Source organism: Atractosteus spatula, chromosome 5, assembly GCF_055471065.1.
Source record: "Atractosteus spatula isolate fAtrSpa1 chromosome 5, fAtrSpa1.hap1, whole genome shotgun sequence".
In the NCBI taxonomy this organism is placed as follows: domain Eukaryota; kingdom Metazoa; phylum Chordata; class Actinopteri; order Semionotiformes; family Lepisosteidae; genus Atractosteus; species Atractosteus spatula.
In genome coordinates, this window is record NC_142710.1 from 49,204,329 (window position 1) to 49,310,975 (window position 106,647).

The window sequence follows — 106,647 nt, forward strand, 5'->3', positions numbered from 1 at the left end:
AGGTGAGATCAGCTTTTCAATGGTTAAATTCCTATGCTAATCTGTGCAACATTATCCAAAAGTTTACAGGAAAAAATGTTAAAGGTATTTTGAGGATGAACCTACATCTGAAATTTTCAGTAACAATACCAGATACTCTGCATTTGCATTTCATCCACAATGTAGTTACTGTATTAAAGTTATCATCTTTAAGGGTACAGTGGTATATAGTATATTCAAGTTAGAGCCTTTTATTGTTTTGGGCCCACTTTGTTGCGTTTTACACACCGTTTCTTTCCACCTTTAGCACTGTTCATTCATCTTGGCCTTTCTTCATATGATAGTTTCTTCTGCAGGCCCAAATTAAATAACGTCCTGTGTAGTTTAGTTGGCTGTTCTCTCCCGGACATGCCGACTGCCTTCGTTGTACTCAGAGAATTTTAGGTAGCAAGTCTTAGGTTTCTTAGCTGGTTAGCAATTTGTGTTGCTACCGTGTCACCTAAAAAAAGAAAGTGAATAAAGACCAAAATTAAAATTAAGAGACTGTCATGTTACAGTCTACAACAGAAGTGGACACAGGGCGAATCTGCTTCAAAATTAACTCCTTTGTGTTATTTTTTTTATATTAGTGTGCAGTTTTCTGTAAATATAAATAAAATCTAAGTAACTAAATAAATTCAGCCCTTACCTTGGGTCTACAGCAAGTAATCGTTAATAGTGATTAATAAATCTGATGGGTTGTGTGGCCATTGAGAGGCATCACTGAGGAACACTTATCTATCTTATCTGTTTTCATTCCAATTGAGCTTTTGATCACTGATGCCTTTAATTGCTCTACCAATTATTTGGCTGTTTGTACACTCTGTCCTTGATTTTGGAAATATCCAACTTCAAGCAGCTTGTTTCAACAGTGTCAGGACATAGAATGTTATGATGAGCAGACAGGTTGTCACGACCACCAGCCAGTGGAGATCATCTTGCAAAAGAACTAACCAGTACCAGCAGCGGGTTAATAATAATAACGAGCGCATAACAACATCAATATCTCCTCATATGATACTCCTCCTCCTCAAGGATACACTAATGAGGAGATACGGATCCTGTGTAGCAGCAGGACTAGCCGGTAGACACGGCAACAAACAATCCGAATCGAGAGGCGAGATCACGGTCAATGAGAGTAAGGTAGGTAGAAATCCAGGACATAAGCAGGTGGCAAACAATCCGAATCAAGAGGCGAGGTACGAAGTCAAAAGGCAAAAGGGGTAGTCCAAAATCCAGAGTGACACAAGGTTTAGGAATCGCCAGGTAGAGCTCTCAGGGAGTTAACTCAAAATCGAGCAGCAGGAAGCGGGTCAGGATGGTTTAAATAGTGCTGCTCGCCACACGGTGGAGTGTGTGCTGATGGACTAACACGTAGGGCAGCGCTTGTTATTATTATTAACCCGCTGCTGGTACTGGTTAGTTCTTTTGCAAGACGATCTCCGCTGGCTGGTGTACGTGACACAGGTGGAGCCAGCATGCATATACCGCTCCCACAATGAGCTCTTTCTTCCTTCTGCCAAGGTTATATTTCACAGAAATCACTGAAACGAGTGAAGGTCTGATACTCAGACATCAGTACAGGGGTTGAGACCAAATACATTTTCCATTCAGAGCTGAACACAGAATTAAAAATGTTTTAAACAGCAAAAAGAAATCGGTTAGCTACTGATTAAGAACGTAGCTGGAAAAAAAAACAAAAGAAAAAGGGGACACCCCTGAATCAGAGTTGGGAATTTTAGGTTATTTCAATTGAAAAAATACCACTAAGCATAAATGGTAGCCCTTTGTCACCTGGATTGAGAACAATAATATTATTGAATGATGTGTCTTGCATATCCAGATAAAAAGTAGAAATAAAACACTTAACAGGTGGGGGGTCATTAACCTTTTGTACCTAATGCATTACGACAGGGATACATGGCTAGATGCTTTAAATGCTGCTCAACTCTTTTAACACTCAAAGCCATGTAAGTGAACAGCATTTGCTCATTCTGGTATTGCAAAGAAAAGAGTTTGATACCCTGACTCTTACACACAATTAATAATTGACATTTCATACACATTTAACATTGTAAAAAGACTGCATAAAAATGTTGACCCACCAACAAATTACTAATTTACAAATTCCACAGAGACTGTCTGTTCCTTCTAGCAAACAAAGTACTGGGTCTGGAGTTTGTGGTTTAATTTAATCTACTTGGCTTGGTGCAATTAAATAATGAACATGGAATGGAACAGAGTGCAGTTGAATGGTTGTCTTTGCTTTTTGAACATGATAGTGCAACCCCCTTCCCTGACTATCAAATTTACCTTTTTGAAACCATAATACATCATCATAAATGAATGCATCTACAGAGCTAAGGTTTTCTAAAAACTATGTTGAGCACACACTGCAGGTTCTCTTAAATAAACCCAACCATGATGATGGTTGATGAATTTTACATTAGCGTCTAACCTTGGGGTAAGCCACTGTCACCACAAGAGATGTACCAGGAGGAATGTTACAGTGCACTAAGCCTTATCTTGAGAATCTCCTGTGACATCTGCCAAGCACAGCTAAATATAATACTGTTCTTCTTTCACACTTAGAAAACAAAATTAATGCGCATTGATCCAGTGAAACATCTTTTACTTTCAGTATTCAGAAACCCGGCTGCTGTTGATGGGTTCAGCAGCAAAGCATGTATTACAAAATAGGATTATCAAGATAACTTTACCCGTTGAAGACTTGGCTGCATCATTAAATCAGATAGAATCTTTTATTTATTCTTAATTTTTGTCTACACTGTTACCAATTTAATTAGAAACCTTAATTTTAAACTCTCCGTGGGCCTGGCAGCCTCAATGCATTTTAATTAATGCAACAGATGTTCAGCTGTTAGACTATTCTCCATTTAATTACTCTTATAGTGTTTTGTACTCTTCACAACTGTTTTTAATATTTCACCTGCGATTAAACTACACCTGCTCAATTTAACAATTCGCTAACGGCCTGTATATTAACTTTCATAGTTCAACAGCTAACAAAGGGGCATGAAGTGGCTTCATTTAGATCAATTTGCCTCCAATGTCTGCCTTGTTCACACTTAAAAAGTCAAATTAACATAACAATTGTTAGGGTTCAACACAATTCTGGTTTACATGTGAGCAAAATGTCTTTTCACATCTAATTTTGCCTGCTTCATCTTTTGACAAGATTAACAAATTAAGCTTACTGTACTGTTTAAGCTTGCGCGCCTGATTAGTTTTTTCTCAATGCTTTGAGAGCAGGTCTCAGTGAGGCTGCAAACATGAGATGAAATTCTGTTCAATTATATTGCCCATTATCATCAAAGATTTCTGTATATAAAGGCATTAATTTGTAACTTACATACTCTTTCCAAAAGCTCACAACTAAATGTGTTTGCAAGGATGAACTTAAAATTAATTAAGGTGTGCGTACTTTGTTAACATCAGGTTTAAGACACTGCATTTTGTAAAACAAATCTGTAGCACAACTAAAATCTGAACATAAATTACTGTATTATGATTAATTATTGTATTATCGTTTTGATTACTGTATATTCCTGTGATTTTGCATGTTTTGCATGTTTTTGTGGTTTATTTATAATTCTCGGTATAAGCCATGTAGGAAAAAGGCATTAGCTTAACAAATCAATACAATTAATGATAACAATATTGCCAATAACAATGGTAATAAATTGAAACTGTTTGTGAGAAATCCAATCTGTAAGAATAAAACAAATGAGGGATTCGTTCAGACGTTTGCTATAGCATAATGCTGATAATAGACACAGAAATGCTAAAATGATTTAAAATATCTCCTGTAACCTTGTGGAAATGAACAGTTAAATTAAGTCCAGGTCAAGTATTAATGTGTCATTTTAATTTCAAAATATGGTAACTGAACACAGAATGATATATGATGTTTTTAAAATAAAAGTCAATACATCTTGAACATGACAAGAAAAGCAAGCAAACACTATAGCACTATTCTCCGTCACCTAGCTCTTACCTTCGTTGTCTTGACCTTGTTCCCAGTGCTACAGGACCACCCAGTGAGATCTGGAAGCACTTTACACTCCTCTCCATCCAGACAGGGGTGCATCTGACACCACCACTTCTGCAGCACTATGGAAGCTAACACATGGAGAACACTAATCAGACGGATTCTCCACACCACACAAACAAGTCATCGCACTCAAAGATTTACTGTGGCAATGGCACGAGAGTGTTCGTGAAACACAAACCGGAGGCCAAGTGGTACTTACGTGGAAGAGATTTCAAAACTGAAAACAGGAGGCACTTCTTTACAGAAAGGGTTGTGGGAGTATGGAACAAGCTGTCTACCCATGTAAGTGAAGTTGATACCCTGGCTTCTCTCAGGAAACAGCTGAATGAGACCCTTTGATGAACAAATAACTACCAAAGGGACTAGCTGGGCTGAGTGGCTTCCTGTCATTCATAACCTCTCTTGCATTCATTTGTAATTCATTTTTATTTTTGTAATTGACATTTTTATATTATGTTTGTTTTTTTTGCAAAAGAATTGTATTTTGTCTCATTCTGGAAATGCCCACAAAAATAAGCTGAACTTCACTTTCCAGATTTTTCTTAAGGTCAGTGAGAAAGAAATGAAAAGTAATGTGTCAGCCTGAAAATGTTACTACAGTATTGGCATTTCAGTTATTTTGAGGCACAAATAAGATGTCAAAGTTTCTGCTGTCAGGAAACTTAAAGATCATAAATGCATTTCTTGACAGAAACAGTAATGGAAGGAATCCATTTAAAAAACATCAGCTTTCCTTTTTTCTCTTTTAAAGGATATTTTAATAAAATAATATTTGGAAGCTAATTCTTCACAGCTCTTGGGTCATTGATTCCATACTGGGCTTCTCTTTATATGGATTTTAAACCTTTTCCTCATATTCATGAGGATTTTCAGACAGGCACGGTAGTTTCCTGCTATTCTCAAAGACATGCATGCTAGTTTACTGGGCGTTTCATAAAAGCAAAAAAAATAGATGAAATGGAAAAATCCAAAACCAAATTATGAACAATTATATAAAAAACACATTTTCTTAAAAGCTTCAGCATGACACAAAAATAAAAAGTCACTGAAATGCAAAACTCCATTTTTATATTTATTGTTCTTCAATCCAATGTTATTTTTCATTCATGTAGCTGATGTTTTTATCCAGAGTGACATAAAACTATGTCTACTCATACAACAGGACATTTTACCAGAGCAACACCAGCAGTGCTCCATCTGGGATATGAACCTATAACCTTTCAGCCAGGCTGTTTGTGGATTTATTCACTCTTCCATTATCAGAAACCTCTCCTTGAAGCACACAGAGTGAAATCAGGACAGAGAACACATGACTTCTCTCCCCCAGCTCAGGACACCAGTCATCCCAAGGCTAAGGACCAAGAGACCATTTAGAACAGACTTGCTGGAATGTGTTTTGGATGTGGCAGGGAACCAAAGCACCCGAAAAGAAATCTACACATACATTAAGCACGGGAAGGACATGAAACTCAACAGAGATCCCCCCCCAAGACTGTAATTCATTTCAAGATTCTGAAACTGAGTGGAAATAACAACGGTAATCACGAGGCTACCCCTCTTTCAGATTTAGATTGATGACATTTGAAGATACAACTGATCCTGTAATCTCTAACCTTATATTTTTCTTCCAAGAATCTGTCCATTATACTTATCCACAGCTTCTTTCACAACACATTACTGAAAGTGCACATGCAAAATCTTGCTTGAGCATCTGTGAATACAGTATGACATGGAAATGTATTTAACGAAAAAGTGGTGTTCCATTAAAACAGATAGGAGTGTACTTTATCAAAAAAGAAAATATTTTGAAGGGAAGCAAGACTGAACATCACGTGCTTGGATATTACCGCCATTTAAATAATTATACTGAACTCTAGGTGAATACAGTAACAGAACCAAACTGGATCACATAGCAGAACTTAGCAACAAGACAGGAATTTGCCACTACTTGTTTGCATCATATGTTTATACTGAAGCCCAATGAGACTTCAGCTAACATGACTTTGAACTGAAGAATGCAAAGCAGAATTCTGAGCTGTATAGCCCCTGGTTTGCTCAAACAGAAGAGAATGGAGTCTCATTCATCATCGACAAGATCAAAGTTAAGATCTTCCTCCCATGAGGGTTTCAGTCTAGACAGTGAAGGGCAACGGAAAGACAAAATGTAGTTAATTTATATGGCATTACAGATGGAATTAAATCTTTGAAGACATCAGTTTAATATTTAACATAAAAATAATATAATATAAAACATAAAAAAAATCATTTTGCATTCTGTGGATCATAAGCTAAAAAAAACCTAAAGATTTAAACAAACCATGCAAACAAAACATGAAATAAATTGCATAAAAATTGATTTTAGAATGCATTTATAAAACTGTGGAAATAAATACAAGGGGAAACTAAAATTAACAGGCCAGAGATTGGAGCTCTGAATAATCTCCATGTGAACAAGTGAGTGGACAGTCAGGAAATGATCTCTGTTCACTTAAAAGATTGTATAGTACTGTATTTTTAAAATCCTACATTTTACCAGCTAGGTCGCCTGAGAATAAATTTTCATTTGCAATGATGGCTTGGTGAGTACCCATTTATCCAGCTGCAATTTGTGTGAAATGCCATGCTCAAAGGTGCAACAGCAATGCCCCGCCTGGGATGTAACCCACTGAACCTCTGGTCCTGAGAACAGAGCCTCTCACCATGACTCCGCACTGCTGCCCCTGCTGCCCTACACCTATTAGGCTAGTTTCTAATAGGAGCAGTACCTAGACAAATCAAAGCCTTCAACCTTTTAAAAACATAGATTGATTTAAAAGGTTTCCTGCAAAAAAAATAAGGCACTGCTTAAGAATGAAGCCTTTAATTCACCAAGAGAAGAACTGGCTCAAGAGACTATTCATCTGAGCAAAAAAGCTATCTTGTAAGCACTACAGGAACATCTTCCGAATGAGCCAAGCTTTGGAATTACAATCCCAAGGAATAAGCAGCTTGAATTCCCAGAGCCGTGAATTTGCAGACAAAAATCACGGTTAGTTAAAGCAAACTACAGAGAATTTTTATGACACTTTATCGAATCCTTCCTGGACAAAGATGTGCCTTACAGCAGACAGCTTGTAGAAAAAAAAAACTGCTCTACTTCAAGAAATACCTTATCAGCTCTTCTTCCCCTAACTGCCATCAGCAAATCCAGCCATCCACCAGCAAACTGTCATTCAGTAACACAGTTCAATTGCAAATGCAAGGGGGCAGGGAGTCAATTCCCTCTCAGGAATGAAAAATGTATATTTGGTGTATAGGCAAGAAGCCAGTGGTGACAGAATGGGAGTAACAACTACCAGAACAACTGTACAGAGATAGCAACTCATATTTAAGTTTCATCGGTAACTGGCTTGGAGCTGAATTTCAGCTTGAGCAAGTAGAATGAGTCACACAGGGCATTTTTACTGGATCTACACCCTACTATTTAACCAAGCTCAGGAGCTGTTCCCCAGCTTACACTGTACAGCTCCTTTTCTCTGCTGTATCTGCATTAGACTTTATCATTAGACCAGAAAGCCAAATATAATCTTTACTGGGAAATCTTTTCCACCTCCCTGCCTTGGATTGTGTTTTTTTTCACACGAGCCAAACAGTGATCTCCACTGGCACAAACTGGGCAACCTGTGAAGAGTAAATGATGGCCAGAATGTTCTTGCTTTACCAGTATGTATTAGTGCACCCCTCTTGCACACCCATGCGGCAATTTCAATGTTATATTTGCCAGTTAAAGGAAAATAAAATGACGCTCTGGACATCTGGTGTGATGCTTCAGAGGTCTGTCACAGATGGCCCCTTAACTAAGCATTGTACTGTACAGTATGAGTCAGAGCCATTAGTGAAGCTGGTATTGGTGATTTTCTACTTTTGTTGCTATTACACTCTCTTACCAGAAGAGGCCAGTTTGGTCATCCTCACAACATTTACAGTTCACACACAAGTAGTACGACACATTGCAATGGTGTTTAAAAAATGTTTCATTCTCCTCTTATCTCTCAGTTTTTATATGTGGACCCTGATTCAGGTACAATACCTCCATGAATCCATGAAGTCTATTTTCTTTGTACAGAAATAATGACTCTTTAAAATTACAAAAAGAAAATAGTGTTTTCTAAAGCCATACATAACTGAGAAATGCAATTTTGACTCTAAAAGATCCTCAAAGCTAAGAGGACAATTGCAGGATGCTCCAATAACACAGCAGTTCTTTTGCGTTTTCATTTTTGTCCATCAGCCACCAGATTCCATTCTGTTCAGGAGACAAAGGCGTGCCTGACAGAAACGTGAAGGGATTATAGTCAGATATGTCAAGCCTTGCAAATTAAGCATGAGACACACACTCTGGTGTAGACTCGCACACTTCACTCCCTACTGTAAATCACATGTACTTGGATAATATGGACATCTCTACCTCCCTGAAAGCAAAATATTTCTAAGAGGAATTGGGAAAGAAAAAAAGACTGGATAGACCCCCTCCATCCCCCTCAAAATCAAACGAGTGGTAAAAGATGCAATAACCTGCAACAGTGTTTTTTCCTTAAAACAGGCAAGGGAATTTCTTCCTTTAAATGTGTTTTAATCTGTAAATGATCAATTAGAATTACCTAACATTTAGTCATCACAGGATGAAGGTGCCTTCCTTAACATTCATCTGTAATCTAGATGTTGATTTCAGTAGCAGTCACTGGTGGGAGAGAAAAGTGTGCTGAAAGTCAGAAACTCATCTCTTCACAAGGAAGGCTGTCATTCTTTCCACTCCTCTGAGCTACGGCTTTAGGCATCCTAGACTGTATCTGATACAGAGGAAAATAATGGTACATTCCACAATAGAGTATGTAACACCACATGTAAACAAGAAATGAACTTGTAAAAATGTAAGTAGTCCCCTTCAGAGTTAACGTACTGTAAATCTCTCTCGTAAGGACAACAAAGGCTTGATATCTGTAATTCCACATTGGATGGATAAATGAAGTGAGCCAGTACTAACACTGAGCATGCAAGCACGCATTGTTTCAAAGTTAACCTCATAAAAGAGAATAAAAAATTAGCTCATACAGTAATCAAACGGTCTTTCTTCTTGAGCAGCTAGAGTGGAGATCTGTGTTACTGTGTGAGCTGCAAAGAAATGTGAGAGTTTAATTCCACAAAATGCTTCAGGTGTGGGACTTTATTTAGGTTCTTCACACACTTAAAGAAGGCTCCACAGCTAAAACATCCTTTTCGTTTTTACCTTCCAGTGTGGTATTAGCCTCTGTGTTCCCACTATCACTCTTGGTTTATATTGTGGAACTTGGCCTCCTACTGGGATTTTAAAAAATGCTTCCTCTAACCATAGTGCTGTAATTAATTTATCTATTTTTACCGTTTTCAACATAATGAAATTTATATTGGGAGGCACTGTGGATCAGTGGCCAGCACTGCTGCCTCACTGTGCTGAAGCCCTGATTTCAATTCCTAGGGTGCTATCTGTGGTGCTATTTGCATGCTCTCCCCATGTTCTCAGGTTTCCTCTGGGCACCTTTTGTTCCTCCCAGAATACAAACACATACTGGTAAGTTAACTGGCTTATGGGAAACCTGGTCCTGGTGTGAGTGTGTGCCTGTCTGTGTCTGTGTATGCCCTACGATGGACTGGCATCTACAGTATATCCTGCCTTGAGCCTATTGCTTGTTCTGTCTCCCCCATGACCCTTAATTGCATAAAGAAGTTAGGGAAGTTAGGAAAGGGAAGGATGGATGGATATTTATATATTATTATGTAATTTCTAACATTATCTTTCAATCATTCAACCTCATGTCACATACAGTATGTATGTAATTTCAGGAATTTTAAGAACTCTTGGGAAATTAACTTATATAAGGTTCAGATAGTGCTTTAAGCATAGATTATATTAACTCAGAACAAATAGTAATAGCAAATATTAACTCTATTTGCTCTGAGTTAATAAATATTAATATTAACAGCCAAATCATTTTAGTTCATATACAGAAAAAAACTACAATTACTTCATAATGACCTGTACTTGAATAGACAGCAAATTGTTACCACAGGAATGGGTAAAAGTTAATTACATGTTAAAAAATACAACTTAAAAAACACCTGGCTGTTAAGCATTCTTCAGGTCTGACCATTTTTAGTATGGAATTAACCTTTACTTGTTTCTCTGTAACCAGTGCACCCAAAGCAGTTCTATGCTCAAACCAATTTGCCAGCTTTTTTTTGTAATACATCTCCCCATTAAATGTGTAAGTGACTAATTACATATAAATGAATAATTAACACAAAGTTTAAGTACACCACTTAAATAAAACTACAATAACACAAAGTATAGTTCCACATATTGCTCAATGAATAGCTGTTTATCATGAATATGAAAATATGCTAATTATTTTCAAACTTGTATGATGCTGATTAGCAAAAAAGAAAAGGTAAATGTTAATGTATAGAACAGTGTTTTAAACGTACATAAACACCCTGCTGGTTGCCTAGCTCTGATGGCCTGTGCAGACATGCTGTGAGGACATATTTTGAAGCTCCGCACCACTGAACTTATCATTACACCATTTTAAAAAACGCAGCCACATATGTGGCTTCTAAAAGGGAAAATCTTTAAGGAAATTTAATGGGCAAGGACTTCCCCAGTGGAGTTGAGTGCACTTAATGATGTACTAGACAGCTCTTTTTAAAGAGAATGGATTTTTGTGTCTATTTAAACAACAGCATCAGAAAGAGAAAACAACAGAAAAACACGACTAAAGTGTTGTAATTCTGGAACGCCTGTGAGTGAAATGCTTGTGTAGCCCTTCACCGGGCCCTCATAGGAAATGGCCATCTTCGCTGTGATCAGTTACTAGCAATGTTCCTGCAGATCTGCTGTCGCTGCTGCTATGAGGGACCACAGCCTAACCATGCCTTCCAATCTCAGCCACCCCTGCTCTCAGTATATAGTTTTACATACTGTTGTGGCTGCCATCTGTGAGTTTTCTGAACGCATTTTGGAGAAAATGAAAGTGCACATCCAACTACTTCTGCCAAAAACCATAGAATGAAACAGCTGCCATCCACAGGCCCAAAAGGAAATGACCATCATCCTGAACATATGAGACACAAGAAGATCTTTATTTTTCTATCACATAACTTATGGGTGTGCCTCTTGCCTTGGTAAACACTATTCAAAAGAAAACTTGGATGCGTTAAATAATTGAAAAAAAAAACATCCACATGCAATGAAAGAGACATCTTCTCCAGCTGTCTCCACAACAGCTACTCCAATGCAATTTGTCCTCTTACTGTTTTAAGAAACATGAGTTTAACAAAAATGTCATTTGGGACACAAAACACTCTTTACTAAATCCATTTTGCAACAAAAGTAAACTCTTAAGATCCAATTATAGCCAACAGAAAAATAAGTTATGCATAGTTACAAGCAATGCAATGGGTGTGATCTAATCTTGGGGAAGCTGAATCACTTTGCTAATGAGCATCTTGAGGTAACATGAGCAAAATGTCAGATATAGGGTTTCAAATTTAGTCTAGGGGAATTTATGGGTCTGCTGGAACACTGACAAATGTCACTGATTGTGTCAGAACAAAGGTTGCGTCCAAGACTGACACATTATGTAATATCTGAACTTTCTGACTAACATGTTTATTTTCACACATCCAATCCAGAAAATCACATTTTGGAAAATATTTTGATGTTAAAAAGTAATAAAAAGACACAGCAGAGCCTGGTACAGAAGACTATTTAGGAACATCATACAGGGCATTATGTATGCTTCTGTGGGTGTTTAACATGATGCAGTTTAATTCTATGCAGCATTTACATTCATTTGATATTTTATGCACTTAAGAAAATGGCACACAGGATTGTAGGGAGACTGACCATGGATAATCACTACAGCTAAGCTCTTCTCTGTTTTTTTTTTAATATAGCAGAGCATTCTATACCCAGAAACCTCTAAGGTGTTTGTTTGTTTTGTTGAAATGTTTCTGACATCATGTGGACAACCTTATTATTGCAACTCTTGCAGTCTCTTGGCCTAGAAGCACTTCAGACAGTCTGGACAGAGGACATACTAGCTCTGACTTTTTTAGAGGTTCTGCCCAAGACATACAGTATATTTTTTTAAGGATGTAATGCAGTAAAACGTATATCTCCGTTCAGTAATAAAAGAAACAAGAACTAAACAATTGTTCAAGTGTTTCAACAGACACTCACCAATATTAAAATGAGCATTTCACACACCCCAGACCTGTTAACGTTTCAGATTGTCCACAATTGTAGTATAAACAGCCTAATGAATGACCTTCTGTGTCAGGCCCTGCACAGGACTAGATAATACCAGGCCATGACTGTGTTCCTTCTGTTTCACACCTGATGATGTATCATTATGTAATCTACAGGTCACTTTTAGTGTATTTGAGACTGAAAGGGCTCTGTATACTGTATGTATACCCATGCATATTTATATGTGTATGCTTTCCATCAATGATCAGCACAGGATCATATTGGAATATGCATTTACACAATATCCATACATACTAAGCATGCTTAGTAGTGCAAGACTTGCATACACTATTATGGAATTATGGAATTTTTGTACTCTAGGTGATGAATCTCTGAGCAGCAGCCCCAAGGTTATTAACATTTAAAGAGATTGTAGTGATGCGCAGTGCTACATATCATGAATTGATTTGATTAGTTCAACTGTAGGAGCAAGGGTGAAGAAGCCCGCTGACTTCCAAAACAGGATTCACCATCTGAAGCCCCACTAACATTGAACAGTCCTATTCACTAGACCTCACTGTAAAACTACTAACATCCATCTCTTTCAAGAATGATTTAGTAACATCCAATCCCTAAACACACCAGTAGGTTTAATTGGTCTACAAAAATAATTGTAATTGTAGTCATCACTGGGGTTGTGCCAAGTAGCATGAAGTAAAATGAAAGGTGATTTACAATGTACTGCATCAGCTGAATCAGCCAATTCTGAATACAGAAAACTCATACTGTAGATACCAATTTAAATCTATTTATGGTTTTAAATTGGATTAAGCTAGAAAACTCAACCCTGTGCCATAAAGCTTGAAATGACCTCATTTAGACAGGTATTGACTGTATAATGCATATCAGGTTAAATCGGTTTTAGCCCTAGTGAAGAATGCAAAGAATAAACAAAATAAAAATGGATAGCATGCTTCTGACCCTGATTAGTTGTGCTTAAGCATTCTACTTAACATACCGAATATAACCCTATGCTTTTAAAACAAGGTCACTGTACAAATCTTCTCATTCTTCAAATGGATACGTACTGTACCTCTTGCTACTAAATTCTTCTTCTAAACTCCACTTGTAAAAGTATGAAGAAATGTTATTTACAATTTACCTTGAATCACCAGACTCATACTGAAACAAGCTATTTCCTGTTTGAAGTATTGAATATTTTCTCCCAATTATCTGGAAACCACACATTGCTAACAAGGCTAGTGTAAACTGAATTTTTGCAATGGGTTCTGGGAGTAGGGAACAAGATACCCAGCCATGTTATTGAAGCTGGAACCCTGGTTTTGTTGAAGAAACAAATGGGGTAGATTGGCTGAATGGCCTCCTCTATTTCTAACTTTTACGTTCTTGTGTAATAACTTAGAAAATAATGTTTTGAAATAGTATCTATGAGTTATGTGAAATACTATATATCGAAGTAATTAGAAGTAAAGATTACCAAAATAAACTCACTTATGTGGAGGTTTTGGAGGAGACCTCAGATTAGGTCTTGATCGACTTAAACTTGCTATTTATATAAAATTCCTAATAAAATCCTGAGTCCTAGCAGGCCACATGCCGATGGAATCAAGCCTTAGTTTATTTCCCATATTATTGTACTGCAAATGCCCTTATAGCCTTCTAGCAGTCACACAAAGCAAAAGACAGGGTGTTTTGGTGTCACTTAACATTTGACAAATTACATCTTGAAATTAGCTACTGAAATGTGTTACCACCACTTTCCAATTTACACCATCAATCATGAAACCAAAAAAAAAACATTTGCAGAAGTTACAAAGCAGAATCAAGGTAAATAGTTTGAGAGATCTGTATAAAAGTACTTTCTCAAAAAAATTAGATGTCCGCTTCTATTTCTTGATAGAGAATAAAAATGCTGTTAATGCTGAATTGGATGGAAATGTTCAATGAATAAAGTCTGCAGTCTTCAAATGTTTTCTCCGGTTTCTAACCAAAATTGCTATTTGAGTATTGCCATCTCGAGAGAACAGAATGATAACTGTGCCGATTTGCGTGCAATTTAAGATCATGAACTGCAGACCAGAGGGAACTGAAGAAGGAGCTGAACCAGACTCACTTTAATTGTGACTCATACAAGGATCCACAGCAACAATGTAAGCAGTCACTCCATTAACCCAGCGTAACGCCAGGATGATAGCCTATGGTGCAGTACTAGTTCGTGCATTCCAGTTTCATTGTTTTCTGTGAGAGCTAGAAGAAATAACTGCAACGATTACTGGAACATTAATTCATGGAAGTTGTATGAATTTAACCACCCCCTTCCATCAAACAAAGTCAGGAACTCAATAAAGAAACTACTGCATAAGCACAATATTTAATGTTTTAATTGTGTCAGTAGTATAAACTGCATAAATATCCTGCCTATCTTCTCCACATGAATGACTTGTTCTTATACAATAAGAAATTTACACTCTTTATGCATAGATTTGTGCAACGACAAACCATAAAATCAGGCAATAACACATTTAGAAATTGTTAGTACTCCCAACACCATTATAAAAGATAAATGTAACAAACAGGCTTAAAGTTGCTTCTCCTAATCTTCTCCAAGAATCTATGGGTGGTACAGTGTGTTTTATTCAATCACTGAAGCAGGGTGAATGAGAAACAGGAACGAAAAGATGAAAAAGAGCCATCATTTATCAAAAGGCAAGGTTTTGCTTAAACACTGCAATCCATGATCTTTCACATGATTGCCCATTTGAGCATGATTTTGAAATGAAAAAGTAGTCACACTTTCATGTAATTTGAATGTAAAAAGCTTGACGTTTACTTTTTTGGTATAAAACCACTTTCAAATTGTTTTGACTATAGTAAGATTTGTTTGGTTGCATCCGCAAGATACATTGGAGATTTGAAAGTACCAGGCTCAAATCTCCATAGGCAAACATAAGCAGATCTTTACTTAGGTAATTTAGAAAGAAGGCCAACCAAAATGAACTGAAATGCAATGATTACTATTCTGTCATTCATTTTTTGTTTTAAAAAAAAGAGGCACAAATTTAAAGTTTTATTTTGAACTAACTACTCCAAAAAGGAGGGGGAGTGACTCTCACAACAAACCCATGCTTGAAATCCATGCTGCTATGAGGAAAACACAATTCCAGTTCTTAAGAAAGATTATGGATTTCATTTTATGCTTCCAAGTGAAGATCCACCCAGCAGACTCAAGTGTTGCATATCTTTTGCCCTTCCCATTAAGGCAATGAACTGAGAAGAGAACAATAAAAACAACAGCAATAAGATCTCTTCAATACAGTGTTACTGTACATGCATTAGTATGGAATTCTCTCAGTCTTGTTAGGTTAGTCATGTACAAGTGTTAGGCGACTCAAGGCAATATTACATCTCCATGGCAAAAGTTACTTAAAATGAGAACAATTTACAGAAGAGCACTACAGGGGGTTGGAAACTGCATTTAAGTGTATTCATTTAAAGATGTAAAAAAAGAGGATATTTCACAAGGAACTTTGGAGAGTCATATTGTGTAGTGGTATGTAGTGCATTAAGTCCTTTTGATTTGGTTTCTAAATGTGTGCAATAAAGCTTTTTTTCTTTCGAAATTGCATTTTTTTTATACCCCTCCTCTCTCCACAGGGTATTAATGATCTTTAAGCAACTCAGTGTACCACAGCAACCATCATTCCAGTACAGGAAGGATAAGGACTGCTTTCATGTCAGAGACACCTGCTATTTTTCGTACAGGGAGCTCCAGAGATCCCACAGCAGAGTTAGTGCTGAGAGGAGAGGGTGAATCCATTCACGACAAGCACTGCAAACACACAGGTGCCTCCTTATGATACCCTGGCAGTGCATAGACAGTTAGCAGCAACATATCATCTCTACTTGGAGGAATCCCAGACACAATCAGCTTCTGATATTCCCAGGCCCAAAACAATGATGTCTGAACCACATAGATCAACTTGTGCTCCCAACTGCCTTCACTGATTGAGCCACCTGGAAGGGCAGATGTGACAATGTGTTAAAGAACAAGAAAAAACAGTTACCTTCTACACATGAAGGCTGTGCTCTTGTTGTTCCTGCCACTTGTCCTGGAAAACAGGAACATTTGACTGTCTGAGAACGCTCCTCTATCTTGTTTTTGTTGCAGCACCGGTGTATTGCAACAACTTCACATGTCCCCTGCTTCACTTGGTGATGAACTGCAACAGAAAAAAAAAATCCTATCAGTCTCATTTCTCTGTTTCTAAAGCTCCTGCTTTTCCAGCTATAAGCTAGCCAGTGCTAATACCTCGCTCTCCCTCTCAAGCTGAGGAAAAAGAATTATCCTAAGGAGAAATTCTTCAGTGGGGTTTGAATATATAACTTATATTTGCAGAGCCAAAAAGCCTTTTGGTTTTGAAGGCAGTTCTAAACCAATAAAAATTGGACTGAAATGCAGGCCTCAAATGGACAAAAAAATCATTAGTGGAAAAGGCCCGTGATTTCAAGGAGGTTTTGCAGCTACAAAAGAGCTGGAGAATGGGTATAAATTCCTGATTTGAAATTATGCATTAGCATAAAATGAATTGATCATATTGAATAAAAAATCACACCTGAAGAAGGCTCCACGGCCGAAACGTTGTGTTTTCTTTCTTCTCTTTTCAGCATGGAATAAACCTATTACTTGTTCATATTGAATGAAATGCTACTGCATAATATGGCAGTCTGCAGGGCTATAGTGATTTCATACTAGTATTTACAGTATCTATTTGGCTGTCACATCAGCATGAGGTGAACTACAGTTTATAAGGAAATCTGAGAAGGAAAAAGAAAAGTTAGCACACCATTATCTACCAAAAGCAGCAAAGCTAAAAAGTTCAATGTGTCAGTGCACTAACTGCAGGACACTCCATAATCATAAGTTACACAGTGAAGCAGAAATACAGTGCAAAACAGAAATACAGTGGGGGGGGTTCTCTAAGATGTATGTTATTTAACTTGTTGTTGTTGCTGCTGTTTTTTTTGGGGGGCGTTTCCTTGATGTCTTTGGATAGGAGCATAAATGCAAATGACAAAATTGTGCCTATGACAATAAACTCTACTCTAAACCAGCAGCAACAGCAAATAAGCAGCAAGGCCTGAAAAGGGAGCTCACAGCACAACAGTAAATGCAACAAGTTCTCATGCAGTGAACTGCGGCAATGGGAAGCCGTGCTGGTGGTATCACTTTATATATTATCCAGGCCGAGAGACAGATTGAACGAACTAGAGATGCAGTCGCACCAGGGGAGTTTTACAAGATGCTGGAAGTTGGCCAGCGAATGATGAATTCCTGATCCCTGCAGAAAGGTGGTTCTCCCCCAGGGGGAGCCACAGAAGAGGGGAGAGGGAGACAGCAACCAGCAGCATGGGCAAAGATGAACACAAAGCATTTGTGGAGTTACAGAGTGGCAAGAGAATGAAGGCAGGAGGGCTGAAAAATTGAATGTTCCAATTATAGAGTACATTGCACCTGTACCTCACATATTTGAAAGGGAAGTCATACTGACAACAAGGTGCAATTTGTACGTCACATTTTGAGCCTTTAGAACTGCTCAAAATGCTCTTGCAGAAATGAAATGGGAAAAATTAGGTGTTAGGAACACCAGTCAGCTTTGATGCCTCATTTGTATCTCTTAAATGATCCACAAAAATCTGGAACTTGAATGCATCTAGAACCCACTGCGAATGGTACGTTTGAATGCTTTCACACAGGATTGTCTCTTAACAAGTACTCAGACCTCTTGGGTTCCCTCTCATAAAAACAAATTTTTGCTTTAAACCTTTGCTGCACTTTTCATAAATAATGTTTAACATATTAAATGCACCTTTCTTCCTGTTTAGACTTTTGTACAAATTAGTTCTACAGATTTTGCAGAAATTCTTTTTTTAAAATCCAGTTTCCTCCCCAAATTCTCTAAGACATAATAAACCTCTTGATAACACAGAAGAAACAATACATATTTTATGAGCATGGCAACATTTAACAAGCAGCTGGAGAAATGCCAGCCATAGCAATTCAATTTGTATTCTACTCACACTCCCCGGGCAGAAAAGCTATGTATATATAATGGGAAATAGGTCTTTCATATTTCCGTTTGTGCACTTTAAATAAGACTATTTGAGCAATAGGATTTTCAGGGGACTAAATGCCATGAAACAAATTGTGGTACAGAGGCAGAACATTATGTATTTTCAAAAATGAAGATGAGTTCGATATTTCCAAGCCCAGAAAGTCATAAAGACCGAACAGCTGCCATTTTCTGGGGTTGATTTACAAATTGTGAAAGCACCTGCATAATACAGGACTTTAAAGTTCCTGTAAAGAGCCTAATAAAATCCACATGCTTGGCCAACAATTATTCATACCTTTTCCCAGTAGAATTCGGATGGACTACATGTTTACACTGGGGTAAGTCTTGGAATATTACACAGACTTTCTACTCAAAATCTTTGCTGAAATAGTTTCAATTAATTATTCTGAAGAAAAGAAAATGAATGGAATTCTTCTTGTGATTACTAAACAGATGAGGAATAGAAATGTAGTGAACCTTTTAAGCAATGAGGCTAAATAAAGTAGGTAGCAGTACAGAAGACCACTTCCAAGTTTGGATGGTTATTCTGGAAGCTTTAAGAAAGCATGTACTGTAACAATGTCTAAACATAGTAAAAGGAGACAAAAACACAACAGAACTTTGAGTCAAGGACTTAGTATTGATACAATCTCTGATCAATACTTCTCAGTGCATATGAAGATTAAAAGTGAGAGATGGGACTGTTAAGATAGAGGATGATTTGTGATAGCATTTATAGAATACAATCATCAGAGCGATAATATCTTAGAAAAAGAAATGCTATTCTGTTTAATGAAGTTTAGAAACTTCAATGAGCTATCCAAGATATCTTCATTAGAACTGTCAAGTTAATGCTTTCAGAAAATGGAACACACAAGCATTGTCATTCGTTACCAAAAGGGAGTTACAACCTTACATAAGATGCAATGTCTTGTAAGACTGCTGCTGTTTGTCTTGTAAGAATTAATCAGTACGAACATATTCACAATATTAGAATTTGGAGGTACAGCTATTTTTCTTCAGACTACGTTTGTGAACCAGGAATGCAATAACCTTTCTAAAAGTGATTTAAGCACATACAATATTCAGTAAGATGTTATCCCCATTTAATTTATGTTTTCCATTTGTTTTACAAGTTAAGTAATTTGTCCTAGGAAAATCAGAAATACTTAAATTAATAAATTCAGCATTACTTTACACAGTAATAATAAGATTCAATATTCTATTAAATTAACTTCCTTCTAGATGGTGTTAATTTTAAAACGTAATTCCTTACACAATTAACTTTTTCAATGTAATACATTATATCAATGCATCCTGCTACTGTGCTTCTTGAAACAGTCAAGGACTCACACTGTGTACATGAAATTAAAGAAAAGTAAAATCGGACAGATCTATTTTTCAGTTCTTTCTCCTTAAATTTTTGTATCATCATCCAGATTTCAAATGAGTTTTTTTTTACATTTTTGTCATGTTAAAGATTCATTTTATTTTACCTTCAACAAATACCTTCATGGCTTAACTACACTTACAAGCAATTCCTTTCAGGTAGGACACATATCAGGTAAAAAATTAATCAACACATAGGCTGGAGAGTAGTTCATGAATCTCACCATGATAAACTTTGAATAATGAAGTGTTTAACAGCATAGCCATGACCATTAAAGAATCACTTTCACTAAGAAAACACAAGACATTTCAGAAATTCAAAATTTGACTGATATTTTTTGTTTACTTTAAATTACATTGCATCTTTGTTCAATGTTACATTGTAACTATGAAAACTGTTCTTTTGTGTGTTGATGATTATTAAGTTATTAAAAAGAATGTACAAATCCCTGTGAATACAATCTGTTGTATCTCTAAAGGATCCTATGAGCTTGTGGATGTTTGTTTGATAGCAGTTAATTCAAATGTAGAGAAGGATGGATTAATTTCATATTTCCTCTCCCACCTGGAAGATCAACATTATCGGTGATGATATTCATGACTTCTGAAGTTTAATTGTTTAGGTATTCAACAAAACCAGGGAAATAACCCTCTGGAATGACTAACATCTGACTGACAACTGACCTATAACTTAGAGAAACACTCAATTTATCTTTCTATTACTCTGACTTGTATTATCAATGTATGCCTCTAAGCATCAACAGTAAAAATATAAAACAAGAAAAAGTGCCACTTCAACTTTGTTTTATTAAAAAGATTATGATTATTATGAAACAAACTTTGTCATGTCATTCGCCAATCCGCTTTATACCATATGGTGTCGCGGGAAGCCGGAGCCTACCTGGCAAGCAATGAGCACAAGGCACGGTACACCCTGAACGGAGTGCTAGTCCATCGTAGGGACAATTTGGAGGACACGGTAAAGGCCGAGGGGGGAAATTTGGTCCGGACACCAGGATAACTCTCTACTCTTATCAAGAAATGCCCAGGGATCTTTAATGACCGCTGAGAGTCAGGACCTAGGTTTGACGTTTCATCCGAAAGACAGCATCCACTACAGTATAGTGTCCCCACCACTATACCAGAGCACCTCACAACTGGCAACCCACTAAAGCTAAGCAGGTGTGAGCCTGGTCAGTATCTGAATATGAGACCTCCTGGAAAAAACTAAGGTTGCTGCTGGAAGAGGTGTTAGTAGGGCCAGCAGGGGGGGCTCACCCTGTGGTCTATGTGGGCCCTAATGCCCCAGTATAGTGACGGGGACAACAATAGGCCCTTACCAATCATGGCCTCTTAATAATCCCCATCTATGAATTGGCTTCATTATTCTGTTCTCCTCCCCAGTGATAGGTGATGTGTGGTGAGTGTTCTGGCGCACTATGGCTGCCGTCATATCATCCAGGTGGATGCTGCACATTGGTGGTGGTGGCGGGGAGTCCCCACTACCTGTAAAGCGCTTTGAGTGGAGTTTCCAGGAAAGCGCTATATAAGTGTAAGCAATTATTTTTTATTATTATTATCACTTGTTCCTTAGCAGCCTATGCATGCTGACACAGCTACCCACCTGAACTAATGAGCAATATATGTACAATTCTTACCTGATAAATGATTGGTTTACTCCCCAAACATTTACAAAAATTACTCAACATATTTCATCTTTTCATGTCTATTTTATGAACAAAGTCAGTGAATTATTCCTGGATAGTTCATTAGAATTTGTACTTTTTCTCAGGGTTGTACTCATGCATTTTTATTCATTTTTTAAACAAAACTACAAGACACAACAAACACATACAGTACAAGAATTCTGCTGTAATGACATCTAATCTAGCTGTCCTTAAGAAGAGCAATATTGATAAAGTGAATTCAACACTTTCTAGAGCAGCCCATAAATAACTACTTTGGGTGTGTCAATGCATTGTCTGTAAAGACTTTTACATCTGCATTTAATAGTGATAACAGTCAACATCTAGAGTACCGTAACACATTTATATTTAAGAAAAAGCAAAGTTAGAGATAATCTTTGATACCTATGAAAGTCAAACTATGTAAACATTTAACATTAAGAGGGACAAGGTTTTACTACCAACTCCAGGGGTGGAAGCCATCAAAACCAGATCTACACTTCTACATATGGTGAGCAGCTGCCTTTAACTCCTGCAAAGTTTACAGGAGCATCAAACAATTAGTCTGTTCAGTTGATAACTGAAGCAGTTCCAATGGGTTTAAGGATTCCTTTGATCGTCCATGCCACTTTCAGCAATGTAATGATGTGAATGAATGTCTTGGATAACTTTATTAACCTTTTGAAGTTTAGAGTGCAAAATTCTTGTCTCAGCAGAAGTTAGACACTTGTTTTAGGGTTTTTAGTGTACAGTAAGTAACGTACAAAGCCAAAATGTTCAGCATGCTCATTGTTGAACATAGTTGTTTTGTGTCATTAGGAATTCTTTTCTAGCACTGCATTGTGGTTTTAAAGCATGACTATTGTACCCTTGAGTGGGGTACTTCACTCCAATTGCTCCAGTAAAATTCCCTGCTGTATAAATCGGCACAAATGTGAGTCACTTTGGACCAGGACTAATGTTAATTTGTAAGACCTTCAAAAAGATCCTTTACGAAGGCCTCAGTTTGAAGCACAAAGGGGTTAAAACACCAGTACTAAGCACCAAATTAAAAAGTACAGAACCAGAGCAGGACTGAAAACATACAGTATCTTTGGAAGCAAGGTACTCCAGCACGGAAGGAAACCATGTGTTATGTTCAGGTAGAAGGAAATGCAGTTTTCCACCATTATTTACGATAACCAAATATTGCAAACATTTAAATGTACCTAGATAGATTTTCTAAATATTGTAGTTTTAACCAACCACACTAAATACAAGTTTGTTTTTTTTAAGTTTGGGAAATACTACAATCACCCTGAGCAGCTGTTGGTCAATGTTGCTGATGAGAATGTAATTGAGCAAGACGATGCTCACTGCTTCCCACTGGAATTAGAAGAAAAGTTTTTCACTTAGCAACTTTTTAAATTGATAACTCCTGAGAACAAAATCGAAACCCTTCAAAATCCCCTTGAGGTGTCTGTCTAAGGACATTGAGATGGGGACTTCATATTTTTTCTTGCCAAGCCACATGAAAGGGGATGCACGTTCCCATGCGGTGAGGCCATTTTCTCATTGCACAGAAAAGCAATTTTCTTGTTCTTTTTCTTCAGAACTGGAACAGAGAACATAGCTGTTTATAGAAACCCAGGGAATATTTGAGATCTTTCAGTTGCAATACTAAGCCCCCCAAGGTGAGAATTTACAGGTGTGCTTAATTAATGGTTGCTTTTGGGTTGTCCACAAATCCCTGAGTCCGCTTTATTGAAGTAGCCCATTTTATTTAAGCAGCCTATTTTATAGGCCACTTTATTTTTTATTTGGCCCCTATTATCCTCAAAGAGGACTTAAACACAGTGACCCTTTTAAAGTGTACTATATCACTACTACTCTTCCTCTGTGTCAGTTGTAACTTGGTATTTTTATTTTCTATAATTTCTTTATTATTACATTTTTTTATTATGGTCACTATTAATTAATTAATTAATTAATTGATCTCCTCAAATATGAAACAGAAAATAACCTTTACACTGGCCAAAAGTCGTCATTCTTTCCAGTTTTTTGCAAATACGCTTTTCAGGTTTGCTACAATGTTCCAAGTGCTGGTAGCTGGTAGAACAAACACCAGAAAATTCAGATATTACGACATGAACACATGCAGCAAGTGAATTTCACATGTACACTTACCTTAATGTGTGTTTACCTTAGGAGCTAACACACTGCAATATTTTTTATACTTAAGAGTGTGCAGTAAGCAGCTCAATTACCAACTAATCTTTGCAGCTATTCAAACCACTTTACTGTTTGTTAAGGTACAGTAGTTAATTTACTGATGGTTTCAGACTGTTGATCACTTCTTCTCCTTCTGGAATTAAGTGCAACTTTTGATATGGTCAATGAAAGCATCCTCGTGCACTGCATAGACGATCACCGGAGGTTTATCACTGCTAACAGTTCCTATTTCGCTACCAGGAACCACACAAATCTCGAAAATCTTTGAATTTGACTTTGTTTTACTTGCTCAGGGTGTTCCACAGAGTTCTGTCTCTGTTCTCTCTTTACTAGTTAGTTAGTGTTTATACTGTATGTTGCCATTTGCCATCATTGATTTGCTATGGTTTTCACTGCTATGGTTAGATTTACCTTACCACATCAATACTACTGAAGCTATACTTTAAAGGTTTCTGTCCAATATTAAGATATGCTCACAATAGGTCTTTTATTACTGTGGCAAGATCCACTATGTTGGTGACTTCAGTGATGGTTATGGTGCTGAGATTAAACCCTTGACAGAAGGTAGCAACCTTGGTGTCACTTTTGATCCTATGCCACCATTTGAAGCTCATGTTGGGATCATCTGCGTAACACTACACAGTTGAAACCCTTGCTCTTGCAGTATGATGATGAAATAATGATCAAAGTATCACAATTAGACTACTTAATGCCTTACTCAGTGGGATATTTCCTAAGGTACTGAAGAGACTTCAGTACAGTATGTCCACAGTTCTGTAACTATATATACCCTCTATTAACCCCCTACCTCTTTATTGCACTAGCTGTCTGTGAAATTTAGAACGGGTTTTTCCTGCTCAAGTACAATGCGAGACTCTGAATACTCCAACTTTTCTTAAGGACTTATTAAATGTATAGGCCAACTCTTAATCTGGATTTGCAGATTCAGTCCTCTGTAGGCTTCCTAAAGCTTTTAAAGTGTAATTTAGCTTGAATATTGGTTTAGAGGGTCAATTTGTTATGGCTGTCTTTTATGGTTTCCTTTTTCTTCTGCTATGCACATTACATGTGCGGTTTTACTTTGAAGTTTCTTGAAAAACACTTATAAGTAAAACAGTATGATGATCATCATGATGTGTCCTCATTTGGGTCTTAAACCAAATGGTAGAGACCAGCTCATGGCTATCCCATAATTTCAGCACACAAGTTTATAATTCCTGGGCAGACATTCTGTCAGCTGAAGATTTGTAACTGTGTTTTAAAATTAGCTGGAGAAAACATTCTTTTTTATATATAATTCTGCCTGTCTAATGCAACACCACTACTCCAGTCGTCTGCAAACAGGCCTAATCCATCATCTTCCCTTCTGAAAGGTTTTGTTTTGGTGAAGGTATGATCTTTTTCTTACACTGTGATTTAAAGTTTGTTTGCCATTTCTCTCAGTAAAGCCATTTTGCTGATCCCACGGACTAAAAGCAGCATTTCTTTCTGATCCCTCTGTCTTCTCATCCCAGCAGTTTACAGTCTTATCTACTCTGCTATACATAGCGGTCATGGATTACCCTTTAACCTAGCTGTCTCCAGTGTGGTTAAGCATTCTGTTGTGTGTGTAAACCTACCATAAAATGAAAAACAGCACGGTTCAGCAGAAATACATTACATAAAGCTGGATGGTATGTGCTGCACTGCAGAGATATTGGCCTATCTTTATCAGTTTAAGCACAAAGGATAAATAAAAAGACCTTAGAAATGCTAAACCTGCTACTTCCTCCTTATAAAGGTCATTATCACAGTGTCAACTAATAACTTTTTCACAGAAGCATTACGTTTTACCATCTTTTTAAACAATACTGTACTGTATAAGAACCATGTTTATACAAACAGAACAAAGGCTGTAATTAATTGACCTGTTTAGTGGCAATTTTAGCGTCTAGAGTTTTGTTTAAATAAAAAAATGTGTTTTTATGAAAGTAACTGCTGTGCAATCTGTGAATTTGGATGTGAAAATGGGTTCTACTTCAAAAACATTGAGCAGGTCCACCTACAGCTTGAAAACTGTAAAGCCGGTTAAAAATTCAGGTTTCAGTGTTGAGCCTTTGAGTATTTCAGATTCAGTAAGTACAGCTAGGACCAAATTATTTCAAAATCTAATTTACATGACTTTCTAATTCCATACTTTTTCTTCATTTTATTTCTTTTTCTGATTTAGTTATTCTTTTATGCAGTAACTAACACAGGATTACAAGAAGTGTCCTGTAGCTAAATAAGAGTTATTTTAAACTAAAGGAACTGAACATCTCTTACAAGAGTTTCTCATTTTGAAATGGACATTCCTGGCATTTTGTTTAAAAAATGAAAAACTCAGAGAGAAGATCCTTCTAGTCCAGTTAGATAGGGTAAAAAGCCCATTATTTCTTGACTATAACTTAACAATTTAAAAAACAAACTATGCTATGTGGAGAATTTACTATGTTTTCCTTCTTTTGGCTGACGAAATATGACATTATCGTCTGGGGCTAACAATCGTAATCTCTTTTTCTCCCGGGCATCAAGGCAGCAGTTTCTACCACAAAGAATATTTCTGATTCCATTAAAGGTGGCAGTGGTAGTGGGGGAGGTTCAAAAAATTTGCATTTAAATGCAGTTTTAGAAAATAAAGCAGGATGCAAGCCAGGGGAAAGGACCCTAGAACTGTGGAAACAACTAAGGACAAAGTGCCAGTGAATACAAATATTGTTGCGAGTGCTTTGTGGTGATAAGAAAAAGGCTGTTTGAAATATATTTTCTCCTTTTCTTTGGAGATATGTATTAGATCGGGAGAGGGTCTAAGGTTATCGTGCGCAAATGAGCAAGGAACATAGATTTAGGCTAGGGATGCACCAAAGAAGGGATGCTTCCTATCACAAACACAAACTGCATCTTATGAGCAGCAGAGTGAAAGTCTTTCACATTTCCGTTTTCTTTTTTAGCTTTCAAATGTTTTCACACTGGCCACGGCCCACTCTCTTTACCAGCAGCGGCTATCTTCATCTGGGCCGTTCACACTGAAGCGGAGTGGGATTAGGAAGGCTAAAGTGAAACTTCATCAGCATGCACAGAATCATATTCATCAACACCCGTCCAACAAAGGACAATTTGCAACATATTTTGTGAAGAGCAAATGAAATCCCCAACTGGAGAGAGCTTGTAATCGCCATTGCACTGCAGTAACAGATCGACTTATGGCTCATTTCTAATGTGATCGGACCTCACTCTCTTTCTACCCACCAGTACTAACAAATGACATTTCCATGTTTAAAACATTAGAAACATACCTAAACCAGACTGCAATACGTCACGCTAAATCTGGCATTCTATTAAAAAAACAAAAATGGTCTGAAAATGGTCTGAAAGATCAATGATTAGTACTGCTTGAGTAACTCAACACTAAGCTAAACAGTAGGGACAGTAAATCCTTAGTGGTAAGAAAATAATATATGTCCACAGAGACCAGTGTAGCTCCTCTGATTCATAGCTCTTCTAAAAAGGGTGCCATCAGCAGCAGCATGCACCTGGTGAATCTCTGAAATACAATATTGCTGGAACCCATCTAGCATCCCTGAGACACAAACATGCTGAAACAATTAAGGAATAATCAATGTTTTTTTTTCCCTCCCCAGGAATGTCATACATGACAGATTCATACATAAACACCTAAAACTGGAACAGGTTATGACAGTCAGTAAAGTTTGAGACACATTTGTTCTTTGGGAAACACAGCTGAATGAGCTGCAGTAACTGGCCATGAACATCAAAATACACCAGTAAGGTATGACGTAAACTCAGAGGTAGCAATCCCTATAAGAGAAGATGCCGTTCTTCCCAACCAAAAGCAAGCCATTCATCCCAGCTAGCTTGATTCATTGCCGGTACAACCTCCCCTGGCCATCACCTGCCAATGAATGAATGCCAACAATGTAGTTCCAGATTGTTCCAGATTCCAGCAGTACGTTGTGTAAAGAAACACCTCCTTTTCTCTGACTTAAATACGCGTCTTCACAGCCTGTATTTCCATCACATTTCAACAAAGTACTTCACATTTCCTGCATAGAAATATCTTCTTGGCTTGAAAATTCAACTACCAACACACTCTTTACCATGGATAGGTTATCTGGAGTCGGGTTTTTGTGGGCCACAGTCCTGTAGGTTGTCCAGGTCTCTTTAAATCATTAACTACTGAAGAGTGTTAAACTGGCTGAGTTGACCAAATACAGTAATTGAATTCAGAAAGGTCATTAAAAGTCCAGGAGCAAGAACCTATATTGATTATTCAGGTTCAGGTTAACCTGTGATTCGAAAACAGGACTGCAGTAGATTTTCTTTTTCTTTTGTTGCTGAAAATTCAAAGCCATTCATCTTTTCATGAGTACAGCTAATCTTTTTATGACAAATAGATCACCATTCCATTCTCTGTTTAATAAGGATGCATGAAAGTTTATTGAAGTCAAAAACTGGAGTTATAGATCAGGCCTCCAGTGAAAATACAAGCATTTAAGTCATTATAGCAGTGGCAAAATGAGCTGTCATAGCTAAAAAGACTAAAAGACCTTTCTTTTAGACAAAGGTTGCAAAAGTTTCAAGTGTCAATATTGATTGATACCAGTTCAAAAATCAGCTGTAGGACATTGTAGTTTTAAGAAGATGAGCTTTCTGGAGTCTAGCCTTTATACAGAAAATGAACTGTCAAGAGCTCTCAGTATTAAATCCCAAATTTTATTTTTAAAGATCACCATGATAGCTGCTGTAAAATATAAATTACATAAAGACGTTTCATGGTTTAATTTGGTTTCAGAAATTCAGAAGTGTTTTAGTATTTATATCATAAGAATATTTGTATCTCTTAGTAACCTTCATGTTCCCTTGCCAAAATACTCTCTTAGTGTCTCCTTTAAAATTTAATTTTCCACGAGTGTGAAGAATTTTTTTTCCAATGTAGACACTTGAAAGAGCCCTATCCCAATATCCATATGACATGCACAGGAGACCAGTATCCAAGCGGAATATTGTAAAGGCCTCTTAATAATTGATCAAAGAGACAAATGTAAATGTTCTTGTAATGCACACACTGAATGGTTTTACTGAAACAGAATACTTAAACAACAATCTAAGATTGTAATTAAGTTACTATACACCAAAATGTGGAAGATAACATTGTTCAGATTTTACCATTGAAAATAGTTCTAATAGTTATTTTAATATTCAGTTAAATTAATAATGAAAACTGCTTTTATATCAGCTTTACTTACACTATATAAGGATCTGAATCATTGAGGGATAACACTGTTTTTTTTTCCATGTATAAAACTCTATTCATGAACTAATATTATAGCACTCACAAGGGCTTCCAATTAGAACTTCTACCAGTGTTAAAATCTGCTGGATTCATATAAAAAACTGATGTCATATTCTTTAAAAAAAAGGCCTTTGCATGTTAGATTCCAGTATTTCTCATAGCAATGCTACCAGAGTACAGAGTTGAGCTACTTTCCAGTGACATAATTAGGTCACTAGGGGCACAAGCCTTTTGAACTGTTAGTGATAAGAAAGGAACAGTCACACACTCACTGACAGTGCATGATACCAATTTACAATAGATCACATTTAATAACCCATATGCTGACACCTCAAAATCAGTTCAGTTTCATACATTCTCCAATTCACTAGGACAGCTATAAACTGCAGGCAATCCAGAATATTTACAATCAACAGCACAAAACAACTGCTTAAGCTGCGGAATGAAACTAATGAAAATCAAAATTGAATTAAATTGAGTGCTAACAAGACTAGGAGGGGAAAGTTCTGCAGTTGTGCAGCACCAGCAGCAATTTATCTGCAATGAAAAAATAAAGTGTCAAACCACTAGTGCAAAGGGAACCAGAAAGGAAAGAGACATTTTACAGAAAATAGTCTACAAATACCCCTTATCTAATACATACTGTAGATAAGTTCCATAGGTCTTTCACCTGTATAGCATGGAAACTGACACTGAAATGAAGTGCATTGGCAGCACACTGGCTCAGTGGTTAGCAATACGGCCTTTGAGCGCTGGGGATCTGGGGTGCAATGCGCCCAATGCTAGCCGGGATAGCTCCAGCTCCACCATGATCCTGAATTGGAAGAAGACTTTAGAAAATGTACAGATGGATGATAAAATGCATTGCCCATCTAAGATATTAGAGGATGTTATATTTTATAGAAGTGATCTCTCATGTCAAAAGTAAGGGAAGTTGTCCCAGCACATCATAAGCCCTGAAGACTGTAAAGTAGCAGCAGACCAGGCCTTTTCTTAATGTGCTGTGCTTTAGGGAAGAAAGATCATGTAAATGAGCTCACCAACGGCATACTATAACTGTTGGTGCACATGGCTCCGGTGCATAAATTCAGACAGCCTCGAAGGTTTATAGGCAGGTAGATGGAAAAAAACAAATGTATGCCATGATGTGCTTCAGACAGAAATAAATTAAAGACATAAATGCCGCTGAGATTTACTGACACACCAGGGTATTCTCTAATAATTTGGTAGGGCAGTATGTAAGGGAAAACAACCAGAGTATGCAGATGTACAGTATTCCCGATTAGAAATAAAACAAATTTATAACCCTTGATAAAACAGTGTATGTTCTATTCTCAATTACCTGCGGCTACATTTCTGAGACTAATTCCTGGAATATGTTTACCCTTTATTGTCTTCCAGTCTAACTGGGATCCTTAATTACTGTGCTTCATTCTCAGTCACAAAGAGCTAACTAACAGTACACCATTCAGCTCAAAATTGTACTCCTGTCATTTTGTACCATCTGACTCCTGTAAAGTTCAAGAGAGCAGTATTACGCCTTATATCCTGATCTTGGAAGCTAAGCAAAGATTGCAATTGTCAGTGGGATTTACTGTAGGATGGAACCAATCTTAAAGAAACCTAGCCATTGCTATGTAGAATTGCTAGACCAGTAGGTGGTGCTCTTTGGTGTCTTGGGACCAGATATTCAAAACTAATGCCCCTGTATGAGCAGTGACACTGTGCCATAGCAAGAGCCATGCTTCATATGAGAAGTTAGGGCGGAGTTATGGCCTCTTCCAGCAGAGGAATCCTACTCTGTTGGGCCCCTGAGCAAGGCCCTTAACCCCAGCTGCTTCAGGGGTGCCGTATAAATGGCTGACCCTGCGCTCTGATCCCAAGCTTCTCTCTCCATTGTCTGTGTGCCTGTGTGTCTCATGGAGAGCAAGCTGGGGTATGCAAAAAATTCCTAATGCATGAAATTGTATATGGCTAATAAAGTGATCTTATCTTATCTTATCTTATCTTAAACTAAGGCCCTGACTATATATCCATTCATTAAAGATTCCACAGCCCTGTAAGTGCAGAAGCATTAACTTTAGTGTCCTGGCTAAACTCCACTTGGGGTACCTAGCAAACTTTAATTTTCTGCTGACTTCTAATAGAAAATTAAAGCGTGAAATAAATGAATATTACTAATTGACAATCAAAATAACCAGAGGCAAAAACTCAACCATCCACTAGGGCAAATTATCTCTATCATTAGGAGCCAGCCGTTACAAAATCATTCACTGCCTTGACATTAATATGGATAAATCATCACAACAAGTAGGCATTAAATCTCACTGGGATGTTAATTATTGCTTAAGGTGTGCTTAAGATAATGTAATATCTCAAGCAGCTATTGCTAATATAGAAATTTAAGTACATCATCACTCATACCATTTCTTTTTTTAATTCCAAATAACTACATTTATTCTCTGTTCATTGAGGGACAGTCACAACATCACACAAATCTATGTGCTGTCAGCCCAGTCATTTCTTTTCACTCCCAGTAGGCCTGAAGAAACAGAACCTGCTGAGGTTCCCTTTTAACAAGAACGTCTCTGTTCTCACTCAGCCCAGTACTGGCTTCACTCTGGTCACCGGAGATTGTAGAGCTTAACTGGCAAAAGCCACATTTTGGGATCGAGCAACTTGTACACAGCTGAAATACCAAATACAAGAATCGGAATTACCAATATCTCACAACACCACATCTCATCAGGAAATCCAGAGATTAACATTCTGAATCTAGGCTCCGCTTCATTCAGCAGAGATGGAAGTAATAGTTTGTTACTGGAGATGGGAGGAATAGTATAATATTGTGTCTCTGTTGTGTTTGTGAATACGTTTTGCTCATCAGTAATCAGGCTTTCTTTTAAAGTCCTTATGAAAAACAGTCTCTGTAACACTCATTCCCAAAATTAAAGTGACTTTTGAATACCTTTTCAACTTCCTGTACAACAGTTATGTGCCCTTATAACTCGTAAAATACAGGTGTGATGAAATGAAATTTCAAGCTTGGCTTAAATGCTTTGATTCATGTATCAAATGTCAGCTTTTTTTATGACCGCTTACTTTGAGCTCATGAAGCATTGCTGCAGTTTATGTAGTCAGACAGATGCTGGGGGGGTGAAACATTGTATAATTAATCATCAAAAGCCATATCTTCTTCTTGTCGATAAGTGACTTGCCTGCTTTGCAAGCCAGACATTCTACATTTGTCAGTCTGAGAACATTGTCAACTCTAGTGACGTATTGAGATACAAGCAGGCTGGTGACTAAATAAAAATGCAGGTAGAAAAATTGCTAAGCCATTGCATTCGGAAGTTACATTTTTCTTGTAACATTTATTTTTAAAAAAACTAAAATAAGTCGCCACGTGTTGCAGAGTAACCCAACTGCTGAGTGCAACTCTGCAGTTCTGAGACTAGATAAAGATTTATTGGGGGATGAGCTTGCAAACGGCAAAGCATTTATTTATTTCTTCCATGGGAGTGCAATATTTAATAAGCAACTCACATTTAAGAAGGGATGTAATCACTAGAGCGAGCCTATTTATTTCATCCTTTTTCATCTCCCAGTAATTTAGATCAGATTTCTGTTCCTCTGTCTTCTTATCAAGCACTAAACAACATCATGAGATGCTGTCTCCTCCGCAAATTATTTTGCTCGCTTTTTTCCTCGCGAACTGTCATGTCCCCTGCGCCTCATCAATCAGCCTGACATTATCTCAATTTAACACCCTGAATCGCCCAAATCATCAGATTTATGCAAATCTAACAGGTTGTTCTCACGGCTGAATAGCTCTAAACCGTAGCCTCATTTACACGCAAATCTCTTCCTCATAAAATCCACCCTCTGTGACTTCTCAGGCATGTTTGTTAGGGATAAGGAAGCCTGATATTTGCAGTTTAGTACTTAATACTTGTCGATTCTGTTTTGACATACGGTCAAGCATAATAGTATAAGTAGATTTTTAAAAGTACTTTGCTGGTTCTGTTCTAAATGAGGATTAGTGATGCAGGAATTGCCATCCTTTGTTTCAAGCAATGTAAATGCAAGCTGTGATACAGGCGTCATTAAAAAAAATGCATGATCCAAATGCAGCTATCAGGTGTTCAGATAGAACATAAATTCAGAAAGTCGAATAACAGTTTACGGAGGTAGCGGCAATCTATTCTGCTCTTACAAAAGGATGTTTCATCCAATTTGTTTTTCTGTATCACAATATTTCCCTCTTGGCAGTTTGGGAAAAGGTCACCTTGCCGACATAGAAATGTGCAGATTTCAGCCATGCGCCATTGAGATTGATATTGGGGAGCCTGAACATTTGTAAGTAGAAATGAGACTCCAAGCCATTCAGCAGAAACGTTCTCATTTATAAAGAACAATAATCCAAGTGATCATCATAAAAGCATGATATATGATACTTTCCGATGGATCACTGTCTCTACTCGGCACTTTGTGTGGGACTCTAAAAATGGGATTTATTGAATTTACACCAGCAACATCCTTTTTGCATGTCTGCTTATTTTCTTAGAGCAAGACTCATTACCAAACTTGTACCAGAGCTGATTAAAAGAGAAGCTAGAGAGGATGATAACAGCAGAGATGTTCCGGTGCTTTGACATTCAACTCCTGACACCCAGAGACAAAATCAATCGATAATCAAAGATTATTCTGCCACAGGCACTCTGTGACAGCAATTGCAGTTCGCAAATTGGCATTTTTCCATCACCTATGCCCCAAGACCTTCAAACTGGTTTTATTTTATAAGAGTTGTGACAAATTTAGAGGACCTAAACAGGCAGATAATGACCTGTGGAGGCGTCTGTGAGCCCACAGCATTCACGCTTTGTTTACAGTGGCTGAGATGGAATAGCAGATAGAAGCTGTTGTGTCCTGGTTGTACGGGGTAGTGTTCATCATTCCAAAAGCCTTTTATCAGCAGTTTATCCCACAGTAAGAACAAAAGAGAAATACAAATCCCTTTTACACACAATCCAGATTTTGTTGGTACTCTTTTTTTCCCTATGCAAATGAATCAGTAAAAAAGTTGTCAACTATTTTAACAAATCCTCTTTTCCTGAGCATAGTACTAGCATGTAAATTCTAGGGCCAAACAGGAGAAAAAATAGAGGATTATTTATTTAAAATAAAGAAGAGCTGTGTCTCATTTTAAGGAAGTGAGCCTTATTAGAAGATGATAATTATTCCCAATATTTTTCATCTTTATTCCCACTGAAGATCAATTCTCTCTTAGTTTTTTGTGTTCATTTTAAGAAATCAAGGGGATTTGGTTTATCAATTATCAATTGATAAATAGAAGCAGTGAATAAAATAGGGAAATGCACAGAACATTAAAAGACATTGCAATTAACAATTGCCGTTTACTGTAAAATGAAAGATAGTATGTGCTTTGGAGCCACCTAGTGGAATTATGTATTAAGACATGCAAGTAAAAAGGTAAATTTTACTGACAAAATGATTTTTTACCTTGACAATATAGGTTTAGAATAATAGACAAGTTTCTTAAGGAAATAAAAGTTTTGTGTAATTAGTAAAAACTTTAATTTGTGTGTGTATATACAGGATTTCTTTGTAGTGACTGTTAAATCTTTTTTTTTGCAAAATCAGTTTCAATTCAACACTAAATTATGACCTTCGAAGTAAATTCAGACGACGAAAGAGAAATTGGTAGTTTTGTATCATTTGCAAAATTCTTTTCTCTAGAAAAATCACCTCTTCAAAGAAAAGTCACAGCAGTAGTCACATAAACTAAAATGCTGCAGGCATTTAAGCACTGGTGAAGGTCACCTTGTTAGACAAAAGGAAAAAAATAAATATTAATATATTGATATTAAGAAGTACTTAAAGTATATAAAGGATGTAATTAATGATGCAGGGAAAATTTCTAATGCTTGGCCTTCTAATATTTTAAATATTTTACAGTGTATTGGTCATCTCATGCCCACCAGAGAAACACACACGATGAATTATGCAAATCAGAATTAGTTAGCTTGTGGGTACCAATTAGACCCAAGCAGTGAGCTTCATTTCAGCTGTGATGCTGCTTTTTTCTGGGGGGGGTCTGTTACAGTTCTGTTACTTAAAATCATACATATTTATGCCCTTATTATTCCAGTAGTTTTCAGAGATTTTTAAAGTGGTGCTTATAACACTTTTTAACTTTTATTTTTATTTTTTAATTTTCATCAGAAAGCGACCAATGAAGTCTGGGAAATCACACTGGGAAATCTGACCACAGCCGCCGTAAACATGCCACACAAACACCCTCATCTGTAACAGCTGTTGTTACTACTTAGTTTCCAGCTGCTAGCTGCTTCCTTCTCCCTCTTGTCCATATGATCTCCCCTCCTCCGATTGCTCAAATTACAGCAATTCTGCTTTACATAATGTCTGAACTTACTGGCACACAAAACGATTTGTATAAAGTCACAGATACAGAGCCAATTTCTTTCCAGAGAAAACCCAAGATGGTCTTTTATTTCTCATCAATAATTCCACTTTGTTCATTAATGGAATATGCTGTAAACGTACACTGAAAGAGAACTATACACCTTGGTAAATTAGCGCAGCAGAAAACAGGCTCGGAGATATTAATTGGCCCCTGAAGTATCTGCCCAGTGGGAAGAGACTTACCTGTCTGCCCTCTGGGATGGTGGTTTGTGGCGGACATCAGCGTGCAGCACAGCATTATCATATAGACCAGGAGGAGCCCTTGAATTGGCAGGAGTGACCTGCTGCACAATTTCATCCTGAAGAGCAAACACTGGCAGGAATAAGAAAACACAAAGTTAGAGGAAAGCCAAGAAAGGAAATGTGTACACATGTTGGGGAAAAAAAACAGCTGACTACAAAGATGTTTTTAAAGCACTAGCAGATGGCCAACAGCTCAGAATATAAAAGAAACTGAAAAATGGCAATTAATGAATTTATCCTTGGATGGAATGCAGTTGAATGTTTTTCTTTTTTTAATTTTGCCTAGTCTGCTTTCCAAAAAATGTCTTTAACACAAGCATGATGTCGTTCTATCAAACTTTAGCAAAGGCTAAATGTTCTTTAGGAACAATAACCCCAGAGATCATGACAAAATATTGGAAGAAGATGATTTCTGCATTTGAGTTCATCTTGTTTTTGAAGATTACCTGAATGATCACACCAGAAATCTCAATAAACCCCAGATGAAAGGAACACGCGCTGAGAAAAGAAACGGACTTCCAAAGGCTGTGTACCTTCAGAGGAGAAAAATAACTAATGACCTACTGACACCCCTGAGACTTTTTTTTCTCCAGATACCTTGTGACAAGAATACCAGCATCATTTAATTTCCATCAGAACATTAGAAAAATAGTAATCTGCAATGAGTCGTGAAACATCACTGAAACGCAATCAAAAGACACAAGTAGAAACTAAGACAAAGTGCATTTAAAATCAAGAACAAGAGGTATTTCTTTACACAAAACGTTGTGGAAGTATGTCACAAGCTTCAAAGCCATGTCACTAAAACTAATACCCTGGCTTCTATCAAGAAACAACCAGATGAGATCCTTGGATTAATTAGTTACTGAAAAACAGAAGGGAAGGGTCAAACAGACCACTTCAATTTGTAAATTTATCAACTGTAAGTTCTTAGGATTTGCACTTCACAGTTGCTGCAGGTGGAATGCCATTCATGCTATTGAGTTTTCACAGCTGGAAATCAACACAGGCCTTAGCAAACAAAAAGCGATTTTACATGTTCGTTTAGGCAGAGAATTAAACCTTCTATTAGTGAAAAGGTTCAGTCTCTACACTGAAAATAACCGACTTGTCATATTAAACCAGACAAAGTGTTTCACTTTGGTTCATCTTCATGGGCTGACACAATGCTATAACAATTAATAATAACAACTTGCACTGTCTTTATCCTAAATCACTTCACATTCAGGAAGAGACCCACTTAATCTATCTGAAGATCCACACCCTGTTGGTGATGCATGATGCTATTTTGCACCTGCCTCTACACCACACAGTACAACTGGTGGAAAAGCAAGAAAACACTCCACCATCTGAATTAAGGGAGACATTTTTGAGAGGCCAGACTGTTCAAGATTAAAGTGGAATTTAGGCAGCAGCACACAGGGATTAATACCCTTACTCTTACAATCATTGCCATGGTATCTTTCATAAATGTGCACATAATCAGGACCTTAGTTTAATGGCTCATACGAAAGAATGGCACATTTTACAGCAGTGTCCCTGGTCAACATATAGTATAAAGTAATTGATTCAGAAATGCAGGTTCAGAGGAAAGATCACCACCTACTGGTTAACCAACACCATTTACAGCAGCAACCTGTTTTTTTGGAAGTCTCCCGTCCCAGTAATGACCAGGCCCAGCCTTTACTTAGCTTCTTAAGTCTGATTTGATCTGACTTCAACGTGGAAACACTGCTGTGGGTGTTTAATTCCACTCTTATTTCTGAAGCAGAGAGACACAGTGTACAGCTTTGCTGAGCAGACCAGAGGGGTGAATGAAAATGTGTGCCTGAAGTGCATATAATCTAAAAAACATCCAATGTCTTATGCTAGAGACAATACATATTTCAAAACCTTGGTTTTCAGACAATGGCACTGGGTGAAATGTCCTGCTGTAGTCTGTTCTCTATAGTTCTGACAATCAAATTAGAATTTTACTATCAGGTCTCAAGCGTTGTATATACATAAACATGACAAAACACGATTCTGTCTAAACAGTAGTACAGGTAGTTTGTAAGGGTCAGAAGGAAGAAATGATACGCAAAATAAAAACTGACATAGAAGAGAGATCCACAGAAAACACCAGAACTCTCTGTGGTCGTAAGCAAGCAAACAGGGCTCACTTGGAGCTAAGATGGCAAAGTTCACTACAGAGAAAAAGTTGCCGAAGAATCATATTTTTTTGTCAGAAATGCCAGTAGAAGAAATAATTAATTTCCCCCCTGCTCTCAGTAACACTTGCGTGATATCTGGTTTGTAAAGTGAAGACCACTAGAAGAAACACAGCAGTGCTCTCAGATAAGGAATCAATGTTACCTCATAAGAAGACATGATAATAACAGAGCCGGGTCTTCTACAGCTCTGCGGCCCTGCATGCTGGGCATGCAGGGCCGTGTAAAGCTTTTGCCCTCAGAGTGAATTAATGGCCTTGACTCCTTTGGCAAGCTTCGGACAGGGAAGCAGTTTAACACATCACTAGATCGCTTGCCATGCTATTCGGCTCTGGCAAGCTCCAGAGTTAGAGCTAGATGACAAGATGAGTTTACATCCTTTTCCCACTGGTGTGGAACCACCAGATAGCAAAAAAACAGTGAAAGGACCCAGAGGAGAATTCCCGTTTATTTTGTTAACTGTGAAATACTTTGTAGCGTCCCTCGCACAGCTCTGGTAGACACGATCAAAGTCAACGTGAGCCTGTGTAGCAGGTTGAATTCAAAGCCAGAAACTAAGCCTACTGCACATCAGTTCATTAAACATTTTGAATAGAGACATACAAATATTGTACTCTTAAAAACATCTACTTTATTGTATTCTCATGTGAAGAGATGCAAAATAAAAGGTGAAGAGTCAGCGCCATCCTTTCCTCTTCCCCAGCTTGCTTTTACAAATGTAGCATTCCAATGGTTTTATTTTTCTCTTCTTCCATTGCTTTGGCGCTTTGGTGACCTCATACCCCAGAAATGGAAGATACTAAAAGAATTCATTAAATATTAAGAGAGGCATCAGGAAACAAAACAGACAAAGAAACAGGGCTGTAAAGGTACAGTAGAAAGGGAAAACTAAAGAATGTTGGAGACTGAAGCTATGGATTTTTACATTTCAAGGTATATACATTTTGTAATAAGTGTGAAGAAGAGGTTAGGTATCACAGGCGATATGCTCTTACCCTTCTATCCCTACCCTTTATTTCTGTTTATTCTTCACTTCTAGGCTGGCATCCTGATTGCTAAACGAAATGAGCATTTTGTGTGCTACCTCACACTAAAGAGCGATGTAAAAGGATTTTAAAATACATTTTTTTTAAATACCTCCTAGACCTATCTGTGGTTTACGTCACTCAAAGCTCAAGCTGCACAGGACACAATTAAACATTTCCTTTTTTACACATTACAGCTTTATATTCTGTCCTTCTGTTTCGAGCACAATGCATTGGCATACACAAATGGCATTTCATTGAAGGAGGTGCTAAAGAAATCCCTGGAAAATGCTCATGTAAAAAAAAAAAATAAAGTTATGAATTGAGGTTATTGATTCAGAGTGTCACAGAACTGTTAGATTTATTGTTTACTCTGCTTTCACCTACCCTCAGGCACAACTTGATCCCTTTCCAACATCAAACCCTACAAAGAATAAAAGAACACCAACTGATAGGTCTAGAACAGTCACACACAGTGGAAGGTTCCATGGGGTCTCATTTAGAATAATTGTCTAAGGAAGCTATTTCCCTGTGGCCAAAGCGCTGGGCTAACTGCCGAAAAACAACAACTGTTTTTTTTTTTCCACCAGATACTGCTGACCCAGACTTTGGTAGCATGCTGCAAACTATAATATGAAGACCAAGAATCCAAAACACAACCAACAATGAACTAGGGCTCAAAGACAGGTGTTAACCATAGTAATTATCTGCCATAGACATTTTAAATGTTGCCTTTTAATGCACAGAAGTACGTTCTAGGCAAGTTAAAAATGAACTTAATTTCTCGGACTTAAAAAGCGCTTTCAGTATTTTTCAAATCTTCTGAAACAAATCAAATCAATTAAAACAGACATTGAAAACAAGTTATGTTTTCTTCTGTCTTTTTATAGTGCCTGCTCACTTCCACATTCAAAATTGGTCTGATACATTTCTGTGTAAAAGAAAACGAAAATACAAGTAAAACTGTCATCACCATTCAAACTACAGATGTAAATGCAACTGTTAGGAGAGGAAGACAATAATATTATTCCACCTTATAAGATAACCACTTTGGTTACCATTTACAAACAGGAATGGCTATTTGCTATAGTGCAAAATGTAGCAGACAACTGATGTGGTGGATTTTATAGTGAAGAAATCAGTGACAAGACACTCAAAGATTAAAAAATAACTGTATCTCTATCAAGTTATCAAAACTACTTTGGAATTATTTGAACACTTTTATAATGCAAATGTTACATTAATATTTTAACCAATAAACATGTCCTGAAAATACATAAAATTACACTGTTCTTTGGATGCTTTTTTAAAAATTGTCTCTCAATTTTCCTCCCAATTCCTGACACATGGAAAAATCTTATTCTCCTGGATACAGTATATAAACACAGCAGATTCTATTCTTTATAAACCCAAAGATAATTTTAGTCAATAACAGGCCACAAACTCAACATCTACTCTATAGATTTTGTTTTACTAATTACTGTTGAGGATCTAATAAATTTAATTACTCGGGTTGCTAAAAGCTCCTATTCACCTACATGCTGAGAGTTGACAAGGTGAAGAAATAAAAAATCCATTAAGGAGTTTGGAGGTTAGAGGAATAAATCACTAAGCAATTAACACATGTTTAATAAGTAAACGTCAACATTTGTATCTAACTCGTACTGCTAAAGCTCATCTAACTATAGTAATTTTTACTAAAACTTCATTAAACATATTTGCATCATTTCTTTGCACAGGTATCCTATGAAAGAAAAACATGAATTAATAAGGAAAGTCCAATCCTTTATGCTTTACAGGAATGGAATATATTCATGCAAGATAATGAAGTTGACGTGTTACACCAAAAATAGCATTTAAACATCTAAAACAAATTATTCAAAAAGAACATAATACTAATGCCATATCTTTATTAAAGCCTTATGTACTTAATTGTCACTTCTCAAAATTAAACATTTATAAAACTCAAAAGACATATCCTTTAATGTTGTACAGAATAAATGCAGAGCTAAAATATTTAAAATATCTATTTTACATGCTTAATGGAATTCTCAATTTAAATCTATATTCTGTAGAAAAACTGCAAAGTACATTTTGTGAACAGTATATTTCATTATATGTAATCTCACTGCCCTCTGGTGGTACATTTTTCAAATGCTTTGGAGAGAAATGTTCAGTAAACCAGTTCTGTTCACTGGAGCTTCTTTTCCACAACCTTCATTATTATTGGGATTGGAATCAGCTGTTGCACAGAAATTAAGTCAATTGTACATGAATGCATTGTGATTGGGTGCAACTGAGATTTTGGAAAATACTATATTTTATTTGTACATAAACCATATACAGTATATGATTAAAATAGATGGACCAATTACCATATAATTTGTCCAAATGCTTAAAGGTAAAACTGAATATTTAGCTCAGACAATTGGAGTCATAAAACAACTGTACATTTTTAAAAATGTTAAAGCACAAATAAATAGGATGTTAAAGCCAGAGTCAACCTAAGATATTTTTAGGAACAAGTAATAGGTTTATTCCATGCTGAAAACAGAAGAAAGAAAACAGCTTATGCATGCTGACACAGCTACCCACCTGAACTAAGATATTTTTATGCTTTTTAATAAGCTTTTTTCATGGTTTTTGTTTTTTATATAGTTTTGTTCATTCAAAGATTTATCGTAATACACAATTTGGACAACAGCCTAATCTGCGTACACCATAATGAAACCAATGCTTCCCTTATATTCAGGGAATAATACAATTAATAATTGTTATTCCAATTTGACTTTAAAATTTCTCATTTAATTCAAAGGAGTCAAGTCAAGGAGTTGAGTTTTATATTGGTCTGGGTTCATGAAAACACTTGCTATTGCCTGAGGTGAAGATCCTTTTCTGGAAAACATATAAGGACTGAATTCTTTGGAATTAACTTTTGGAATGTCACCTGTATTTTCCATATCCATGCTGCTATAGAGATTGTTTTGACATACCAAGACAGAAACACAGCCTCAAATATTTGGAGGTGAAATACAAGAACCTCAATAAGGTTTAAAATAGATTAATGGCCGGAGAGAGCAAAGCTCGGTAAAAGTTCAAGAAGAACTACCTGACTGAAATTCCCAGTGTTTGCCTGATGCCATTCCTAAATTACTCATCAAGGAGACTCCAGATATCTTGAGCTTGGAGCTGGAAATAAATCCTGCTAAATCTACACCTCACTTGACCACAATGAAAAGCTTGCCACTACAAAATTTGAACCAGGCCAAACCCACTATCAGGAGCCCCAGGAAAAGAGACTTCAACACCGTATGCTTAAGATTCAAACTTCACAGGTTAAATCCTGTACCATTCAAATATTTCTTAGCCACCAATGAGAAAGAGGATAGCTCATTTTCCAGAGCCATGGAAGCTTTCTGACCTACAGTATCTCAAAATGCCTCTTCTGGTGCCAGCCATACAGATTGTAATGATGGTGTCCAGGTGTTTTAAAATTCAGTATTCTGCAGTGTCCACCAGGGAGTATATGATTATTATTAATAATAATAAGCTTCTGGCTGAAGCTTTTCTCCAAGGGTTATGTATTACGTTATGCATTTTTGTACATAAATGGTATAAAGTGGTGTATAGTGGGTAACTTTACTTGAGCAGTCTAAGTGAAGTATCAAGGCTGCAATAGCACTAACCCATCAGGAATTTGCACCTCTAGCTTTCTAGGCATGGCCTCAGAGCCCTGACAACTACGCATCACTGCTGCCTCAGCAGGACTGTTGCCTTTAGCAGTATAATAAAAAATGGTACATACAGTATCATGTAATTGTCAAATGAATATGAACACAAATTTGTTAATTTGATCCTCCAGGAGTCAAAGTCTTGATCGAGACAGACATTGAACCCATTGCTCACAACATCAATCATAGTAAATGATGACCTACAGCTCAGCTAGAGGTCATATAGTTCAGAAATTAGGAATCCTCGAACGGGAATTGGCATAGATTCCACAAGGTTTTGCAATACTTGGAGACCAGTCCCATCACAATCATTTGGTAGGATCATCTCCATTTAACGTTCTAATGAGGATAATGGTATGTGCGGCTACAATACTGGTTTTACTAGTTTTCAATAAGACTGAAATCAAGGGATTGTCCTAGCCATGGAAGGGAATGTCTAATGCTCTTCAAACCAACCACATATTCCCATTTACTGAGAGATTCTATTTATTTGAATGAGAGTTCCTAATATTCTGGCCACTGAGTGTGTATATACTGTATGTTCCAATTTTTTCCACTTTTTATCCAACAAATTTGGATAGAAAAAAAATGTTAGCTCTAAAAAGAGAAAAATCTGTAAACTTTGCAATTACTCAAATACTTCATGTTTTAAATGAGGCTGAAAAATAATATTCAAAGTCTATGATATAAATTTAATGCAAAGGCACAGCTTCATCCACGTTTGTCTAGCTTTTCAATGAAGCCATTACAGCATGCTGTTTTCATACATCTCTACAGCACGCAGTAGGCCGCTGGTGCAATTCTGGAGTCTGGTAATTTATGTATGACTCAAGCCCGGTACTGTACATATTTATATTTGCAGATGAATATTTTAAAGTCCTATCCTGCAGCTATGGTTAGTTCAAACTGCTTTCCTTTTGGAAAACCAGAGATAATAAGAGTGCCAACATGAGCTAAGACAATCTCACATCGACAGTAGATTTTGCTTCTGGTATTATGACTCAAAATTAAAAGTAATATTTACAGTTGGTAAGAGAGCAAATTTTTAATTTGGCTGACTCTTCTATCTACTGCAACTTAGATTTGCACCGACTTATACAGCTGTTGTTTTACACGAACAATTCAGGTGACGTATTTTTTTTTAAAAGGTACAACAGCAGCATCTCAGCCGGGATGTGAACCCCCAACTTTCCAGGTACAAACCTAGAACTTTAACTGCTGCCCCACACTGCATCTATGCTTTTACAAATGTTTTAAAGGGGCTTACGCTGAGAGGTTTGGGCCCAAGTTTTTGATTCTACAGGACATGAGATGTACTACAGTAATGCAAATCGTGATTGTTATTTTTAAAGCTATAAAATCGATAAAGGAAAATACAAAATTAATGTGCCCCCATTCCAAACCACAACTACCTATAGCAACAAAAAGCCACTCTTCAGCTCACTGTGTTTATGTGGTTGTTAGTAGGCTTAATAGTCATAGCACATTACCAATTGATAAAACCTTTTTTTCCACTTGGCAAAGGTCTCCATTTTTAGAGTCAATGCCAATATCATGGAGAAAGACCAATATCCACAGTTGCTTTAAGTACTCTTCAAATAGCTCTAAAGGGTCAAGAAAATTCAGGAAAAAAATTAGAACTAACAGGAAATCATATACATGCACACCATTTTTAGATCCTAGATCTGATACAAATATTATCAGGTTTGAAACTTTAAGACTTACTTTGTAATCTAACAAATACATGATGAAAATATCCAGGATTTCACAATGACCTCCGCAATAGATTTTCATCAGCAGAGATCAAAGTCAGGAAGTCAGTTTAATGGTCAAGACCATTCTTGAATGCTGCACAACTATCCTATAAGTTATTTTAGTTTAACTGTTGTAGACAGTGGTCCCTGGTGGCACAACATAACAACTGCATTTGTTACATATTGCAATGAGGATAAGCATTAAAAAAAAATCTATGCATCTCATGAGGTCTTGTTAATTACTAAAGCATGTCCTCTCCATATACAACACTGATCAGCCCTCTAATTGGATCTGAGGTTTCCTTACTACAAAACTAATTAATACAGCTCTGGACACAAGTGGACAAAGTGCTTTAAATCTACTGTATGCCCATATTACCATCTATATACCATCTATAGAATGTGCATAAGTACCCATTACACAAGGTCTTCAGTTCCAAACAGAATTATTATGTATAGCATTTTAATTTGGAATGTAAAACATCTGAAAGTAAAATCATAAGTCTGAAGGCTTGTCCTAAGCTTACATCACCTGCTTAATTCTAGATCTCACAACTGCAAAGCTAAAAAAATAAAAAAGCTGATGACTTTCCACATTTTTTCTTCATAACTTAAAATGATACAAAATAATTCTGTTTAGTTCAAATCCATACATGCTATGAAGGACTTAATGAGTTTTTATTTTAATAATAACATCTCCAAGGCATTTTGAATCTGAAAACATCCCATTTTAACTGAAGACATAACATAACTTTTTCTGTTGTTTTGGTTAGAACTGGTCTATATCCAGTTTGACAACAAAATATATTTGTGGGATTTAAGGAAAGAACATCACTAAACAGGTCTCACATTGTGAAGAGAGGAACAAAGCACTGTGCTGATAAATTATGACATAATCTGAATTTGTTACTACTATAAAGTTACTACTGTTACTTTACATGTTGTATAAATCTCTCCAGGAACATAAGTTGTAGTACTGATTTATTTTAACCCAAGGTATATATCATAAGGGGAAAAATGTTTATGATTTATACATTTAAACTTTGACAGTTACAAGAGTGAACACAAATCAAATGCCACCCAATAACTTATGTACGTGTTATTCTGTATATTTCCTGCTTTTCAAAAAACGTATCCCAAGTAAGATGCATTCAAGTCTCCTCCCGGGACTATACAGAAGACCTATGAAAGGCAGATAATTTGTACAAACCAAACCCCAACAACAATTTGAAAGACTTCTTTTGTTTCCAGAAACTTCACTGTCTCTTCAGAAGAGATCAATCTGGGCACAATAAATCATGGAGCTGATTAAAATAATTAGTATAAAGCAGAGTGTAATTGGGGTCAAAGAATGGAACACGCTGAACTTTTTTACACTGCTTTTCAAAGTCCTCCTTGAGCCTGACCATGAAATGGATTCAGGCAAAAACCTGCTGCTAAGCAGACCCTTCTTATTTCCATTGTGTGCCATGCTATTAATAATGCTGAAAACAGATACGGTAGCTTTCTCATAACAGTCCAGCTGCGCTTTCCGTTTAATGGAGAACTGCTGTGCATCAGAAAAGACTCATCATAATAGTATTGCCTTCAGCTTGGTATCATATCATGAAAAAAATCAAAATCACTGTTTCACTGAGGGTGGTTTGGTGTAATTACGTTTATTTTGAATTTAGGGAACATTCTGTGTGTGTGTGCATTGAAAGGGAGATTAGTTCACCGGATGCTATATACAGTACAAGAACACCTTTCAAACCAAGAGTCTAATCCATGTTGGAATAACCCAGTATCAGAACCCAAAATGGTTATTAGTCATCATTCATCTAAATGCCTGCCAATTTTTATTTAATTTCTTCATCCTATCTGAAAAAAAAAATGGATGAGGAACCAAACGCAAATGGAGAGAAAAACACAAACCCTTGTAATGATAAATTTGCATCATTAATTGCAAAGTGGAGATTAACTGTGAGTAAACAAGCATTATCTTATATTCTGTTGGTTTTCATTGATACTTTAATAAATGTCTCTTTCAGTGGTGGGTTTCAGAAGAAGCCTGGTTAATCCCCAAATCTTTTCTGCTGACAAATACAGTGGGATTATCAGATCACCCATCCATAACCTTGTTAAATCGTGTTTATTTATGGATTGTGACAATCAATATGAATCATGGTAAAAGTGGACTGAATTTTCCCCCAGACCCATCATAACACCCACACAAGGAATGAATTAACATCTTGATTATCTTAGGCCTCTTGCTGCTAATGATCATCTTCGAAGCCTTCTACCCTGTAATTATATTAATGACAGAACGTGTGGCGCATGCAAAAGAGTAGTGCCCAAAAAGACTGATCAATTGTTAATTTTATAAAGTCACTGAGACGTGTCAGAGCTGTCAATACGTGAATTAATTTTTATCTGCGTCTCTTGAACATCTTTACCCACAGTTGCAACCCATCAGCCAACAACTAACAGTTCTTTAACCCTCTCATTGATGTTAATGACCAAGTGCTTTCTGAATGTTCAAGATCTGAATTCACTTTTCTTACTGTTGAGAAACGGCTACAACTTTCAGACAAATGGGTTACGATGCATTTCAATGTCAAAGGGAAGTTCTGTTCGGTTTTAGATTGTTTTTATATTAGTTTGCCATTTTTGCACGAAGACCGATTATAGTGACATTTCCAGAAATACAGAAAAGGTCAGCCTTTTTATGCAGTCCATACTTATGGGTTACATATGATCGAGCATTTGAGTCTTCTTTTGACGTGAAAATATCACCCTGGAATCTGAATTATATTCTTTCTGGAGTGCTAGAGCAGCCCTTTACTAATTCTTCCAAAAAAATCACTCAAAAAAACAAATTTAGAGGAGAAGCACAACTTCCATTTCGATCATATTAGGTGTGGCCTCAAAAAGGATTAGCTTTGCTCTTTGCTCAAAAACAAAAACTAAGTACACACTAATGTTGTACAATAAACTCATCAAAGTGTGCAAAGCCATAAAAAATAAAATGAGATAAACAAGTCTGTTTTGAAAACCCACAGTCTGTCCAATATGACCAGCTGGCAAAGCTAATAATAAAAATTTGATTTTATTCAGGATACAGTGTGGGGAAAAAACACTGCTGCAAAATCCAATCTTTTTTTCCAAATTTCATGAGTGAAATGCTTGTCAAGAGAATCAAGTGAGGCAAACATTTCTTCGACACCATCTGGTCTCCATCAAGGTCTATAAGTAAATGTACCAAGAAAATTCACCAAAGTGAGAAGCTGTCACAGGCATGCATAATGTTGTACAAACTACTAATAGAATCTGTTGTGAAAATTAGTTTTATAATACTGAGCATTGCACATATGGGTTAATTCATGCAGTCGATTTGGGGTCTAAGGCATTCTTGCTTATTTTACAAATGCGGGTTTTGTTGGGAAGGCCATCAGAGTCCTTGAAATGTACAAACTTCATTTTCCCCACACACGATAAACATATTTCTTGCTCATTCTATCTTACTGAGGAAAGTTACAGCCTGTGAAAAAATAAAATACAGAATGAGCTCTGGAACACCACATAATCACAATAATATACTGAGCCAACAACTCTGTGAAAAAGGCAATCCAAGACTGCAATATCTAGAGGAAGGACATTAAAAGGCTTTTTAAAATAAGTGAATTCAGTGAAGTATGTGCTCTGGGTGTTTAATAGTTTAATCTTAATGTCTAATAGCTCCTTTAGTTGCTTTGAAATGGAGAAGGCGGAAATATTTGTCCTCGCTGTACCTGACAGGGCACACTATCTCTGATATGAAAAGCAGACTACTCAGAGATTACACACAGTGTCACAGCTGCATTATTCCAAATAACAATTTGTGTATTAATAAAATGACTGTCAGGAGCTCCAGGAATATGGCTTTAAATTTTCATTACAGATACATGACTCTAGTGCTTCAATTCAGTAAGGTTCTGCCTTGTAACCTTGACATATTAATCACAGAAGCCCAGCATAAAGCTACTAATACCAATGAAAAAACATGACCCATTCTTAGACCTGTTAGCTCTGGAGCCTTCTTTAAATTGTGCATAATGAAAGGCAGATTTAATCTGAATTATCAGAATTGTCAGAAATATACATTGGTCTTCATGATAATTCGTTTAAAATATTTCATCAACCGGGGGAGGGGGAACGGTGTACCATGAAATAAGTATGACTAATGTAGCAAAAAAAGAATTTCCTCTCACAGCTACTAATTTCCTAGCTCTTTGAAAATATGCGCTGGCACGCACTATCTAGTCTCAGTTAATATCAGCGTTAAATCTCAGTCTGACCGAAACAAGGGCAGTGAAATTTGTTAAAAGACCAGCGGCAGCTGTTTCAAGTATTTGGGGAAGTCTTTTTTTTTATTCAAAGCAAACCTCAAAGGGAAATTGCAGCCGTCAGGCACCCTGTTAAAGGGTAGAGGTCCTGCTGGAGTATTTGAAAGTGGTAAAGTCATCTCTGCAGGATTAACAGTTCTGTTACACTGAAATTGTGCCCGTCAATGAGAATTAAGTCAGCAAAATCCTTCCACACAGAAGATACCCCTTTCTTCTTTTTAAACCATTATATCGTAGCGTGAAATAAGTTCATGGTCAGGAATGCTTGCGTTTTATGTGCTGTGTGCTTTGGTTTTATTTTGTTTTTGAGTGAGAAAGACAATAAGACAATATTTCAAACTTTTCGAACAGCGGATATTTAGTAAGAACTAGACCCAGCATGGTGGATATAGAAAATCGTGTTAAAATACACCTGATCGCTTTATCAATAATTAGTTAAACTGGCAGAAATGATTTACTAAAAATAACGTTGGCGATATTGTGTAGCTGAGAAGAAAAAGTAACGTACAGTATAGTGTGCTGTTATCAACTCATCCATTATGTTTCTCCCAGGGCAATGGCTATCTCAATACCTATTGTGCTCGAAACCTTTGTGTTACCTCTAAGGCATTTTATTCGTTGGATCTCCTGCTCAATGACAATCCATACAACGTGATTAAAACCAAGTAAAGAACAGCTTCATCAGCGGATCAAGGCTGTAGACCACTCAATAGAAGTTCAGGCGTACCGAAACCCGAACGATTGTCTGTTTAACCCTGCAACAATCAATGTCCCAGTGTCTCGCCGAGGCACTCCTCTTACTTTCTTCTGTACATATCCTACAGTAACAGTGCGTCTGGCTCTCGGCAGCTGGAGAACTTAAACCCGCTTTACTTCATTCCTTTTACAAATACAATCCCGCAAGTTGGAAGGAATTTTAAGCAGTTAGTGCACTGAAAAAAGACAGTCCTCCCTTCGATGTTTTTGGAAAACCAGAGACAGCTCTTAGAATTTTAAGTCACTGTTTGTGAATTATCTGCGATTTTAGCAGGGGGTTGTAGGTACGATTTAATCTTGTATGAAGCCCAATTCAGTGAAATTAGTCTGCCGTTCTTGTAGTACAAGAATGGAACATTAAACCTCATTCAGCGTGGTTCTTTAAGTTTTCTAAAATCATGTTAATTCAAAAGCGGTATTGCACATTCGGTAGCCTGAAGGTGCTGTTTCAGACACTGCAAATCCTTTCAGCCAAACAAGCATAATCGCCAATCAATGTTGCTTACACGCTAGAACCTCCAAGCCAGAAGCGCACCTCTGAAAAATAAAAAAGCAGGCATTCAGCAATAGATTAACCAATAATTAAATAAGTATGCTATACATCACCTTACCTGGGTTAATCAAATTGAAGTCATTCTCATTTGCACTAAGACAACTTTAGCATCCAGAAGTGTCACGGTAGTAAGTCACTTTTTATTCAGGCCATTAATTTCAATTTAGGTCTTCGGGGTAACGCCATACCCTGCCAGTCCATCGCGGATAAGGGCCAAGAACCGCAGGCGTCCCGATTACCGCCTCTGTAAGCGGCAGCAAAGCTAGAACTGCAGGAGCTTTAATGTCCGAAATCGGCGCTTTCTTTATTTCATAAAAGTAGGTAGCGCACACCTTCTGGTCATTATAGCGCGGCCTCCACGAAACAAACTAAATCCACAAAAAAGGGGAGAAAGTCGCAAAGTGAATACATCCAAGCAACGACAAAATTAGAGCCTATAATGGAGATAAGAAATGCTTTGACTGATGTCCCGGGGTCGTGTAGACCGTTACTGTCAGGTGTCTTTTCCTCCAACTCTAATTCTGAGATCCGCTCTATCTTAGGGGAAGCTGAGTAATGGTCATGTTTGAAACCGTAGTAGCACACCCCGCACTCCTCGCCATCTGCGAGCGGTTTGACAGGGGGAAAGTGAACCTGCCCTCCCTATTCAGAACACGTGCAGAGCTCCCGCCCCGTTGCCATATTTCAAACCTGTTCAGTGATGTCATCGCTCATTAGTATCTGGCTGATATACTTCATCTTCTTTCATGACATCGCAGTTTACTTTATTTTAATACCGTCTTTAAGAAAATATGCGAAAAGGGTGCGAGTATTTTCGCATTACAGTGCATATGTACAGTACGCGTGGCAAGGAAACAAAGTAACTTCCCAAAAGCAAAACATCTACAGTATACAAATAATCCATGGATTAAGAAGGAAGATGTACAATACATCGAGTAGAGATTAAAACAGAAAGGAACTGCAATGTTATAAAGAGATTAAACCTCACGTATGTTTTTTTTCCCCAAAGATGGTATCGTACTAGATTTGCTTTGTATAATGAAAATAAGACTGGTCAAAAGCAAAATTTATAAACTATACCTAGTAAGACACATAAAGAGTAATAAGATCCTCATTGCTTCGCTGTTAAAATGATGTTTTAAAACCAGACCGTTTAGATATTATAATAGCAAATTTGTTGCAGATCAAATAGACTGTATTTAGCTCTCGCTTGTTCTGTGAATGATGATTCCGTTTACTTAAACATGATTCAAACTAACAACAAAAAAAACCTCTTCTGTAATTGTTTGACGACCACATTCCAAAAATGTTTCATGAAATGCGTTCTATTCCATCCGCCTCGCAATACTGCGAGTATCCAGTTTCTGGTGTCACCGAACGGTCAGCACACTGATTTTACAGATACTTCTGTGAACAGCACACCTGACAGAGCCTACAACGATGTATTAGGAACAAGGAGCTCTGTAAACCAGTGTTCAGCGCACGGTCTCCGCTTGGGAATCAACTGGGAATCTTTTTCCGGACATTAAAAAAACTTCGTCAAAAACCATCTGTTCCTTCTTTAACCAGGATTTCATTCATTACTACAGTAAAGCAAATTACAGATGTTTACCCCATGTTTGTAAACTACGAGGTTTTGCTCTCATTGGCGTTTTACTCACATTGTCATAATTAGTTAGTAACATGTTTGTTGGTTTCTATTTAGGTACCCTGACAGTGTGTGTGTGTGTTTAATGTTTCTAAACTCGTCAGTCTTCCATTTTATATATTGTCTGGAGATAGTGATATTTACCATCTGACCTACACTTCTACAAATTTTCTTTCTTCAGGTATATCAGTCTTTAAATCAATAAAATGAATAATTTGTTGCATATGAAGTTGCCTTGTAAGAGATATCACCAGATACAGACCTTCATTAAAATACTTGAGTAATTGTCTTGTTTTGGTCTAGGAATTAAGAAAGAATGATATATTTACAAATTCAATACCTTGTAATATGTTAAGCAAATCTCTTTAGATAAAAAATAATTTGGACAGAGTCACATCAAGGTTTCCCTTAATTTCCAAATATGTATTTTTTACTGGCTTTATTTTGATAGTGTATGAAATACAATCATTAGCAATGTCAGTGCTGTTATATACTTTATACTATCTTAACTGGCCTAATTGAATTAAAATCAATTAAAGTGTTAAAAAAGCAATCTCACACGAATAGAAAAGAAAACGGTAAAAATGCACATTCTTTCATTGTTTCACAAGATTGTGAAAAGCGTGTCGTGTAACTAAATACAAAAACATCACCCAGCACCTAATCCAGTAACTAGATTCTGAAAGACATGGGGTGAATATAAATGGGACACTAGATCATTGCTTTTCTGAGTGCTGTCTGCTTCATCTGGCTGTGAGGAAGGTGCATTTTGTTCACAAGCACAAGTAGTATAGCCCTGTAAATAGGAACTATAATACAAAAGAGTACTGATACAGTATGTTACATCAACTGAACAAAGCCATCAGTACAGTGGTTGAACTCAATGTTTCACTTTTTATCATTTATTTACACAAGTCTTTATCCAAAACAGCTGTGTAAACTATTTTATCTAGCTCAAACTCCCAGAAGGTATTACAACATTTTTTTAAGATAAACAGTTTAGCAAATGGACCCCAGAAGCATTGCAAATGACAGACACAGCACAGGAGTTTCTAAGAGAAAGGTCTCAAACCACTTTTATCTTGTCGGTAGGTTTGGAGAATAATTTAGTAATATTTCTGCTCAGATAGATACATAATGGAAAGGTTCTTCCTATATACTTATTTTCCACTGAAGTTTAGCTTTTGTATTAAACAGATAAAGCAGTACTGCTAATAAAATATAACAAGACAAGGATCTTACAATTGTGAAAACTAACATATTATTTTTCTAATAGGATTCAAAGTGTTATCTTGGTAAAAATAATTTATGTGAAGCACAATAAAGTTCCAGTTCAAATAATGTATTGATACGTATGTACTGTATACATTAAAGATTTTCATAGATCCCCCATAAGCAATGTTCATGTTTTTCATTTACTGTATGTGTAAAAACACATGTGAAGAAAATTAGTTGTCTGTATGAGGTTTAAAACATGAACATCAATGGCCACTCAGAACAACATTGTAATACTAATCTGCTCATTAAAAGAAAGGAATAGCTCTCCAAAACAGTTAAGTTCTCCATGACTGTACATTAAATCCCACATTGAGATTTATTTCCAACATTAAACCCCCCTTTCTGTCCAGATCTTTACCTAATAAAATATTTATCACAAACAACCTTGTGAAGACCAATGCTGGACTTTTTATAACTAGTTTTAAGGGCACTATTAGCTAGAATAGCATTTAGATGTACATTTGGTCTGAAAACAGTCTTCAAGAGAAATCCACTCCATTTCTCAGTCTCAAAAGAATAAACAGGCAATGCATTAACTGAAAGCATGAAGTGGAAATACATTTTGCAAGTGCCTTTTGTGGTGAGCTACTTGAATAAGGCAAGTGCATTCATGGGAAAAATATTGCAATGAACCAGGTTAGAGCTCTCTTCACTTCATTTAATGTTCCGTATATACTACGAAATACTTGAAACTCATAAGCTCACAAGTTAAAGACTATGTCTTTATTTTCCCTGTGGGCAAACTGCTTTCTTCATAGTTAATTAATTAGATCAGTGATATGCCCACAGTTTACCAGCAGGGAAATTCTGGCCTAAACTGTAAAAGTGGATTGCTCATCTTCTCTCTTTCTTCTGTCTGTAGCACTTGTCAGTCCTGATTGTGAATTGCTTCACAAACAGCCAATCACTGTTAATTTCAAAACCGTTCTGTCATTCAGCATCAGCAGACAAAAATATGTCCTTAAGGAAACATATAAAATAAATGAGGAACCTTGCAACTTTTGGGATATGAAAAGTTGTAATAAAATAGTCTATTATGAACAAATGATGGTAATAAGACTTTGCCAATAAAAAACAATGATTACAGTTTCGAGCATTTTCCTTCTCTTAATATATTCAGCCTAAGGCTTTTGCTTTGAATAGATAAGATGAACATACTGTATGTAGCTTATCCAGGCCAGTATAAGCAATGTGTATTTAAATATCTTTTTTTGTCCCAAAGTAAAGTCAGGATTGCTTTTCCCAGGTCAAACTCCAAGTCATATTTATGAAGCGGGTGTTTTCTGTCCTCATGTTTACGTAGGTGGGCTGAGCAGTTGAGACATCATTGTTAAGTTTCAGTCTCAGTGCTTACAATGAGTCAGATGGAGCCAGTCATGAATACAGAAATGGAGATAAGACAAGTGGCCTTACAGTGCAAATCCTTTGAAGATTTTATAGCTGCATTTCTCATAAGTGGCTTGCAAGCCACCAGCAGTTAGATTTAAATAATGTGTGGGTTCAGCACCTTGGACAGTGCAAAACAGGGAAAATAGAATGGAATCTTTTTTTTCCATTTGCCCATTTTACTGTGATCAAAACCTCATGAACAAAAAGTATTTTTTTTGCACATAGAATAATCAGGATATATGTGTCAAGAAGAGCTGAACTTAAAAAAAAAGTTCAAAAAAAGGCCACACGTTCAACTACTTATGGTGGACTTCATGAAAAGTCACTGAAGGACTAATCCTAATTTGCTGCCCATTCTGCTTACATCACATTGAACTTAACCAGTAGCTGTTACTGCATCTCTCCTCTCCTTGCCATGGGTTTTGTGTCCACAGACAATAGCAACAAAAATATCCTTTCATCTCACTTTGCAGACAGGCGTGAAAAGGGTCTAGAATGAGATTCATTGCACTTTCTTTGGCAAAGTGTGAGTCACGACTTTATTTTTGCAGTATGTGTAAAGCATCCTAGTTTTAGATCTGTTTTTTAATTGAAAAATATCTGAATTATCCCACTTAATCATTTTCATGACCAAAAGAAATATACATATAGAGAACCATAACAGTGACAAATGTTTATTTTCATTGCCCAGGCATCAATGCACTTTCCAAAGCCTTGTATAATTTTACCCACAAGAAAATCCAATGCAATGTCTTTCACATATCCAGTGTATTGCTGAATAAGGAAAATCTGAGTACAGGAAAGGAATGTTCATGGGTGTTTTCTCCTAGAAAGATTGAGCTACAAAAATCCTGCTGGGACTATTTCACTCTATAATTGTTCCCACAGTGAAAATATTATGGTGATATCTGGTCATAATGTGGAAAATATTATTTTTTATTTGATCGATATTTCCATATTTACCCTCAAAGCATATTCACAGAGCTATATTAAAGGCCTCTTGTACTGGAAGATCTGTTTTCAAAGTGTAAGGCAAGATGAGTATATCATAATTGATTTATTTTGTTGAGTGGTGAGAAATCCTTCCTTTGGAAGTTAAATTAGGTTAGGGCCATCTGAGGAAAGAGAAAAAAAAAGAGAAGCAGGTGGACAAAATCTTCAACTGGACTCTGCAAACAAGAGATGCATACAATAAATAAAAAAGTGTCTGATATGCTGCATTTGCACAGTGAGACATCTTACAGTTAAAAGGGCAAGCAATTACTCAAAGCTAAGGACACAAATACCAAAAGAAATGCAGCTTGGCTTCACCTACATTGACTCTTCTGAAGCAGGTTTTAATGAGGAAAAATACTTATAAATAATGTTCACTGCACCCTTCAGAGCAACTCTTTAGCTGGAGAGGAAACTGATAGTAATTTTTTTTTTAAATATTGATTAATCTAATATATATGAATCAAAATGCCTTACTGAGATGTACTTTATACATCCTTACAAAGAATTCTACTTCTCTTGTTACAAAGGTACTGGAAGAATTTAATGGCACAATGTGATTATTTTGCATGTGATTGTTGAATTTGAATGATACTGTACACTGTATGTAACTTTCTTGAAATAAACTTGGCAGAGCATAACCCTTAAAGATGATAATGCTGTATACTAATCATGTTACCCAAACAGCACATGCACAATAATAAATGTGACTGATTAACGACTTTGCATAAAAGCATAATGAAAATTACATTGAATTGAATACAAGATTATTCACTCATGAAGAAAGCTGTTTAAAAAAAAAACTTCAATCTTAGCAAAAAAAGAAAGCTACTTAAATTCACATGCTACACACACTTCACTTTTCACTGTAATAAAAGGAAAAGCTAGTGCAGTGCTTCCAGACCACTATTCAATTATCTGAGTCTGTGCATTGCAATGGATTTCTGTAGTCATATCCCCTTCAAAATGGCTCAGAGCAGTATCTTGCAAACACAGAAAATTTGAAGACTTAATGAACAACCAGCCCATCTGGATATATCACTGCACACCTCAGGCTGCATAGCAAAGTTGCTTAATGCACAATAAACTATCAATAGAGTCTCTACAGGTGTCGTGGTGGCACAGTAGTTAGCATTGCTGTCTCTCAATGCTGAGGCTGTGGGTTCAATTCTGTGTGAAGTTTGTATGTTCTCCCATGTTAATGTGTGTTGTCCCAAAGTTCAAAGAAATACTGGTAAGTTAACTGGCTTCTGGGAAAATTGGCCCTGGTGTAACTGTGTGCATGTCTGTATCCAATAGCCTGTTGCTTGCTGAGACAGATTCCAGCACCCCTGTGTCCCTGTATTTGATAAATCAGTTAGAAAATAGATGGATGGTTTATGTATTTTCAGCATATAGCATAAGGGACTCCACACACAGTACATGTAAACTACAACAGCTGACATGAATACAGTGTAAAATAGTGGGATCTATGATAACAGGGTAGATTTCACTTTTCAATAAACCTTAATGCAGAAACCAGCTCTAACTTTGTGTCGGTGGCATTGTATTCCTTCACTAGACATAAGGTTGATTGATTTCACAGTCTCAAGACGTTCATTTTTTAACTTTTAATTGTTTCCTTTGCATTTAAGGAGACGACAGGACGCAGTTAAGGCAAACAAAGTCCATCTCAAACCCATTCACGACCTCAAATCCTGTTCACAGTTGAGGCCAGTTTATCAGATACAAATGCCTCCCTGGTCTGTCACCACACATGCACAGGGCAGTTTTATGGGAAAAAAGGGGAAATGTAGACAGTTGGTCTGCTTCATGTTTGAAGTACACCTTCCTGTTAGCAAACAGTAGGTTAGAAAACACAGTTAAGCAAATTACATGAAAAAGACCTTAAATTCTCATTTCATAACCCCGATTTTTATGTTGCATCTATATATAAGATATTATATAATTTTGGATTTTGTTTTATCTTACACAAAGAAAATTCTACAGCCTGATACATTGAAGCACTTAAGAGTGGTTCACTTTCATGGGATATCGACCCAGGTGATTTCTAAATATATATTTGATGAGTCTAAAGCAGTATATACAGTAATATTGAATCTTAAATTCTAAGGACTACTAAGGGGTGACAAAGGTTATAAAAAAAATCTCAAAAAGTGTGCTGAATTTCATTTCATGAATATATACAGTACATCTATAACTTTAGATTACACCCTATGAGAATCCATTTTGGGAAACTAAAACTGATTTTTTTTTGGTTCACCACTATGTTATTTCAGATATTGTGACAGTAATTAGCTCTGGATTACGTACTGGACAGCAAATGTGCTATGGAAATATTCAGTACTCACTGTATCACAAGCAGCTGTATTCCAAGGATGTCTTGTTTCCACCACATCGGCTCTGAGCCATGGGGTCACGGAGGTACTGAGCACAGGTCATCATGAGACAGCTTGCTTGATAAAGTGGTGCCTTGGTGCTAGTTAGACATACTTTCAAATACTAACACATAGAGAACTGACACTAACTATATGAAGTATAATTAAATCCTAAATGATAACATGTTCTGATAATACATATACACAAATAAGTCAGATACGCTTACTCTAAAAAAGGGTTTTCCATTAAAACATTGTGTTGTCTGCAGCACTGAGGCAAATGTCTGGTGGACTCTGTGTCACTTGGTAAATGAAGTATCTCTGTATCTATATCCATTTTTCTGACAAAACTTTAACAATATATAGGCCTTTACTGACATCTAGTGGAGAGATATTAGTAGTAGAATGTGCACAGAAGTCTCCCAGAGTCTTGCACTAAATGAGGTCACCGAGATTTATAGCGCTGGTAATAAAAGACTTGATCCTATGCCCTTTTGTTTTAAGCAATATGCTATTTTTCCAGCAATGTGAAACATTAGGCAAACTGCTGTTGTCAGAAATTGGCAGTAACTCAGAACCTTACTGTCACCATCTAAAAGGGGAGGTGTAATGTCTACAAGGCGAGAATAAATGGTACTACAAACTCCATTCCCTCTAATAATGTAGATGTTTTTAAAAATATTAAAGAAATAAAAATGATGTATCATCTACTATTGTGTTAGAATTAGAAGAAGTAAGATGGAACACAAGAATGGCATGGGGGGATAGTGGTGAGCATGGCTGTCTTGCAGCACTGGGGTGTCGAGTTAAATTCCAGATTCAATTTCAATTCCAGGGTACTATCTGTGTGGAGTTTGTATGTTCTGTTTGTGTGGGTTTCCTTTTACAGTCCAAAGACATACTAGTACATTAGTTGTTTTCAAGGAAAACTGGCCCTGGTATGAGTGTGTGATCTACTGTACAATGGACTGGTGTCCCTTGTGTATCCTGCCTTGCACTTGTTTGTAGGGTTAGGCTCCGCCCCCCCTGTGACCCTGAATTGGATGGATTGAAGACAAAGCACTATAGCTTTTGAGTGGAGATTATTTACATTCAGAAGATACAGACAAGAACCAATAATGTGGGTGCAATAAAGAAAGACCATTTGTGGATACGCTTGATCATTTGGATTGAGGGATGACGTCTATATAGAACATCTACGTCTACACAGATGAGGAACTCGGAAACACTATTTTAAACTGAAGAGTTGCTAGGGATGGTGGAGAGGTCTCAGAGTGACAAGCACTGGGAGCTAATGAAACAAAGGCCCAGAGCACTCATGATTTGCATGAATTGTTGTGGTTCTTCTCCTGAGGTTTTGTGATGACCTTCAGTTTAATCACCAATGTATTTTGTCAAACAATTGAATTTCAAACTTTTTATTGTGATCTTGCCAACATTTATTTTTCAAAAGCATTGTGTTTACAAAAGAGTTCTTTACAAACGTTCTCCTTAAAAGTTGAAATATGATGGAGTGGCTCTCATAATGTTGCGAGTCCAAATACTCCTCTGAACATACATGAAAATGAAGAGAACAATTTTTATAATGGACTTATAAAGTAAATTCACACCGTTTTAGAAATAATCACACAGGCTAAACATAACTCCACATAAAATGTCAGAAATTATATATTTCAAGTATCACAAAAGGAGATGCCCCCCTTTTTTTGAAGTAGCGAATCACTTTTTAACGCTGACTGAAATAACAAGGACCTCCACTTGAAACATACAGGAAAAGCAATGTTTCGGTGGATTAAAAAACAGCACAGCCTTTAAGAAGGAATATACAGTATGCTCAGACATTACACTTTTGCATGAACCAAAAAATTGGCACAATGCATTAAAATTACTTTTCATAGCTTTAAAAATATAAACGAATACAAATTATACAGCTGATAAAAAGAAACATTATGTTTTGAAAGAATCCGCGCATGTATGTAAATGACTGTATAAACTAAAGAAATCAAAATGAAGATGTAAAAATAAAGGTTTCAGTAATAGCTACTGTATGCTCTTTAACATTTCAGGGCTTGTCTAACTGAATTAGCCTAAGCCCAATAACAGAAGCATCATCTTTAAAACTCCGCTCTTCCATGAAAATGTTCAGAAAAAGAAAAACATGCAGGCATTTATGCTGATGTATTCTGCAGTCTCTCAGTATTCTTTAAAAAGCCTTTTATTTAACCGTGACTGCATGTCATTGTAATTAATTGCAGTTCAATTAAGTACAATGCTTGTTATAAGATTTGTTTCACACAATTTGGGACAAAAAGAGAAAGAAATGTCAACATTAGATAAACATGTCAGCATTATAGAAACAATTCTTTCACAACAAGATACATAATTCAACATCACTCCATAAAAAAAACTTTGTCTATGCCTTAAAAAATAAAAATATCAAGTAATAAGTAGTTCCCTCAATCAAGAAAGTTCACAATTGTTGAAAATACAAGAAGTGTTTTAAAAGTAGACATATTAACAAGGTGTTTGCTTACAGGTAAGTTATCGAGCTTTACAATATATTCAAATTTTTACCTTTTTTACAAAGGTTTTGTCATCGCAAATTACAAACCAGGAAACCTGATGGTTTATTATATATAGTTTTATTAAATAATGAGTTTCTAATTTGCAGGTAGAACCTATCTTTAAAAGGAATCTGTGCACTGGTTTGTTTCTAGGGATAAAATACTGTAGTCTGAATCTCTTAATATTGTTGATTTCTCTGGAAAATTATGATCAATATAATTTTGTTTAGAAACATGAGTTTTATAAGACTCTATTAATACCATCTTGCATTCCAATTTAGTCACCAAATTTCAGTATTGAATTTTGTGACATACAAAACCAATACAATACAGACGTCTAGTGATTTGAATTTGAAAGGGCCTTGAAATGTAACAGCAGAATAAAATCCTCATCTACAACACAAAATGTCTTGTGAAACACTGCTTCATTATAAAAGTTTACATGGAACAAAAATATGTATTTTCTGAAATGTATTGCCTGCAACAATTGTAAATAAAATTCACACTTGGTAAATCTAGTGAAAACAGTGATCCTACAGTTCTTTTATTCATTAACAATAACATATTCAAACCAGTTAATAAGCCTGCTTTTTCTCCTCGTCTCCTGAACAGTGTAACGCATTCATGCAATTCTTTCACAACAGGATACACAATATTAATAACCACTCACTGACCTCACCTTCTGCAGTCATGGCAACTCTACCTTCTCCTACTTGCGCTGACATGAGTTTCTCTCATTTTACAGATATTGATATTGCTTATGCGTAGCTCAAATGACCCCCAGCTACCTGGGTTATGGACCCTGTTCCTGTGCCCCACACAGATCTAGCTTCTCTGCTCTTTGTCCATTTGGTGCACACCTCATCAATGAGTATCTGAAATCTAGTCTTTTACCTGCAGGTGTAGAATCTGCTGTTACCACACTGAAGTACCTGAGTAGTATCCTTTTCTCACAAATCTGAATCAGGCAGTAACAGCCTAATTCAATTTTGTTCTGCGTTCGATGAATTCTTTCAAACTTCACTGTCAGAGATTGGACACAAACATAGTACTGAAACAGCCCTTGCTTGAGGCAGTTAATGATGGCTTTTGATTCTGGGTCACTTAATAGTCACTTAATAGTTTTCTCCTTTTAGACTTAAATGCAGCTTTTGACAGTGTAAAATCACATGTCCTTCTGAAGAATACAGAATATTAGCTAGGTATCACTGGCACTTCATTTGGCTCCTGTTTGGCTAATAGGGGCCAGTTTGAAAGTTTTGGCTGTTTTCTAATGATGTTATTCAGGGTGTTCCCTGTTTTGGGATCAGGGTTTTGTTTTGGGATCTTTATAAGTATTTGCATTTTGCCACCTGGTTAGATTAATCACCAAATAAGATAACACTGCTGTAGTTCCTGCATTTTACAGGAGTCACTCTGGCATTAAGGTATGGATATGACAGAACTTTCTTAAGCTAATCTGTAACAAGACTGAGGTTATACTGATATGTTCCAGCATTAACATCACAAACGTAATGACTTTAATGTTGTTCGTGTAAGGCAAAGCCTCTGATTATATGGGCCCTGTATTTGCTCAAGTTTTCAGAACTGTAAAATCTTACTTACTGGGATATCTTTTAGGCACTAAATGGTCTGCATCTTGTCCAGAATTCCTCACCTCATATGTTAACTAAAACTGTGCTATCACTGTATAACTTCAATCTTGTGTAAATTGCACTGGCTCCATGTAAAATGTAGAAGCTCCTGCTCATGAACGCCCCAGTGACTAAATGGTATAGCTTCAGGGCTGATGGTCTTATATTAGCGGTTATTGCAAGTGTCCAACACTTAATCTGAGATATGCTGATATCACTCTACCAAAGAGCTAACTGTATAGGCTCCACAAGTGGGCAACAGAGCCTTCTTGTGTACAGCACTCTTCATGTGGAGCTCACTGACCAAAACCACTGGAATCTCTGGCACTGTCCACTGCTGAAACCTACCTTGAATACCTATCTTTTCACTAAAGCTCAAAATGTCTAATTTAGTCTAACTCCTATTTTTATTAGGTCAATTTCCTGCGCTTTTGTTGTCTTTCATCTTTTCTATGTATTACACATGGACTGCACATATCCTTTTGCACAGATCTTTGAGTTGAACAGTGCTTATAAATGAATAATTATTGAAAAAATTTAAGCAAAACAATATGCTATTCGTATTCTAGGTAAGAGAATTGAATTACTTTCCATATATAGCATCTTTCCCTTTAAGTTTTAAAGTGTAATATAAAATCGTGCCTATGACGAGGTCTAAGGTCCTGTAGATTTTATTTAAATTACTGTCTAGGAGGATTACACTGGCTTCACTGTGTGACCCCCAAAATTCCTTAACATTCCTGCTGGGCATGTTATAAGACTCTTTGCACCACCTGCTGTGTAGCACAGAAGAAACTGCACAGATATATAAGAATCTGGCACGTTTTTTTCAGTGATGCAGAGATGAATAACTGCTGTGTTTTTGTCTTTTTTTTAAAGAGATGTGACATCTATAGATTTACTATGCAGACATCTCTCCTTAAAGCTCAAGAGTGTCACATCCTGGTAAAAGCCTACTGAAGCTGAGCCTTGGTTTTCAAACAGTCAGTTCAAACTGCATGGAAATGAGCACTGAGGCTCTCCTGTTCATCTGAATTGTGCGCATGTGTCACGGGTTGTACAATACACCTCCATTTCTCAGGGTTCCAATTTTTGGTTTAAATAACTTCCAAATCTTGTTATAGTGTTGTTTCTCAAGGTCAGGAAAATGACGGCAAGAACTATAGCCTTTGAACTCTTCAATGGAAGGTTTGTATGGGTTGATAAAGTATAACCTTTAAGGACCTTGATAATAACATAATAAGCTGCCTCAGAACAGATAGACTACAGTATGTAATAAATAAAACACTGGTAACAAAAGTAACCTTTTCAGTCAGATAAAGTCAGATAAATTAGAACAAGTACTATAAAACTAAACCAAAAGGGCTGAATTAGGCGGGGCTGCACGTAACTTCAGAATATTACAATAGGTCTACCTTTAAAAAACAATAGCACCTCCTAGTGTCCCCACAACCTCCCTACCACACACGCTCACATAAATTACAACAAAACAAGAGTGCATTGCATCAGACATTCATCAGCTACTATCAAGACTAGCAGCCATTTGGGTCTGTTTATAGGTGCATGTGTGTACACTGTGTAATGGGTGTACATGCATAAGTGCCTGTTTAAATAACTCCAACTCTCTTCCTTCTTCCCTTACAGCTCGTCATGCTTCTGTTTAAACAGCCACCCAGGGTGACGCTGCACGTGCTCTGCTGCTAGGAGAACAAGGCGCATAAACTCCTGAACATCGAAGAAGTAATTAGTAAATTTCGGATGTTCCCCCAGTGTAGGATGGTGACCCTGTATAAAAGAGTAAAAAAATACTTTAATCACCTGACACTGCCCTTTTCCTGAATACATAATTTTGGTATTTAATCATGGCCAGGTACCGTATAAAGCTGTGATTTGCAGAAGCTGAAAGTGCTATTGAAAACTGTTTTATCTTTTTTACAACTAGTAAAAAAATAATAATTCATAGGGAAAATGTAAGCAAGTCACAGTATGATATGACAATAAAACAAACATAAGTAAGCATTGCATTTTTTAAGGGAATAAGCTCCATATGCTGTGTGCCATCAGTTGTGATCCTGCTGTGTTTTAAGAGAAATATGACATCATTATTTTCTTACTTTGTCTTGAGGAATAACTTTGTCCATCTTCTCCCAAGTAATATAATGAATTCCACGCAGTCTGGCCAGGTCTCGATAGCAGCTTTTATCCTGACAGTTATAACTACAATGTACAGGACACATGTCATTTTCCACTATGGGATTTCAATTACAATAGTCTTTACTCTTCTGTTCTCAGTAAATTGTCTTTAATTATGCAGAATTCTACAGCTGCTTACGAAATGCTGGCAAGCATCAGATACTGATAAAAAAGTCTGTTTGTTAAGAAGTATGGACAGAAACCTAGATGTCTACAAAAATCATAGAGAAGAACAAAAGAGCAAATAGGAAAAGAGAAGATATCTTGTTTTTTTGCATGAAAAGAGCATGTCTCACGTACAGTTCGAAAACAACAGCCCAGTCTGGGAGGAACAGCAAGTGTGTGAGGCCAGCTCCATGGATGCCAATAAAAATATCCGAGTTGTGAGTGATTTTAACCTGATCCAAGAAAGGGATCTCCCTGCAGGTTGTAAAACAAAAGCACTTGAGTTATTGTTGCAGAACGTTTGCAGAAAAGGCATAGACCCTCTGCACACAAGACAGAATCAGCTTTGCTAAAATCAATAACATTTGGGGGCCTCCTGAGAGGCTCAACCAATAAAGGCATGTGCGATGGTATAGGCTGAGCTCTACCACAGCAGGTTCGAGCACGAGTCATGTCACTGGCCAACAGTGAACAGAATTCACCAAGTGGCATCAATATCACTTAATGCTGCCATGGATAGGGTGTAAATGTCAACCAGGGTTCTTTCAACCCTCAATGAGACAACACCCCCTGTGGCCTCCTGGAAGCCTACAGGCATTTGGAGCTGCCAGTGAAGGATGAGCCTGTCCTCCAATAGGCACTGAACCTCTGGTACAGGGTGGCACTACTCACAATGTATTAGAAGTTGCAGGAGAACCAGAGCCTATCCCAGAAAGCAACAGGCCCATGCCGGGCTACAACCTGGATGGGACACCAGTGCATCACCATACATAGACATAGACACACACTTATACCAGGGCCCATTTTACCAAAAGCCAATTATCCCACCAGTTAACTCACTAGAGCAGGAAACCCATGTGAACATGAGAAGAACATTCAAACTCTATGCAGATAGCACCCCAGGTCCAGTACTGACCCCAGAGCCCCAAAGCTGCAAGGCAGCAGGTTAACCACTGTGCCACTGCGCTACCCTCACTGGGTAGATATGACTAAGATAACTGTCAATTCTAAATAAATAAAAAAAATGTCTTTTAAGTGCATATTTGAAAAGACAGGACTTTAAACTTTAAGTTTTTAATGTAGTTTTGCAGCAAAATAACATTACTTACCTATATTTGTAATCTACTAGTTTAATCTCAAATAAAGATATGGTCTTCAGTGCACTTATCAGCTGAAACACAAAGGGACACAATCGGTGAGTGTAATCGATAAAACTAAAAGCACTTTAATTTTGAAAAGTTTTGACATTGTTTACATTAGTGCTTTAAATCTTTAGTCATTCCTGTTTAACTGACAGCCACTAAATCTTAATTTTCTAAAAACAAATGTATAACAATGAAGAAAAGACAATGCAAACCTCTACAATACTACCAAAACCTTTACTACATCAAACCTAAGGACAAATTCACCAAACCCTAAACAGGCGTTGGACAAAAAAGAACAGTTTTTAATCTCTCTTTTCTCTTTTTCTTTTGAAAATTAGAAATGTATTTTAAAATAATATCGTAAATGCTGCACTGCTTTTTTTCAATTGAATGCTAAAAAGGTTTACAAATGAGAGGAAGCCACTTAGCCTATCTACAGTAGCTTGTTTGGTAGTTAATAGCTCATTGATCTGAGAATCTTTAAACAAACCAGGGTATCAGCTTCAATAACATGGCTGGCTAACTTGTTCATCATTCCCTGGTGTGTTCTAAACATCCTTATAATTTTCACATGTTCTCTAGTTTATGTTTCTCTGTTGCACCTCCTACAGTCAACACACTGGGCATTGGTTTGGAAATTCTGGTCCAGAAGGAAGAACCTCCCTCACTTTTAACTACATAACAAACACTCTAATACATAATTTTACCTCACTGAAAGGTTAGATTTCTCTCATATTTTCAGTGTAAGATCAAGCTGATAAACAACAAAGACATTTTTTCATAGCCTTTAATGCTTATCTTTACCAAGGGTGCCAATAATTCTGGAGGGCACTGTACATACTATCATGCACTCCCTGGTGAATGTAGAAGTATTTGATTTTTCCTGAAGTGTTTGATACTTACTAAAAAATGTAAGTATCGTAAGTATGTAAGAATAGCCAGCATCCATATCACTCTGCAACTCACAACTGGCAACCCATTGAAGCTAAGAAGGTGTGAGCCTGGTCAGTACCTGGATGGGAGACCTCCTGGGAAAAACTAAGGCTGCTGCTGGAAGAGGTGTTAGTGGTGCCAGCAGGGGGTATTCACCATTCAGTCCATGTGGGTCCTAATGCCCCAGTATAGTGACGGGGACACTGTACTGTAAACAGGCCCCGTCCTTAAGATGAGACTTAAAACCGAGGTCCTGACTCCCAGGGCGTTTCCCGAAAAGAGTAGGGGTGTAACCCCGGTGTCCTGGCCAAATTTCCCATTGGCCCTTACCCTTACTAATAATCCCCATCTATGAATTGGCTTCATTACTCTGCTCTCCTCCCCACTGATAGCTGATGTGTGGTGAGTGTTCTGGCGCACTATGGCTGCTGTCGCATCATCCAGGTGGATGCTGTACATTGGTGGTGGTGGAGAGGAGTCCCCATTACCTGTAAAGCGCTTTGAGTGGAGTGTCCAGAAAAGCACTATATAAGTGTAAGCAATTATTATTAATGGGGTGTTGTAAAATAAGCCATATCTAATTTTATCCATATACTCTGCTTGAATATACCTGATGTATAGCATAAGCACCTAATTCTTTTTCAGATGTTGTTCTTTCAAACTTAGTGTTTCCCATCATATATTTAGAGTTCATATTTCTATATACCCTCAAATGCATGCATGTACCACTTTAATGTACTGTATTTTCTTTTAAGAAAAGTGCACTACTCACCTCCTGCTGATTTAAAATTTTACGGTACTCTGTGCTGCGTACTAAAAGGGTGACACGAATTTTCCTTTCCTGAAACCAAAGGCAAAAAAAACACTATTCAACCCCCAGAGCCACAAGAATCCCAACCTGCTCGAGCAGGGCTCAGTCTTGCTAGTTATGCAACAGTGCCATCTAGTGCAAGAAAAATGTTCTGTGGAAGAACGCTTTGATGCGGTAATGTGTCCCTCATGGAAGAATATTTTGGCCACTAAAGAACCTTTCAGATCCATTCATTCATCCACTTTTAGCAACCTCTTTATCCTCAGAACACAGTAATAAGCTGGAACATAAGACTAGACCCATCAGATCATGGTACAGTACAGGAGATATGCGTTACCATTCTGAAGATGTCAATTAACCTGGTCAGCGTATCTTTGGATTTTTCATATTTTTTATGATAACTGTGTTGCTGGATGCACTGAATTATCTGGCACAGTCAGATGGGTTTATTTAGCCCACCGCAATGATTTAAAGGAAAGATAACTGTTCATCTGCTGTCTGACAGTGAATGGCAATGCGGTGGAAAATAAGGCTTCAGAATAAACAAATGTCTTCTGTAGAAACTGTTAGACAATCTTTAAATATAATGCACTCAGACTGAACCATTCAGAAATGTAAGCCTTAACAAGCAAACATTACACTTTTCTAAGAAAGGTCTATCTCACTCCACATAGAAGAGAATTTTCTCCACAATATAACTGCACATGAGAATTGTAAATAGCAGAAATAATCAAATTAGGGTGATAAAAAGTGACCATGGTTTTAATGCAATATTGAAAGGGAGGTCAGTGCCAGGAGTTTGCAAAACAATCTGCAGTAAAGGGATTGTAAATGCAGGGCAATTTCTAAGTAACAGGTGTTGACAATTTTACAGGGAACTGTGAATATGCAGGCAGGGTTTTTCTGAAATATTTTTCCCCCATAAAGGCCAAACCTAATTAGGTGCTATCAAATTAAGCCTTGTGCATTAGCCATAAAACAAATCACAACCTCTCCTTTTCAATCTCTGGCTGTAACCTTACCTTGGACTCTTCCTGGGTGATATGCAGCCTGTGTAGAACATGCTGGGAAAAAGCCCTGAAAAGCCCTGTGCTGTAGCAATCAGAGACCTGCAGTTCAAACAAAGATGTCAAATGTCAACCCAGCACAACAACAATCAATGCAGTAGTTTAGCACATGAAAGTTATGTGAACAACAAGGTCAGACAACATCATAACCTGGAGCTTCTATAGATAACCTCGACCAAACAAGTTAGGACTGTCTACAAATACTACCATGTGGATTTTGAGCTACACAAAGACCTATTCAAGCAATCAAAGTTTGTTTTATGTAGAACCTTTCAAGGCCAACTACTTGAAGTGTCATACTTAAACAAGCTAAGACTGTAGAAAACAGATCATATAAATGAGGACATTTCACTGTTGAATTCTAACATATAGGCAAGACTATAATGGTAGTTTTATAGAAAAGCAACAATATTACTGTAGTTGCTTTCCAAAGAAATACAAATTATATTGTAATACAGTGGGGTGAAAAGAAAAAGACAATGTGTAGCACCCATCACTCAAGTGTCCAGAAAAGTGCTATAAGTATAAATAAGTGTAATAATTATTTATTTGTTACACCAACCAGAGGTGTACTGTACATGTTGCAATCTTGAAAACACAACAGAGACGGGTAAGTAACATGAGAAAGCAAAACTCCCAGTATTTACTGTTCTTTTGTAATAAACACCATACCAGTTAGAGCAGCTGAGAATTTGATAAAACAAACAACATGATCAGTCCTTCATTCCAATGACCCCAGTGAAAAAGTAAATGAGAACTGACAGGAAAGTAACACGTTTTGAGTAATACAGTTGTGCAGTGTACATATTACCATGAACTCCTTAGAGGTTGCACAGATATTTGGTTATTCCTGAAGTAAGACATACTTACTAAAGGGGTGTTGTAAAATAGACCATATCTCATCCGAGGGAGCAGAGCAAAAACTGCATCCCTGAAACAAACCTGTTGAAAATGTGAGATAAAATGTATATTAACATTTTTAAGTTACAACAATACAAGAAATGGCAGGGAATTAAATTTAAAAAAAAATTCCCTTACCCTTTTAGAGTCAAACATTTTAAGATGTATGATTTCATAATCAGTAAAGGCTTTCCACATGTCACTGAATAAATCACCATATCCATATGAACTCTGCAGGAAAAGACAAGAAGTTGAAAAGACCTTAATTACAAGGGACCATCTCCCTGTATATTGTGCTAGTAATTTCCCAATAGTGAACACAGCTGCTAACAAGAAAACATGAGCATTTTGCTACCTATAATGTACCCTCTCCCTCTCAAAATATATCACCTAAGAAAACTATGTTTATAGTTGTAAAATTAAAATAAAAGTGAATGGTTTCATTTATGTTAAGTGACTTGTTGAGCAGACAGACACAAAGAAGAGCAGGGATAAATTTTCAATAAAATAAATAATCACGGTACATTCTATCTGGCAAAGTAAAACAGAAGTAGCTTTTTTCTTTTTAACATTTCATATTTTCCTTTTATCACAGAGGTCTGAGAAACCTTGAAATAAAACATCACAGTTTAAAACCAGCTTTATATGAGGTTAGGTGTTATACAGTATATCAGTTTACTTTTCAGGAACAGCATATTGACAGAAATGTAATCACAATTACTCTGTTCTTGTTCTAAGCAAGAGTACTTTTTATTTTAATTTCTTTCGGACATAAAGAATCTGCTTGTACAAGCATCAATCTTGCTAGCCCCATTAAAAGCACCAAAAATATGAATAGGAGGAAGAAGACAGAGGTACTGTTACAAAGGTATTGTTATTGATTGCCACTCAAATGTTAAGAGTGCCTTGTGGAAGAACTACAAGCTTCCTTGATGTAAAAGCTGCCCATTGTAAACTGATCAGCTCTGCATTTTCACACACATTGTTTCCCAGATGAAAGGAACTTCCATTTCCCTTCTCTGCCTCCTTCCTATGTCTTAAAAACAAAAGAGGGAGAGAAACAATTCACAGGATACGGTTTCTTGTGAGATAAAATGGCAAAGCTCTTAGCTTCATATTTGTTTCAAAAAACCTTTTTTTTATTTTTTATATAATACATTTAGTAACGTATTGTAGCTCGTGTTGCACTGTGTACAACAAAATCCTCATAGATCTGAGGAAAGAAAGTCAGGAAAGAAAAAGAGGAATGTGGAAAGATTCCTGCATTTGTTTTCCAGTCTTACTCTAGAAATTTGGCTTTCCAGAGCAGCTCCTAATTCTGACACAAAAGCCAGCTTACAGCTTGCTTGTTTGCACCACACATCAGAGAACAATAGAACTGGCCTGCTAAAAAAATATATCAAATATAATAAATGCCAGTCCAGAGACTTACCTACTATGTAAAAAAGCAAATAGTTAAAAGTATAGATTTTCTTTCCTCCTCATCAAAAAGACATAACAAAACTGCATATGTAATAATAATATGTTTTATTTTAATGTCTATAGATGTTTTTGCTAATTGTTATTTCTTTGGCAACACTGTAATTAATCGGTCATGCCAATAATGTGCTTTGAATTTGAATTACTCTGCTTCCTTAAGAACAAGGACAACAATTATTAATTGAAATAATCATCAGCTAGCTTTTCCATCCGCCTCTTCATCAGGCCCTCACATCATCATTAGAAGAACTCAGCCACCAGTAATTGCGCTGGATTTTTTAAGCTTGAGATCCACACACACAAAGAGGGTTTTCATGTCAACATTGCAGTGACTGCCACGCAAAGCTCGGGTCTTGTTATTCAGGGCTCAGAGATAAAATGCTCACCGTATCCCACATGACAATGTTCACATCTTTCGTGAAGGAATTGTTGATGTGCTGGGATATGTAGAGGTTGACAAAATCGCAGAAGTGATGATACATGTTGACCCCTATGAAGACGCAAAACGTTTTAAAGTAAAAACCATGCCATTATTCCTAAAATTACAGGATACTAGAATTAAGCACATCATTCTATAGACCTGAGTAGATAATACAAAATAACACTTTTCAGTACCTGAGTAAAGGTACAAAAGTGAAGTCCATACCAGAGCCATTGCCTGTACTGTTAAATGGACTAGAGAGCATGTGATTACCCCCCCTACATTGGTAGAACATTAAATAAATAATTCCTTACATTTATATAGTGTTTTTCTGGACACTCCACTCAACAGTGCTTTACAGGTAATTGGAACTCCTCTCCACCACCACCAATGTGTAGCCCCCACCTGGATGATGCAACAGCAGCCAAAAGTGCGCCAATATACTCACCATACATACACCATACTCATATGTACATCAGCTATCAGTGGAGTGGAGAACAGAGTAATGTAGGAATTATGCCACAGCAATGCTGGAGAAACTGGGGTACATCACTCAAGGCATAATAGCAGTGTCTGCAGCAGGGACTCAGACCCACAACCCACCAGTCATGAGTCCAGAGTCCACTACACTAAGCCACACCTCACTTCCTCAGCAAATATGAAAATATCACAGGTGTTTGTTTATATATAAATCACCTTTTAAGCCTTTGTTTTTACTACATGGTGCGTTTTTTTCTCAAAAATTACAAATGAATGAAAGCAAAACAGAAATGCTTACCAGCATCTAGTTTCATGAAGATGGTAGGTTTTTCAATGATAAGATCACACTTGCCATCATTTATCGGGTGAAAGTTCAGTTGTGTATAACTCTGCAATTCTGCAAACCTAAGACAAATGGAATAATGTACTATTTCATTTGAGATCAATTTAAAAATTCTATATATCTTTGTAAATAAGGGTCCAAAATTCTAAATCATCATAATCTAAGTGATTCTCATTACCTAAACACAAAAAAAACTTCCAAAATAAACACGGAATTTTACCAAGAAATAAAACATAGACTAGGAGGTTTGAGCAAATACAGAAACTCACCATGACTGCAAAGGGCTCTTATGTTGGCCTTCAGATAATAAGTCTTCCTTATTCAGGTTACAGTGTCCACCTACCTCACCCTCCTGGAAAAAATCTTCTTTATATCTGAAAAGTGTACCAAAAAATATTAACATACAGAAATTAACCAGCGCTACATAATAAAAAGCTAGAATCAACACTCATACAGTACCATCTTCTAGCAGGATCTCTTTTTATCTTTCAAACAGCCACTATTTATTGACTTAAGGGTCATAGATGCAAGATAGTAACTGCCTATTACAACTGCAGATATACTTTTCTAAGAATTCCTGAATCTAAAAATCCTATGAACAGTAAGTGTCCCAAACGATTTTTTCGGAAAAAACTACAAGCAGTTCTAAATACGGTGTATTTAATTTCCATATCTGAGCCACAGTTGTTCATCAGGCCAGAGCTTATTTAGGTTTCTGTAGCAACAACACCAGGGTCAGCAGCAGGAACTTGAACCCACAACCCACAAGTTACAAAACCAGAGATTTACCCACTACGCTAAGCTGCCCCCCTCACCACCCCTGCCAAATACAATACACTGTGTACTTTTACTATTTTTAATTCTACCACAAAATGAAATAAAAGGTGGTACTTAAATTGATTTATACTTGTCAATGACACAGATTGCTACTTGAGACTCTAGTCTTTATTCCTCCTTCCAAGTGCTAATTAAGAAGTTTAGGTTTAAGATAGAAGACTTCCAGTACTTTGGTCTGCAAATGCAGATATATACCTAAAACATATTTCTGGATTTTTGTTTTCTTGTCATAACTCACTACATCCATACAGAAGGGGGATACCAACCTCTCTGGGCCCCTTCTGGGGTTCCTGAAATCCAGGTACAGATTGGTAGCTCTGCAGTACCTTGTAAAGCTAGTGCAAACCAGAGAAGAGTCCCCCTGGAAGAAGAAATTCAAATACAACATTGCACTACCCAAAATACTTCTCAATTTCAAGCCCTTCGTCATGCCATCCAGCCCATTTCCAAAACACTGGGGTACAGTACAAAAACACTTCTGCTGTGTTGTTGCTCAACTTTTGTTGTTGGAAGTACAGTAACTCTGCAATAGCCCTCCATCATACTTCTTTTTGATCTTCACATTCCCAAGCATTGACAATTTCAGTGATTTTGATGTTAATCTAATCTGCTTTAATACTGTACTTTGTTGTCTAATTTCTCAGGAATTTGTTTTGAAGAGACTTAAACGAAGAGACTTACAAAAACACACAAACACTACACATAAGCATTACATTTTTAAAAAAATACAACATTACATAAAAGACATAAATTACTAGAACCTGTAGGTTCATCCCACCCCACATCACCCTAGGCCCCTATAATTGAACAATACCTCTTTATTTTTCACATAACCACTGCCCTTGCCCATAAATCAACACTCTTTTAGCAAAAAGTAGAATGAGAAACCTTACCGGCTTGATAGGCTTACACAAGCTTTTCATTTCATCCAATCGTTCTCGCACATATCCAAAATCTGCTTGTTTCCAAAACAGGTCCTGAGCTGCTTGAATAGAGCTTGCCCTGTTAAAAAAATGGTAGTGTGAGGTCACGAGATGAGAGACTGTTTTTCGATACTCTCCTGAGACTGGACATCAGAAACACAAGTTTCAGTTCTTGTTTGGTTAAGCTCAAGACAGAGAGCTTCACGCACATTAAAAGGAGCCACAGTTTTAACAATATTGTATATACCACACAAAATGGAAAGGAATTAAAATGGTTACAAATGGTGACCTTCAGCTTAAATCTGCAACTTTAATTCAATGGCGGCTTACAACGTACCATCCTGAATCAACACTGGAGCACACTGGATAGCTGAACCTGTGGTGTGGCAAGCAGTTCTGTTCATATCCCCAGCAAGATTGAGTGTTCTTGAGGAATTCCTGTCAGCCGAACAGAAGGCTTTTTGAATGCAGAAAACATTTTCCACAAAAAAACTGAGCAAATGGAAGACATGGACCTGCCTTGATTCCCTCAAGGAAAGATTCTTAACAACATGTGGATCATGGTTAAATATAACATGCATGCTGAGCAATCCTTATTGCATGCAATTTAAAGTTAAGTTAATTCTCAGTTTAGCAGCAATTTTCAGAAGCAAACAGGGGTGTGCAAATGGTCTATCCATTTTATATTTCAGAAAGAATGCAGAAAACACAGCCATGCCAAATGTACATGTTCTCAAATAATACAATCAAAGCCCTGCCTTTAAAACAAAGTTCAGTTCTTTTACATTGTCCCATAGTAATGAGGTATGTTTTACTTTTAATGAAAATCCAACTTCCACACAAAATTTTGTTTTTCAAAACCAACTCAATTTTTTTTTTATATAGTGGTATTTTTTCAGTTATCTGCTCTTCTCCCATTCCAGAGGTTCCATTTAGGTTTGGTTCATATTAACATAAAACTACTTCTGAAACATTCTGAGAAACTCCTACAGCCAGCTTGTGTGAAGTAGGTAAGAAGACTTGACAACGGCATCCAAATAGAAAATAATAGATAATAGGAATTTAGGGCGTGTATTTTGCTAAACATCTAATTAATGTCAGTAGTAGATCATAAAATAACCAATTAGCAGTATTTTATGTTTAATCTTCATGACAAAACTGCACTCAACTGTCAGTGATATGGAATAAAGTATAAGAATTGGAAGATTCTAATTAAGACATGAATTGAATGTTATTTAATGTTTCTTTTCGGCAATTTATTATTTTCTATTTCTGACAAATCTTATTTTCCAAAACAGTGCAGCAAATACTAAAACATCTCATACAAAGAATGAGGGCTTGCAAGCTAAAAACAAGATCAGAGGTATAATTATACTGTACCATGTTTTTAGAAGAAGAAAAGTTATCCAATTATGCCATCTCAAGTAAAAGGTAATGATTTTCTTTTACCTTTAATGATGTGAACATCAGTTTGTTGCTTTACAGAACTAAATTTTGAAATCTGCATTAAGGTACAGTGCCTACACAAAGCTAATTACATTCAGTTCTGAAAACAAAAAGAAGGAATTCTTACCTGAAATGGACAAAGAGGATCCTCTTTGCAAACTTTGGCGATCTTCTTATTACTGTATAAAAAATAGGGGATATGCTCTTCTGGTAGAGAGAAGCTGTAGTTTAGTAACGGTTTGTAGAGTCTCGCTTCCGTGTTAAAGCGGTTGTCCTCTGTGTCAACCACAGTACAACCAAAGACCGCACCAAGCGCTACCAGCAACAGCATAGTCAGTTACAGAGATCTCATGGGTCTCAAGTTGCACTGCAATGCAATGCAATTCACGGGAAGCTACTTCTGCAGAGACAAAAAGGGTGAAGTTTGAAATGGGTACAGAGTTCAATCAGGGTTATCAAGGTTACACAAAAAACTGAAAATATATGCAGTTTAAAAAACGAACATCACACAACAACTACTTGAAGGGCTCACTGAGCTATACAAACCCAAATGCTGGAAAACGATTTTCCCACTCTGATATTCATCGTAGGTGTATTACACGATATTCATTGCCTTAATTAATGGGAAACAAATGATCAAACCTATACAGATTTTATATATTGTATTATATTATTTTCTATTTAGATATAATTCACCAGCAGTAAGATGGTCATTTCCTTATATTAATATACTCTGACGTATTGGTAATACTTCGCTACTGATATTCACTGTAAATGATGCTTAACACGTCTTTTCTACCAAATAAGTCCCATTGATTCCATGCTTTTCACTTCTGCGATGAAAAACAAAACTTCGTTCAAAATAATTCAAAACTCGTTCGTTTAGATTATTTAGCAGCTCCCTGGAGGAGTGAATAAGTGACTCAAATTAAAGCTGTTATCCTGTTTAGCGGAGATAGACACATGGGCAGCAAAAACGTCCTCCCTTTACAAAGAAAAAAAATCACAATTTCCGGAACATCTACTGGTATTCGCCGTAGAGTATTTCAGATTTTTTTCACTTTTTCAAAGTTATCTATAAATGCAGTTATACATTCAGAAGTACTAGATTTGGCACTGCCCCCTTTATCAGCTGTTTCAAGCAGACACAAAAGAAAAGCCATAAGCTTACGGAGTAAACTTTCCGCAGTGATTAACAAATTGATATATTTTACTTCTGTGACCAATTGTTAAAACAGCTGTCAAATACCACAGATACCACAGACAGACCCAGATGATGTATTCTGAAATTATGAGGACGTTTATTCAATGTTATTCCTCAAAGAATGAAAGAATAATACATTTTTTTACATATAATAAAACTTAAGTTAGATACATGAGATGAATTCTATTTAACAATGAATGATGTGGGTGTTTTGAAATGTGTTTAATGCGGTAGGTAATCTAATCCTGGCCAGTGCATTCTTTAGCTAAGAATGAGTTTAATGCGTCGGTAAAAACTGCCACACTAACTGGCTGCGCACAGAGGCAGCTTTGACTGTCTAGCCGTGCTACAATATTACAAGGTTACTTACATTCGCAAGGTGGCAGATACATTCAGGCTGATATCGTGCGGCGCCTGTGTATTTCATTCTTCCCTCACCATGCAGTTACTTGGTGTAACTGTAAGAGCAAGTCGCCATAACCGGAAACCAGGCGCCGGTATATTAGTTAGCAGATGGCGCTGTGGAGACCAGCTATGCATCTCATTGAGGGTCTTACAGTTAAGACATAGCGTACACTAGACATAATTAAAAAGCATAGTCGTGTACACTGACACGTTGTAATCAGGGTAATTGTTAACACAGTGACTGAAAACAATTACAATAAAGCTTTACTGTATAACATATTCTATATATTCGTATATTTAATATAGTGCACAATATACCGGGTCAAAACACAAAATGTTGCCATTAATTTCATTAATGATATTTAAGACGGAAACGTTTTTATTTGCAGTACTTTTAAAACTAAAAATTGTTTTAGAGAATCAACATTTAATTTACAAATATAGATAGGAAATAATTCATACATACAATATTGCATGTCCTTCTTCTGTATCTAATGCTGGTACATTTGTGGTATTTAAGTTTGTATGGTGGAAATGTGTTCCTTCTGAAAGACTTCTTTATTTTACTTTTGTCTGTCTGGTGAAGTGGATTAACTTTATGTAATTGCAAATTTTGAAAACTTTAGAAAATACGATTAAATGTATAAATACATCTCATGTGTTAAGTATTTTTGATCCTTCCATATAAATACCATACCGTTTTGAAGGACAAATGTGCTCACAGTATCTTATGGTTATAAGGTTTATTTGAAAGGTTTATGCTAACGCATTTTCAAAATGTTGGGTAGATATACGGCCTTGGCATTGTTCAGATATTTTCTTACTGTTTTGTGCAGTTTGTTCCTCATGTCCTTAGATTGTTTCATATCGTTTGTTTTTTTTCTTAAATAAAAGTATTCCAGCTTTACAGATAATATTGGTGGTTTTCCGAGTTCCCCGTTTGTATTACTGTACATCCTTCGAGCCTGCCATTGTTAAAGAAAACAGCATCTACTAATGTTACCAGTTCCCTTTTCGAAAGTATTCACAATTTGCTTGGTTGCAATTCCATTTGTATTCACTCTATTGCCCAATAAACAAAAACTTTTTTATGCATAAATCGGCTTCATAAAGAGGTTAAACTTATTTTAATTACAAACTAGTTTAATATCGTAATAACGCTTAACCAAACTGTCTTCACGTAACAGTAAATTAGGACGTCTTTTTTCTTTACTTCTTATGATAGTGATAATAAACTATTTTAAATTATTTTTAAAAGCAGTTAAGTTGCATGTTGTAAAACAATAGTACAATACCCCCCCCCCCCCCAAAAAAAAATACCAAGACATACCACATATCAGGTCTTCGAAAACATCAGAAAAGTTAAATATCAAAAATCTCCTTCAGAATTCAAAACTTCACTGCTCATCCAAAAATCTAATTTGAACGCTGTCGCTTTTTGAAAGCCCCAACAAATATTCAGTTTCACAAGTCACCTGTGTGTGTAATACCCACGTCTTGAAATTATAACACAAAGCAATATTTAATGCAGATCACGCAGTAATCTGAAATCCTAGAAAAACACGAGCATATCCACACATTATACTTGTTAAAGAATTTATTTTCCTCATCCCATCAATTCTTATTGTTCATATTTACAATTTACAGCTAGAATAAATTTTAAATTTTGCAATCCATTTCAATACACATTAATTTAAATAATTTCTAAACTTCACTGAAAATGTACTACAGTAAACGTCTTATAAGCAATGGTGCCAGATGATACAACAAATTAGATAAACCAGATCAGAAGATTCACCAGAAGGATATAAATGTTCATTTTATTTTCTATACAGCTGATTTGACCCTTGCAACTCCAGAAAGCCACTGTTAAGTTAAATTATATGTTATATATTAATGTATTTCTGTACAGAAGAACAAGGAAAATATTTTAGTGGCTAATTATGTTACACTCTTTTTACTCCAGCTTCAGACGGAATACATTCTAGATTAATCTAAATAGAAGCTCTAAGATTGCCATGACTTGCAAAGTTAAAGCAGATTTTTTCCCAACTTTTTTTTCGGTCTATAGGAACTTGTTAGTCTATGAACTCTGAATTTGGGCTTCTGACCAAATGGGGCTGCAGACTAATACCAATATTAATGCCCAAAGACTGCAAAATCGAGAACTTTAGCAAGAGTTTGTGTCCTAAAGGGCCAAATGCAAAACCTTTTACCTCTAGAAAAACTAAATCCTGGCTATAAAATCCTAAGTGAACTTTGCACAGAGTGTGTTCTTTAAGATGAATGAAAAATAATAATTGCTTCTTTGTGTTATACAAAGTTTATATGGGCACTTCTTACGTTTTTACACACAAAAAAAAATTTAGGCCATAAAGGGTTATGCATTTAGCTCCAGATACATTAGAGATGAACAGGTCCTGAAGAGAGTTCATGTAAGTTTAACTAGAGAGGCGCAAATTATCCACCACAAATTGTTATTTCTCTAGAGAGGCAATGTCAAATTTGCAGTTAAAATGGTAAAAAATAAAACACTAAACACAAAACAAAATTTCAACTATAAGTCTGGACCCATGCTTCATACATATTAATTTATATTACGATAACAGAAAAAAGTGACATTTCCAACTCGTCATCAAAAGGCATCCCCTCCGATTTCAAATTTCTGTACAAGCCGTAAAAAATTACAGTGAGCAAGCTGTAGAACTGCAGGGTAATAACTTCAATTGTTCTGAAGAATGGCACCACTTCAGTAAAACCTAATAAAATATTTTAAATAGATTTCATATACAAAAATATTTAAAAGTGCAACATTAATGAAAAGACATACTGGAACCTTAAAAAGAAAAAAAAAACATAGATGTGTTTGGGAAAACAAATAATCGCAGCAGAACATCATGAGATGAAGCAAGTCAGGGGTGTCCAGTCCTGGTCTGAAATATCTAGGTCTCTTTAAAGTAGCAGCACTTGAAAAGCTGGAAGAAGCTACTAAATTGGTCTATTTAAGCCAGTAACTAGCTTGTTAAGAGATGAGACCGATTGGGACTGGGACTGGGCAGCCTTGACCTAATACCAACAACAAGTCCCGTAGAGTGAATGGAATTCTGTGACAAAACTCATGTTGGGAAAAAAACAGGAAACAGAAAATGCTCTTTTCTTCTTTTTTCAATGATATGCATAAATTCAAAGGTTTAAAATGTAGTGACTAGACCTACTGTTCTTCAAGACATTTCATGATGTTTATGGTTTCATCTGTAACCACCTCTATGCTTTTGTTAATACAGATGTAGCAAAGAGGAATGTTTCAAATCCAACATTTGGAGGACACTTACAAACCTTACTTTTGTTTAAATCCACCTTCTTTTAAAGTAAAAGGAGTTAGAAATGCATTGATCCTTCTGCAGAACTACAAACTAACCACTTTCCCCCTTCATACAGTACATGCACAGGAAATTGTTTTTTTTTTAACTTCACACTTGAGATTCAGACGCAAGGCTGCCATGTCTATTTCTTGGTTTTCAACAGTTCATCAATTTGGGTTTTGTACATATTCTTCACATCTTCCAGGTCAAGTCGGAGTTCTTCAGCTTCTTCTGCTTTCTCCCCATACATCTGCAAGATGGTGTTGTACCTCTGGTCCAGATCCTGGAGGCAGACAGGTGAAATCAGTGAAGTGTGTCTTTGACAGTGCGATGTAAACGTTAACGAATTTCTTCTCTCAGCAGAAACTCCTTACCCTGAGCTGCAATCGCAGCTTTGGGATCTCCTTCACTTTCTCTTCCAGCTCGTCATTTTGGTTTGTTAATTTTACTAGTTCCTCTGACATAACAGCCCTGGTTTTTTCCAGGTTTGAAATTTCAAGCTGGAGAAAAAGAAATAAAAACCTTCAACATTATCAACAAACCACCCTTTTCCTCATTTCCTTTTTATAACACAGGTCACATTAGCACAGTTTTGTCAATCCACACACTTATAACAATTGACATTAATACCAATTTAAAAATTAAAGGAGTGGCTCCCAGCCCTGGTCTCTGGAGACCGCTGTCTCTTATGGATTTTGCTCCAGACAAGATCTTATCGCAAGCTAATGGATTTCAAATTTCTGTTAAGAGGCATAATTTCTGATTTACTTTTGACTCTTGAATGAGCATTGGAAACAATATGCTTAAAGCGGGGGATTTTATAATACTGGGGACTGACTGCAAAAAACAATTAAACCAAAAGTCTAAACAAACACATAGATTAAAGGCCATCAGTTAGCATTACCAAGACCATGAGTCCTGAAACAGAAATGAGGAAGTGAAACTTATTTTTCGGGAGATCATTAGACATACCTGAAGCTGCATGATCTCCCCTTCTCGTAGTTTGAGCTGAGACTGCAGGTTCTCAATAATGCTAGAGCCTGCCCCCATGCGCACAGCTTCATACAAATTGCTTCCACTAGCAGACATGGTCAGTGTGCCAAACGAGTGATCGAAGGAATCATCCTGTGGAAGGGTTGTATTTAAAAACACCTTGAGAAACCAAAGTCCTTTTAATTATCAAACAGCCTTCCAAGATTCAGCTTGAAAACAGCAGGAAATGTTTCTAGATCAACAGAAAAAGACTTGGCAAATGTCTACTGAATGGAAAGGTACATCATGTGCCATACCTGTGAGTAGAAGGAGTTCTGCAAGCCAGCCAAATCAACCCCACTGATGGAGCTGGAGCGGGAGAGCGATGGGGTGCCTGATGCACTCGGGTCTGCTACTGGGTGACTATAGGCTTTTCTTTCCTTTTGAGAACATTTTCAGAACAGAACACAGTCACTTTCAAATTGGTACCAGTACCACAGTCTGCTTCACATTTCTGCATTAGCAGCATACTCTCTGAGCATCATGCAGACCAAAGATTCTACACTTGTTGGATTTGGATTTTGTCCAGCACTGCTAGGATTTCTGAGGCTCGTATTCAAGTGCTTTTGCTTTACTGTATTACTAGAGTGGAATCTCAGCTCAGCACTGTAATTTATGTACCTTGTATGTATTTATGTATAATTTATGTATTCAACTGCTGAACTGAGATACTGTTTTTCTTTAGGTTAGTACCACTCCACATTGTGCATTTTTGCTCTGTTAAGAACGTGATGGTCCCTTTAGGTTAAGGTGTCAGGTGAGATAATAATCAAATGCCCATTCAGTTCAAGCATGTGTTTACACTAATTATGATGTCATTTATTCTGTATACAATGTTTTCTTTCAATATTTGAGATTTTCTCAGTTTTACCAATACAAAAAAGATACTGCTGTGTCAAATCAAAACTTTAATTGGCTACATGTCCAAAGGATTAGCGAATACACGTTAAATTTCAACTGAACTTCCATGCTCTAATTAGTTTTCTTTCAATAACTTTTTCGTGAATAGCAAGGACAAGGATGACAGCCTTTACTACTTACAGAAAGGAACATTTAATATGGAAATATGTTACGGTCTGGCAGACATTAAAGGTTTCTGCATCCTTCTTAATCAAGAAAAACACTCCCACAAAAGAGTGAGCTACAGAAGACTGTCATATCCATGCTGAAATCCACAAATGCAGTTTTCTTTGCAGTTTTAAGCCAAAGAAAACATTCTGTTACAGACAGGGGAGAGAGGGTATAAAGAGAAACTGGGGGATTTAAAAATCAGTTCCACAGAGCAGAACAGAGTTCATGTCCATCTATCAGGATGGACTGTTCCCAAGTATAAACACAAAACAGCTCAAATTAATCTACCTTGATCTACATTTGATTCATTGGCAGTATCTGATGGTGTAAATAGCAGTATTTTGTGTAAGAATCAAAACTGTTTAATAGTTACAGTTAATAGGAAAATAACACCATCATCACTAAAAATTACCTTTTCTTTCAGTGCTTCTTGCACCAAGAAATACTTTTTCTTTTCTTGTTCGACCTTCATTTTTTCCATTTCCAGCTGATTATTCAGAAGCACCTAAAGTGAGCCAGAGACAATGATGATAGAATTTTGCAGATGTTCCTGCAATGCTCACAGTTGAAGGTATCTGCCAGGAATGTTTCCTACCTTCTCCTTTTTGTACTCCTCAAGAGCTCTTGCATACTCTCCTTTGAGGTTCTGCAGCTCTGCGTGCTCCCTAAGGAAATGAAAGGAACGCAGCCGTGAAAACAAAAAAAAAAGAAAAAGGATAAAAGTGGTCACTTAATACACAATGCGTGGGAGCATTTATTATAACTATAAAAAACTAGCCCTTGAATCAGGTCCAAATAAAACTTGATGGAACTAATTCTACGATCATCCATCCTACTTAAATGTGTTTGTCTTTTAAAATGAAGCACCAAAGCCTTCTAACTGCAAAAAATCTAACTGGTTAGTGGCACTAGAGTGTTTGTGGGGGAAAAAAAAATGACTCTATGAAATCACGTTAGTAGGCAACCGCCAGCTGAAAAGCAATGCAAAGGCAATGAGGGGTTACAACAAACAACTTAGTTTCCTTAAAAAAAGATGGCAGTGACGCGATACCTGCTGCTGTCATCCTCTAGTTTCTCTCTTTTGGATTTCTCAGAGTCCAGTAGAACCTGCAAGCGGCCCTTCTCCTGACGCAGGAGGCTGTTCTGAGACTCCACAGAGGCCAGCTGGGCTTTGAAACTGAGGAGCTCCTCTGCAGCAGACCGCTCTTTCTCCACGGCAACAGCCAGCTGTGCCTGTGCGTCCGCTACGCAGGGAGACAAGACAAGATAAGGTAAGGTAAGGTAAGCTTGCTCCCCACGAGACACACAGGCACACAGACAGGGAGAGAAACTTGGGATCAGAGCGCAGGGTCATACGGCGCTCCTGGGGCAGTTGGGGTTAAGGGCCTTGCTCAGGGGCCCAATGGAGTACGATTCCTCTGCCGATCATGGAATTTGAACTGGCAACCTTCCAGCCACAGGCGCAGATCCTTAACCACAGTGCCACCGCTCCGCCCAAAGATGACCAACTGCAACTGCTGCACTTCAGGGTGTGACATTTTGAGTTCACAAGATCTAGCACTCACACTGATGTGTTTTTTTTTCCCAAGATGTATGTTATTTAACTTGCTGCTGCTGCTGCTGTTCTGTGGTTATGTTTTCGGCGTTTCCTTAATGTCCTTGTATTCTTTGTATTGGGGCATACATGCAAATACGCATTTCATTGCACGTGTGCATATGACAATAAACTGAACTGAATCAACACATCACATCAGATCTAGTTTGATTAGCGGTTTCATTCTATTCACAATGTAGACAGCCTCTGCTGTTAAATGTGGAAGTAAGAGATGAGGTAGTGTGGTGAGAGAGTTACTGTGGCTTGGCAAGAAGGAGACAACATTAAGCTCAAAAAAATCTGCTGAATTTTGATTTTAGACTCTTCCTGGACAAGACCGCACCTGCCAACCTTTGATGTTCCTGTATATTGCAATCAAATTGCTTTTGTCCAGGAGCTAAAATTTCACCCTGCAGCTGATTTTGAAGAGCATATGTGGTATTTCAGCAAGGCAAATTGTGATATTTATGTTTTACAAGACCCCACAAAGCACTGTCAAGGCCATCTATTAATTTAAAGTGCACTAGCTGAAGAAAAAGTAAGCCAGGTTTCTACTTCTACTAAAACCACTACAAAACAACAGCTGAAAATGGAAAACTACTACTAAATGAGACAAGAAGAAAATTCAAATACACTATAAGCAAACATAATCACAACAGAATACTAGAAAGTGTAATGATGAAATACTGTTACCATCAAAGTATGAGGGGGTTACAAAATTGGTCATTTTTGTAGGCCACCTCCTATTGCACTACTCGAGGTCTAAACAGAAAGTCTGATGCACATAATTTGAGGTGTTTGTCCAGATGCAGGCAGGTTGAGGACAGGTACACACAGATGATCAGGGGGATTTGGGGATTTACTGTTGTTAACTAAGTGGATGATAAAGCATAAGTCTTTCTAGAAACACAAAATAAAAAGACAAAGACAGCTGATCAGGCACAGAGTGAAACAGAAGGCAGAAAACGAAACAGAAGAAGGAATATCATCACCATCCTTTTCCTCTAAGCTTGTGCAAGAACACCTTGTTCATATCAGTCTTGGAACCAGATTCTGGTGAAATAATTTAACCTTGTTAAAGAGAGCCTACTGTCCTATTTGTTTTATGAAATTCTGATTTTCTGTATTGTGGAAACCTGAGACTAATATCTCTTTAGTTTGGTGATGTAAGGGAGGCAGATATCCCTTCACTTTTGGGAATAACTATTGTAGGAAGGGAGATTTAGAGCTGAGTCATATTATTTTATTTAGGACGCAGAGTTCTTTTCTCTTTTCTGCCTGTACAGGTGTTGCATGGAGTTTCAGGTTAGTAGGCTAGCATGCCAGGTTTCTGGGTCTGTAGAACGTAGGCCTCTGAGTTTTGGAAATAGTGCAATGTTTTGTATATAGTTGTGTTGTTCATCGTCAATCAATATTTGTCCGAGTTTTGACTCCGATTTCTTTTTTCAGAGGTGTGCCAGAGAAAAAACTCACATACTTGAAATTGCTACCTGCCTTTTGGATACATTTACATTTTATTTAACCTCTCTGCCACCTATTTTGTAAGAATACCTTCTCTGAACACACACATCTATTTTGAAAACAGCATGCAAGCTTAACCAGTGTGGAACAACTACTGAGATGCACGACTCTGCTCACCTAGTCTATCGGAGATGTTCTTCTCCAGTTTCTCCCAGGAGGAGGTCTGTGCCCCCAGTGTTGCCTGTAGGTTTTCAATCTGCCGCAGCAGTGGTCTGGTTGCTGAGGTCACACTTTGGCTGAGCTCCTGGTTCCGAGTTTCTGCTGCTTGAAGTCTCTACAGCGGACAAAAGAGAGGACTGCGATTGTGAAATGTTGTCAATTTAAATGTTCCTGAACTCAGAAAATCCAGTTTATTATGGAGGCAATTATTTCATACTGTAATCACCAATATATCATTAAGGAAAAACAGAACATGACTTGGTCATATTGTAAAAAAAGAACCAATGCCCAAGTGAGTACTCAAATCACCATGCATGTACACTAAATGTAAAATTGTTATATTTTATATTACGCTCTGCTGCCTGACCTGCTGCAATTCGCTGATCTCTTCACGAAGGTAGTCCTCCTTTCTAGCCTGCTGCTGCTCGGCTCTCTGTAATGCCAGCCTCAGGTCTGCAACCTGTTGAGGAAGATGGGAAAGGAGTAATGATCTGTAGTCTGTAAAGACTTTACAAGCTAATGTTAAAGTGAAGACAAGACGCGAGTCACCTGAAGGGCTAAGGCCTCCTGCTGAGTCCTGGACTCTTCCTGTGCCTTCTCCAGAGCAAGAGACAGCTGCTCTTTGGCCTGTATCTCCCGGCTCAGTGCAGCCTCCTGTGCTTCACTGTCCCTTGTAGCGTTTGCTCTGTGCAATTCTGCAAGTTCCCTGAAAGCAAAGCACGCATTAAAATGCTGACCTGTAAATGAAGAGCAATTTGCAACCATGAAAATGAAAAAAAGGTTTCTTTGCGGTCTATAGTTCTTAAGCAAATCATCTCGAAAAAGGCTTTCATGTAAAATGGTTACATCAAGCTATGGCCTGTATTAGCACAGTTCACTATTGCTTGATCTCCCAACCTTTTAGGTTTACTTTTCATTTATTACCTTCTTTCTTGCAGTGATAAGGGTATCGGATAATTACTTGCACAAAATTGGCAATTGTTTGCTTCCAAGATTAACCATAACCTTTTTAAAAATTTGTAATTGCCAATTATTTTTCATTATATATCCATACTATTCAGAATTTGGATTTAATTGAGCCCATCAGCCAATAGTTAATTCTTGTGCGGGAAAATAGGACAGGTGTACATTCCCTTCTGACACATCCACCTGTCAGAATCATTCATCCTTGAACAGGCTGCAGGCTCCACAGCGGCTGACAGGAGAGTCAGCACCGACTGAAGGAGCAGCAAGTCTCTTCCTGTTATCACTGTATACCGACAGGCACCCAACAAGTCGCAGGATGATCATGGCCAGATAACTCCCTCTGTGTCCTGGTAGCACTTTTCTAAATTTTGCTCCAGTGCCAGGGAAGTCCAACGCCAGACAGCTAGTGACAAGGGTCACACCAGCGATATGTAAACCACAGCGCTATGACAGACAACACGCCAACCTCAGACCACACTCTTGTATTTACTGAGGACCATTAGTAATGTTTAATTAAAAAAAGGTGATAGCATTCCACTGAAAAAAACAGTTTGAAATATTTTAGGCTTCACTATAATAATACATAGAATGAGTAACAGTCAAAATCTGCTTGCACAGTGACAAAACAAGATGAGCTTCACTCCTGAATGTAGCTAAAACATGCTTTCAGGGTGTCTTTAGGGGAGCTTCAAGCAGGATTAGCATCATTAAAAATGCACAAAATCTGCTCAATTTGAAACATCTGTTGTTTTAATGTCATATTAAAATCTGTAGTTATCTGTCGGCAAAACTCTAAAAACATATTCAAAATCTTTCCCTAGTTAAAAGGCTCAGAATTGCACATCTGGATCTTTCCGATTTCTTATCTCAACAAACTGTGATATAATACAAGGTTCTGATAAGGAAGAATCATCTGCGCAAGCAGACTGGGTGGATTCTAGGAAGCCGGCTGCTAGACGTGTATCTTTACTTGTAGGAGCTGTCAAGGGCTGCCTGGAGGCTGCGGCTCCTCTCCTGAAACTCCTCGATGTCCGTCTGGAGCCGGCTCAGCTCCCTCTCCTGCTTCTCCACCATACTGTTCAGCTTCTTGATGTTTTCACGATGCTGCTTCTCAACCTCCTCTTTGCCATCCAGGACCTGCAGCAAGACAGTGGAGATCTGGGATTATTCCTCCACCAGGAGTTTACCCCTCCACACGTTAAGACTAAAACAAGCTTAGTTTTGCAGTCTTTACTTCCCAACTCCTACAACAGGAATTTTACGCCAATAATCTCTTGAATCTCAGGATGCACAAACGGCAAAGGTTTAAAAGGCAGCATTTCTAAAGAAGTATTTAAAAAAAACATCCATTGTTTAATAAAAAGCCAGTTATTCACACTACACTACACCAGAGGGCACAAGTCAGAACCATATCCTGTATCAGACACCAATCCATCGCAGGGCACACACACAAGAATCATTAAGAAATGCCAATTTAACTAGCCAGCAGTGCTTTGGAAGGTGGGAGGAAATGTGGAAATGTGGCATGTGGCAAGGTATACAGACCCTCAGAGACTACAAAAGGAAGAACATCTGTGCATCTGCCCAAGATACCTCCCTGCCTAACAAGCTCAACACCTTTTATGCTCGGTTGGAAGCCAGCAACACAGAACCAGTCAACACAGCTGCACCCTCCGCAGCTGGCCAGCTGCTCTCACTGTCTGCAGATGAGGTGAGGAGATCTCTGCTAAAAGTGAACACAAGCAAGGCTGCAGGACCTGATGCCATACCCAGTTGCGTCTTCAGAGCCTGCGCCCATCAACTGGCAGGTGTATTCGCAGACATTTTCAACATGTCCCTGGCCCAAGCTGTAGTCCCCACTTGCTTTAAGACAACCACCATCGTCCCAGTACCGAAGAAAACCACAGTGGCATGTCTTAATGACTACCGACCGGTGGCACTAACACATGTCATCATGAAGTGCTACGAGAGGCTGGTCATGGGGCACATTAAGGACACCATTCCAGACACACTGATCCCATACCAATTCGCCTACTGGCCCAACAGATCCACCAATGACGCAATCTCCATCACCATACACACCGCCCTATCCCATCTGGATAAAAAGAACACATACGCAAGACTACTATTCATCGACTCAGTGCACTGGGTCTGGACACCACCCTCTGCAACTGGATTCTGGACTTCCTGACAGGCAGACCCCAGGCTGTCAGACTTGGAAACCACACGTCCGGCACACTAAGTCTAAACACTGGGGTCCACAGGGTTGTGTGCTTAGTTCATTGCTTTACTCGCTCTACACCCACGATTGTAAGGCCAAACATAACACCAACTCCATCACCAAGTTTGCCGATGACACCACAGTTGTAGGTCTGATCACAGGCAATGATGAGAGGGCCTACAGGGAGTAGGTCAATCTCCTTAGTACGTAGTGTGAGGACAACAACCTTACCCTCAACGTCAGCAAAACGAGCTGATCATTGATTTCAGAAAACTGCAAAATGGTCATGCCCCTACCCACATCAACAGGACAGAAGTGAAAAAGGTCAGTAACATCAAATTCCTTGGCGTCCATATCACCGAGGACCTCAAATGGACTCTCAACGCCGCTTGTCTGATTAAGAAAGCACAACAGCGCCTGTTCTTCCTAAGACGGTTGAAGGAGGCTAAGATATCTCCCCAGATCCTAACTAACTTTTACAGATGCACCACAGAAAGCATAGTGACAGACTGCATCACTGACAAACAACTGCAGTATTGCTGACTGCAAAGTCCTACAGTGGGTATTGAAAACTGCCCAGTCCATCACTGGGGATGCTCTGCCATCCATCCAGGACATTTATGACAGGCGGTGCTTGAGGAAAGCTCTAGGCATCATCCAAGACCCCACACACCCCAGCTACAGACTGTTTGACCCTCTACCATCTGGAAAACGGTACCAGAGCATTTGGGCCCGGACTACCAGACTCAGAGACATTTTTTACCCCTGCACGATCAAACTATTAAACCTCTCCCAGCCTCTCTCACGATCTGAACCCTTATAGTGCCTCAATCAAAACTCAAACACACATTGAAATCTATCTCTACCTCACATGTCAAGAAGTTCACCCCCCATAATTTTGTATCTTTTATTTCATTCTGTTGACGTATAGTTTTGCACATTACCTGTTACCCGTTGTTGTTTTGCACACTGCCTGTTGTCTCCGTCTTTCTTTTCTTATACAATTGTATTGTTGTTTTTTGTACTACTTACTGTCTGAGAGCTAGCTAAATAGCATTTCGTTATACAATATACCTGTGTATGAGTATAATGACAATAAACTTGAACTTGAAATCACTCCAAAAAAGCCCATGAAAGAAACTCTACACCAAATAAACCTGGGAATGTTGTTTGGTTATAGATGTATATTTAAATTTTGCAGACAATACCAACTGCATTTTTAAGAAGGCTAGTCAGCGTATATTTTTGATCAGCAAGCTGAAAGGGTTTGAGGTGAGTCTTTTGCTGTCCCCATGTGAAATGATAGCCTTAGTATTAGGGGAAACTGGCCAGAATTGTTAATACTGCTAGTAAAATAATTGGTCGACCACAGAAACTGCTTAAAGGACTGTATTATATTGCAGTTCAAAGGAAAGCTCTGCTTACTGTCGATGATACCTCCCACCCTCTTCATTTCCATTTAATTTGCTGCCTTCATGGGTGATATTTGAGAATGCCTATGGCCAAGAAAAATGTATAAAAGAAGTATTTTGTTCCCTGTGTAATTGGTATTTAAATGCTGCTAAGTGATTGTTTCGTGAATGAAGCTATCAGATTAGTGTAATGATAGGAAGTGTAATCATTACAATACCATTATACTGTTTGTTCTTAGCGTGTTTATTTTATGTTGAGTATTACTTGTTTTTTGTAGTTTTTTGTGGTGATGCCAAAGACAAATTTATACGCTTTCAGATGGACAATAAAGAAGCAGACAAGTTACTTCACCTGACAAAAATCAAATATTCTATATTTCATCCATCTAAATAAATATTAGAAAATTATAGATGTACATGATGCAGCCAATTCTACTGGAATCCAAAAGCTGCAAAGAGCTGTATTCACTTTGTGAAATGTTTTTGTTCACCCCATGGTTGTAAAAGAACAAAAACACTATGTTGGCCGCCACCCTACCAACCTCCTGTAGATGCCTCAGCTCCTCTTCGAGCTCCTTTATCCTTTTGTTCTGCTTTATCGTCAGGTTTTCATTCTCCTTCTCCTTTGTTCTCAGCTTCTTTATGATGTTGGAGCTGTGAAGCTGCTGCTTGGAAAGCTTTTCGCCTGAAAGCAGGGACAGTTTTGTTGTCTCACTCTATATGCTTCACAATACATCAACACAAAGCACATAACTTCAAATACCTGCTACTGCAAACATGCCCTGCACACAAAATGAAACTTTTGGCTCTCATGTGATGGATGTACTTATACAATCTAGCTTCTAATACATTGAAGGTCACCTTTAAAAACTAGTTAACACGCATAATGAAAATTTATATGAAATATCACTGTATATTCTTCTGAATGTAGACACACAACAACAACAGTATTTCTAATGTGAATGGCCCATCACTATTCATTGTATTTTACTTTCTATATGCAGACAATTTGGAATCCCAAGAATTAAACAATTGTTGTTCAATAAGCTAGATGTTACAGTGAAACAAAGGAGCTTTGATGACATCCCTGGATGAAACTTTGTCCCTTTCTCCATCCTACAAACACACTACTGAGACGTCTCTCACTTCACCTGCCAGTGCTGGAATTAAAATTCCACCATAATCTCTGGTGTTCATGCACAAAATAAGGTCTGCCTCTAGAGAACCTCACCTTCTTCTAGCAGGCCCTTGATTTGTTCATCTTTTTCTCTCATTATCTCGGCAGTCTCATTTGAGTTCAGTCTCATTGACAGTTCCTCTTTCAGTGCTTTAAGGTCCTGTTTATGAAATCGCAAGACAAGCAGGAGAGATTCTTGAGAATGACATCTGCAATTCCCTTGGCGCTCGTAAACTGAATAATATTAACACCAAATGGTGTACTTTCAGAACCCTATGCATCACAAATGAGTGTGGAACATAAAGACATTGTTTTTAAACTTTACATTTGTAAAATGCATAGAACTGTCAAATGTTAATAACTAGCCATTCCTCAACTATTGACACTCAAAACTCAAAACAGCGGGAATACATTTTTCACAATCTGAGCCTGATAAATCATTTATTTAGGTGGGTAGCTGCGTCAGCATGTGTAGGCTGCAAAGGAACAAGTAATAGGTTTATTCCATGCTGAAAAGAGAAGAAAGGAAACAACATTTCAACTGTGAGGGTGGAAGTGCTTCTTCGGGTGTAAGCAGCCGAAACGTTGCGTTTCCTTTCTTCTCTTTTCAGCATGGAATAAACCTATTATAAATCATTTATTTATGCATTTATCATATTTATGCCGGTATAGCTCGAGTATATCAGTGCAGAATATTTACTGACATTTAAGAACACAATTTTACGTCAGATTACACGATGCTGTATAACCTGTGCAAAAGCAACACCATGCACATATAAAATTACAATGGTCTCGTTTACAGCAACCACAGTATGGCAGAAAGTGGGGTTTTATAACAGGTGTCCATTCACGCTTCTACCTTTTTCATGGCATCTCGTTCCTTACAGGCTAACTGCGCTTTCTTTTCTGCATCTGCAATCCGCTGAGTGAACTCTTCCTTCAGAGTCTGCACGCCCGAGCTCTCTTCCTTCAGACTGATCATTTCACTGTGAACACAGACAGCAAGGCTCTGCTGTTGGAACATGTCTGATGGGACAAGAATCTCTCTAAACGCTGGCATTAAATACAATGGTAAAATCATATTGTTATTGCTAGCATATTTTTTGACCACCTTCAGTAGTAAATGGAAAGGGGGAAACTGACAAGACCTTTGTCCAGAAATGTTCAGTTTCTTGTAAAGCACAAACAAACCTAGAAATTCCCTGCTTAGCTGAATTCTATTGTGATTCAAAGAAATTACTCAAAAGCTGAAACATTTTGTAGTTAACATTACCAAATTTATATTTTCTTCCCTAATGCATCGTCAACTAGTTTTCCCCTAGTTGATTAATTTTTTCTACTTTATACTCTCCAAACTGTTTTCATATAGCCTGGCATTATTATTACAGCCCTTCTATCAGCACAGGGGAAATCAGGCCATGGACTTGTCTCTGCAATTATTTGTGCCTACAAGACAGTCACCACTGATCGGAAGAGTAACACAGCTCTTGGTAACATCACTGCACAAGTATTGCCCCCTAGCAAGTGACAGGGAGCACTGCTGCTCATAGTCTGAGAATTTTCTAGTACCCAGCAAGCCCAAATACTGGCAGCACCCAGCAAATAGCAATTGCAATTGTGCAGACAAAACCAAGTGAGCCATGTTTGAACTTCAGGGCAAAATCTGCGCTGCAGAAGTCCACAGACAGCTAATATTTAAAGACAATCAACACTTACTCTTTAAGATTGTCATGCTCCTCTTCCAATCTTGCTTTGTCTTTACTGACAGCTAACAGCTGGATTTCTCTCTTTTCAAGTCTGTTTGTCAGCTCATCAATAGTCTGAAAAGAGATTTCTACTTCTTAAATGTACTAATACATAGTTATGTATTATTGTCACATAAAACATAAAAGTTATAATAAACTGGAGAGATGTTTATCATCAACTGAAAATGATGTTGGGACCAAGGCAATTCCATTTCATAATCTAAAAAAGGAAATGTCCACAAAATGTAAATTATAAATTATAAAAAATATATAAACTTTAGATTTTATTATCAATTATTACCATTTAATAAAACTTGACAGGACCTGGCCTTTGGCCACCAGTATCTCACAGCTACAAGAAAGAGGAAGCTATCTAAATTTGGACTCTCTTTTCTCCTGCCACAAGAAAGAAGGTCTTTTTTTTATCATGGATGATGAGAGAAAAAATATATAACTCAGATGTTCAACAATTATTTTCAATTCAAAACTCAAACATCCATTTTTCAAAAATTAGGGAGATGCTATTTTTTAAGGAACTGAGATATCAGCATGAAGAGAGGAATTACACAAAAAGTTAAGCCTGACATGATTGCATATTTAAGGGTCAAAGAAGATAAAATGATCACCTTCTGCAGCTCAAGCAACTGGTAATTGGAAACCTCACTTTTTTCCTCGCTGGCCAGCTGGGATGGGACCGTTTCTTTGACGTGCATCGCTGAGGACAAGCCATCGCTAGCATTTTCAGGGTGCGCCAGTTCTTCAGCCGGCTCACAATTCACTGGAGTCGCGCTCCGGCCACTCTCCTCCATTTCACTGTCTTCCAGCGACTTGTCCTTCGGGGTTTCCATCAGTTCTTCTTCGCTCCTCTGCTCATCCTGGTCCGCCGGGGCCACGTGTGGGGCAGCCGGCCCAGTCGCAATGGAGGCCAGAGTGCAGGCCCGACCCGACAGCTCGTCGTCAGAGTTCAGCTCGCTGACGCTCCGGCTGTCGAGCGACTGCACGCTGAACGAGTCGATCCTCTCAAAGGCGTCGGAAGAGCCGCAGCTCTCCGTGAGCTTCTGGTAGTCGTCGAGCCGCGGGAAGTCGGCGCAGGCCGAAGCAGACAGGAGCTGGAAGGAGGTCTGCATCAGGTGCAGGCCGGTTTTGGACTCGGCGTTCTCTTGCCTGGAGCTGGCGGAGCTTTCGCTAAGCACGCTCTCGTGGTCCAGGACTTCGATGTCGCTGGTGGTCGACGTGCCTGAAGAGAAAGTGCTCACGGGAGGGGAAGGTGTATTGCTTTGTCGGTCTTCAGATTTGGGGTCTTTCGACTCCAACAGCATCTCCTTTGAGGGAGCCAAGCGAGGTTTGGAAGGGCTTTCTGGTGGCGTCCCCTCACAGCCGCCATTGACGACACTGTCCTCAACTGGGACATCTGTAGGGGAGGGAGACTTCTCTGCCTTTGTCACTTCCGAAACAGCAGCTGTTCCATCTGACAGCTCCACTTGATTTTTTCCGTCAGTTACACACACAACAGTTTCCGGAGTAGACTTTTGCGGAAGAGAGCTTTCAGGATCTGGCTTGTGACCACCAGTATCAGCAGCCGCAGCAGGCTTTGCTAGGTCGATGCTTACAGGTTTGGATGCTACGGGCTTTTTCGTTTCCAGTTTCCCCAGTTTAACAGGACCGGGTTTGAGAGGATCTAAATTCTCCTTCGACGCAAGAGTCCTGGGCTTCTCTTCTTCGGGCCTGGGCGATTTGGCAGGAGGCACGGACACGACCTGGCTGTTCTTCACATTCTGCAGCTCTGCTGGTTGCAAAAAGGCACTGAAGAAGTTCTCGGATTCGTCCACTACAGTGCGCGTGACTGGGGTGGTGATGGCCTCTGTGGATGCCGGAGCAGCCGGAGAGCACTTTTCTAATGGGGAATTCCACGGCGAGGTACTCCAGCCCTCACTGGAGAAAGATGTCTTTCCAGGCAAATCTGGAAAAAGGGTGTAAGCGACAAAACAGTCTGATGAAATGCCAAAAGATAAAGACCTTGCTCTGTTTTGCTTGGCTATTTCCCACTGAAACTATGCTGATTTTACAGATAAATGGTGAAAAGTGTAGAAGGGATGTTGTATTTACATTGTTAAAGATACTGATGATACAATTGCAATACAATGTCATTTCGGTCACCACATTAATAAAAATGATATCTTAAATCCGTTGCAAAAAGTAAAAATGTTCATCTTTGACCATAAAGGAATACCACACACAGAAAGGTTAAATGAATCTGGAAAAGAGGGAGCAATATTTGATACAGGCATTTGAAACGCAAACGTTTTTTATTGACAAAGCCAATCAGAAGACTAAACATGTGCCAAAGGACCTGTGGAAATTAAGAGAATGTGCAGGTAGCACTGAAAACATCCCTTTATGCAGAGGTTTATTGGGAGACTAAAACAAAAACATTACAGCAAGCAGACTACCATGGATCCTGATAGAGAGGTTTGGTTAAGAACCTCTGATCAATAAGACCCTACCAGCCAAGCAAGATGGGCCGACTGGTTTAATCTCATTTGTAACTTAACATTTGTCTTAAGGAAGCAACCATTTCCCATAGTTCATTGAATCAGAGCAATTAGTCCTAACTCTGAAACATTATACTGCATAAAGAGATGCAAAAAGAAACCCAGGAGGACAACAACACAAGTAATACAAAAGAAACTAGCACAAGAGGTTTTTAGAAAACTCGACATAATGCCTTGGGACCCCAAATAACCCCAGATAGTTTAAATGGACGCTTGGGTGTCACAGCGTTCACTAAAAATAAGTTTTCCTAGCTTTTACTCACGAAAATGTTTTAACGTCACTTTTAAAGTTCTAAAGTATTTACTGGCCTAAAGAACATTTGTTTTCAGAAACACTGCCTCCGATATTCTCATTAAGAGACGGTTGTCAATTCTCAACCACGACACAGAGTCTTATCTAATGACAACGACCCAATTGCAGTGACCCTGGTCATTGACATCACCCAATACTAAAAATGTTCCGCTGTTAGCAAAGGTCCTAGGAATCGGCACACGCATTACATTGGGCAGTAGGGATCCGCGACAATCAAGGATCGCGAAAACCACTTCTCACAGTGTCAACACCGAAATTAAAAATCTAGACATTGCTTGTGTAATATACATAATCGCTTAGCACGAATTATGCATTTGGAATAATTTTCTCGAACGGGAATCGATTAACATTTCTCTCACCTTACATCAGATGCTGCTGCAAACGAATAAACAACCACTACAAATAAAAATAAAAAAGATAACATAATTACCATCGTAGGACGGCAGCACAGTGTCACCCCACTGGTCTTCCTCCTTGATGTCCAAAACCCGATCGATTGATTTCTGAGCTGTTGTCAGAGCCTGTTTGGCAAAACTGGACAGCTGCGAGGCATTGAACCAGCTCATATTTATCTACATTTATAACCCGGTAAGATACTCCCTCTCCCGACCCTACAGATTTGAAGCCCTACGTATCACAACAACTTACTTTCTTGCCTTCTACAACAACTAGGCCGTTTCACTAACTCCAAAGGCTAAACATGAAAATACATGAAAATAGTCATTGTGTTTGAATCTTTGGATTTTCGAAATGCAAGTCCCAGATCAAATTCCGTAGAACCGTGGTGAGACCTCAAGATAAATATTCAATATTTTCGAAAGGTATGCGCTGATTAGTGCATGACCGAACTGTTTTGACAATTTCAACTCCTACTTCCTTTCCACGTAGCACCAAACAAACCCTGTGGTGACATCAACTTCCGGCCGGCCAAAGACGTAATTTCCTTTCCTACCCCAATTTCTGAAGACATATGCTCTATTTTCTGTACAGTATATGTAAGAACCGAGTTAATGAAACCGTTATAACAAATCTTAAAATTGCACAGATGCTTAGAGAAGAATATAACTTACAATTACGTAAACTGTAATTGTAAGTTAAATACGTACATATATATACAAAATCATTTAAGTTACAAATTGTAATTAGCAAAATCGCTTTCGTAACAAGACGGTCTAGGTGGAGCTGTTGTATGTGCAGTTTTAGCTGAGGATCTTTGAGATCTGATACGAAGCTAACAGGGCTTTGGTGAGATTTGAGCTTCACACGTTTTCTAGAGCAGTGTTTCTTAGCGTTTTTTTGTACCACGAACTAGCTCCCTTATGTCCTCCTCATTTGAGGACCGTTTAGGCTAAAAACAAAACACTGGAAGAAAAAAATATTGAACGTATCTTACTGGCTTTGTAATGTAACAACAGGAACCAGTCAGCGATGCTTCAGAGACACGGGGTGGTGAAAATATATTCCAATGCCCCCAAACTCATGCGTACAAAATGTGCATTTCTCAGTCCCCTAGTTCATACAGGAGCTTTTCCAAGTACTGAACATTTTTGCTGCCTCTTTTGTCTGTCATCCTTCACCTCAGATGGGGCATCTCTCCAGACGTTCAGGTCGAAGACAGATGAAGGAGCTCAAGAGTTCAGCTTTGGTATACCCACAGGCATTTCTTGTATTATCCTTCACTTAATAAAAGTGAGTTTTGCCAAGAATATTGAAATATAAAAACGTACCAGCCCATTTACTGGCATGACGTTTGTTGCTTTAACCATCACATATAGGTAAGAGCAATTCAACAGCACAAATTTTAGAAATGCACTTAAAACTCTGCGAAGAAAATATTATCTGTTGATGATAGTAATAAGGATGAACATTTCTCATCTATTTTCAAGAACAACATTATACAGCATGTATTGTAGTGGTACATTCTTTTCTCAGACCTGTGAGAGTAGGCCTATATTACAATCTGAATAGCGCATCATCTATTAAAAATGGTGCTGCTCATTGAACCAATGTATACCATACCAAATTAACAATTTAATTAAATCTAGCTATCCAGCCCATGTTATATGGATATTTTTATGGTTTGAACAAGCACAGGAGTATGAAAATATAGTATAATTATGAAACTTATAAAACAGCAGAATCTGTAACAAAAAGTACTGGGCTTTGTAACACCACACACAAGTCTATAGTGCTCAAGCCCATTTGTTATGCACACTTAAAAATAATGCACGGCAGAATCTTGCACGTCACACCATTTTGACTGGAATTAATGTTCTATGTGCACTTTTGATGGAAAGCACAAACACATTTACAGTAAAAACATTTAAGTTAAAGAATCTCGAAACAATGTCTTTAGTATTTGTTCAGCAAAATGTTTTAATTACATTTTCCATAAATATACATCCAAAACAAAATTACCGCAACAAACACATGACATACACAACGTTCTCATAAAAGTAAAGGAGGCAGGTGATAGGTATGTTATTATCCAACCTGGTCCTGTTACAGGGTCATTCTTTTGACAACAGTAAATAAAATAAGTGCTGCAACCAGGTTATGCCAAGTTTCAAAGGATATTTTAGACATGAGAAAGAAAATAACCACAACTTGCTCAGAGTTAGATCAGAATCATCATATATAGAAAATTGATCCATTAGGCTTACAACTTGTATCTAGAACCCAACTTGAAATTATCCTTTTTAAAAGGTTTTGTTTTAGAAGCTACTATAAAGTTAGCTTATTTACATAAATTAATTTGCAATGCCTTAAATAGTTTCACTTATTAAAAATGATAATTGATCTGTTATATGCAGGATTCTCTCACATTTATTCTAAAATTCACTTATTAACTAGTTTCTAAGCTCTTACATGTTCCTGACTAGGATGTATAATGTAGCTTAAATAACACTGTTTGAGGGGTGGTGATATCTGCCACAGCAAGCTCCTGTCCATCAGTCAGGCCCAATTCTGTGAACAAATGAATAAAGTGTTAAAACACAATTACTTCGGTACAGACTACTGTCATATTATGTAACTAAAAAAACCCATAAATTACTGGATTACAAAACTGCACAGTTTGAAGTTGTTGGAGAACTACCATACTGAAAAAGGCCTTTATTTAATGATAATAAAAAAAGGTTTTACGTCACCTTTCAACGTCTTGGAAAGATTTGGTCTTGTCCTTTCTTCAATTGAGGCTACAGTCTTAACCAAGAAAACATTAGTATTGAAAAATGAGACAGATATAAATTTAATTTACAGACAGAAATACTAGACCTTTCCTCTGATTTTCCCCTGTTAAATTGCTTATTTAAACCTGTTTAATATCCAACACATCCAAGCAATTAGTTTACAACCTCTTTCATCTTCTAATACTTTAGCTAATGATCTAAGGGCAGATCAAAGATCAGCCGTGATGCAATGCAAGACTGGCATTCAAGTTCTCAAAGTATACAAGTTCTCACTTGTACATTTTAACAGCTGGAGCAAATACAATACTATTGCTAAGAAAAAGTAAAAAATAAAATTGATAAAATAAAAATGGGCGATTCCATGGCTCACATTTAAATGCAGGAACATAAACCTCACCTGTAAATAAAGAGTTTTGTTCTTCCCTTCCAAAGTTGCAGTAATTGCTGGAGATTTCATTTGCCTACAACATTGAAAGAGTAGTAGAAATCAGAGCAGTAGTAAGCGTGATTTGAAGGTGTGCACTATTACTGCTAAACTGACAGCAACAGATATGCACCACGCTACCGGTATCTCTTCACTTACAAAGATGCATTTTCAGTCAGGTAATCCAGCACTTCCTGGAGCTTGGCAGATGAAGGGAACAGCAGCTCCTGAGGCACTAGGCTGCAGGTTGAGCAGTTTTCCTGGATTTGGTTAACAAAATTCCATTATAATTAGCACATCAATATTTAAACAAACAAAATATCTACAGTACAGCAACATTTACAGGATTATTTTAATTCTTAAATGTACAACTGGAGCTGTAGCACAAAACAAAGTATGTCTGAATAATCTATTACCATGAAAATCGGATGTAACTGCCATTTCACCTCTGAGAACATGTAAGTATGCTCATAATGAATAATGCCCATCCAGTAACACACATCTCTCAATTTGTTAAAGCCCTCCCCATTCTCTCGCACTCTGCCTCACTGCTGTTCCACTGCTCAGTCAGGTTACTGCTGTCTGAACCTTCTCCAAACAAACTGGAAAAAGGCTAAAAAAAAAGCTCACCTTTCTTTCTGCTTCAAAAGTGTATGTGTAAAGACCATCAACATCATTAAACACCAGATAATTATTTAGAGGAATGTACGCACTATAATAAAGAAAAAAAACATTGGCAAATGCAAGAAGTCTTAAAATAACTTTCCATACTATCAGCTATAATAAAATAATTATTGACGATTTTGTAAGGTTTTATTATTAATAACATTAAAATTGCCATTTACCTTTCCTTGTAAATAATACAATGTAAACATTAATCATTACTATTGTAGGGAAGAATGCAAATAATGTTTATTTAATATTTAAAATAATTAAGTTAAAATGGTAGAAACTTTCTACTATTTACAAAGCAAATATTTAAGTAATGGCATCAAATATTTATGGTTGAAATACAGCTACATACATATTTATTCATTTTTAGGGACTATAAAATGAGGAGAATACCTTTTAAAAAGCTTACCTGGAAGCTATTTTAAAAACTTCGGTAGCGCATGCAGCTGAAACAACACAAGTTTCCATTACTTTAAAGTAGTCTATACAAAAGATTAGTTATATTTGAGTTCTTTGAAATTACCATGTTTATTTACATGCTCAAAATATCAATTTAGATTAATTTATTTATCAAAATTCTAATATCTGTACTCATTTATACAGCTGGGCATTTTACTGAAGAATCAGCAGTGCCTCACCCAGGATTTGAAAACTCTTCCAGTTACAAGAACTCCACTTCAAACAATTAAGATTACCTTCAGTTAATAATATAACCATGCAAGGTAACTGAAGTAAACAGTTTCAGTCGGTATTTTCACAATGCCTACCAGCAATGACAGCATTTGTAGAGGCAACAGCTGGGATGATTCTTTTCACCACACCTTTAAACACAAAAAAGAGCAACTTTCATCTGAACTGCATAAATCAAAGAAAATTACATTGAATGGTTTTAAAAAATAGGTTTTATGAAGTTTTAAGAGAATATTAAAACATTTTATGAATTTCCTATTGTTTAGCAATACCTCATGCTCAAAATAAAATATTAAAGTTGTGGAAATGGGGGCTGAGAAAATCAGGACACACAATGTAGTACATATTAAGCTTACACGCTACTTTAGTTACTGTACTAAAGACAAGCCGAGTACCAATCTCTCCAGCAGTCCTTACCTTGTGTAAGTCTGTATGTAACCCCAGTAATATTAAACTGTGCCGCTCTTTCCAGAGACTTCTGAAACACCCACTGGATATGTTCGGGGTCATCACCATCCAGAGCTACTCCATCTAAAGATGAATCAGTTTTAATTGGTTCAAATCAACTGTGCATTAATACATAGAGAGTTTTCATAAGGTGAGCAACATTTTCCAGTGAGTTGTTGCTGTTCATGTTAAACAGGACAAAACAAAACACAATATAAAAAATGGTAAGCATTTACAAGTTAATAATTAGTAAAGAAAATACTGAACGGAATTTGTTTTTAAAATAGATGAAAATTTTAATAAGTTAATCGTAACTTCACCTCCAAATGGCTTGTCTTTGGGCCACTGTAATATCCTGACGTATTCAATACAATGTTCTGGTAATCGTGGCATGGTTGCGATAGTACACATGGGAAAATTGATCTGGGGAGGAAAAAAAGCAATATGAAAAAAAATTAAATCCCACCCTCGCACCAAATACAGCAGACACCTTCATTCTACATGGCTGAGAAAATTTGATCTTAAACTTCATGCAAAACACTGACTTTTAAAAAGAAAAACATAATTACTCAGCATTTGCTTTGCAATTTTAAAAAGGACAAACCCATTGAGAGTACCTGTGGCGGATAAAGTTCAAGTGTGCAATCAATACATGCTGTCATTCCAGGTAATATCACACGCGCATTGCCTTTGAAGCCTTCTGTTCCCCCATCAATAAGAGGGATAATGGTGCTAGGATCCAGAACACCATCTTCATAGCTTAAGAGTGACATCTGAAGAGAAGGTAAACAGTTTTGAGCAACTGAAACTTACAGATCTCACTTATTAGATCTTTACTACTATGTACTGGTTCCAGTGTGCTTCATTAAAATCCTTCCACCCATTTTTCTAACCAGTCAGGTTCTACAGGGTCACAGAAGAGCCAGAGCCTACCCCAGCAAGCAACAGGTGCAAGGCAGGATATATCCTGGATGGGACGCCAAGGCCAATTTTCCCAGAAGCCAATTAATCTACCAGTATGTCTTTGGACTATGGGAGGAAACCAGAGCACACGGAGGAAACCCACGTGAACATGAGAACATAAAAAAACATCAAGCAGATAGCATCCCAGGAATTGAACCTTGGGCCCCAGCGCTGATAAGCAGCAATGATAACCATTATGGCACTGTTGCCTGCCTAATTAAAATTTCAAAATTAAATCACATCTGACTCATGAGGTCAAATTGAAGGTCAAAACTCACAGGGAAAAAAAAAGTATAATACTAGGTACAACTAAATGTTGCAAATATGAAAAATATGAAAATGTTTTCAAATATGATGAAAAATTGACAAATACCAGCATGCCATTTATCCACCTCCTTGCAATGATTGAATCCAGGCCGCATACAATTATATGAAATTCTGAGGAAACACAAATAAGTATTGGAAGTGAGACTCAATTTTTTATATTTTCCTGATATCTCAGTATCACAAATTGAAAAACATGTAAAACTCAGGTCAAGCTTTTACAAAGAGGATTAAGATCAGTTCCAAAAAGGAATGTTTTCCCTGCTGTAACAATGACTTGCAATCTTCTTTTTGTATGTACCTTATGTATAACAGTCGATGGAAAATGCGTTTTGATGGCAAAATTGTTTTTGGAGCATAAACCTCAGTATTTAAAACTGCAACCCTCGTTATACAGTATATAATCTGCAACAGCTTTATTAAGGTGTTCAAACAATGAAAGACTTACGTCTGTAAAATGAATCATCAAAATCTTGTATTTTTTTAAAATATCTGCATGTTGTTAAGAAATCAGAAACCGGTTTGAGTTCATATTTTACACACTATGCAAAAATGACATTTTTGAAACTTTAGCTATTACTGATATTTACAGGATCAACCTGCATTAACTAATCTGTTTCCTTTCTTTACCACAATTGAGTTCTGTGCACCCTGCTCCTTTTGTTCAGGGCATAACTGAAAGTAAAGGATACGGCACAACACCGCAGCTTGGAATACGACTGTTGATAAATTCTGCCGCCACTTCTGCTTTCGGCCTCCCCACATCTTTAGGTCTGAGGAAATGTTAGGAGGCAAAAAATGTTCAGTTAGGAAAACTATCAGAATCTGGATTTTAACACTAACATCAACTTTGCAGACTTGGACAGAGTGCTGCAAGAAAGGGAGGAGACACCTGATGCTATCAATAATGTTCTGTTTCATCATGTCAAAAAACATTAGCGATAACCACAGTTGCAGTCTGCTACCCAAAATATGCTTAACTTTAGAACAAAAACACCACTTGTGCTCGTTACACTGTGCCCATCAGCCACAGCAGGCCAGCACAGATGGTGCACCACATGGCGCTGGTGACAGTAAGAGGACTTGGACAAATCAGCTTAATAGTAAAAACACAAAGCGATTTAGAGGAATGAGATCAATGAGCGAATACGTGATACTGCCCAGCTACCACAAAGTGACTTCGCAAAACATCTATGTAGTTGTTGGACAACCTACAGAGGTGTTAAAATTGCTTAAAATTTAAAATGTGTCGGTAAGACGTCTGTACTTAGCCATCTTCTTAACTGTTACTGTTATTAACTTATCTCTCAGGGCTCACATGTCCACACCTCTGTAGCTTTCCCCTGTCATTTTCTCTGTAAATTACTTGATTCACAAATAACATATAGATGAAAAGGGCAAGACCAAAAAGCAATAACCAGAATATTGTCATAATAAACTAGGACAAAACCCAACAATTTGTTGATTTTGTTGGGACAGGAACACCTCTCCCAATATTTTGTTGATTTTTATGGGAATTTCATGTCCAATTTCAGTGTGCAGAAGCCAGCAAGAGCAGAGAGTGTCTTTTATTGGAATGTGTGCTTCATTTAACTGTGAAAATACACTATATCAGTGAATTGAAAAGAGCTCTTAACAAACACAGCTCACCTGAATAAAAATTGCCTGTTCAGATTTGAGACATCGATGGTATCCATGTCAACTACATGAATATGGCGAAAGCCAGACAGGGCCTGATAACATAATGGTAAAAACTGATCTGAATAAAAGGTTTACAAATGCCAACAGGGTTTGATTTAAGTAGTCACTTATTCCAAAAAAAGTACAGTGCAATCAACAATGCTTAAATTGTAAAACAACAGTTTTCATCCACACTTTCCTGCACGTGGACATTCATATTGAAAGAGAAAGAAAATCTATCAAACACAGATATTTGACAATTACTGTTTGAAGTATGTGAATGTTAGGTCAACTTTCTTTCCTGTTCTCTAAATATAATTTTAACATCATTTCCGGTTATAAGTGAAGAACATTCATGCAAAAGACTTCATGAGGTGGAAAAAATGTACAAGAAGCATTTTAATAGGTGCATTTCACAGTTCAGGAAGTCGTTCTAAAACATTTGTGCTCCCAGATGAAATATTTCATGAACAGAAGCATCAAGGAGAAAGCAATCATCATGAAGAAAAATATGTCCTTCAAAGCTCGCTGCACTCTTTCACCCGAAGAACAATGCAAAGCATTTGACTGCCCATTGAAACACACAAGATCTTAACTTCACACCAGTTTACACTGATCTAAAGTTCTTTTTTTAAAAAAAAAATAATCAGCATCATACCAGATTTTTAAGAAGTTCACATCCAAGCCCTCCAGCTCCAATGACTAGTATCTTGCATGTGTCCAATAAAAACTGGAGTGACTACAGTTGAAACACAAAACCAGAAGAGAGTTACTATGAATATGCACACAAATGGCATACAGAACTAAAAAGAACAGGTGACAATTTGTACCAGACCATAATTAAAAGAATAAAAAAAGCAGTGAAATGTATTTTAAAACTGAAAATGGAAATATCACTTTTAAGTATTGTTTTTTTTTTTACTTTACCATGTTAAACATGTTGCATTGTAAAACAGAAGTAGAGTCTGAAATAAAGACCACAATGTGTACTGGATTTTCACTATTTTATTAGTAAATTAAATAACTGCTTTTCAACTCATATCAACTGTATGATCAGTTGGTACTGAGTTAGAAAACATTTTGGTATTAAATGTATTGCATCGTATTTATAATACAGTATGAAGCCATTTGTAGAATTTATGTATATAGGTGGAACTAAAACTATGTGATGGAAATCATGCAAAACTGTCAATCGCATTTTCTAAGAAATGTCATTCAAAACATTCAACATTTTAAGGCTTGTGGGGGTTCGTATGCTGTGCTTTCCTTTCCCCCCCGGTACAAAACAAAACTGGAGAAAGTGGAGTTTTCTCACGTCAGTGCTTGGTTCAAAATCGGGGTGTGTAAATGGTCCTGAGCGCTCGAGAAACTTCTTGACATGGCTCCAGCGACCTGCCCAGTCTCCATTGTCCCCACACCCACCATCCACAGCCATTCTGCACAGAACACAAGGAACTCAGCTACAAACATCAGTTGGAAAACAACTTGCGTGTCTGCTGTGCTCACAATGCCTGTGGTTTGAAAACACAATACCAAAGTTGGCAGCGTGTGCAAAGACTTTAACATACAGGCTAACTGGTATTGTTAGCTTTTGAGTATGCAGTACATTGTTGGTCAAACATCTAAACTTGTACCTTTATTTGTACTATTGTACTATTTTTTAATACTTCAAACGTCAATGTAGGTATATCATAAATAGAAATATATATTATCCTTTCAGACATAAATAACTTCAGAATATGTAGCCTTAAGTACCTACATACATTGACCAATCGCACAGTAACCAGACCTAAGGTACATTTTTTTTGTCAAAATACAACAGAGGTTGTAATTAGATGGTATTTGGCCATAATTACGCTTGTTTAACTTATTTATTATGTATAAAGTCTGTTTAAGACATTACTGTTACCAAGAGGAAACTAAATTTGCCAGAAGAACGTTTATCAATAATTAGGGTTAAGAATCTTTTTAGTTAATAGAAATAATTATCTGGCTGGTAAGTTTTGATTCATTCTCCAGATATACTACTGGTTGACATGCTATTCACAATAACAACTGTTGGGGTGTTACAGTTAGTATTCCAGCCTAAACATCGTTATCACAATCCTGATAAAATATAGCAAGCACGTTATGTTTAATATATTCCCTTTTGAAAGTTTACAAAACAATGTAACCAAACAACACAATTACAAATCGGTAGAGGCCTGTATTACAGCTATTGTATAATTTTAATTTATATGCA

The 106,647-nt window shown here is 37.3% G+C and overlaps 4 protein-coding genes across 5 annotated transcripts in view; all 4 read right to left on the reverse strand.

Moving 5' to 3' along the window:
• Positions 1-389: 389 nt before the first annotated feature.
• On the reverse strand, positions 390-38,850 carry LOC148835195 (chemokine-like protein TAFA-4). The gene is made up of 5 exons (XM_088917190.1): positions 38,837-38,850; positions 35,801-35,916; positions 16,445-16,600; positions 4,037-4,161; positions 390-478 (listed from the first exon to the last, which is right to left on the reverse strand). Exons 1-5 carry the CDS (start codon positions 38,848-38,850, stop codon positions 467-469), a joined length of 423 nt encoding a protein of 140 aa, XP_088773316.1. The 3' UTR covers positions 390-466.
• A 20,504-nt stretch (positions 38,851-59,354) lies between these two features.
• eogt (EGF domain-specific O-linked N-acetylglucosamine (GlcNAc) transferase) lies at positions 59,355-76,911 on the reverse strand. The gene is made up of 16 exons (XM_088917597.1): positions 76,855-76,911; positions 75,408-75,680; positions 74,172-74,272; positions 73,805-73,913; positions 73,178-73,272; positions 72,344-72,448; positions 72,030-72,136; positions 71,217-71,320; positions 69,490-69,582; positions 69,322-69,393; positions 68,407-68,493; positions 67,346-67,414; positions 65,605-65,666; positions 64,631-64,750; positions 64,252-64,354; positions 59,355-63,922 (listed from the first exon to the last, which is right to left on the reverse strand). Exons 2-16 carry the CDS (start codon positions 75,609-75,611, stop codon positions 63,776-63,778), a joined length of 1,578 nt encoding a protein of 525 aa, XP_088773723.1. The 5' UTR covers positions 75,612-75,680; positions 76,855-76,911; the 3' UTR covers positions 59,355-63,775.
• A 1,560-nt stretch (positions 76,912-78,471) lies between these two features.
• tmf1 (TATA element modulatory factor 1) lies at positions 78,472-96,925 on the reverse strand. The gene is made up of 17 exons (XM_088916820.1): positions 96,445-96,925; positions 93,776-95,109; positions 93,121-93,224; positions 92,264-92,390; positions 91,459-91,564; positions 90,770-90,912; positions 87,565-87,731; positions 86,178-86,334; positions 85,996-86,088; positions 85,587-85,743; positions 83,406-83,598; positions 82,950-83,019; positions 82,767-82,859; positions 81,541-81,663; positions 81,224-81,376; positions 80,626-80,751; positions 78,472-80,534 (listed from the first exon to the last, which is right to left on the reverse strand). The coding sequence occupies exons 1-17, from the start codon at positions 96,578-96,580 to the stop codon at positions 80,394-80,396; spliced, it is 3,423 nt and encodes a 1,140-aa protein (XP_088772946.1). The 5' UTR covers positions 96,581-96,925; the 3' UTR covers positions 78,472-80,393.
• A 1,440-nt stretch (positions 96,926-98,365) lies between these two features.
• The window catches only part of uba3 (ubiquitin-like modifier activating enzyme 3), an 8,845-nt gene continuing 563 nt past the window's right edge, over positions 98,366-106,647 (reverse strand). For both annotated transcript variants that reach the window (XM_088915360.1, XM_088915361.1), the window contains 16 exons: positions 105,721-105,841; positions 105,064-105,144; positions 104,376-104,458; positions 103,418-103,498; positions 103,174-103,217; positions 102,775-102,839; positions 102,056-102,211; positions 101,759-101,861; positions 101,409-101,522; positions 101,069-101,122; positions 100,711-100,747; positions 100,260-100,341; positions 99,789-99,889; positions 99,603-99,666; positions 99,164-99,218; positions 98,366-98,981 (listed from right to left, as the gene is read on the reverse strand). In XM_088915360.1, coding sequence (XP_088771486.1) covers positions 98,893-98,981; positions 99,164-99,218; positions 99,603-99,666; positions 99,789-99,889; positions 100,260-100,341; positions 100,711-100,747; positions 101,069-101,122; positions 101,409-101,522; positions 101,759-101,861; positions 102,056-102,211; positions 102,775-102,839; positions 103,174-103,217; positions 103,418-103,498; positions 104,376-104,458; positions 105,064-105,144; positions 105,721-105,841 — 1,330 coding nt within the window. In that variant the 3' untranslated portion in view covers positions 98,366-98,892. The remainder of the gene's footprint in view (positions 98,982-99,163; positions 99,219-99,602; positions 99,667-99,788; positions 99,890-100,259; positions 100,342-100,710; positions 100,748-101,068; positions 101,123-101,408; positions 101,523-101,758; positions 101,862-102,055; positions 102,212-102,774; positions 102,840-103,173; positions 103,218-103,417; positions 103,499-104,375; positions 104,459-105,063; positions 105,145-105,720; positions 105,842-106,647) is intronic.

Coding starts and splice junctions, on each gene's coding strand:
- LOC148835195 (XM_088917190.1), bottom strand. Junction 16,601..35,800: donor CCATCCCAGAGGGCAGACAG/GTAAGTCTCTTC, acceptor TTTCTGTTGCAG/TTCATCACCAAGTGAAGCAG. Junction 4,162..16,444: donor ACAGCCTTCATGTGTAGAAG/GTAACTGTTTTT, acceptor TCCATGTGTTAG/CTTCCATAGTGCTGCAGAAG.
- tmf1 (XM_088916820.1), bottom strand. CDS start 96,580: ATGAGCTGGTTCAATGCCTCGCAGCTGTCCAGTTTTGCCAAACAGGCT. Junction 91,565..92,263: donor AACGAGATGCCATGAAAAAG/GTAGAAGCGTGA, acceptor TTTCATAAACAG/GACCTTAAAGCACTGAAAGA. Junction 90,913..91,458: donor CAAGGGCCTGCTAGAAGAAG/GTGAGGTTCTCT, acceptor CCCTGCTTTCAG/GCGAAAAGCTTTCCAAGCAG.
- eogt (XM_088917597.1), bottom strand. CDS start 75,611: ATGCTGTTGCTGGTAGCGCTTGGTGCGGTCTTTGGTTGTACTGTGGTT. Junction 74,273..75,407: donor ATCCTCTTTGTCCATTTCAG/GTAAGAATTCCT, acceptor TTCGGCTGACAG/GAATTCCTCAAGAACACTCA. Junction 72,137..72,343: donor AAGAGCCCTTTGCAGTCATG/GTGAGTTTCTGT, acceptor CATTTGTCTTAG/GTTTGCAGAATTGCAGAGTT.